Genomic DNA, 135,625 nt, shown 5'->3' with positions numbered 1-135,625 from the left:
AATCATCAATTCATGAGCCTTGATTTGACATGAATTCAAATACTGTAAAACACGATATTTGTGCGGCATGAAATTTTCGTGAATTGGAACCCATGGCCTTTTCCCCGGCATGAAATTTTAGCGAGTTGCCTCTAACATTTTCAATGCATAACGTGTAGACAAGAACTTTTGTGTGCATTTTAATTTAGTGAATCTTGGCTCTCGCAAAACTCGCGAAATTAAAATGCATGCGAACGTTCCTCGTTTTACAGTAGATGATATTCTTTCTTCTCAATTTGATTTTTTTTTTTGAAACAGTTGTAACAACTGTAAAGAAATGAAGATGTGATGAACTTGCTGATAAAAGGGATAACGGATATGTTTTCATGGGCAAAGTAATGACAGAACTGTGAAGTGACATCAACTCCTTGTCCAATTCCCATATTTTTGATTGTCACCAATTCTGTTTTACAAAAACATTTAAGATTCTAAGATAAGATAATATCTTACATTTCTTTGCAGTTGTAATCAAACTTTGCCCATATTGTTGATTTGAATGTGCTCTTCTTCTGAAAGTTGAGATTTGGGTGTCTACTTACATACTTTTACAATATTGTGTTTGAACATGGAAAACTGGGGAGGGAAGGGGGGGGGGGGGGTTGTGGGTTTTGGATTGGGCTGTAGGCTGATAATCCTGAAGCAGCTCAAACTGACAGTTGATATGAGCTATGAAAGCTTATGTGTCACATTGCTCATAAAAGTGTACAATACACGTATACAGCATGAAATATACTCCCAAAGTAAATTGGATTGAAAGGTGTAGTGAGCATTGGCATTATGTGAAATAAAGCTGAAGAGGGTATACATGTATTCTTAGTATACCATCAGAGTCATCACATCTGTTCATTCTGGGATATTCTTTACATGTAGAAGACTCTTTTGAAATGGATTGATTTTAGACCCAAACAGAAGGTGAACTTTAGATACTCAACATAATAACCTCCTTTTTCTTAAATATGTGGGTTTTTTTTAATTATTATAGACTCAAGTACATGTAATACAATGTATATATATATTTATGTACATACCAGAATGTCAAAATGCCAGTAGAAAAGTAGTATGGAATACTTTCATGGCAGATATCATGCAGATTACTCTCCTCTTCACAAAATAAATAAACTGACAAATAAATAAAACAAGATAAAATATTATTTAAGGTTGTACTCGGTACATTGTGGATATCCGCATTCATGCACAGGAATGTGTGTCCATCTTCTCAACATGTGTTTCTCTATGGAGTTTTGCTCACAGAAAGACATGTTCATGTGTGAACATAAGGTCAATATTTCAAATAAATGTCCAACTGTAGTAAATTGTATTCACTGCCTTCATCTGCATTTGTTCTTGCTTGTTCAGTGTTCTGTTGTGTATCATGTAAAATTGCCTACAGTACTGTATTATGGTAAATATTCCCCCTGTGGAGAAATGCAGACACAATACATGTATTGAGAAATTCAGACATAATACATGTATACGGAAATTCAGAACTCATCTCAAATCGTCACAAGGAAGGAATATTATCCAATCAAGTCCAAATAAACAACATGCTAGCTCACATTTCTGTGGTTTGATGCTTTATCATTTCATTGTAATTGTTTATCATTCATTGATAGTGTTTTTGTTTTTTTAATTAAAACAACAAAAACAAAAGATCCCCATTGTAGCCAATATGGTGCTTTAAAAAACGTAGTTTGAGTAGCTACAGCATGGGGGGCATTTCATGAAGCATTTTGGTCGGATATTTTTCTGACAAGCTGTTACAAGCTACAGAAATCGTTGCATTTGATTGGCTGAGAGCAATTTTGTCCAACAATTTTGTCGGATAAAATGCTTCATGAAATGCCCCCATCTGTAAATGTGGGATTTTATATATATATATGTATATATATATATATATATATATATATATATATATATATATATATATATATATATATATATTTTGTGTGTGTGTGTGTGTGTGTGTGTGTGTGTGTGTGTGTGTGTGCATTTTGCATGACATGAAACTAGCATGAAAATAAAAGTACAGAAAATTTTTGCTGGTTGTGTGTAGTACTGCATTTATTCAATGTTTCAATTCCACAGAATTAAAAATGTGAAAATCATCTTACCTGACTGAACGCAAAAAAAAAAAAAAAAAAAAGTAGAAGAAAAAAGAATTGCATGAAAATATCCAGCCTCACAGTTCCAGTCTCAGAGTAGTAGCGAATGGAGGACTAGGGTAACATGGTTGTTTGTGTGTGTGTATGCACTGTGCTTTATCAATGAATATTGGTGTTTACACAAAGTTTCAGGCCAATCAATAGGCCTATATTGTGTGTGCGTATATGTTTTGCTGTATATAAATAATAAAACTTGTTAGAATACTTCATTGTATAAAGTATACAATGGAGTCAATGCGAGTCATACACACAGTTCGTGAAGCAAAATGATATAAAGAAAACACAAAGAGTATTTCACCTGTGTGTACAATACAATATAACAATTTGATACAATATAATAAAATACAATATTTTTCTATTTTGTTATCGTATGACGTGAAAGCTCTTGCCTCTATCGTAAGGGAAAGGGAGTGATACCTCAGGTGACAGTATTTCAGAAATAATTGAGGGAGTGTACTTTTTTTTTCTGGAAAATGAAATTTTGTGGAATTTTTCGCAATATTATTGTAACTATAGTGACATCACATACTGCTGTATCCTTCCCATCCAGAAGTGACGGTAAATGGATTTGAACAAAACTTGAACAAACTCATAACTTCAATTTGAACAGTTTTAGCAAATTTCATTGAAATTCATTGTGTTCTACTATTTTTCTGCATTTATTGAATTCACGTTTATGTTTCAGTGGGTAGAGTCCCCTTTGCTAAGTTGCTTGAAATGTATAATGCCAAGACTACAGTTACTGACAGTAACTGTTGTTGTGATAGCAGGCCTTCTCATTTATGGGGTCAATTGTCAGCTGATTGTTGCAATGGAAGAAGAAGAAGAAGAAGAGAGAGAGAGAGAGAGAGAGAGAAACACACACACACACACACACACACACACACACACATCCACAACGCCACGGACAAGAAGAAGAAGAAGAAGAAGAAGAAGAAGAAGAAGAAGAAGAAGAAGAAAAAAAAAAAAAAAAAACCCGCAAACGTGAGCTTTAGCCACATGAAGTTGATGCACGTTATATTCTAAAAGCTTAATGATTTGCCGGAGTGATCTATAGTGAATCAGTGCCATCAGTTTTGTTTTTTGTTTTTGTTTTTGTTGTTTTTGTTTTTGTTTTTGTTTTCGATACTGGCAAAACTTGTCGGCCTTTAGTTGTTCTGATATTTGTGTAAACATTTTGAACACCAATTACTAGCAGCAAATCGATTTATTTTATTCAAGACAATGCACAGAGAGCCAGTTTGATATCAAAGTGAAATTACAACAATATGTTGTAGTCTACACATTTATAATAGAGGAAACAGATCGGTTAATGTTTCATTTAAGTAGAAAAAAGTCAACTTCTAGTTATATTTTCTCCTGCACATTTTTTTTTTTAGAAGATGACATGACACCTGTATGTAGAGGTATATAGCCTACATCATCAACTCCCAACACTAGCGAATTTAAAGTTTATCCATAAAGTGCCACAGTATTGATAATCAACTTCTTCTGAATAATCAATAAGTTTTAACATTAATCACAATCCACGGTCGTCCATTGCTTAGGTTTGTATAAAACAGCATTGTTATCGTTGTTGGTTGTTGGTTATTCAAAATGGCGGTTGTTGGTTATTCAGAGTCATTCATTGTCAACCAGTTGCAATGGTTTTTGGTTGTTGCTTCTTCTTGGGTTTTTTTTTTTCCTGTCACAGTTTCATTATCAAAACAAAAAATGAACTTCCTGGTGCAGACCAAACTAACTATTTTGATATAGGAATGCGCTAGTATTTGACATCATCAACGGTTGTGCCATGATAGGTAAGGCGCTAACAGGTAATTAGGCCTATTCCCATCGCCGTCCGTCTCACTGTTGCCTTATATCAAAACATTCTTTGCTTCCCTTAACCGTAAAACTTTGAAAATCACGTAGGCCTCACAAGCATTTAACAAAACTTAAAATCTAACTGACTAGTGTAACTTTAATTGTGCGCAACTGTTCCTCGAAAGGTAAAATGAAAGTTCTATTTAGTTTTCTTATTTGGTCACAACTTTAATCCATTGTTTGCGCTGTTTTTTTTTTTCTTTCTTCTTTTTAAGTCAACCTAAATAACAGAACGGATTTCTTTCGGTAAATAGCACAGGCCTGCTGGTCGATTTTGTAATACGCGGTACTAAAGTTGTATATATTTCTATACGCAGATGCTGAAGGCGGTCCAGCCAAGCGGGTATAGGCCTAATACTCATCACTGCTAGCGCTCTCGGACCACAAAGCTGGCAAATTTTGCCTATTGACTGCAAGTCTCTGGTATTTTAGTCAAATCAAAACGAGAAATAACTAAAACTGGATCACCTTTACCACATCTCGGTCACTCTCTTAATTTCTAGGATTTATTTTTAAGTCCTAAGGATTTATTTCTTTAAGTCCTAGCGGACTGTAAATACAGACAAAACCTTAGGACTTAAAAGTAAGTCTTAGCTAGGATTTAAAAATTTAAGTCTATGTTCGACTTAAATTTCAAGTCTATAGGATTTATTTTTTAAGTCTTATTAGATTACATTTAAATCTTTCTTAGACTTGTTTTTAGAATAAATCCAGCTTGGATTTAAACGACGAAAGACTTATTTTAAGCCGTCCTTGGATTTATTTCAAATAAATCCATCATGGATTTAAACTCAGACTACTGAAAATGACAGCCAATTGATGCACTTTCTTCACATGTAAAGGTCTATTTATTTATCAAAATCAAACCGATGTATTTTTCACAAACATCGATAAGTTACAAAATATAGAGATGATTGTCATACACATGTAGGCTCCAGAAAAAATGAAATACGACATGATGAAAACAGAGCATATTTTGCAATAGTCTCAGATGGTCACATCTTCACATTCATGTTACTGATGCTTCTTTCACTGTGTTCTGTAAACAAGTTACTAGACGACTGGAACCTTCATTGCCAAATAGATTACTTTTTTTCACTTATTTTTAAATCTAGCAAGATGACTCCATACGACTCGATTCACTTTCATTTTATGTATTTCTTTCCCTGGTGAGCATCTTTAAGTCGTAAGATGGAAACTATGAACAAATATAAGATTATATATGAATTCTAATAACTTAAATTTTAGAAATGATGCTGTGTAATAAACAATACAGCCTCCATTAAGTTGACGTTTAGATTTACACGCCTTGTACGTCCCATGCATGCAATTTAAAGAATTATTTGATTTTTTGGAATGATGCATAGTATAAATTTAATCAAGAGGGAAGTAAAGGCCAAAATTAGTGTAATCAAATTAGAAAAGAGAAGAAATTTCCCTACACAGAATGGTGTAAAGACTACGAAAATCAGCTACGAAATAAGGAAGATATGCCTCTTTTCAATTTCACACATTTCCAGAAAACAGATCTTGTCCAGTCTTTATGAACGTCCAAATGAGGGAATTGATGATGTCATTCCTTCAAAATATTTTTACACTTTTCACCTGCATATATTTGCATATTCATACAGACTAGTCAAGAAATGTTTTCTGAAAACGTGTTACATTTCCTTATTTCTTACCAGACTTCCCTAATTTTTCCACTATTCCGTAGGGAAAATTTACAATTGAATCCAAACTGTATTACATACAACAGTAGGGAGCAAGATCTATGTAAACTCTGAAGTAAATTCACCTTAAAACATTAAGAAGCTCAAATAACAATTAACATTCTAAACTTACTTCTAAAATTCCTTGAATATCGATTGTCTGAAATGGATTTACATAAGTACATTTCCATACTGCATTTTGGTAGACAACATGTTTGACAAAAGAATATACAAATTCCTGCTTAATCTATTGATATTTAAGAATCCATATCAACTGATGACAGGGAACCATCTCAAGAGACTGTTCAAGTGAGATGGACCACTAGTTTCTTAATTACTTTGATGTCATATCTCGTAACAAAGCACTATGTTGAAGTGATGCAATCTGAATTTTTAACTAGAATTATCACTCATTGTGATTAATATACCCCCACCCACAATTGAGGGAATTAGCTCAACCAGGATTATTTTTTCTTACTTTTTAATAAAGAAAAAAATTACCATGGCAATGCACTGTTTCACCTCTCAAATCAAGTGCTCAAAAACTGAGTGAGCAAGATAAATAAACTGACAATTTCTATGGTTTTTACTAAAAATTGTGTAACCATGGCAACATAATGTTGGACATTAAGAAAAAAATGAAGTTTGCACAACTATAGGCCCTATATCATAGCCGTCATATGTGCCAAATTTCAAGCTAAATGCTAAAAGGGTGAGGGGTTTAGTTGAATTCACATTAGTGTATCATTTTCATGCAAAATATACTGTTACCATGGCAACACATTCTCCACACTGACAAAAAATTTTTTGCACATCTAGGTAATGTAGAGGTAACATGTGCCAAATTTGAAGCCAAAATGCTCTAAATAGAGACAGGAGAATCGAAATGTTTGTATGATTTTCATTGAAAATGCACCGTTACCATGGCAACATTGTTTAACAACGATGAAATATGAAGTTTGCATATTTCTGAACTACAATGGTTGCATGTGCCAAATTTCAAGCCAAATGCTCAAAGACTGAGGGAGTTACCTGAATCCAAAATATTTTTGTATGATTTTCATTCAAACTATGTTGTTACCATGGCAACACAATGATCAACAATGACGAAAGGTTAAGTTTGCACATGTACGTACCATAGTGGTCAGGTGGGCCAAATTTCAAGCTAAATGCTCAAAGACTGAGGTTGTTACATGAATCCACAATATCTTTGTATGCATTTTAGTGAAAAGATGCTATTACCATGGCAACGCATTGTTCACCATTGATGAAAGATTAAGTTTGCACATCTATATGCTAAAGTTGTTGCATGTGCCAAATGTCAAGCCAATTACTCAAAGAGTGAGGGAGTTAACTGAATCCACAATATTTTTGTACGATTTTCATTCAAAATATGCCGTTACCATGGCAACACATTGATCGACACTTACGAAAGAATACCTTTACCCATCTACATACCACAGTGGTCTTTTGTGCCAAATTTCTAGCTAAATGCTCGAAGACTAAAGGAAGTTAGCTGAATCCACAATATTTTTGTATGTTTTTTGGTTTTAAAAAAGCTGGTACCATGGCAACGCATTGCTCACCACATTGTTTCCATATCTATATACCATAGTGGTCATGTGTGCCAAATTTCAAGTCAAATGCTCTAAATTTGTTTAAGGTGCCCATCTGCACTGAATCTATCCTTCCTCGTGGGTTCAAGCACATACTTTGGCTGGAAAACCAAAGTTTATTTCTTTATAAATAGAGAGTTTCATATTAAAGTGTTTAGCCACAATGTCATAATGAAAATAGCAACGAATCAGCGCTCAATTAATGTGATGGACAATGGCTCAACAACACTGTGGGAGTGATGAAAATTAGGTAATCGTTGAATAATTACAAAAGTGTTCAGGGGAACTTAAACTTTCTTCTTTCAATTTAAATCAATGCGGATCTGGCATTACTTTTTTTTTTCATCATCAACCAGACATAATATACAGAAAACAAGCCAAAGATGAACAATAAATAAATTGAAATGTTGTTTAAATGTTCACGTAGCAATGCAAATGCAAAAGTGAGGCACACACATACATGATAGCACCTCTAAAGGAAACATTGCGGCATTAACTTTCCTTATTGTGTTATTTTCATTTAAAAATGCACACACAAAAAAAATACAAGGAAACTTTACTACAACCAGGGCATGACAGACATGCTTCTTGTGTGCATGGATTTGTAGCTCAATATAAATGGAAAAGTGAGGCACACATAACATAACTCAATATCCATGAGTCAAACATTATGCATGATAGTATCTTCAAAGGAAACATTACAGCATTTTACCTGAGTTACTTTGATTTAAGAATTCACCGAAAATTAAGAAAACTTTGCTGCACATCAGGGCAAGTCAGATATGCTTCTTGTGTGCATGGGTTTGTGGCACAATGTCGGAAAATCTTACTAGCATCATACACTGACGTGTTCTTGAAGTTCGTGGCTAATGCCCAGAACGAAGCCCTCACTTGGGATTGTAGCAGTACATGAATATGCCGCCACAAAATCAAAGAATGCTTCAAGCACCCAAGCATATTTGACGATGAAGACACAGTGGGCTTTAAAGAGTCTGTCAAATTCTTGCTTCCGGTCATCTCCAGCCTGGACTTAGTATGGTCTTGTCCAGGATGAGAAAATACTAGATGTACGTCTAGTCACTCCCTTATCTGACTAAGCAGGGCTGGCTGAAGGTGGCATCTTTAGCATCACTGAACTTCGCGCTTCTCGCTCGTGATGTTTGCGTTTCGCGCGGATCAACTTGGCGTTTCCCGTTTGCTAGGGCTTTCAGGTGGGAGAATCTCCAGATCAGAAGATGCTTGGGGCTGGGGTTGGAGTCTCTGCATCAGCAATGCCATGAACATTGGTTCCTACCTGAAAAGAGATTAAACATGTATAGCACTACTGATATTTCGAACTAAATTTCACTTGAATCGTTTGAGCAAATGACAAAGGCTACAATTATTATCAAATAAACTTTGCATCACATAGAGGGAAGTTAAGTTCTCAGTGAGAGGGCACTCTGGAGGGAAAAAATATTAAAATATAATTTTACATATTGATCTTAAATACAATGTACTAATAACATATTCATCACATAACTTTTAGTTTGTGATGTACAAGTAAATATTTCTGATATATTTCGGAACATATTATTTTAAAACATTTTGTCTCATCTGGTAAACCTCAAAGCCTTGAAAAAAATTCCCAGAAATCAGATTACTTTTTGCCATCATTGGGGTGGGGCCTACTTGATATTTACATGTTACAGACTCATAAGATATTTGATGTACATATTATTACAAATCAATAGAAGTCAGCATGCATTTTTAATCCGTAATTTAATGAATTTAAAAGAAAACTGTCAAAACACGGTAGATACCCCTACACAATACTCATTGCTGAATGTTCTAAAGTTTGTTTGAGAAGAATCACTTCAAAAACACTGATATATCAGAGAAGAAAACTTTGCATTTCTCACGACAGCATGAGAAATTCAGATTTTTAAATTCCACCTGTTACTGAGTACATGCAGATTCTACACGAGTCTTGCTTTGTAAGATACGAAGCTCAAATATTCTTCTCTAAACATGAGCTGGTACTTAAAAGCCCAATGAAACATGCATATTGATAATTCTCAAAATTGGAAGCTCAATGATTTGATCATAAACTGATTTCAAGTCTATAAACATTAAGCATATACTGTACTTACAGGCACATAGTCATTCTGCACCAGGTACTGCTGGGCATCCCTCGGGAGCATGAGAGGTCCTCTCCCTTTCTTCTACATGGGGATGTTGGGTCTGTGAAGCATCGCTGCAAGTAGTGACATTCCACAAAATTCCTATAGAATGGAACACAATACATTTTTTTTTCAACTTTAAGTATTTCACCCATTCTCTTTAACATATTAGATATGACGTATTGTATCAGCTCTGACAATCCCTAACATTCAGTTTTCGACTTATTATCAATATCAGTCTATGAAGAGCAAACTCGTACACATTCACTTTCCTGAAAGGTGTAATAGCAATGAAGCATAAACAAATGAGTAAGTTTTACTCTTACACTTTGGACAGAAATTGTTCCAGTAATTATAATCAATGCCACAAGATCTATGAGGATTGGCGGAAGGACTCACTGTCTCCATCCATGTCTTCACATCTTCTTACGATGTCTTGCAACTAAGGGTGGTTTCGCTTGGCAAGTGCAAGATTCTATTGACGTAAAATGGCCCCCATCTGTTCACCATCTCCTGCACTTTTCTCGGTACAACTGGGCAAAGTCTGCATTGATCTGAAAATAAACACAAAAACTGTGAAATATCAGTGATAAGGAATTGGAAAATGAAAAACAGAAACGCTTGACAAAAAAAAAAGGAAGAAAACAAATATGCTTCGGGGGTATAAACGGTCGCCATAGCCACATTTCTAGATTTTTATGTAATTAATTATTTCTTATTGGTCTCGAGGGTTGTATTTCATGCTGGAGGAAAAAATGAGACCGATATCTCTGATTTTTGTTTCAGATGTTATCGTTAAAATCAATTTTTAGAAATACCAGGGATGTCTTGCATATCTAAACACCAAGAAGGGATAGCCCTGACAGAGTACTCCTTGGAGTACAAATTATACAAATAACAGGTAATTTGCATTCCCTTTATCTTAAAAAATATTAAAAGTAAAAAATAAAAAAAGGCCTCATATATTGTAAAACTTCACTACATTCTCTCACTGGTGTATGTGATGCTTAATGCATACATCTCAGCCAGAAGTGTAGATCTGTAGAATTTTTAAGTCTAGATCCTTCTACTCAAACACAGATCACCACATTGATTATGCTACAAAGAGAAAGACTGGAGTAGAATACCTTTATCCAGGTGCGAAATCTTGTTCCATTGCACGAGTTAATCCCATACATTATTTGTTTCATACAACGCCTTCAACAATAACACTAACAGACTTACTAGTTCAAGAAAGAGTCTTGAATTCAGTGCAGAAATGGCAACCATAAGGCCTAGGTGTCCAGGCCTACTACTGAGTGGTAGTAATAATAGTAGAAGTATTTTCATGGAATGCAAATCAGTAGCACATTCACATTACATACACATGTACGCAGCCGAGTGCAAGTAGCATTGAAGTTGATTATTCCAGTAAAATGAGTGACATGATGCACGCTTGATAGTAAGAGTGTTGAGTGCACACGCCAAAGGTAATTGTTTATTGTGACATCAGACTCAGTAGACCTAGTCATGCAATGGAACAGAAACTGTTTATTAATTGTAGACCCCCTATTTTAATATGGGAGTCAATGGAAATTGGTGATGTCAGCCAATATGGCCCATGCGATAGAAGTTTTTACAGTTCAGAGCTTGACGCCACTGCACTGGCATTGCAACATTGGCGCCCTAAACCCTGGGGCGCTCATCACACAGGGGGCTTCGTGTTTGGGCTGGTCGCAGTTCTATTGTAGCGCCCATAGGGTCTACGTACTATTGGTGGCCTAAACACAACGTTAAAAATAAAACCCATCTAACAGCATATGCCCTACATTTTATCACAGCATAGTGGGGCATGATAAGGCCTAGAACTGTGCCTTTCTACGTAGAAATTGATAAATTAAACCTTACAAGAGTGTAGGAAGGGGTGAACTGACACTAACTTGTTACTGTTAGTGTTACTCAGTGTTAGAGACGACAGTTAGGCCTACGCTACAGTAGCCTGTTATATGCCCATAGGCATAGCTTTACCTTTCAGTCAAGACACTAACATCGTAAATCATTAGGTAGAATGGGCGCTTTATAAGAGTCCCTGTTACAGCTGTATTATTACACTTGTACTTGCAGTTTCACCGAAATAGAGCCCCCACAATACTAGTATAACGTAAGCCTACATGTAACTTGTTACAATGTTTGGATAGACACATTAGCCATGAACAGCTAACGTTAGCACTGGCGCTTCAGGGATGGACAGCGCTGTATACAGCGGCAAGGCTCAAACTCGCCAAAAATGTAGGGCGGTTAGTGCACATCTTAACATCTTTTATCTTTGGTTACTGAGTCCCAGAGTTATCAAACACATTCTTAAGCATTCATACAGCAATATGCTCACCTTTAAGCAACTTGGTCAAGCTTCCGTCAGATCATGCCCTCAAAAAACTCCGGCCTGCATGACTTCTGCCTTCAAGATCAACTCAACTGTTCGAGTCAATAGCGTTTGTTTGCAAATGGTCGATGGTAGACTGTACAAGTACTATACTGACTAGTAGTACATGTACAATGTACATATTGTGCACTGAATGTGTGTGTATGACTACGCTATCTAGCATCGCATGAAGCAAAGTGACGGCCAGCGCCAATTCCGGTTTTAGGCGGTTCAAGATAGCGCATGACGTCATTTACAAGTCATCTGATTGGCTGAAAGTTTAAGTCCTTGTTAGATTTAGATTGCGAACAGCTTCGACACTCAACTTTTAATCGAAGCCACCTAAAATAAGTCTTAAAGACTTAAAATATTTTAAGTCGTAAGAAAGATTTAAAATTTAAGTCCTAGAAATTAAGAGAGCACTATAGCCATAATAGCTCTAGATATCATCATCTGCGACTCGATCCGCGCACTTCTTCAATTTTTTTTTGGCTCATGTTTTGGGATTTTGACCCATAACGAATCACTTTCGCCAAGTTTTCAAATTATTTTGTGGAAAGCTTCACTGTAAAAACATCGATGTTAGATTTAACACCACGGGTGTTAAATCTAACACCGATAAAACTTCAATAAAGGACCACACCCACAGGTGTTAAAAATGCACTGTGATGGTGTTGAAAAGTGTTCACCTGCCACTTCGTGGTGTTAATTTGACACTGAACCTGGTGTTATTTTGACACTGTACTGGTGTTAATTAAAAAATGACACCACATGGTGTTGATTTGATATTTGTTGGTATTAATATCAATGGTTTAACACCCGTCCAGCTTCAATAAGAGACCACACCAGCTGGTGTTACTTTGGTGTAAATCTATTTTCACATTTTTTCAAAAATCTAGTATTTTAATGTAAAATTCTTGATCGTCTTGTTTAAATTAAAAATCAACAAGAAGTGCAGTTACTAAGAAACTCTTCAAAAAACAGTTTAAAATTTGAAATGACACCCGGACGTGTTAATTTAACACCATAAATGAGCACCGAAAATTTAACACCAGCTCGGTGTTCACTATTTAACACCGGACTTTTTGCAGTGATAGGTCACTTTCCTTCTCCCTCATTCCACGGAGAAAAAAAAGGTAACCCAATAAAAATTGTATTAACAGACCTATAGGCCTATAAAGATAGAATCGATAAGAGGACTGGTAAACGCATTAATTAGACTATTATACACATGATTATTTATTCACTAAAAATTAATTCCTGAAAGTTGATCATCTAAGCTGTCAACCCGTCCATAATGAGGCTTGCTTGGAAATTACCCGGAGAAACTCGTCTTTAGTGCATCCAAATTTGGATTCCTAGCATCGAAAATTAGATTGGAATTTTAGAAATTTACACAATAGAAAACATAAAAACAAGTTCAGTAATAATTACCAACTTGTCGCCTCTTTACTAACGAACGTGGCAAAACATATACCTATAAGTATCCAAAGATTCAGTGATACGGAATATATATGCACTAGTGCTAGATGCAATTTTTATAAGTGTGATAATTGATTATATAATGAATTTGACAATTGCTTCACTCTTCATATGATATGTTTGCCTTCAAGAAGAGACCAAGCAATAAAAAGAATAATAAAGAAATGAATTAAATGATAGTTTAACATCACCCAAACGCCAAAAGATTATTGAAATAATCATAAAGTCGCTCAAGCTTGTATACTAGTACTCAGTAGGCCTACTCATTTCGGGTATTCGATGATTCGATGACTTTTGGGAAAGAAATAAAAAAGGCGCATTCTGTGAGGGACAGAATATACACAATACACCTACACTGGCCTAAATGAATGCTTATTGTATTCGTAAAAGATAAAAAATCTTTCCAAATCAAATTCAAAAGTTTGTTTTCCAATGATTTTTCGAAAGTGCCACCATTGAGATGAATAAGAAGGAGTAAGATTGTCTCTCTTCTTCCGCGGACAGCTGAAACGGCGCTGTGAATCCGACAGGGAAACCCTTGTCGGTATACATTGTTTGTAGGGATTTCAAGCACAGCACGTGTGCAAGCAGACTGATGGACAGTGCGTGGAGACAGTCGACACTCAACGCCAACCGGTAAAGTAACGGTACTGTGCCGTTAGCGTACCACGGTGCACCGCGGAGAGCCGAGCTAGCGCAGCCGAACACAGAAGCGCTCTCCTACCGATCCCAACAGTGGCTATCCGCTGGGCTCTCGATTTCGCAGGCGCATAGGGATAACATGTACAACAGTACAGGTACTGCAGTCTGCCTACACATAAAGCTAGGAGGAGCAAACACCGTCAACGTACGTGATTGAATTCATTGAATCGATAAAGAGACCTTGATCAGTAATAACGTCCAACGCTGCTCTCTCATCATTTTGAATAGCGATGATTAAAAAGGACGGTATTCTTCAGTCCCAGGGCGTTGAGAACGCAGTTGCCTTTACATAAACATGGTAAAGTCGAAGTTTTTGTTCACCGATCACCACGGCTGTGAAGACTGCGATGACAATGAACATCTTTATTCCATCGTTTAGTAATGAGCCAGTAATTTGACTGATTGTAACAGGACTAGATTATAAAGACTCCGACTCAACCAAGGAGCTATTACTCTGTGATAACTGTAACTCCTTGATAGCTTGATCCAACGAGAAGAGTGGTAAGTTGAGTGAATAGAATAGAAATTGTTCTTTGCCAGTACAGATCTAAAAAGTTCACTACATTTGTATGCACAGCCCAATCGCTGTGCACGGCGGCGTCTGGTCGGGCTACATATTGCCAGTGCAATTCATGAATTGCAGTGGTGCTTTACCAAGTTGAAGTGATATACATTGAAAGTACATTTGTAGTAGTTTAGGAAATTTGGCTTTTCATTATTTTGAATTTAATGGATGAATGACTGTAAAGAGTGAATGCTTTTTGTTTGTTTAGGTTGCGCGTGCTAAAAGTTGTTGATCAAATTAATGCCTACTTTTTAATTTTTCCTTGAAACTGAATGAGTGAAACTGAAAGTGAGAAAACTACGACCTAAACCCGTTACATGTGTAGGTCTATGCAGTGGATTGACATTAATAAATCTATCGTGTCGTAGATTCTATAGACACATAAATGATTTACATTGTACACAACAATTGTGAGATTTCCTTTTCAGATTTTTCTGATATCTGTCATTTCATCGACGTACAGTGACTGTAATGTTAACATTTCGAAACGAACATTTTGTCGACGAAATGACTGATTTTGTAAACGTAATAGGCCATGCGACACTTGGCGCCCCATACAAAACAACGGTCTTTGTCCGTGGTTAAACCATGGTTTCAATTGTACCACCTTCGTGAATTCGGGCCCTAATTATCTTTAGTCTTGTTACAATTGAGGATGAAAAGTCTGCAATATTAATGATGTGCTGCTGTCACGGACAGGCATGACATTCTGTAGATTTAAATCTGATTTCAGATTTTTTTCCTCTCAAGACAATACACTTTGGTTTTTCCATACAGATGTATCAAAATCACCTGAAAATTTTAATTTCCATTTGTTTTCAACAAACCTCAATATCATCCCTGCTCAGAGAATGTAAAGAGTTCCCATTGACATTGCAATAAAAGTTTCATGAATGTGGTACTTCATCTTCATCTGTACATTGAGGAGTGTATGAAATGGTAAACATTACGAGGAGATTATTAAAGTTCACATACTGTACAATGTACAATGTACAATGTACAGTTGTACTATTTTTTTTTTTTTTTTTATCAGTGATCATTCTTAAAGTATTGATATCAACACTGTACAGTGTATCTTATTGAGAATCCTAAGTAGAATGAAGAAAAAGAATATAAAAAAGTATCTGGCTCATATTATCCATGACCCAAGTGTTTTTTGCTTCAAATGCTGAAATGAGCTTCTTTGTACACAGTGCACAGTAGATGTACATTCTGTATCTTGTGAAATGTAAGAGATTTGTGGGAGATGTTCTTTAAAAACAAACATTCACATTCAGAGAAAGTACTGGCAGGCAGTGTGGTATTATGTAACTTTTGATTATGATTGAAACAAAAATTCTAAGAAATATGGAGATCTGACTCCTCTACAGTATGTTTCCCTCTGCACTATCTACAGGAAAATAGTAAGAATGAGAGAAAAAAAACAAACACGCACAACTATTTAATATCGTACATCTGAATGAACAATCAACCACAAATTTACCTGAAAAATATGACAGAAGTCTTGTAGTCTTTTCATTGTAATACTATTCTGGGAAGTGAAGAAAATAAACAGAAAATCAAACCCTGAAACTTTCACTTCTTGGTCAAAAATAGATAAGTTGCTGTAACTGGCCCAGATGGCATATAATTGCAATCCCTCCCACCCCCAAGTAGCAGTGAAGTGTGCCTGTCACACTTGGCATCGTTTGCCCAGTCTCATAAAGGGATGTACGGGAAATTATCAATGATTTGGAAGGAAGGAACAGGCCCATCATTGGTTCCACTGTGCCACTTCTCCGCCTGGGCGCAGTTTTGAGCGAGTTGATAAGCCGCGACAGTTGGCATTATTAAACGGTAGGCTGCTTCTTTTCCTGTCCCTCCCGCTGGTCAACTGCAATGGAGAGTTTTGCGATGATCGGCAAATGTGTAAATTGCGTCAGATCTCAGCTGTATGTCACCTGCATGGCAGCTGACAGTAATTATCAAAATAAGTGTCCACACCTACCTAGGCTAGGAGCCCAGTTTGCACCTGTGACTTTGTCGTTTTGCATTGCGTTGAAATTTAGCGTAGGGCCTGTCTGTGTTCTATTACATTGTACATACAGAGTAAAACTGTAATTCTGGCTGGACGCAAAGAGTGAATGATGCAAACAAACCAGCAATGCACTATGAAGTTTAACTTAAAGTTTGCTTCATTTATGACAAAATTTAACATTTTTAATGCTTTTTCTTAAATAATGCACACAAATTAGATTCCAACAGATTGAAGAATTGATTGTACATACAATGTGTACAATGTATGTACGTGAATGGATGATGAAATTGAATTGATTGATTTGATTTATGCTCTGTGTGGCATCATCCACATTTTTTTTTTCAGCAATATGATCAATGATGACTCTTTGAAAAGGAACAGGTGATTGGATAGCCTGTCAGTAGGTTGGGAATTACCCCATGGGCAATTGCCCTGGACCCTTCCCCTGGCCCTAATCCTAATCCTAATCCTGAGCCTAATCCTATTACCCTAACCCAAACTCCTACAATGTAATCCTAAACCTCTCCCTAACCCTAATCTTTACTCTAACCATATCACTAACCAGTATTTAGCAGGGGGGGGGGGGGGGGGGGAGGGGGGTAATCGCCTGGATACATGTCATGTACATTGTAATTTGAGACATGATTGTAACGATGTAAATCACTAGAATCATGATACAAGCTTGTATCATGATTCAAATTGCCTTGTGAAGACAAACTGGAATCATGGAGGGTGATTTGAATTGTAAATCTCAATCATGTTTTTAATTGATGGTCCGGAGGTGTTTTCCAATCACAGTTTGCCAGAATACAGAACGTAACAGATGTATGAACAGATTGACTTCCAAGTTAAAGGACAAGTTCACCTTCATAAACATAAGGATTGAGAGAATGTAGCAATATTAGTAGAACACATCATTGAAAGTTTGAGGAAAATCAGACAATCCGTTCAAAAGTTATGAATTTTTGAAGTTTTTGTGCAGTACCCGCTGGATGAGAAGACTACTGCAGTGTATGAATAACTTAGATGTCACATGCGTACAACAATATAAGGAAAATATACAGAGAATTTCACAAAATTCCATCTTTTGAAAAAAGTACACATTCCCCTGCCTCGTTACCGACAAATGTTATGGGTAATATTATTCCCCCTGCCTTTAGAAAGAGGCAAGTCAAGTTCTCTTTTATTATGCGAAAAAAAGTAAAAATATGTTGAATTTTCTTTTACATTTTCTTTATACTGTTGTACGCATATGACTCAAAAGCTGTAGTAGTCTCCTCATCCAGCGGTTCCAACACAAAAATTTAAAAAATTCATAACTTTTTCATCGATTGTCCAATTTTCCTCAAACTTTCACTGATGTGTTCTACTAATATTGTTGCATTTTCTCAATCCTTATGTTTATGAAGGTGAACTTGTCCTTTAAGATTTGGGCTGTGCAGCTTATGGTGACCTTTTAACCACTTCGGCAGAAAAGCCACACTCCCCAAATGCTTGCACTGCAGTCAAAGCATGCACTATTTTTCCTCATGAGTGACCGAGGGGAGTTGTGGAAGAAGCCACACTTTCCCCCTCCTCGCTCAGAAATTAAAAACTTCAGGATCCGCATAACCTTCTTTGGTCATGTGACCAGACAATTACATGTATTTGAATAATCTTTCAAATGTGAAATTTGTAATTCAGCATTAAAATTACATTTCTTGACTGGTGTGAAAGCAATCCTAGGCTCTTGCCAGACTGCCAGCATCGCCTTCATACAAAGAGCATGATAGACGGAAGAAAGTTAACACACATTGGATGTTCTACAAAAGATTCATGCGACATTGGAGACTTTCTCTGCGAAATGAAATGAAATGGCAACAAACTGAGGGAGATGGAAAGAATCACAGATGAATATTCACATTATAAATACTTATAATTAAATGCAAGTTGCATAATAATTAATTAATAATAATTTTATTTAAATGATACATTTTCATAGTAGATTATCATCGTAAATAATCTTATCCTGACTTTTTTCCTTTGAACGAGAAATCAAATTTATCTTGCAATATTATCTTTTCTCCTTCAAAAATCCCACATTAATTGGATCTTCTTTATTTTTTCTTTTCTTTTTATCTTGAGACTGAACTTTCTACTGGTATGTTTGTTTGATTTCTCCTATTGATATGTGATATATTGGAGGTACAAGTTGTATGGTCTTCAAAATACTCGTGGATTGCCTGATGTTTTGTTACCTTGTTTAGGGGTAAAATTGAATGACAGTACATTGCATAGTAGGAGTCTACTACATCTATCAAAGCAGATTTTGTTGTGTTTTTTGATCTCACGCAAGGTATACACACTGAAGGCCTACATATAACAGGGTGTTCACTGTGTATGAACTATCAAGTGTATGTAGGCCTCTCAGGTAAAATCCTTAATCCGAGCTGGTATTGAGTCAGTTTTAACGCATGTTGTGTATGTGTATTGCCCACCAAGAACTTGGTGTACAATGTCATGACTGTACAGTGTAATATTACATGAGTATTAGTACAATGTACGTACTGATTGTAACACAACAGCGTAGCTTTCTTGTGAAAGTTTGTGACATGGTGTCAGTAGGCTTGTTAATATTGTTTTCCACATTGTTTCAGTTACATACAATGCACACGTAGCATACCAGTAGAGCTGTGTACATTGGGAAGGCACTGTGTGAATTTGGTTCAAATTCTACATACTGTACAAATTTGTACATGACTGCGGACATACCCTCATCAATCATGTGTGTCCTTTCTTTTTCAGTTGCTGAGGACAGCAAACTGAAAACTTCAGTTCTGGATGGACATGCAGTAATATTGTGGCATACAAACTAGGTGTGCATTCGTTTTTTAACCCGTTAGGACGAGTCCCGAGTATACTCAGGCAAGCTTCTATGGGAAATGCGTGTTGTACAATGTAGCAAAATCAAACCAAAATCAAATAACAAAAATCAAATCAAACTGACCTCAACGGGTTAATGTAGTGTTTTACGCTACAATAGGACAGCCACTCAACCAAGTAATGAATACTGTATTGTCGGAAAAAAAAAAAAAAATCACCGAACTTTTCCTGTTGCTACATCTCTGTATGTTTATTGCCCATGAAAGCATTGTTAGTACCTACTGTAGCAGGATGCGAGAAATAAGATCACTGAGCTATTAAATGCAATTTTTGGTCAAAGGTCACAGACCATTCTCATTATTCTCTTTGTGTCCTGCATGTTGCACATGGCTCCTGCCCAATTGATAGTCTGTAAAAATCGGCACATTATAAAGTTACATAAGATTCCATCACCAGGATGCAATTTAAAGGAGGTCACGTAAGAAAACAAATCGTTATTAGTGAAACAGAAACTTGTCATTTTGAACACTCCCTTCCTGAGATTTGTTTATTTGCTGTGTTGTTTTCTCCGTCTAGGAAGGCAGAATTACACAAACTACTCTAGTACAAGGTGTACATCAGATACTCTATTCAGGGAGATGGGCACCTCCCTGCTCTATTACACATTGCTGTACAGCTATTATGCTGAACTTGCTTGTCCATTAAAACATATACTCCTGAGTAAGGGTACAGATTGTAAAGTTGTCTTTTATACAATGTACAATATTACCAATAGAACTAGGAAATTCTCAGTGGTATACAGCACCTGTTGCACAGTAGGCCTACATACAACACCATACACCACTGTATGTGACCCTGCACCTCAAAACAAACAAAAAGTCGCCAGACATGAATTTTTGGTTAAGACCATATTCTGAAAGAGCAGACTTTAAGCTTTAAAATGATGTATTTATATGGGTAATTCCATGAAGTTGGGGCAGTGTCCATGTAGTATCGTGATATTTGAAAAATACATTTCAGCATAACTCAATATTAATTATGCTATACATTTATTGTTTGTAGGCTTTACATTTGCATTGACGCCACACATTTTCTTGGAAATTTTGTGCCATTCAGACTCAATTTTGATGAAGTTATTAAACAATATGTAACGGTGTCCTGTAGCATCATGACGTGTCCATGTAGCATCGTGATATTTTAAAATTTGGTCCTAAGAGACAAAATATGGCAATCAGCTTGACCAAAATTTGATGCAATATGCATATTTACTAGATTAGTCAGACAGCTAAATATCTCAAATTTCCTGTACACAATTTTAATTTTAAAAGAAAATTACAAAATGTATCACGATGCTACGCAGTGTCCTTTTTTGTGACATTTGGTGGACACCGCGTAGCATAGTGACACATTGTGTAATTTTCTTGTAAAAGTAAAACTGTGGAAAGGAGAGTTAAGATATTTAGCTCTCAGATTAATCGAGTAATTATGCATATTATATCAAATTTTGGTCAAGCTAATTCCATTAATTTGTCTTTTAGGACCAGATTCTAACTATCACGATGTTACATGGACACGTCACGATGCTACAGGACACCGTTACATTTTTTTAAAGATAACTTCATCAAAATTGAGTCTGAATGGCACAACATTTCCAGGAAAATGTATGGTCTCAATACAAAAGTAAAACCTATAAACAATTTATGTATAGCATAATTAGTATTGAGTTATGCTAAAATGTCACACTTTGTGCCCCAACTTCACGGAATTACCCATAACTCAAATCAAATGGACTCTCCTAACCTATCTAAATATCGGAAAGAAAGCACAAACTCAGGAAAAGTGTGAACTGAGAAAAGAGGCTCTGAAGTGCAGTGTCTATTCAAGCGCTTAATCTTTACCAAACCATGCTGGCTGTGCGATGAATGGGACAAAAAACAGGAAGTAAACCACCAGAGTAACAACAATGAAGGGATTATCAGATTAAACTGAAATTAAGCATGCCTCATTCACACATTCTGTCCATAATTAATGCCAACTTTCAAAGCAGTAGCACTATCCTTTCAAAAGTTATTAGAGTTGAAAGTAAAGAGTGTGGACAAGGTTTTTCAGAAATGAAAAAGGGATTCTAAAGACACACCTAATCACACTATTCTACCAAAAATGTTCGAGATAAACTGCTAAAAAAACACACTTTCCTGCCCGTTTTATGATACCAAATTTTAGCATAATGTAAAAGAAGACCCGCTCTTTCAGAAAATATGAAAAAGTCAAGTTCGGCTAGGTTGACCCATTTCACTTATTTTCAGTCCTCACGCAAAATCAGTGTGTGCGACTTTACATGTGTATGTTTGTTTTGAGGTGCACGGTCACTACACACACACTGAACAAAAGAATACCTGCCCCTCCAAAAACAAAAAAGCAAAAAAAAAACAACAAACAACCAACCACCAAACAAACAAACAAAGAGGCATAACTTTTTAATGAATAGGTTTTTTAAAAGCAAAATAATTTGCATGGGGTAGTCCGACACTTACTGACCTGTTAGTACAAACTTCTTGTGTGAAGGTGAGAACAATCTGTTCAGTCACACGTGAGTGGGCACACATTTTAGACAAAAATTAATGGTCGCTTTTCAAAAGTCACAAGACCAGAGCTACCAAGTCTCATGCATTCTGCGTGAGACTCACGCATTTAGGGTCCGTCTCACAATCTCACGCATGGCACCCATTTTTCTCACGCATCGCATCGCAATTTTCCTTTTGTCTTTCAAAATAAGTAAAAAATAGTCACCTAAGTATGCAACAGATCGCACCATTAAGAGCTAAAAATTGAAAGCTCCCTACCATGGGAGGGGGGACGAAGCACTGTCTAGATACAAGTTGTTGGAGGGAACAAGGTTTAATAGGAAAGTAGAAGTTTCCATAAAGGTCACAAGTGCTGTTTTCAGCAAAATGTATTACCTTCTGAAAGTATCATTTATCACAGAGCTTTGGCATACAGTAGCAAGTATTTCCAGAGGACAGTTCACTCACACTGCCTGTTCCATAGTTTACATGTAGGCTTTACGTGTATTACACTTGGCAATGCCTCTTTGTATGCAAGAGTGGACGGTATCTAGCGAATTGTTCAGTGGCTGTTGGTAGCCTACACTGTATGTGCAAGTGTAGCCCTTGCTTCTGAATTTGCTGTATTTACTCACAGACTTTCAAACAGCAGCTTACAGCTTGAATGAAAATGTGTACCGTTACTACGTTCGTTTGTGAATATCATTTGGTGATATCCAATGACCATGCCTGTCTGAATTGTGCGATGTGACTTCAAAGCTTTCATGATAATGCAGCATAGAGGTCAACGTGACTCAGACACTACATTGTGCTTCTACAGGTGTATATTCCAAGTTTTTGTGTTCTATTAAAGGACACCTACATTGTAAAATTGTGTAAACATGTGATGTTTATTTTGTAAAAGCTGTGATACAGTGTACATTTGTCTGCAGCCTGGTACTGTACCAGTTGCTTTTTAATAAGTGTCAGTCAAATTGATAGATCCTATCAAAACTTGAGAATATACAGGTCTATGATGTAATAAAACTGTCACATTGTTTTCGCAGTAAAAGTATGCTGTGCCTGCAATAAAACCTCTATTACCCCATTTATACAGGGCATAAAAGAGTGCTCTGAGCGCTCTTGAAGCACGTCCTCTTTAGAAACTCAGTATGAACAGACAATCAGGACCTGAAAGACTCTAAAGCTTCATATGACCCTTTCAAGACGGACGCGCTGGTTCTGGAGTTTTTCTGGAGTGCTGTAAACTCTCTTTAAACAGTCACCTATGTTTAGAGTGCTCTGAAAGTGGTATGCGGCATGTGCCATGCATACAATTCATGCTACAGTGTAGAAGTTTCCCATGAACATGAAGGTCACCATGACATTTTAGTATTAAATGGGATTCACATTATCAATGCAAATAGTACGATACAAATCTCGTAATTTGCATCGCGATCCCAAATATCAAGATCCGCTATATAGTACATACACATTGTGCGATCAGCATTGGGATCATTTTGGAATTATTTTGATAATTTGAGAAATAGTGTGATAATTCAGACTCAAGCACGCGTGTGAATACTGTAGGAAATATCTAGAAACTCTTTAGCCTGTCATACAAAACATGCATGATTGAACAGTGTGCGAACACGTAGAGGGCAAGGGTCACCATTTTGGTAGATTTCGAGCATGCACAGTTTGGCCGACAAATTCTTGTGTTTGGCAATTAGCAAGATATTTCTGTACGTCTGAACTGGCACAAAAAAATCTCGAGATGTGGATCAGCACCATTATCTTGCTATTTTGTCTTTGTGAATGCAATTCTATTCTCTTTATTAACAAACTCAGAGGGGCATGACATACGATTGCATTTTACAAGTGGAAGCATTTGAGGAGCGCTCCTATGCCCAAATTTACAGTGTTAAAATGGGGTATTATGCATTTATTACAGGCAACCTCTGTATTTAAAGTGATCATCGGCGTAGGTTTGTCTGTCGGCAAAATAACTCAAAAAGTTGTGTATGGAATAAATGAAACTTGCATGTAAAGTCAATATTGACTCAAGGAACACCTCATTCAATCTTGGGGATGATCCAGGAATTTCTATGGGTTTTTGAAGAATTTTCATCTTTGCATATATTGTACTGTAAGGTCAACGAACTTGGGGTTCAAGCTGTGCGTACTGGAGGTGTGTATACATATGCGCACTAAAGTGCATGCTCTGCTCCGGCATAAGGTGCCGTGCAATGACGTATTAAAGCAAAAGACTTCTATCTTGGGAAATAGATTGTATGCATGAACGGATGGAATTTACAAGTTGGTTGCTTGGCGAAGATCTGCACTCTCTGAGTGCTTTTCTAGTTTCAGTGGTGAGATGATGATCCAGTTCCTTCTCTAGCTATTGAAGGTTTAAGTCACAGAACGTAACAAAACCATGAGAAGAAATTAAATTTTGTCTATAGATAAATAAAATGTCACATGTCACAAAGTGTCATTGAAAACATGAGGATCACATGACTGGCCAGTGAAAGCTATTAAAATCAGGTCAGAATAAATGATGCATCATCTCAAGGCGAGGTTTAAATTTAAGTGTAATAGATGATAATACATCATGATGTGGGCAATTCCACGGTAACTAGGACACAGGTGCCAAAAATTCAAAATGATATTTGTTTCAAACACCATACATTTTCAGACAGTACTTGAGTTGAAGTTTTAAGAATCATTATGTTTTTTGATAAAAGCGGCCATTTTGATTTTCAAAATGGCTGCCAAAATATGCCTATAACTCAATGGTGAAAAGAGTGTATTGTCGCATAACTTACTCTCTGTATATCCACTTTATTAGTACTCTAAACAACAATCTTTCATATGTATGCAGTTACCAGAGAAGTCTTTTACCACATGATAGAAAAAAAAAGCTGGTAGCTTTAAAGAATTTGATAAAAACTGTTAATTACTTTGATAATGATGGATGTAACGTCAGTTACCAAAAACAAGGAATTTTTAAGTTTATTCATCAAAGGAAGTGAGCTGTATGATGTAACTTGGGATTTCTAATGTATGCCCATATGCCTTTATTTTAATACCAGAAATAAGGATACTTGGCATACTGGAGAGTCAAAATGAACACTACAAAATGTGTAACGTCAGTTACCGAAACGTCATACACGAGTATGTAACGTCAGTTACCATGACAGTAATTATAACTGAGGCAAATTTTTTGACTTTTGGCCATTTCAATACATCTGGGAAGTCAACTTACAACAAAGAGCACCAATCCCTTTCATAGGAAATGATGTCATTACCATGGTATGTCCATGGATATTTTTTTTTTATTATTTCTAAATTCATTTATTCATTCATTTACCATGATTATCTTCTTTTTTGGGGGGGGGGGGGCTTGAGCTTTCGATTTTTGATTCAGCACAAGTTTAAGGTTAAATCATCTGGAAGTTTAGTTTGCCACATGCAGTATATGCACTCAAATTAGTACATTCCCAGCCCTACGGGATGATAAAGCTACCAAAGTTTGTAGGCCTAATCAGTGACATGATTGCATGTTAACCACATTTTCTGTACAAAAAAAAAAACAACAACAAACTTCTGCACAGCTGTATACCAACAGTTTAACAATCTTCACCAATGTTTGCTTTTGCTGGCATTTTTCTTTTTTTTTTCAGGAAGCTTAGTCAAGTTTCTACCTCAAGGCAAATGCACAAACAGATATTTCTTCTCTTGCACTTAAATGTGTGGTGTAGTTAAACATGGCTCATCTTGTATTATGGTACGTAAGGCATGTACTCATTATTGTTTGAAACTTAACACTGATGTTGCTCAAAGTGAGAGAGGATTCTATAGGGTTTTAAAAAAATTGTTCATACAGTGTGTATTTGTTGATTACTTTATTCTATTCATGCAGGGACATTTTGTAATACAACACATGATAATTATGAACAGGAAGAGTTTTTTATATTGATTTTAGTATTCTTTCGTTGCAAAGTCCGATTTCTTGGTATCTTGAATGTATTTGCAAGCCGTGATATATCAGTGAAAAGGAAAAGAAAAACAGTTAAATTACTTCAAGCTAGGAATAAAACAATAATGCTCTTTTAACCAAAAAAAAGCATTTATTTTTCTTCTTCACAGAGAAATATTAAAAGTGCAACACTTTTCATTTAAATCAATTGATGATGGTGATCATCAGGAGTAAAATAAAGAAAAGAAGGCGAAATAAATCACAATAGATTTCATACATATTTATGCATATTTATGAGTTGATACATGTTTTTTTCCCCAAGATATTTTGATATTTTTTTCAAGCACAAAAATATCCATGTTTTGTGTAGTACAAGGTATTATGGGTGGAGCACTCTATGTACAGATAAAAACTTTCCTGTTCATTAAAAAACAAACAAACAAACAAACAAACAAAAAAGCCCTTAGTCATGTCAATATATTTATACTTGGAACTGCTTAATCTACTAATGACTCTGTGTAATCATAAATGTTGAATAAAAATTAAATCTTCAGACAAATGTCAAGAAATATCCTCTTGTGCATTTACATTATTTTTGCCCAACTGTGCTATGGCATGGGGGGGGGGGGTGCCCCTAAGGGCCCACCCAATATTATTTGTGTCTTTAGATTTTGTTTTAATTTGTTGCTGTAGTTGCCTGGGATTGTCACTGGTACATTGCAGCAGTATAATAACCTGTTAAATAAATTAGTTCTCTGTAAACCCTACGGCAAAGTATGTGTAACGTCAGTTACATAACGTCAGTTACTGACATATTTACCTTTAAGTTTTCATAGAACACAAAGAAAATGGACTACTGTTTCATTTCATTGTGTATTTATGACTGATGAACCAAGGTATGACTCCATATCAACTAAATCATTCTGAATGGTCAGAATTATGAAATATCACATAGCTATTCCCAATGATGATTTTGCATGTGTAAACCCTATGGCAAATGTAAGCGTAACGTCAGTTACGTAACGTCAGTTACGTAACGTCAGTTACCGTCATGCCTTCACTGAAATTGGCATGGTGGTAAAAGGAGGCAACTAAAGTGCACATTATTTTGCACACCTGTTCCTAAGAACCCTGTGTATTGCCATATTAAACACATAAAGGCTAAAAGTCAGGGACATGAGATATTTCCATTTACATCTACACCATAATTTCCCATGTCCTTTTTCCGAAACGTCAGTTACCGACACATTTTCACTTGCTATGTGATAAGAAATGCAGTTTGAGAGAAAAACTTTCCACCTATTTCTTCATTCTCATGAACCTATTCATCAATGCTAATTGCAAGCCCAAGGTGCTTTCATTCACAAAACTACAAGGTAAACAATTTCATGAAAATCCTTACGTGTAACGTCAGTTACCGTGGAATTGCCCATATGCAACCACATAATGTACCGTGTAGTTTCCTTTTGAGTCTATTGTGTGTGTGTGTGTGTGTGTGTGTGTGTGACTCGCAAGGCTTGGATTGCATTGTGTTTGTGTTATATGGCAGGGTCATGTGTGTGTGTGTGTGTGTGTGTGTGTGTGTGTGTGACTCACAAGGCTTGGATTGCATCGTGTTTGTGTTTATGGCAGGGTCAGTGAAAAGGACCAGAAGACCAGAACAATATTGTACGGTATTGCAAGATAGCTTTTCAAAAGACCAAATCCATTTTATATCCTGTTTTTACATTGAAAATCCATGGTGAAGAGTTTAAACAGAGCTTTGTTTAACTTAAAAAAAAAAAACAACAACAATAAAAATAAAAGTATAAAAAACAGTATACCTGTATTTGATAAGTTGGTATTTGAAACTCATTGAGGACAAGTCCCGAGTAAAGCCTACTCGGGCAAGGGTCTACGGGATATAGTATGCGTGTTGTAGCAAAGTCTGCGCGTCCTCAACAGGTTTAATAATGAACCTGCTATGATTTTTTGTTGCTGTAGCAATAATTATCTTGCTTTTTGTTTGAATACATTGTTCATGCAAAGTACTACATCTTTATGTACTGTGTTTATAGCTTTCTATCATGCTTTTAAAACATCAATCAGTCAATCAATCAATGCCTTTTATCAATAATTTTACAAATTTCTGAAGTATTTTCAATCTCAGAGAGTGGGGGGGGGGGGGGGGAGAGCTGCGATGAATGAAACCAACGGCTGGCACTGCATTGAAGAATACCCTCCTTCCCCTCTCTCCCTCTCCAATGCCCTCCATGTCAGACACGATGTGACTGTCAAGTAGCTGGAGACACCAGCGATGTTTGTTCATGTTCTCAACCCCAATATCGCCTTCCCCCTTGGTCCTCTCTCCATGACTCACACCCCACAGATCTTGACGCACCTGTAAATGAGAACTTGTTGAAGTCAGCGGTCAGACCTCGGAATAGGACTTTTCAATGGTACAAACTGTCGTACAATGTACACTCCGTGTGTGCGTAAATACATCGTATGTGTGTACATGTATGCTACCAGGGAAAAGACGGCCAAAAGAGAACAGATAATCTATGGAAGGAATGCATCGGAATTGATTTTTGCTGGCTAGATTGGCTGTCAGTTTCAGGGATGATTAAACGGGATGTATCCTTGGATGCCACATTAAAAGAGATGCTATGGTGCTCACTGTGTGTAATCTGCTTTGTACAGTTTGTAATTCCTGTCTTGGCATTGGTAGTACCCCATTATGTGATGCTGACTAGCATTGCAGGCATAGATTCTTCATACACCTTTGTTATGATAGCTGAAAGAAAAGGAATAGAGAGAAAAGGCATCAAAGAAAGAGGGGGGGGGGGGGCAAGAGAAAGAGAGAAAGAAAGACATGCAAAAAAAGAAAAAGAATTTTAATAGGATCAGTGCGGAGTGTGCCTGTTTTTGAGAGTTCATTTATCAGCTGGATAGCTCTGCAATCATCATTTATGATTGTATTTGATGTATGATTAATGTGAATAATGTGCTGGTCGGAACTCCTGCACATTTGTATGGCTGCAGTACTGGAAAGAGCTACATGACTACACTGATTTACTGTGCTGTATCTTCCAACGTACTCAGTCTACCGCAGTGTATGCGGACCCCTTCGCATACATCCACTACATCACTTACAAGTAGGACATATTATCCTATTACAAAATGCTGACCCGTCACTTCTTTATCTAATCATCAATTTCATGGCCATGAAATTGATGATATAAATGACATAGATAAAGAAGTGATTCTGAAGAGAAATTATTCAACATTGTAGGGCCAGTACTCATGCGGAAGTGGTCAGAATGCAAAAGCTGGTGGCATGCATAAGATTTAGCCAGTGTCTACAGCTGAATACTTTGAACGTGTTTTCTCATTAGTTACGTTCAGACGGCGGGCCCTAACCTCGAGGTTAGGAAACCTCGAGGTTTAGCTCTTGCCCCCTAACTACGACGTGTGTCCACACGACGAATCTTAACCTCGAGGTTACGAAACCTCGAGGTTAAGCTTCTGCCCCCCGTAACTACGAGTGGGTCCCACTCGATGTTAAAACCACGGAACCGGAAGTTTCAGCCCACACTGCCAACAAGGCGTCTATTTATTCTTTAGTCCAACCCTGCCGGACTCGCTTACAGGTACTCTTTCTCTCTGTCATGGTATGCAGAGATAGCACTGCACTGATGACTTTATGCCTTTATGAAGATATTCGTCGAAAACATTTTTTTTTTTTTTTTTTAAGCGTCGGAGAAGAATATAGAATACAGTAGCGAGTTCGACGTGTTCAGTTTCAGAGATCAAGCCGCAGCGCATGGGAAGAAAAGATGATGTTGTTGTGTCGTGCGTCATAGGTTTTTCACGTGTAGTGTATTTGTGGTGTACGTTTGGGAGGTTGACCCGGAAGCAGAGGGAAATTGTGGGGGATGGAGTTTACGGCGAGGTCACTCTTAACTTCGAGTTCGTTGTTTTTTGTGTCCACACGGCGCTTAACTTCGAGTGGGGACCCCCCGCGGCTCGTGGTTAGAGCGCTAACCATAAGATTTCTCGTGGCTCAAAACATCGAGCAAACCTCGAGGTTTGCTAACTACGAGTGCGTCTTCACGGTCCCTAACTACAAGCTCTAACCTCGAAGTTTCCTAACTTCGAGGTTAAGGGCTCCCGTCTGAACGTAACTATTGTGAGTCGCAAGTCCAGAGCCCAGTCGTCCAGACGATGAGTGACATTTTTATTGGTTTGGAAGTCAGGAATGGGTGATGTCACCAGAAATCATTGTTTAATAGTCAAACTAAATCAGCCTCGTATACCATGCCTTGATCACTCTGTGCCTATTGGTGATGTAAAGGTTAGGAGTGTATAGGCCTACCACTCATAGTACCAGTGGGATTTGCAAATGTGGAAACGATGTGAATTTTGTGCAGTATTACTAGAGGGAAGCAGTTTAATCGTTGAAAGGAAAACAGTAACTCTAATCTCCTTACTTTTCTTGCCAATAATAATTTTCTAAAAATTTAGCAATGAAGAGGCTTTTCTTTTCCAAAGTTCTGCAACTGAAACAAACCAGATGCACAATTATAACCACGGAAGAGCTCATATAAAAGCAATCTTTATCATCATTTTGATTCTACACCACATAACACTGGCAATGATTATTAATGGGAAACATCCAGTACCAAACCAGAGAAATAAAGTTTCTAGGTTTCGAATCATTCAGATGATCTGATCGATGCCAGTTTATTGATTGCTTTGTTCTGCTACACTAAAATGATGTATCAGGTGAGGAGGGTAAAGCCATTTTTTATACATTCGTGATTGTCATGACTTTAATAGCACGTACTGACAAGTTTCAGTTTCAGAGCTTCCCTGTCATCCAAACAGAACATGAAAGTCGCATGAAAATGGGCAAGATGACACAAGGAGAAGTTTCAGACTTGTCTGTAATCATGCTTTTTTGTTTTTGTTGAAAACATTGTTTTTAGAGAAAGAGTTGAATAGGGCTTAAGGGACATTTAAACAAGTCTCCTTGTGAGTCATTTTGCTGATCGCTATGTAAACAACAAATTGAACATTCCGTTCTGTAGCTGCATCAAAATAGTTGCATAACTTCCTACAGTACGAAGAAATCATCGAACATGTCAAGTACATGGACATCTCAGAATGATTATTTAGGCCACCTGATTGCAGGGTTACAGCTCGTTATTCCGAAGGTTCGTTTATATTCCAAAGGCTCTTTAGTCCGAAGATTTGTTATTCCGAAGGTTCATTGTTCCGAATTTCATTTTTGGATTAACAAATCTTCGGAATAACGAACCTTAGGAATAATGCCACAAATGTTTGGATCAACGAACCCTTTTTCATTTTCGGATTAACGAACCTCTAGCTATAGGGAATTTGTGTGTTTCGGATTAACGACCCTCCGGAATAACAAACAGCACCCGATTGCAGTACTAGAAGTTCTTAAATGTACTGTATGAAGAGTTTTCGGTGTCACTGTGTGATAGTTTTGAGAAGGTCTGTTTGCATTCTTTCCGGAGTAGCTTTTAACAAGAGCTGAGCAAGCTCGACCAAAGTTCTAGGAACAGAGAAGCCGCCCAGAGGGTCAACCTTTCTGAGCAGATTGGCTGTCCGCCATCATGATCACGTAGTGACGGCTCAAATTCTTTTCACCTGAGCACACATACATTGTAACCACACAAACTACCCTGTAAATTGTTGCATTCACTCAATCCAGATAATTGGCTTTCATTTCCCTGATGTACAGTGGTGTCTGCACATCTCAAAGTGTGTATATAATCTATAAATGTTCTGTTCATGTTGATGGTATCATAGATTAACAAGGTATTGATGACATTATGATGTTTGCATTCTAATGTTGTTGTTTTGTTTTTTCATACCTTGAAGGGCAGAGAAGGGTTGCGTATTAAGTCAAGTATTACAGAATTTTTCTGGTGCGTACAGGAGATGTTCCCAAAAGTGCCTGAGTTCAGGCAAATGAAACATGCTCCTCTACACGTGTATGTCCAGCTCTTCAGCAATAAGTGAATGAACAAGATAACAGTCTTTCTTCAAGACTGGATGTATACCATTAGAGTTGTATGGAACAAGACCTACAGGTTATGGTAGCCAGGAGTAAGCATTGTAAATTGTAAAATTTACATGGTTTAATACTGTGTGAACTGTTTACATGACTTGAATCTTCTGCTGCACATTTTGTATGCTGTAATCAGGGTTCAACATTTGCAGGGGACCAATGGCCAAGGGCCACTAGGAATAGATGTTGGGTCAACAAACTTTCAAAAGGTTATTAAGTTCAAAGACCTAGAATTCAAAATGGGTTTCCATACTCTCTACTTTGATTTTGGTATTTTGGGCCACAAAAATTTCAGATTAGATTTTAGTGGCCCAAACAGGCTGCCTTACAAAAAAAGAAAAAGTTTATAAATACTATAGTCTGGAGTCGTGCTGTAACGATTCGGATACCAACTTGATACAATGTACACAGTAGGTATTGAGACCCATTGTATTCATGAGGAAATGTGAGTGGTCCGATTGGATCAATGTTCATCTGCTGCTCACCGGGGTACATTCGAAAACAACAAATAGGGCCCCGTCTTGGTGGTCAGCGAATGTGTCGAAGCATGCGATCATCGGTAATGGTCGACTCCAATAGAGATTCTTTGGCTGTGTGTGTACTGCCAAAGAGATCAGTGATAAAGCCACACAGGTACACAATTTGCTACGGGGATCCTCTAATATTATATCAATCCTTTCCACTATGGTATCCCCATTCTACTGCGTCTTTAAAAAACTCTGTGATAGGGCTTCCATGTTTTGTCCCCCTCCTCCCTGCCCAGGGAACATGTACGCAAAATTAGTCTCGGCTCAAAGATCACAGCCTGGATTTCCCAGGTCTCTCTTCTGGTTTGGAGTGAGGTCTCGGAGATTGCCTCGTGGGACGTGGAGGCTGTGAGTGATTACGCCAAACCCTGATCGGATGGCAGCCACACTACCCGAGATGTCAAAGAAGCGGCCCGTGGCGTGACACTGAGTCAGATCGTGTGAAAAAATTAGGCTACCGTTATCTCAGCTGGGTTAGGCCCTGCTCTGGGGTATGCTGGTGTTGAAAAAAAAAGACAGTCTTCTTTGATAAACAAACTGCATGTAGCCCCATTCACACACCGTATATGTTTCCATGCTGATTAAAAATATGTTGTTGTTTTTTTCAACATAGCGACTGCATGATTGATAATTGAAAAGATGATAATTTAGCCGATATTTTTCAAGACAGAGGTCTAGCAGAGGAACCACACTTTGCGAAGGGTGTGAAATTTACTGCCCACAATTTGCAGATAAAGAGACAATTTTAATAGCAATTATTTGGAGTAGGTTGAAGATATGTATGCCGCTGTGCTTCCAATCTGAGTTGTTACGTTTCCTCGTGCATTGTACCTAGCTGTCCCTGGATGGAAATAGAAACATTAATCATTCTCGCCTGTGGCGCAGTTAGGACAAGAGGAAGATATTGTTTACAATTTGTGCAGCGACAGTATTGCAGTTTATCATATCTTACCTTGACTGACTGGTGTGATTAGCCACTGCCACTGAAATCGTACAGTGTGGAAAAATTGATTCACAGGTGAGCACTACTGTAAAAGTGGATATTTTCGCGTGACTAATTTTTCGCACTTGAATTGGCCGGGTAAGAAGAGTTTTGTGTGTTTTCAAATCCGCAGAATCAAGACATCATGCACAGAAACATATGGCAAGCACAAGTATTCGTGTGTTTTTATTTTCACACTAGTTTCTGGTTGCGCGAAATGTGCGAAAATTTCAGCACTGCGAATTTCCACTTTTACAGTAACTATACCAAAAAAAAAAAAAAAAAGAAGCCTGTATCTGTTATAGTAATTTATTGTCAAATGCCACCAAGTACTCAGAGAAGCCAATAGTACTAGTGTCCCAACTCTGTCATGTCATCTTCATTTTTTTTTATCTCACTCGCAGGAGATGGTTACAAGTTAATTATGAAATTAAATCTATAGTGCAATATGTAATCATCAGATGAATATCTTTAGACTGTATCTAATGAAAATGTCGATTTTGTCTCGTGTTCTTTCATTTTCTAGCATAAATTGAAAAAGCACTTGACTTGACACTTTCAGTTTGAATTACCCTGTAACATTACAAGTGTGTCAGTATCAGGAGGAGGGAATGTGCAGTTGTCACAAAATACAACATTTTGTGGAATTTTCTTAATAATTTTCTTGCGTGACATCACAAATTATGATAGTCTTCTCATCCAGATGTGGCAGCACCGAAACTTTAAAAATTCAGAAACATTTGAACAATTAAACTACATGTGTAATTCACTGATATGTTCTACTGATATTATTGCTGTGTTTACCCAGTCCATTCATTTAGGTTTAGATTATTCCCCTTTAAGCAACTTGAGATTTCTGAGAATTACAATGTAGGAGCCCTTCTTTGTACCCTGCATGATTGTAATAATCATCCCCTACCCCCTCCCCCCTTCCCCTTGGTATTATATGCATTTTTTTTTTTAATAGACAAGATGCTCATGGGGTGTGCATTTCCTGAAATAGATGATTAAAAGATGTGGGCTCATTATCAGGGTATGTATTTTTAGACTGCCTTGCCTGCTCTATATCCCTGGTGTGTGCCAACCATGATAGGTTCAGCAGAAGTTAGATAGGGTTGTATGAGAGAACAGATGAACCTGACGTCCTTTCATCTTGTGTTCGCGTCTGCGAGGCGTCATCAATAGGCTATACGCAGTCACATGGTACTGAACTCATTTTGGTATGTTCCCCAAGCCTGTGCCAAATTTAGCAAAAGAAAATGCACTAAAATTTGTGCAGGAGCAAGCTTGACACTGGGACCAAAGGCAAATTTGATTGAGTCAGTAGATGCATTCACATATCTGGCATTTGATATTGCCTGGTAATTTGTATGGGCCTTTCCCATTTGCAAAATGCCACAGTAATAAATACTGTGATAGTTCGTTGTGTAGATTTCTCATTCATATGTTTCTGGTTTCAAGCAGTGCACATGTGCATACAATGTCTCCTATAAAGGTACTAGGAAAAGACAGGAAGTGTGTCAGGCCATGTGAGAATTATATACCGCTGAACAATCAGTTGTATTTGAAGACACGATTCACACATAGAAATTGAAAATGTATTTCGTTTGAAATACCATTGCACACATATTTCATGATATATTTTGTGGTGTTTTTTGTCCGAAGTATTTGCATTCACATATGATAAATTAACATGCCAATTACCACGGTATTTTACCATCAATTTGTTTAAATCGAAAGAGAGAGAGAGAATCACGTTTCAAAACGCGCTTTGAATGGTGTTTACAAAAGTAGTTTGAAATGCCATTTGAAATGCAAACGCAATAAATTAATTGATCTATGAAACCATCACACAAACGTGTTTCGAGTGTTGTCACTTCACAGCTGATTTGCGCCGTTTGAACAGGGAAGTAAAGGTCAACTGCATACCACCAAACATGCTTTCCATCATTCACGCACATATAATGTGTAGAAAACACAAGTGATGTACATGCTTTTCTCTGAAACCAGAAACAGCTGGGAGTTGACCTCTGGATGTTAGCACCCGACTCACGAATTTGTGAAAATAAAAACCTTGCAAAACATTAGTATACAGTATTTAAACCTCGGTTGTGACGTTACCTCAAGGGCCTGTAAAGTCTGTAAGTTAGGGGTTGTGTGAATGGAACATTTTTAGTTACATTGTAGCTAACTTAAAGTCAGAGCACCGCTCTGATCCTAACCACACAAAATCTTGCGGTTAGCACGCAGGATGATCACTTTAGAGGGCACCTGCAAAGTGTCGTAGCTACGTGTAGTTGGCCCCTGTGAACACAGGTAGCAACAAGTTTGTGGTCAAGTGTGACACCGGTTAAAATACTGCATTACTTCCTACAAATTATTTGAACACCTGTGCGCAAATCTCGCAGTATACCTAACATCGGTTTCATTGCATGTGGCACGCTGCACTTATAGATTTGTGTCACGTTAGAAATAGTTGAGTTTTTTGTATATTAAGCATGTCAGCTATGTGTGTTTGAAGTTGCTTTAATACAGTTCACTTTTAAACAATGCTTCAGGGAAAAATTGCTCTTTAAATTACTTTTACATCCAGACATGATGATGAAATCAACATAGTGTGGACAACATAATCCAATGGGAAAAAGAGTTAATGATTAAAACAACCTGAATTCCAGTTAGGTAATTGTAGAAAGCTGTATGTTTCTTGTTTGTATTTGAAAAATATGTGACACTGAACCTGACACTGACCTTTTGCTTGACAGTGATGGAAATTAGGATTGAATTTTGATGATTGTTTTTGAGCAAAAGTGTGTGGACAGCAAACATCCATTATACATGACATGAAAATAAAGAGAGAAAGAAAGAGAGAGAGAGTGTGTGTGTGTTTTGTGTGTGCCTACTTTAATTGGGAGCAGAGATGGAAAATTGAATTATGTGATGAAGTTATCAAGTTTCTGTTGCTAATATCCTCCACCTCAGATTGCTCCTCGATGGTTGAAATGAACTCCGCGTGGGCCCACCTCAATTACGCATGTTACGATTATGTCACCCCCACTTTTCCTTTGCCAGCGCAGGCCCTGATGATCATTATGAAGAAGAGCGCTACACTCGTGCCTCCAAACGAGCGACAGTTAACAGACACGCCACTCATAGATTAGAAGATGCAGATCTTACAATATATTCCCCCACTGTATCAATTTAGCAGCCATTTTAAGCACTATCTTGTTTCGATTGCAATAAAGTGTTGATAATTATGATTTGTGCATTAAGGGGTGGGGGGGGGGGGCAGGGGAACCTTGTCAGAAAAGATAAATGTTTAGATGGGTAGGAGGTGGTCACCGAAAATACAAACATGATGCTTTGACTATAAAAAAAAAAAAAAAACCTCTTTGGTTTGTGATATAGATTATTAAGTGATTTTCAACTCTGTCTCTCTCTCCATCTGTATCAATTTAGCAGCCATTTCGAGCACTATCTTGTTTCCATTGCAATAAAGTGTTGCTACATTATGATTTGTGCATTAAGGGGTTGGGGGAAGGGAGGCCAGGGGAACCTTGTCAGAAAAGATACAATGTGAATGTTTAGATGGGTAGGAGGTGGTCACCGAAAATACAAACATGATGCTTTCACTATTAAAAAAAAAACAACAACCTCTTTGGTTTGTGGTATATTTATTGTGTGATTTTCAACTCTGTGTCTCTCTCCATCTGTATCAATTTAGCAGCCATTTCGAGCACTATCTTGTTTCCATTGCGATAAAGTGTTGCTGCATTATGATTTGTGCATTAAGGGGTTGGGGGAAGGGAGGCCAGGGGAACCTTGTCAGAAAAGATACAATGTAAATGTTTAGATGGGTAGGAGGTGGTCACCGAAAATACAAACATGATGCTTTGACTATTAAAAAAAAAAACAATCTCTTTGGTTTATGATATAAATTATTATGTGATTTTCAACTCTGCCTCTCTCTTCATCTCTCCACAGATTGCACCCCCTTGTACATAGTGCCATTCAAAGAGGAACCTGTCTGCTGGAGAAAAAAAAAAAGACATCGCAGATACGACTCTTCCTCATCTTCCCATGGGATATACACACCGACACAAATACGCAGACACGCAGTTGTGTGCGCACATGCACAAACACACTCTCAGATCTGCTGTTAGAAATCTAGACTATTGCCTGAGTGGGCAGCCACCACAGCCGAAGCATGATAACGGATCTCTGGTAAACATCGCTGCGGGTGACTCAGAGATGATGTGATATATAGCTGGAGATAGGAGGGAATGCCTCGCCTCGCCTTGTCAAGTGTCAGAGAGAGAGGGAGCCTCGCCGCGAGCCAGACGTGATACCGAGAGAGCTCCCGGCTTCCGTGTGGGTTTGCTATAGCGGGGAGGGACAGCAATCCTTTGCGTACACTCTGCCCGACGTCTTGTGTTCCCCAAGCGGGGGGAGAGGGAGAGAGAAAGGAAGCACAGCGAGAACTAAAATGGATTACCTGCGATGGGGGAAATAATACGAGGAGTTAACCATTGGAGGGTGTGAAACATTTAATGGTAGGTTGACTCATTATTTTTCACTCTACTCTCATGGACATGTTCTGTTAAAGTTGATACCGTGTGGAACAATGAGTTATTTTGGTTTTAATTTTCCCTTTATTTTATTTGTATAATAATCTGTTCTTTGTTTATTAGAAATGTTATTCATTCCTGCAGTTTATTATTGAATCGTAGGTGATATTTTTAATTAGGTCTGGAGATTTGAATTCCAGTATACACACTAAAGCTCGTTATTCAAATGTTAATATGATTACGTCATGTTGTTCTCACTTGTGTTTTTACTTGTCTATTATTTCTCGTTTTTCGTTTTTCCTTTTGTCTTTTCCCTTTGCGCTTTGTATTAAGAGCATTCCAATTGTAATGTATTATCATTATTATTGTTATTATTATTATTATTATTATTATTATTATTAACATTATTATTATTATTACTATTATTATTATTATTATTATTATTATTATTATTATTATTATTATTATTATTATTATCATGAGTGTGTGATTGGAGCATATTCAGGCTTAGGGAACATAAAAAAAAAAAAAAACTACAAGAAAACCAGACTGACCTACATACAGTACAGATACGTGTGCATTATGCATTCTGTGTACATGTTGTATGAGTGTCTTGGGCAATGTGTGGGTGTGTACACATTCAAGACAAATTAAGAATGCTATTGTCAGTATAAACTTAACATTCCCATAATCAAGATGCCAATTGCTACATGTAGGTACAGTTGTATCTTCATGTACTGTACATTGTATGGGATGTGCGTTGACATTGATGAACACAGTCAATCCTGATATGCTGAACATGTGCCATTTTCGTTTTAATTCAAGGTGCAGTATAAAGATAGAAAAATACCATTGTCACTTTCTGTCAGATTATCAGCATACAATTTTTGTAATCATTAAAGATGCCAATATCTTGGCATCTAGTGGATGTGATTATAGGCAATTTTAATCAGGACGCTGAGCACGGTCAGTCTGCAATGTAGTTCTGATGACTGTGCATACACGTATCAAACCACTACAGCATATTTCATAAAATTTTGATTACCTCCATTTGTGATGAATGCCAAATAAATCATCGTGTTTGGAAAAATCCTTCCTCTGCTTTCCAGGAAAACCGACTATTTGTGACAATATAAAATATGTGATGGAGAATTCACACATGTTCCTACGATCATGATGCATACAAGTACAAAGACTGTGACAAGGTTTTTGTTCTCTCGCTCTGTCTGTCCATCTATCCATCCATCCATCCATCCCACAATCAAGAACTGAGTCATCTCATTGGTGCTAATTTAAAACCTCCTATGAACAAAGTGTTCATTTTATAGCCAGTGGGTCGAACAGCAGTAGATTATTTATGTCTGAGCGATTGAGAATAGCACAAACTTCTTGTCAAATCACTGCCACTTTAGGCCTGCAAGTTAATTTGCTGGTGTCAGACACATCAGTGCACTGTCTTTACTGAGAGTACAAGGTTAATGCTGCAGATGACACATATTACTTTATCTGCTTGGAGTTCACGGTTACAACAGACTTAATAAAGAGTTCTTTGTATTCTTTTGCTGAAGCAATAATGAAACTTTAGTAGGGGTGTCAAAATCAGACAAATTTTAAAGAAGATTCCATGAATGTTAGTTTTTCTTTTGCTTTTTCTCGTGCTGGCAGGTTTGTTGCAGTGTAGCTCTATCAAATGTTTGATAATCATCGTGATAGCCAAAATATGATAGAATAATTGTCAGAGTGAATCATTAATTGTTTGGTGACTAATAATCTTCTATTGTAAAAGCTGTTGTTTTTTACATGTATGTTACAGATAATTTTAGTAAATGAGGAGGTTACAGACATTTCACGAGATATGTTGTTTTTGCGACTTGACATCGAGGCTATCGTAGACCATGCTCTAATGCCCGTCCTTTTGCAGTATAATGTAGTTTCGCATGTTAAATTAACAGCCCAACAGCGATCCGCACAATTGGCAAAGAATTAAATCCTTGCATAGATAGTCACTTTTACAGTACTATATGAATAGTTTGGAATTATTGCCCCTTCAAATCCTGTTCCAAATTGTCTTAAGTGTGAAGTCCTATCAGTCATAATGTTTGTGCAATGTTAAGAAAAAAGCATTTGCTGAGTAACACAAGGGCATTAGCACTGCACAAAGTCTACTTTAAAGGCGTTTACCGAAGACGTATTTCCCATTTCATCTTGTGAAATTGAAGATGTTTGAAAGGCACTCAGATTTCACTTCTTACTGTGCGTGCCAATGTGTTCAGAGTTTTGGACCATGATCCACATTTAAAATGTCACTTCCTCCTGCAAGACACTCGGCTGATCTCACAGGAATCGGGGGCTAGACCCGAGCACAACACGCCCTCCGCCTCTCTTGTTCGCTGAATGCGTTTTCTCCTGCGACAAAAGCCCTTTAAAGCCTGTGATGATGTAACAGTCTCGGAGTGATGCCTCTGAATTCTCCAGTTGAATTTGGCAGAAGAGGCCTTAATCCGTCTCCCTGCTTGCTCCCTATACCCCAAGTTCCTCCATTACCCCTCCCCCTCCCTTTCTCTACCCCTCCCCCTCCCTTTCCCCCACCCCTCCTCCCTTTTCCTCCCCCACCCATTCTTTAATAGCCCTTCCACTCTCTTTCCCCCTCCTCCTCCCTCCCATCCCTTCCCCTTATCCCTTCTCTTCTCTATCCCTCCTCTACCTTTCTCTAGATGCTTTCCCTTCCTTATCCCCCTCCCCCTCTTTCTCCCCCTCCCCTTCTTTCCCTCTTCTTCCCCCTCTTTCCCTATCCCATCTCTTTTCATATATATGGTACAGGATCCCCTTCCCATCTCCCTCCCTTTCTACACCCCTCCCTTCCCTTTTGCTCTCCGATATCTCCTCCCCCTTCCCATCCCCTCCCTACTCCCTTCCTTCCCCCTTCCCCTCCCTCCCTTCTCCTCCTCCCCCCACCCTATGATATCTCCTTCTCCCCCCCATCCCCTCCGTACTCCTCCCTTCCCCCTCCTTCCCCTCCCTTCCCCCAATCATAATCATGTCATGCATGTTTTTTCTATCAGCTTCACATGATGCTAATTATGCTTTCATATCGAGGGAGTTCAGGAGGTCTGCAACACGTTGATCATCTTGTAAATATTTGAAGATGGTTATCCCACTTGCGTCATGCCGATACTCGTATCATGCCGATACTTGTGTCATGCCAAAAGCCAAAAAAAAAGGTGGAAGGTGTGGGGGGGGGGGGGGAGGGTGTTTTCATGTACTGATTTTAGTATAAAGGGTAACAATGCAGTATTAATATTCACTTGGTTCAATATTATTTTCTTTTGCATATTTTATTTTGTACATAGAGCCAGTTGCAGTTGCTTTTATCTCTGCAGCCTGCCCATGAGTGGTTTCTGGTCAATAGTCCATCATGTACAGCTGTATGTGTGCTTCTTTGTGGTACCCCATGTCAGATATTGAGAAATGTATAGAGTATAATTATGAACCCTCACCATGAGAGCCTGGTGAAGTTGCTGCATGCATTATAACCATTCTTCTTTTGGTTTTATTATTTGATTTTCCTGTCTCCTATTAAAAAGTTATTTAAATTCCATAGTGTTTTAAAAAAAAAAAAAAAGGAGGGGGGGGGGGGAGTCTTTATAAACTGGTATTAAAGGCACGAAAGGCAGCCACCAGATCAATGCAGCATTGAGAAAAATATTGCCCTTGATAAAAGTAAATGCCTGGATTCAGTTATTTAAAGTATGTAGCTACAACGTATAGGGGATAACTCACTCAAACACTTAAGTACAAGTTGTAGGTTTACTCAAGACATGGTACAGTAGGAGCACCATGCTTCAGAAGAGGTCCAAAGTTTTGAACTTGAAAACACTCATTATCTTTGGCAGTAGATGGAAGACCAGGGAGATGGGACTTTTAATAGAAAGTCCCATCTCCCTGGTGTAAGACATCAAACTTCGTTTTTGAAAGGATATAAATTTGATTCAACTTGTCATCAATATTGCCTAATTTGACATTTTTGTGTTCTTGGCTCGTGGGTTTGCTAAGTTAGAACTTTATCTCGTAATACTGTGATTGGTCACAGATGAGGATGTCGCAAATTCAGAAAATCTTTTGCCTAGCAGACAGAAGTCAACATGACCTAATAGATTTGTCCTCGAGTAAAGGAAGAAGTATAATTGTTGTGAGAGTCTCATATCAGCAAATATTTCATGTACATGTACACCTACGTGTACGTGACGTATAGTTTGCTAGGGCAATGATTTAATTGGCTTGTCTGTTTTTTTTTTTTTATAGCATGGAAGGGAGCAGTCTCAGTGGAAATTAATATTTTACTGAATAGTGGTTTTGATGGCATTATCTTTCAAATGTGGTCAAATTTTCCACACTTGTATGATGTAGGTGACGTGATAACATAAATTATGTAGTATTCAGTACCGACTGTCATCTGCATGCAGTGCAGCAATAATACAGTGTACAGTTCGACCTCAACTATCCGGCCTCCTTTTATCCAGAAATCTCTATTATCCAGACGCGTTCACACAGTGAAGGACTTTTTTTTCCTCGAAAAATTGAGAAAAAACAATGACATTAAACTCAATTAAAATTTCTACAAAACTCACACAATTTACTTTTAATATTCCCGACAGAACTAACATAAATTCACACCACATCATCATTGTAAAAGTCTGTAAGCAGTCATAATCTATCGGGACTACAATTTTGCGCAGGCTAGTCGTGTAGATTACACCACCGTTGCGGGGTATTCTACACCTGTTGTACCTGCCTAGCTCCCAGTGCACTGGGACAGTAGCTTGGACTATTGTGTCTCCCATATCCGGCCAATTCGCTTAATATCCGGATGAGGGCCGGTCCCGACATGGCCGGATAATCGAGGTCGAACTGTACTTTGATCAAACTGTACCAAGTGTACTTTGACTAGTGATTTCCTCAATTGAATTGGCAGTTTAAATAGTGTCGACTCAAGTGATGTATCTTTTATGACTTTTATGTATAATCATTTGGGCCCTATCTAGTCTACTCTGTATACCTGACTTTGTGGCAGCATACTGATGCATTCAAAGCTACAGTGTACACGTGTACAATGATCCAAGTGTACATACCACATACATGCAATTTGCACGCACATTGTACCAGGTACACATGTATGTCATCTGATTTTACATACAACATTGTACTTTGAACTAATCCCATGATATATACACTGTATTGTTCCGGTGTCTCCTTCATTTTCCTCTTGTAAAGGCATTGTGGTCTGTTTTTTCAAGATGACACATATTGTACTGTACACGTTATTTATTAAACTGAAAAAATAGCCCTCATTTGTGTATTTTAAAATGTGAATGTTAACACGTGTGTAGTGGCTGTTGGGATGAAAGATAACTTTTAGAGGCCCATTGCAAAATGCGAAATTCTGTGACAAAATCACCAGGTACAGTAACTTTCAATTTATGTTTGTGTCTGGATGATTAGTTACAGATTACAGTTGTATAAAGAGGCTCCAGGAATTCCAGTCCAGCTATTAAGTTAGTCGTCTAAGATATAAGAAAGAGTAAATTCTTACAAATTTACAACAGTGAAAATTTGATCAAAATTGGTTTACAATTAGGGAAGTTATGAAATTGTGAAGTTTCACTAATTTCTGCAGAACAGTTCTTGTACAATTGATGTGAATATAAAATGAGTGAGCTGATGATGTCACTACCTCACAATTTTCCATCAATCATACACTGTACCAAAAAAAAAATGACAAAAAAATCAATGGTACTGATTATTGGATTGTTAACATAATGTACTTCCTGGTTAATGAATAACTTTAAAATAATAATCAGATACTCTCAGGATATGAGAATGGGGCATAATTGCATTTGAGAACTTGGAAATTCAAACATTTTATGTACACACTACATTGAATATTATTTGGCAAGTTGTGAGGGGATGACATCATCACTTCACTACTTGAATATTTGTGACCCGCTACAACAAAAGGATCCTAAAGTCACTGACGGCTGAGCTGAGAGACTCGAGTTTGAAGTCAGATCATCAAAATCGTTCAAAACTATAGGTTTTCTGTTTTTTGCATAATTTTGTAGTCTTATGTATCGTCTATCATCTGCCGAAATTTTGAAGCTATATGGTCAAAGGAAAGGCAAGAGAATAGCGTTCTTCTGGGCCATGATTTTCCGACTGTCCACGAAACAGAAACATGTCCGAAAATTTTACTCCTTCTTTTCAGACTAGCTTTCAACTGCACTGGAATTTCCCTTTAAAAGGGAATGTACACTTCTGTGAACAACTGAAAGTTTTTCTCAAACTGTCTCTGAATTTTTTTTTTCACATTTTCACAACATTTTTTTTTCTACATCAGCTATTAATAATCCATGTCATGTCTGGGGAAGATCCCATCTTAGGGAAGAGTCTGAGAGCATTTAGTGTACATGTAGCTACTAGGAATCAGTAAAGAAAGCTAAAACTTTGCAAAGATAGAAAGCTGGCTGCCAATCAGACAGTCAGACTCCACCCCTATTTAGCCCCTGACGGATTGCCTGCTGTTCACCATTTTTCACCTTCTTCAGTGTCCTCTACTGATGTCTCTTTATTTTCCGTCGATCTTTCTTTAAACAGTGAGTGGTCAGTACTGTATGTCTATTTTTGTGATTCTTTCTATTTTTAGGACACCCCGTCCCTCACCCCCTCACTCTTTAAGCTCCGAAAGCCATGTAATAGGAAATGGCTCATCCTTTTGGCAATAGGAATGGCAGATGAAGAGGGAGGGATGGAAAAGAAAGGAAAAGAAGTATCCATAATGGATGGTACGTGCATTCATTGGAAATCGTGCAGTGCGCAGACGTGTCGAATTTCTGATACTGTGGTTGAAAGTTAAGCAGCCAATAGATAGCGAGCTTTCGAAAGTGTCTGTGGAGCTATGTGTGATGTGAAGTAAAAGGTTATTGAGTGTTATGGGTTTATCAGGAAGTTGTCAAGTTAGTCCTAAAGCATTTATGGGAAGGAAACCTATTTCTGACTCTTCCTGTTTGCGCAGCACATTGACATGGTTATATCATTGCCTCAAATATCAGGTGAAAACTGCCTGTGGTCATATATTGGAAGGGAAACCATAGTACATTGTACCGCTCCACTTGTGAGTGTTCATTTAAAAGGGAATTCACCCCAAATGTGAATTCAGGAAATGCAAAAAATTTTATCAGTAGTACAGATTGTTTTTCAAAAGTTAGACAGTCAGACTTTCATAAGGTATGACTGCTATTCAGGTTTTAGTTATAATCTCAATGTAGAGCTGGTGAGGAGACTCTCAAAGATGTGTGATGCCACAGTAGGATAATGATAATATTAAAAGAAAATAAGTGGAGAAATCAAGATGTATTCATTTTTGAAGCATAATGGAAGAGGACTTGACTTTAATACTTTTATTGCTTTCAGAAGATAGGGGAAATTACCGTTAAAGGGATGTTATAGTATTGGTGGAGATGAGGATTGTTGTTGTTATTTTAAAGGAATAAATAAGAGATAGAGAAAAGGTGATGAGGATTGGGCCTTTAACATTTTGCGAGATACCAAGAAACCAACATTATAAAGTGATACAGAGCATACCATTCTAAGAGGAATTCAAAGTTAATTCTTGCTATCGCCAATGACGTAAAGAGTACCCGGATGTTGATTTACATGTAAGCATCATTTACGGTGCATTATGGGATAGTCCAGTAGCAAAGTCACTTCCGTTCGTACGCGCGTGATACGTGACTAATGCTATTTACACTCACAACCGACTGTATTCTACGTGTACCTCCTGTTTTCCCGGCTTGAATTACAGCTTTAATATGATTTGGAATTTCTCCATTCTTAAGAAATTGCTGTTAATACAACTATTGGTTTTTGCTGCGAAGCTGCCATGTGTTATTTGCACGACAATAAATGAAAAAATCTACAGAAATAGGACCCTTACTGGCATGCGAGACGTGACGTGGCCGCGTGGGTGAAGTTTGCGGGTGACTCCACAGTGCAGTACGTGCACGCGCGACTTACTAGTAGTGGTAGTAGGCCATAGAGCTGTAACGATGCAGCTCTATGTAGTAGGCCTAGTGCCTATACGTACTTACTTGGAAGAAGTTGCTTCGGAGACAGGATAAGTTTGAGATCACGGTTCGTTCCTGATTGTGTTCACGACATTTCGTCAGAGAACAAATAAAAAAAAGAAAAAGATGGGCATTCCATGACAATATCCAGGTGGGTGAATATTTTCCAGCATATTTTCAGCGTATGCAGAGATGTGATGTGCACATCGATCGCATGATCAAGCAGTACGCTGTACCGGTATGTGTTAGCTTTATGCATGCAGTGGTGCATAATGCATAGGCGGCCGGCCTCCTAGGGCAATGCATGCCGGGGCTACAGTGTACGAGTATGACAGGCCTGGCCACTTGCTGGCATGGCTCGGGCGGTACATAATACAGCCGCCTATATACATGTACTGTACTAGTATCCGTGGTCGGCGCGGCGCTATAGGTAAGGTACACGAACGCTAGCGCTGTGCATACAAGCATGTATGCCCCGTGCCAGAAGTGCCCTTGCTACGAAGTGCACTAAATCTTGACGAAAAAGCCACATCCAGGTACTTTTTATGTCATTGGCAATAGCGAGAATTCTAAGAGGAATTCAAAGTTTATAAATCGATTTTGGAAAGGCTGAGACATCCAGAAAACAAAGTAAAACAAAGCGATTCTAATAAAAGGTGGGTCCCACCTTTAATTCATATTGCTCTGTTTGAATGTCTCGGCCATTTCAAAACAAATTTTAATCAAATTAACGTTGAATCCCTCTTGGAATTAATTACACCATGCTCTTTCGTAAAGAGGTTTCTCGTTATCTCATTAAAAAAAAAAAAAAATGATAGAAATGTGAAGTTAGGTCTCAACCCAAACTATGCGATCCCTTTCACATACAAGTATGTGACAAATCAAAGGAATGTGAACTTTTCATTTAAAAAAATTGTGAAATTCTTGTTATATTTTATGTATTGTATTCCTCCTGTGGCATTGCAAATTGTACATTTACAGTGTGTGTATATAGTCTTATATTCCTGGACGAGATAGTACCAATACGTTTAAAGATAATATAAAGTTTGGTACCTCAAAAGTTTCCCTGAGTTTCCTTGTCTTAGTTTGTGTTTCAGCTTAAAGTACATGTGTACCTGTCATATAACTAACACTGTGAGACTTACTTGCCCCAAAGTGCTCTCATGAATCATGCAATAATGGTTTCGTACAATACGTGTATATTGATTGTCGCGGTACCGCATCAAGTCAAACTAATGGCTCGTTCGAATTTTTCAGAGCCCGCTCTGCTCTGGTACGAAACCATTATTGCATGATTACTAAGACATGAGAGCACTTTGGGGCGAGTAATTATCACAGTGTTAGTTATATGAAAGGTACTTTAAGGGCAATTCCGTGAAAAATGTTACCCGAGGGTGGAAAAATGAAAATCAAGAAACAACTTTGTTTTACCCTGGAAAGTATTCAGGAAGGGTCATATCAAACTGATATGACGAAAAAATTTGGTACATTTTGGAAAAAATGTAATTTTTTAGGTATTGAAATTGTGTGTTTTTTCTAAGACATTGCAGAAAAATTCAGTATAATTTGCATGTAATTCTTCTGAAGTAGAAATTTTCCCTATAAAATGACTTTCAGGCAAACATTTTTATGCTATGATAAAGCTGATGACTCATTTTTACATCATCCTCCTTGGTATCGAAAGAAAATAATTCTTTCTTAAAAGATGAGCATTTCAATTTTTTGAATTTCCACCTCTTTCAAAGCGTAATGTCCGTAACGTTTTAGATGTAAAAGTTCTTGTAACACACTGTGTTTTGGTCTAATTTTGTTCTAAATTCAAATGCAAAGCTAAAATGTGATATCACACAACATATCCACACAGTTTTTCAGGAACCTGCATAATTCCTTTTAAAAAGCGTTACGGACATTACATAACCAATGCGTTACGGACATTACACATTTGTGGCAAAAGTATTAGCTACATATGATTATTAGGAATAGCTTGGATTCTACCCTACAATATTGATATCTGTCACAATGAATGCCCTAGCCCTTGCTGAAAATTGATTTGGGACTTTACTCAGCAACAAGTGCAGTGTTTCAACAAGGTTTTGACTAATCTGCATTCCTCTACAATCTTATTTCTTATGTCTACTTATTTCTCCCATGAAATACGTGTACATGGATGCAAGCTATCTTTTGACAGCGACAGCATCAAGTTGAGTAATTATACTATGATGGCAAGAATGTATGTTAAAACATTGTTTAAGAAGAGAAACAGTCAAAATCATCTCTGGACAAGGCCTTTTACACAATGTACATCTATGGTTAATCTAGGTCTGACTTGTCTGTTATGGAAATACAGTCCAACCTCAAGTTCTAACCATGTCGTGAACGGTAGCCATCGGGATAAAATGATATTGCTGGATAAGGGAGATATGCTCACGCATGACACTTGTGAGCAAATTGTGTAGGATATTATCTATTGACTATTCAATATTATAATTTACATGAAAATTTCATGTTTTATTATTCAATAATGTGGAAATCAAATGGAATGTGAATGAAATACACTTCCTCATTATTCCTTCTAGCAACAGTATTTTGGTTGTTCGAAATATAATGTTGTACCATAGCGATTAACATTTATGTCCTGAATCACAATTACCTTGTAAAGAATAAAAAAGTGATATGTACTATTAGTCATATTTTGCACCGAATTATACAAAAAAAAAAATAATAATGTGCCAGTCCATATCTGGATATAAGAGCAATCCAGAAAAGTGATTGCTGGATAACTGAGGTTGGACTTTATGTAATGAGGATAGTCCATCGATTATGAAATTTCTGAAAAGACAAGGATCCATGAATATTTCTTTGAGTGTAGTGAAGGAGAGCCATTTTTAGAACAGGATGGAATCATTAGTATTAGACCCTCTCCAACAATTGGTCAAGAACACCTTTCTTGCTTCCAAGGTGATTGATTTGGAAGCAGAATAAACAATATTCTCCCAAACAAACTTTTCTGACCCTGGAAAAGACTGTTGTACTTCAACAAACTGTTGGGGAAAAAAGAAAGTAAAACTAAACATTCATTGTGTAAAAATACATACTGAGCATTTGTTGAACCATTATTTGATTTGATTTTGATTATGCATTAGTTTTGATTAGAATAAAAGTTGTTTATTCTCGCAGAGTTAAGCTCAGTGATGGCTATGTAGATGTGAATAAAAAGTGTAATGTCCGTAACATTTTTTTAAAATTACATTTTGAGTAATTAAAAGTTTGAATTATGTCGTATCATAATAGAAAGTCAAAAGGCTGATCTATATGTTATTTATAGATCATAACTTTATTACAGGCATTGAATAAGTTGATTAGATTCCAATATGATAGAAAAGTCAACAAATTGTTAAAGTAGGGGTCCATACTGACCAAATAGTCTTCAAATTGGCAACTCCTGAAATAAAAGATCTCCTGAAAGGGCTATAGTAGCATTGTCCAATGTGTATTGATTACCATCCAAGTGAAAAGGATAAAAAATATTAATACTTGCATGTGACTCCTGCCACTTAATGAAAGTGGACAAATCTGTAATGTCCGTAACGCTTAGAATGTAATGTCCGTAACACCACAATTATGGCTATAGGAGGTACATGTGCCATCTGTTTCACTAAATTTGATTTTATTTTCTTTAAACATTTCTTTACCTTTCAATTTATTCCTACATTGGTCTAATTATGTGCTTAAACTCACAGACTTTTCAATGATTGTATAGGCATGCAAAAAGTCATGTCCAAAAAATGTAATGTCCGTAACGGCCAACATTTTATGCAGTAAGTGCCATATGATGTGGTGAAATGGATTGAAATTTTCACTGTTTATGATTTAGCCTCATATGTGAGTGATTCCACAGTATGAGTTCAGAATGAAAATATTTTGTTATCTTAATGACCTTTTGAAGTTGCAAATTTTGTCTGAAATGTAATGTCCGTAACGCTGGAACTGCCCTTAACCCGTAACACAAACTAAGACAAGGAAACTCAGGGAAACTTTTGAGGTACCGTAAACTGGGGGGACATTGGACAGGCGGGTGACTTTGGACAGTTCAGAAAAAAAAGATTGTTTCACTTACATTTCTTTTGCTGTTGGTTTTTCTGAAAATATTTTTGTAGGTTATGAAAGGGGGATATGTGAATATTTGAATGACTGCACTTCTCTTGTTTATTGCATTACCTTATATGTTTTAGGGGCTTTTCTTTGCAGGGTCCATGGAATGCTTGAATTTTGTGGCCGTCGAACTTTTGGTACGCTAGGAATACAGAAGTATGGAAGCTCAAGCCTATTTGTTGGATAGTGAACATGAAGTGGTCATGAACCCACCTGTATACTCAGCATACCTGACCATCCTTACAAATTTTAAAAAAGGTCATGTCCAATTTCACCCCTGGATTTGGGGTCACTTACGGGGTGACTTTGGACACCAAAGAAGTACCAAATGTTCGACGGCTGCGCAATGTTTTTTCTTTCTTTTACAGATGAGATAATAAGTTAGGATGGGGAGATCATATAAAAGATGATCTGGGTCAAGAGACTATAGAAATTTTCCAGAAGAAAGCATGAAAGATGCTGTGAAAGCTCACAAAAATGGAATGTCGATCAGGAAAGCATGTGCAAAATTTAACGTTAAAAGAGGGACTTTGTGTATTATAGACTGAACAAGTGTCAATCAGCACACAGGCACACAAGATTTCCAGTAGACATTGGTTTTCATTTTGTGAACCTAGGTCCAAGAATTTAAGCAAATATTTCCTGTAGTTGGTTTTACTTTTGTGATTCCTAGGGCCAAGAAAACCTTGTATTTGCAATGGACATTGGTTTTACTATTGTGATAACTATAGGGCCAAGAAAAGCCTTGTGTTTCCAGTAGAAACGATCTTGTTCTTTCTTTCCAAATGCATTTTTTTTTAATAATACAAATGTGTTATTTTGCAAACATTTCAATCTGACCTAAAGTTACAATGAACAACATTCAAAGGAAATTACAAAATCATCTTGTAGAACTACATACCCCGGTACTTTAATCTGGCCAACCTCATGTGTACACTGTACATGCATTTCTTGGGGTAAAACCCCAAATTATTCTTTAAAATGACTTGAAAGTGATTTATGACCCATTTGAATAGTAAATTAACATTTGTAGAATTGGACAACTCAATGAAAGTACATGTACAATACCTCACTTATCCATGTGATCAAACTTGCTGACTATCCTAATTGCAAGAAAATTCATGCAGTGCCTTGTTTAAGTAGCATCCTTTTTCATTTTTGTTCTTAACTATTATGGATATTTAGGTCTATTGAAAATTCAGATTTTCAAATGTAGGGGTACCAGTAATTCTATTACTAGTATCTTGAAAAAATTGTGCAACCAAATATCTGTGAATGCCTCTTTAAAGTTAAATTCTCCACATGTTCATTACTGCAGAATTTTGCTTGTAAAAACTACCATACACAATGTATAAATCATTCATGTGTATTTTGTATACTTGCTGGTTGTTATGAAACATTTCAACATGTTCGAGTTGTTAAAAACTTTTTCCAAAACTTGTTATGAAACATTTATACATGTTAGAGTCGTTAAAATTAAAAAAAAAAAAAAACTTGTTAGTAGTCTAAACTCCCCCCTTAAAGAGTTAATCCTTGGACAAACAACAATCCTGTAGGGTATATTGACAAGGTTTATATGGTTGTCCAAAGTTGCCCCAAACCCCAGGGGCACTTTGGACAAACTTTAACCAAAAAAAATTAACATGAAATAGAATAAACTGAAGAAGTCTCTATATGGCATGATATCCTCTTTATTAGTACTTGTTAACCCCCACATTAACCCCAGAATTCCTTTGTTCTTAATGAAGATATCAATAGAAATAGTTCAAATTTGTCCAAAGCCACCCCGGTTTACGGTACCAAAATTTTATATTATCTTTAAAATGCACTTTTGGATGGGTTGTGCAATTTCCTCAAACTTCAGTGATGTGGTCTACTACTCAGGCCTGCTGCAACTATTGCTGCATTCACCTAATCCACAGGAATATTTAGGGTGAATTCCCCTAAAATCTGACTCAAACTTCCCTCATGAGTGATTATGTCCAGGGTACCATAGCACATGTTGCTCTAATGATGACATGGACTTTTGAATAGCTCCATGGAAATTGGTAGACACCCCAATATGATGACGCTGTTGCTATGGTAATTTTATATTCTCAAATTTTTAGCTACATGATTGTACACGCTGTACTATCATCATGTGACATGGACATTCCCCCCTCCCCCCCCCCCCCCCCATGTTGACATTGTGCAGTGATTGTTGTGATTGTGTGAATGGCATGATTCACAGGCTGAAAGAAGAATGGAGCCTGAGCAGATATAATTCGGGGGGGGGGGGGGGTTGAGTCTTTGTTCAAGCATGGACTACCACACGCGTACAGCTGTAGGTCCATGGCTCAAGATTCCCAAGCTCCCACTCCTCTCTTCTCTTGCTGCTTAACCCATTGAGGACGACCTGATTTTGCTGTAACAGGCATTTCCCGTGGACTCCTACCAGATACTCGGGACTAGTCTTCAATAGGTTAACCATGACTATCGGCTGTGGTCACCTTAGAACCTGGGGAAAAAATAAACAGTTGCAAAAACCTTGTTTCATTCCATCATCTTGGGGCAGGAAAGGGCCGAGATTGGTAACTCGGAAATGGTCACTCTTCGGGATGGTCCTACGCAATCCTTTGCTCCCTCTCATCTCCCCCCCTTCCCCCGAGCCTTTGACCCTCCAGTCGGGGGAGTCTCATTGCAGTGTTGGGCTCGCGGGCTACCTGAGGAGGGAGGACTGGGGGATAATTAGATCTGGAGGCTTGCCGAAGTGAGTAAGATACCGTCGGCTGTAATTCATTTTGACAGGATAATGAACATTAATTCCACTTAGTCTGGTCTTAGTAATCACTTGAGAAAAGAGGAGAGAGGTCATTCCTCTGGCTGTTCAGTTTGCCACAGAGTGGCGTTTTAGACCCTGTTTACAGTGCAGGGCTGGGCCGAGCCCGGGCTGACCCCAGGCTGAGCCCAGCCTCAATTGCGGTACTTGGCCCCGCAATTTTGTCCCTTTACAGTGGAGGGCTCGGCCCGGGCTTTTAATTCAAACCTTTCAATATTTTGTCGTAGTGGCGCTCTGCTTATAAACAAATAACTGTTATTGGGAGCGTACCGGTCGCAATTTGGTACCGCATTTGGCCCAGTTTGCGTTTACAGTGAGAAAAGGCCAGGCCGAGCCCGGGCCAAGCCGCGGCCGAGACTACCTCCAGAGCTTGGCCAAATGCGTGGCGATTTTGGTACCGCATTTGGCCTTTTGCGCGTTTACAGTGAAAGGAAGGCCGCGGCCGAGCCCAGCCTTTTCACTCACTGTAAACGGGGTCTTAGTCTGCAGTTTGAGCATTTCTGATGTCGAACTTTTTGAAGATATCAAAGTAATCACTATTCTAGGTTTAAATGCTTAAAGGGATCGTATAGTTTTGGTTGATACCTAATTTCAGGTTTCTAACATTTTTTGGTGAGATAATGAGAAACCCTTTATGAAAATTGAAAGAGCATATTATTCCATGAGGAATTCAACGTTTATTTGATGAAAATCGGTTTTGAAATGGCTGAGATATCCAAAACAGAGCGATTCCAATAAAGTGTGGGACCCACATTTTATTGCGATCGCTTTGTTTTACTTTGTTTTTGGATGTTTCAGTCATTCCAAACCTGATTTTCACCAAATAAACTTTGAATTCCTCTTAAAATGGTATGCTCTGTACTATTTCTTAAGTGTTTTCTTGGTATCTCACAAAAAGTTAAAAGCCCAATTCTCATCTCCACCAATACTGTAGTGGTCATCCCTTTAACTTTCAGTAGAACCCTTCAGCTTCAGGTGTGACATGAACTAACAGCAAATGAATTGTACCAAGATATTCAAGCATTCTAAATGATTTGCAATTTTAAAGAAATAATGATTTATTAAAAAGCCATACTGTAGTACCAATACAATGTAAATCATCACCAAAAATTAAGATTACCATGCATTCTCTGTTACATGTGGTGACATCATTGATCAGTTTAGTTTATCTTTTTTCTTGTTGAAGTATAAATGTATTACACAAAACCATAAAAATGTGCATCATATGCGACGTGATACAATTTTGTAGCTGATCAACAATTAGAGCTGGAAGAGAACTCTTTTTATTTTAATGGTAATACTTACATGCCATCAGCTATTACTGTCCATGTTTACTCTGAAACAGTGTGCAAAAAAATTGAAAAATTAGATTACAAATAACAACCAACATACCAAAATATTTACTTTCTCTTGTATAGTATGAGATTGTGTATTTTGCAAACGAAATCGCTTGAGCAATGATTCCCAGTTTAAACATGACAACTGCACATGGTACATTTGTACCAATATTTTCTTGATTTTAGAGATTTATCTTTTGCGCATGTGGTTTTGGATTTTTTTTTTCAAAATGCTGTCTTGTTTTTATCCATTCTGGCTGTTGGCGGCATTAATGATGATATCAAAGCAGGAAAGCATTTTATAATATTGTAATGCTTTTGACAGAAACAGGAGCATGGATTAAGTAATTTAAAGCAGTATTAAAACATCTATATGTAGTAGGTCCATGATTTCACTATTTTGTTTTCAAGACCTGTGCACGTGCACTGTAGTACAGGCTGCTGCTGTGTATAAAAGTATGAGCATTAAAGGGACTGTACAGTACTGGTTGATGTGGGGATTTATGTTTTGAACATTCTTAAGTGAGATGATGAGAAACCTCTATGAAATATGAAAGAGCAAGTAATTTTAAGAAGGATTCAACGTTTATTTGATGAAAATTGGTTTTCAAATGGCTGAGATAAAAAAAAAGTGCTAATAATAAAAGGCGACATGCCACAACTTTATTAGGATCTCTTTGTTTCACGTTGTTTTTAGATATCTCAGCTATTTCAAAACCGATTTTCATCAAATAAACTTTTGATACCCCATAGAATTGCATGCTCTTTGACATCTCATAGAGTGGTTACTGAATATCTCGCAAAACGTTAAAAGCTAAATCCTCACCTCGACCAGAACTGTACACACCCTTTAATGCGGTTGCATTTACAACATACAACTGTAGAAGGTGAGTTCAGTAGCAATGCCGAGGACCAGAACACATGTTCAATGTGAGTTCATTTTGTCCGCCTTTCCCACTCCCAAACTCCAACTTACACAAGGAGGATTGGAGCAATGTGAGTGTAAAGTAGTACCCATGACTAACTTCCCATTTTTAGACTGGACCAAAATCAGGGACAGTCATGTAAATTAAATCTGACATTAGCCACACAAGCCTCAGGTGGCTTTATCTTTTGAGTGAAGTAGTTTTGCCTTGACAGCAGCCAAAGCACAAAGTTGCTCCAAAAAAAAAAGTCTAAAAGAAATTAAAAAAAAAATCTGTACAAGCAAAGTCTCTGTGAATCATTGCTACACATATCTTGAGTTTGCTTTAATAAGGTAAAAGACAGTAACTTCCTTTCAGTATTGTGCATAAATATTCTATAAAAAGATGTCGCTCCATACCCCACAATGGAAAAAAAAAAGATACTTACAAAGAAAACAATTTACAGTAGAGCAGTACATGCATGTCTATATGAAAACCAGCAGCGCAGTTAAAATTTTAGAGAACCCAAACAATGTTCGGTTTTAATAAGAATATCACTGACCCTATAAATGTCCACAAGTTTATAATGGGAGGCACTGTAGTGTTGCACTATCAAAAGTACAAACGATTGTAAATGGTACTACAACCTACAATATACTCCACAACTTGATAGGTAAGTGAGGGGTCTACTATGGTAGGCCTATGCTAGATGGGAGGGACATCATCAGACTTTTTGATTTGTACATGTAGTAAATTGAGGTTCAGCTTATATTATTATAAGCACTTGCTAAGATTGTAACATCTACAGTGTTGTAGATGGTTAAAAGATCTGTTCACATGCATTCAATGTTGCTCAAATTTTCATCCTTTGTTGCATTGAGGAATTAACTTTGAAGTATGAATGCTGTATGGAGAATGTCACCGTTTAAAATAAAATCATTTGCACTGTGCAAAACCGCAGTTTTAAATGGAAATTACATCGTACAAGTAGGTGTTAAAAGCTTGTATTTGGGGGCTAGACATGCTGGTTTGTTTCTTGAATGAAAGAGCGTCAGTCGTGTTATTGCATGATTTCACCAATTTTCATACATTCAAGAATTTAAACAAAATTGAAACAAATAACACTTGAATAGAAACCAAGGGGTTTACATGTTGTACATGGTTCTGGGAGCCACAGAGTACCAAGAATGGGTTGATGTGGAAGTGCTCGTTTGTTTGTTTTCGTACGTATTGATAATACACTAGAACTTGTTTAAACTTTGGACACTTGATTGTGAATGTTTGAAAAGTGAAAGTGTAATGAATCTCCTAATGACCTTTCAAAACTGTAAATGGCTATTAATGTAATGACAGGCATGCCGCAAGTGATACTTAATAGTAAATACTCATAAAAAGTTTGCTGTTTATAATCTTGAGAAATTTTGAGAAGATGTAGGATGTTTCCACTGAAGTCTCACTGCTGTTTGCTGCAATCTGTATGATTATGACACAAACAGAGACATTTTCCTGGTTTCACTTCTGGAGTGTAACCCAAGATCTATCCTTACGCTTTTGTTTCTCAATTTCATTGACCCTGCATGCACTGCATGTTTTATTTTTAAAAAAATGTCAGTTGCATCATGGTGGGAAATAGATACAAAAATGTAGTTGGAACTGATTTCAGTCTTTTATTACTGAACCTCTGGCTATTGAAAAGATAGATCTCACTGGGTTTCCGTGCTGTCAAAAGGCAGGTCATGAAAACTTGCGGATTCCTTTCATTATTGAGGAATTGCACTTGTGAAGTGATCCAAATTGGAAGCTAATTGAAACAATGAAGAGGCAGCTGTGTGATAATGAAAGTGAAATTACCAGGTATCTGTATACACCATATATTTAGCGAGTCTATATTTTTGCAAATGGGACTTCCCAATGATTTTGCGAGTTGTTAAATTTGCGATGGTGAAGTACAGTACTGAATAGAGAACTGTATGCGTACACATGATATTCATGGCGGGATCAGAGTCAATATTTTTGTATGTCTTTGAATGGTATCTATGGCAAATAGCACCTGACTCGTGAAATTTGCTAAAATAAAAACCTTGTGAAATATATGCGGCATACACAGTATATGCTCACAAACTTAGCAGTGTAAAATGTTATGAGAAGTTTTGTTATGTACTCGTATGGAGCCAGTAAATGCAGGAAAAACTATAGTGACATACTCTGTGATAGTTTGAGGATAATCAGATGATCTGTTCAAATGTTATGAATGATCATCATCTTCATAAAGTCTTATTCCATTCCATTTATTGCCCTTGCTGCTTGGGAATTCAGCAACAATTTGTGATATGTCATAATGGTGAAATTACATATCATCGCTAATATTATAGCAAATATTATGGAATTTCATAAACCTTTCAATTCCCGTCCCCTGTTACTGGGATATCTGTGGGCAAATATTATTTTCCAATGCTTTCTGCAAAGAGCTTGATCGAGTGCTCTTTTATAGATGAGCTAAAATAAAGATACAAATAAACAAAACAAAACGAACAAGCGAAAGAGCTTTGTAAAACGTCAATTATGATTATATTTTCTTAGCACCATTCTACCACAGTAACATCAAGAATTGTTTAGAGTGTGTATCCAGAGATAGTTGCATATTAGACTTTTTTTAAAACCAAAGCTGGAAAGATTCATTTAATGTGCATGTTTCTGTGAATCTTTCTTCAAGTGTTTGCACATAAAAGCTCAGGAAAATATTCCCCAATATAAAGTCAATCAAGTTATGTACAGAACCTGTCTAACTATCAGCTTCTGTCATGGTGACCGCAACATTGCTTGATTATTATTCCTCATTCGCTCTAATGAGAGCTTTTGAAGCTTGCAAATTTTCAGAAGAATAAGTTAACCAATACAGACTTTCTTCCCCCCCTCCCCAGAATACCTCATGTACGGTTAGGACTTACAACAATATCCTTTGAAATGAATTGGAAATCCTGATTTATCTGTTTGTAATGAATAAATTGCCACTCAAGCGTAATTCCTCAATCACTACAGAGAATCACCTAAAAGAAAGAAAAAGGCAAACATTGCTTTTGAAATGAAAAGAATGCATGTGAGAACTAGAGAGATATTTTGAAAGCCTTTTCACACCTTTTGAAGTATAGTATGACTTGATAACGCTGAAAGGAAAGAATTACAAGGATGATGACTGAACTATCTGGAAAGCTGTTAGTTGCCCTATACATGAACCTAAATTCATTTTTGCGGTTCACATTTATATATAAATGCTTCGCTTCACCGTGAACCCTCTTTATTGCGTTTAATTGGATTGATGTGTTTGTCTCTATGTTACCCTTCTTTGTTTGTTTTTTCGTTGTTTTGTTTTTGTTTTATTTATTTATTTGCTATTTTTTGGGGGGAGGAATTAGAAGTATTTTATCTCATCTTGTTCATAAGTTGTTTTACTAAAAGGATGCATACTGCACAATTGAAGTATGCCGGGAGATAAAGCATGATTTATATTTTTTGTTTGTTTGTTAGTTTGTTTGTTTTTATTTGGCGGATGCTACATATCTGCCAAGAATTCCAGACAGGTTTTAATCTGTGAAAAGTAGCTCTTGGCCAGGAGTAGGCCCCACCTGTTGTTGAAAATGAGATTCCCTGTTAATATTAAACATAATTGGTAAATTTCTGAAATAGTTCACATAATACACAGTCTGCAATGTTTTGGTAAATTGTGTGTCATGGATCTTCCTGACCTTAGCATGCTGCGTGGGTATTTTGTGCTTTGACATTTATGGGACAGTTCATACTCAATGAGCCATAACCCTCTAAGGAACAGGTACACAGTATATTGAGAGAACACTTCGCTGTTAGCAGAACTAACTGTACTCTGTAGGAGACAATCCATCCTGCCAGCAATATGTTACAGCTACACTGTACTGTGACACATCTACTGCTCACACACACAATGCATGATTGGAATGGTGTACTTAAAAAATCACCTGTTCTTTGTGCACAAGTATATGATACTCACGTGCTTACGTGTACATCATACACATTGTACAATTTGTCAATTTCACTGTCCAGCCGTTTGTGGTGAACTGTGTGTTTTCGCCCTCTTCTTTAGCATCGTAGGGGGATTATCCCTTAACAGCAAATGTGTGATGGGCCCAACTAGAATTTCTGCTTAAATTTCAAAGCTTTAGATGTGTGCAACTTGATAAGTTTTAAAGTAATGAATTTCCGCAGCTTTAACTATCAAAACTTGTTGTAACCACGCACGATTAGAATAAGTCATCATTATATCATACTTGTGTATGTCTGTACATGTATACAGGTGAAAAAAAAAACAAATGCTGCTGCAATGTAAAAAACCCAAAACAAAACAAAAAAGAACTCCATACTGTAGGCCTACAATGATATCAGTTGGAACCATTTCAAAATTTCTCGAACTAGAATTAAATTTTGGGATGTAGTTTCTAAAAATTGTATCAGAGTTATGAGATGATGTACATGCTGTAAAGTTTTACAGTATTCTTTGCCAAGATACATGTACAATGGTATGTAACATGCCATGCATATCAAATGCGTGGTCTGCAGTTGTCTACACTGTGTACATGACACAGATAATTATCATTTAAATGAAGGGCCTCGTGGGATTCCCCCACAGCATATTGTGCTTAGGATTTTTTTTTTAACTTGCCATGTAATGGAAATTCTTCAAAATATAACACACAATGTAGAAAATGTTGGATTTGACTGAAAGATGCATGGACTGAACACCTGTTTTTTGTGTTTTACAGGCATTCAGAGAGTAGCTCCTCCAATAGTGCTTTATAGGTCAAACATGATTTTTGCACTTCATCATCCTGATGTGAGCCCTGCCAACAGGAGTACTTCAAAAGCCAATCTGGCACACATGCACAACAAACATTTGCTTGACAAGGCGCTGCAGGAAGTGCAATTGTGTATATTTGGAATGCGTTATCACAGCTGTGCTGACAACTTCTAATACAGGTCATCAGTTGCTAGTACTGTAATTTTGGGTGCTTCAAAAAACCTGTCAAACTGTACAGTGAAAGGAAGATTTTATTTCTTCTTTTTTTTTTCTAAGGTAAAATGTGCAGTAGATCTCAGCTTATTAGAGAACTAAACCTAGAATGACTCAATATTGAAGAATGATTGACATAAATTCTTGGATAACAAAAGTCAAAATTTCCAAAATTTCAAAATATTAAATTAATTTTTATTTTATTCAGACATCACTTGATGTAGACCTATACTTAATGATATTTCTGCATGCTCTGAACTGATATATTTTTAGGTAATTTCTCTTTAGTGGGAAATTAAATATGTGTATATATGTATGTACAGTTAATGTCAAGCTGTCAGTTTCACACTTGCTGCTAGTTTGTCACCTCCCTCCACTTCTCGTAGTAGAGTGATTAGTTCTCTTCCACTTTGACGCTCGTGCTCCCAACAAATTCTTCCCGTCAAATTAGATATCAAGCAATTATTATACTGCATATTACGTATGAGGCTTCCCTTTGTGCTTCAAATGTATCGCCTCCGTCACTGTCTGCACATAACGAATTTCATCTAGAGCCATTAGAGACCGCGAGCTGGCCAAAACACACACATGACTGAAATGCCACAGCACTTTGGAGAAAGTCAAAACCAGTGGGAGAGGGCGGGGGCCCCTGGTGCTCAAGCCTGCCAAGTGCCATTGCCATGCACCAGTTAATGCCACTATTTACTCCTGACTCGCAGCCAATTGCTTTCACAGTTGGCATCCTGTGCAGCCGAGTGCATTGGCTACACATTACAAGTACAGTGTGTAACTTCCATCTTTAGATACTTCCTCTACGGTATATGACTTAAACAATCCTAGAGACATGTATACTGTTTGAATAAAGTACATGCTAGCACCTCTTAGCACCCTGTTTCTGTATCAATATCACAACGTTTCCTCTATGGGAAATTTGTGAGGATTTTATTTGTTCTGCCAGTATGTAGGCCTATACATTTGGCTACATGTCAGCAGCTCTTCAACTTTGTACAATAATCAATGTTTCTCATTCTCAACAATCAGGCAGTGTCTTTTCTATAGAAGATGAGCTGCACATGCTTGTCTCATGTGGAGGAAAGAATTAAGCGGAAAAGCAAACCCATGTGATGTAATTGCTTTTGAAATGACTTTCAGGTGGTGGAATAGAAAATGGTATATCATCAATTACACTATGATATTAAAGATACTGTGGAGATTCTGGCAGGTCATGAGTTCTGGCCTACTTCTTCTCACAAGGATGCTTTGTGAATCCTGCGTCACCAACCCTTGATGTGCCCCCTGAGTTGTCGGGTAATGCCAGTTGGCAAAGACTCCACTGCCAAATCTGTTGGGAGTCTTATAAGATAGATGATGTGCAGTACTGAGGTACTTGACCACAGCATCTATTAAAGGCATTTCGAAAGAGGCAGGGAATAAGTAAAACGGGGATCTTTGGAGTGCAGATGAAAAAAAGGGATGTTATATTGATTACAGTGCCTAATTGACAATCTGCCACAGTATGGGCACAGACAATGACCATGTGCCAAATCCAAGAAAACAATTAATATCACACTCTATGATGTTTTCATAAACAGACCATCCAGCATTTTAGGGGTTAAGACTTAACTATGAATTATTGATGATAGAAAGTTAGTTAACGGTAATTAATGAGATGCAAATGTAGATAAAGTGGGCTCTGGTAAAGACAAGGTCTGCAGTTCTTAAGTGTTGATGTTCTATTAGTGTTCTGAAACCAGTGAATTCGAGGCCTTGATATAAGAAAAGAAAGTATGTATTCAAAAGGCAGCATATTTTGCCAACCATAGATGAGGAAAGAAAAGGACTACATCATTGCAGGATTGATTTGTTTTGTGTGCCTACGCATCAAGGTACCTAAAGGTACAATGTATGTAGAAGCACTCTAGTACAGTGGCTTTGGTTCTTAGTGATCAGATGGGAGTTTCTTAGTTTTGGATCCTGCTTTATGTGTCCATTGTGGACAAGACTCATGATGTGTTTCTTGACTGATGAGTACATGTATATGGGGTTACTAGCAGTGTGTGGGTATGTGAAAATTGCAGGGCCTTTAGCAGAGTAGAGGAATTACTGGCAGGCTTCTCCAGGGACATGAAAATGATTCTATCATTATTCTTATCATCAATGATATTCTTGCAATATCATCACTATTGATCATTGTCAGAATAACTGCTTTGTGTTTGGACATTCCTTTCATTCTGTGTTTAGGGGCATACAATTTGACATCCTGTGGAATTTTGTGATGAGGTATTTTACCATACCATGCTTTTTATCTCCCATACCAGTGATCATTCATTTTCAGACATGATAATTGCTTAAGGATTCTTTTCTCTCTTCTGCTTTCAGAGTGATCTATGCAAATCAGTCTGAGGGGGTACCCACCACCATGCCTATCATTGAGGTAACCAAGCACCATGACTCCAGCCGGAGTGTTCCCCTCCAGATTCTGAACAAGGGCCCAGAGTACTTCCGGCAGCAGGCACTGAGGAACCAGCGCCGGCAGGGAAAGAGTGCGGCCGAGCAGCTTGCCGAGTCCCGTTCCCAGTACCTCAAGCGGGACCTGTCGCCGCCGGCTCAGCTCCTCAACGACAACAGCAACAATCATGTCACAGACAATAGACTTATTCACAGCAGGCAGTATGCCACTGAAAGAAATGCTGCGCTAGTGACAGATAATGCCTCAAAGCACGAAAGGATTGAAGTCATTGAATTTGAGAAACAAGAAAGCAAGAGAGGGCGTGATAGACACAGAGACAGTAAAAGGGGGCGTAGAAGGGGAAAAGGTCAGACAAATGACCTGAATGGAAATAAAGACACACTGGATGTTTGTGAGAAGGCATCTTTGGATTCACCTGAGTATGATGGCAGGGTTAAGGAAACAGAATTGTTGGTGGGTATTGGACATTGTAACACCAGTGGACCCACTGATAATGCTGATTCCCCAACCCGAAGCCATGGTTATAGATCACCAAGGCCCTCTGTGAGGGAAATTGTTTCTAAGCTAGGTGGACATGCAGCACTGGAAAACCAGGATCAGCCTGGTTATGCCCAGAAAACAGTTCAAAGTGGTAGACAGAGGTCAAAGAAGGCCATTCACTTGGCATCGAGCGAGTCAAGTGAAACGAGCCCAATTCTGCCGCGGAAGATGAATTATGCCACAAGATCATCAAGACCTTCCGCTGTCAGGAGTCGAGAACGGTCAAAACCCTCCCTACCAGCCAAACCCAGTAGCAAGATCTTTGAGAAGAAGTCTCCCAGAGGCTCTCATGTTCAAAACATACTCAATGTCCTGCACCAACAGACAAGTACTTCATCATCTTCCTATGATGACACGCCCCGAAGGAGCAGTAGAAGCAGTGGTGCCCGAATCAGGGGAAAGTCCTGTCCTCCAACAAGTCGTACTAAACCCTCTTTGGCTGATTTATTAGCGAAGGATGCAGAAGATGGCCGACCACGCAGCAAAGATTTAAATGACTTGGAAAACTTTGTAAGTACTGACAGTGAGGGATCAAACTTTGTTGCTGTGAAAGCAAGGATAAGGACACTTCAGTCCCCAAGGGGGACATCGGCTCAACTTTCTCTACCAAAGCCTATATCAAAAACTCTTTCAAATGTCATGAAAGCGCTACATGAGCAGGCATGCTCTGCAAAAGACACACAGGGTGAGACCAAAGTGGAAGAGGAACTGACTCAGAGGCAATCTACTTCAACAACTCCCAAAACCCACTTCTCAAAAACAGACTCTAGCAACTCAAAGCTGAATGATGGCAGGAGTGAACCTGTTCTGGGCAAGCAGACCAACATTATGCTTGATTCATCAAACATGTATGCTCTTCCATTGAAAGACCCAGTTAAATCCAAAGAGCAGGTGCAAGAACATGCGCTGTCCGAAAATAGCCAAAGTTCTGGATCAAGTGTCAAACAAAAAGTAAACCTTATTGCCAAAGGAGAATTTGGGAGCATGAAGAATGTGTCAAGTGATAGTGGTATAGCTGTTGCAAAGAAACCAGTGCTTCAAACAAGGTCAGCAGATGCAGCAGTTCAGGAGAAGCAAGAAGTGTCAAAGAGTGCCCTGCGACCAGTTCATCTCAACAAACCTGAACTCCCAAGGAAACCAGACATATCAGTGTTTGCCAAAGCTTCACGGCTCTCGTATCACATCTATGAAGTGGTTCCCGAGGACATCAGCAGGGCCAGGCAAGGGGAAGCACCAGCTGCTGCTGGAGACAATGTCTTTGAAAACCCTGCCCACTTCAGTGATCCGGAGGACTCCTTTGAAGTAGTGACTAGTAGTACATTCACAGAGGGGCCAACTGCCAGTAGCATTGGGCCAGCTGCTGGCAACACTGGGCCTGACAATGTTGCTGTGATTAGTGAAGAGCAGCATGCAGGAAAGGAAGGACCAAAGCAAGGCTCAATGTTGTCCTCTTTGAGCAGTCACATGAAGCGACTAAAAGGCATTCTTTTGAGGGACAAAGATCAGCAGAACGTGACTAAAGAACAAGGAAAGGCATGTGATGATGTCTTTAAGAGTGGCACAGGTAAAAGTGAGAATAAGAGATTGAAGTATGACAGCCCAACGCAAAGAAAACTTGCAGCCCAGTTGGGAATAGAGAGTGATGAAGAGCGGGAGGGAGGTAGGCACAATAAATATTCTGTGGTGGAACGTATCCAGGATGAGCACATTTACACCGAGAATTCCACATCTGTTGAGCAGCACTGTAATTTGAATGAGGAAGATGAGACCAGAAGGGTAGGAGACCCAACTAGTGATCAAAATTTAAAACTCATGCCGCCTATCCATGCGAAATCTCTTAGCTTGGATGACATTAGCAAGAAAGTAGAGAAGCCACCATTATCAGAGAGTGTGTCTTTGCCATCAGCCAATGATGACCAAGTCAAGAAAGGGTTGTCAACAGATCAGGACCCGTCTTCCAGCGAACGGTTCACCATGCCCCATGACAAACAAAAGAAGGAGCTGAGCAAGAAACTTGAAATGTTTCTTAAGCAGAGCAAAGCATATGAAAGCGGTGGAGAATCTCCAAGCAAGGAATCATGTGACTCGGGAAAACTGAAGAAGAAAGTGAGCTTCGATGATACAAGCATTTCTGCAGACACGACAGATAAACAGAGTGAGAGGAACACACGAAAGGTCTCCATCACTCCACTGTGCCTGAATTATGATGTGGTTGAGTACAATACAGACTGGCATAAAGATCAAGTTGAGGAAACAATAGTTATCGATCGCAATAATACTATCCGATTGGCCACTCCAAGGACACATGCGATACCTCAAACTGTTGACAGTGCCGCTGCAGAGAAGAAAATTCCAAGAGTTAGGGAAGATGCAGTTGTGCCAAAGGAAAGTGAAAAGAACGAAGGTATTCCCAAGGATGAGAAAGAATCAACTGATGGCAAACAAATGGAAGATGTGTACGATGATATTGAGATGTCTAATATTTACAGTAATGAATCCTCTCTGCAACCAAAACCCTCAAGTGGCTCTAAAAGAGAACCAGCTTCTGAGGATATCCAAGGTGCTCGTTCTGGTGATGCGCTGAAAAGTTCTAAGCTTCTTGACTTCAGAAAAGCATCAGTCAGCACGGACTTAGACACATCTCCAACACATGACTACAGAACCGCTACCCGCGAAGGACTGTCGGATGTAAAGCAACGTTGTGGGACCTCATCTTCTGGAAATGCTGTGGCTAAGGGAGAGTATGACACTTCCTCAAGGTCTGATGACTGTGGGCTGGGTGTGTCACGTGGTAAGGTAAAACACTTGAAACCCTACAATGCCCGTCCCTTCAGGAATAAAAACTTCAGCAGTGACGAAGACGTCATACCTGAGGAGCATACAAGGAAATCGTTCTGGCAGACCAAGGCTCAGCTGGACCTACCCAGCAGTCAACAGAAGACTGTTGGCACTGACCAGAATGCCGCAACTGATGGTGACAGTGAATCTGCAGACACACAGTCAGCCATGCATCGCTCAAAGTCTGAACCCAGCAACGCCACTCTGGCTAGCGAGCTCAATAGCTTCTTCGACCAAATGGGTCTGGAGGATGCCATCTTGGAGCTCGTTGGCAAGCCCCACATCTATGACGAGGAGGAAGTGTTTCATGACATGCATGTGTGGCGAACAAGAACCCTGCAGAGCTCTGAGAGCGACGACTCCAACACCTCCTACGCCATGTCGGAAACGAGCAACGTCAGCGAGGACGGCGTGATGAACCTGAGGAAATTCACCAAGCAGCTCCCGGACCAATCCATGTCGATTGTGACCAAGAACGCCCGTGTCATCAAGTGGCTCTGCCAGTGCACCAAAGCCAGGAAGCAGAGTGTCTCGTGATGTTTGGTGCTGCCCTAAGTCATACCTCTTTGTGAGTATCACCCAGGTACTAACTTGCACATAATCTACTTATAAATGTAAATTCTTCCTGAATATTGCAATTTTACAGTAGGCTAACCCAACAAAGAAAACTCACATAATGTAAAAGTGGAAATTTTTGCTGGAGTATTTCTTTTTAACTTGGTTGGATAGGATGAATGTCACATGTTCTTAATTCCACAGAACCAAAATGTGAAATACAATTGTAGTAGTATATAAATCATACACCGAGCAAAAAAATTAATAATGTACTATTTTTTTGCTAGACTCATGTTGTCACAAATGTACAAAAATTTCCACTATTACAGTATTAAGTGAATGTCAAATTTGAGTCAGATTTGCCATAATTGATTCATATGCACACAGTAAATGCATGATACATGGAGATGAAGATATAAATTTTTACAATCTAAAGTAGTTTGTTCCTTGGCATACATTGTATGTGATGGTGAAGTTTTGGAAGGTGAGTGACCGAGAGCAGAGAGAGCAGGTGTACAAACATTCATCATTAACATGATACCAGCATTTGATGACAGAATGATCCAGGTCTTTGGCCGAAGGTTTCCAGTGACTCAAAGGATGACCAGTACTCTCATACATGTAACTGACCATAAAGATGATATCCCATTTAATAAGATTAAATCCTAGAGTCATCTTTGGCAGTGTCAGAGAACAAAGAAAAAGCTTCTTGGTTGAGCTGACATATCACAACATTTGCTACGTGGTCATGGGTTGTATCATACTTTTGTACCAGGGCCACCAGTATATGCCTCTAGCAGTCATGTGCTATAGAAGTTTGAGCTTACTCATGAAGCACAATGTGTAGTGTGATATTCAAACAGACATAGTATTTGCATTGATTTTTTGTTTTCGGGTTGTCCGTCCGTCCGTCCTTCCGTCCGTCCGTCCGTCCTTCCTTCCGTCCGTCCGTCCGTCTTTCCGTCCGTCCGTAATGAATTTTGTGGACAAGGTAACTATCAAAAGCTGTTGAGGTATCCTAATGAAACTTGGCATGTATATGTATTAGGGGGTGGAGTTGTGCCTATCAACTTTTGGGTGCACGTGCTCAAGGTCAAAGGTCAAAAGGTCAAGGTCAAATACATAAAATTTCACTATTTCCACCATATCTATGCAAAGCCTGAAGATATTTTCTTGAAACTTAGTGTATACATGTATTACCCAATTTAGATTCTCTGGTGAAAGTTTGGGTCATGAGGTCAAAGGTCAAAGGTCAAAAGGTCGAGTGAAAGTATTAAAACTTCTTTTTTTTCTCTGTAAATTGGAAAATTGTTCAAGGTATCTTCATGGAACATAGTATATATACATGTACTGACTGGCAGTGATTATCTAGAGAATGTAGGGTTCATGGGGTCAAAGGTCAGGGGTCAAAGGTCAAGTGCAACACTTCAAAATTTTACTATTTCCCTCATGTTCATGCAATGCCAGCAGGATTAGTATTTTTTTAAATTTTTTTTACACTTGGTGTATGCATGTGTAACCTAATAGAAATTCTCTGGAGAGTTTTTTTTCTTTTTCTTTTTTTATTGCCTCAAAGGTCAAAAGGTCAAAGATCAAGTGAAAGTGCTGAACTAACTTTTTCCTCCATATCTCGGAAGTGGCTCAATTTATCGTGAAACTTACTGCATATCTATGCATGTTCTACCTGAAAGTGATTATCTTATGAATTTTAGGGTCTAAGGCCAGATGAACATGGTAACAATTTACTATTCAGTACAGAAATTGCACTTTTTCTCCATACCGGTACCATGAAAATTACTCAATGCATAAATGTATGAATGGGTCAAAGTCAAGTTGAAGTCCTTAAATCCCCAAATACATGCTCTCCTATTCATCCAATCAAACCACAAATATAAACTTTATTGTATGCTGACAGTGAGGTGCAGAGTGAAATCTGCTTGTTGGATTGCAGTAGAGCCATTCATCACCAATCTAAAAACAGTATGCAAGAGGAGAAACAAAAAAGAATCCCAAACCAGCACAAGACTAAAAAGAAAAAAAAAAGAAGATCTAAAATTCCTTCGTTTCATGAGCTCATATCTTTTCTGTTCTTTGATGTGTAGAACACTGTCATGCAACTAATTTCCAGGAATAGTACAAATCATATATTAGTGGATTACTGGTAAAAGGTTCTAGCACATTTTGTAGAAGAGATCTAAAAAACCTATTTCTCTTGAGCTTTATTTCAAATTATATGGTATGACTCAGGCTTTATCTTTTTCAGTTTCCCAAGGTATGTTCCTATGATTTTGAGATAAGAGCTTCTCATGCTGATATCCTAAAATAATTCCTAAAGTTGTCCAAGTGTCAGAACTCTTACTTGGATTACTTTTTCCAACATGGATACAGAATTGCGATGCAAAACTTTGTATCAGTAGCTCCTCGTCTTGCTGTTTTCTATAGAGCTCTCCAGCTATTACTCATGAGTCTTCTAAGCATGAATCCAGGAATATGATATGTGCCCACATGTTAATGCCCTGCCTGTGCGAGTTCTTGCGGACTATAAATGTTCATCTGTGCCATTTGAGACACACAGCACTGTACGTGTTTGAAATAGCTGGAGGTTTTGACAGATATCGTGGTTTGTGATTGAGTGTAGACAGAGGCGTAAAATCATGTGAGTTAAACTCTCACGTATTTATATTTACAAACTGTTTGGATGGCCCCTGGGACCTGTACAATGTAGATCGTCTCCCATACCGGGCATATTCCACCATTTCTAATAAGTCCTAGTAGTGTTGTAAGCAGCCATCTTGAGTTGGCATTTTGACATTCATGTTTGAACAATAATTGCAAAGATGTCTGTTGGAGGCTGTCATTTAATTTCCTGCGGGGACTGGCTGGTTCATCCATTTTGTTTTGTTTTTATTTAAGAAAACAGATGGGAATGTAAAAGACAAAAATAGGTGAGGAATTCATTTTGTATGCAAAGGCCTAAAGCATGGCAGGGGGCCTGTGTTTTTGCGCTGTTAATGTAGAAGAATAGATGTCAAAGTGTGGAATGCATGGAACTTGGTCCCTGTCTGACCCCAGAAGTATCAATAACCAACACCAGACAGAGGGCAATCCAAAAAAAGCTTGTCAATGCCAGATATCTCCCCCTCCCCCCTGGACTGTCAGTCTGCACATTTCTACAGCACAATTTCGGGCAAAAACATTTGAAACTGGAGCCTGCTTGGCAATTTTACTCAAAGCATACTAGATTTTGATTTACTGGAAAAGAGATTATATATACCTGTATTTTCAAGTAGGGTTTGATAGACGCAGGTGATTTTTATTCAATTTCCCATTTGAGTAGGGTATTTTTAAAGTGGGGTATGACAACAGTAGTTCACTTGTAACCTGTATGTACTGGTTGTTTTCAAGGGAAATGTAAAACATTCTGGTAGGGCAAGCTCATAACATCATTTAAGCATGGATTAATTTATAATTTCATCTTTAAGAAAGAATACATGCCTGCCTCTGTCTCGTGGAATATTGCCTTCAGTCTTTCTGATTCTAACGATGGCAGCATTACAGGGTAAAGTACTTCCAACAAATATACAATACAATGAGAATGTGAAGCAAATATAATGTATTATAAAACTAGATAGTTCTGAGATGAGTGTGTATCCTTCAATGTGTAGAGAATAACTTGAATTTTCCTATTGGAGTTGAAATACAGTACCATAATAGTCCATGGTAAGGAGAATTTAAGATATTCCTTTTTATTAATTGTTCATTGTGAGGAACTCTTTATAAACAGACACTACCAAAATTAGCTTGTTTCTTTGGTAGTCCTCTTCATGAGAGTAGTCTAGCCTGACCAGACACCGTGAGAATGGTGTCTAATAGCTGAAATGTGCCTTAGAGGAAGGACTTAAATGAATATAAAGACTATTAGTATTAAAATTAAGGAGGGAAAACAAAAAGCAGAATATCTCTCCTGCCCATGGCGCACTACGTTTCAGGCAAACGGGGCTGCTGTGGCCACTGGGAACATGGTGTAAACATAGCATAATGTTTGATTGATTGACAGGTTATCAAGTTTGTGACACAATTATTGTGTTGAATGTTGTCTCGAGTTAACAGTTGGTAAGGACACTTGATTTTGGTGTCTAAAAAGCATGCGAACTGTAACTCTAAATATGCATGTTTTGAATTATGTATCGGACTCACATATATATTACAAACAATTTTTTTCCCCGTTGGTGTGATGCCCTTGTTGTTGCTACTATCCATGTTGAGGAAATGAGAGTTATCTTTGCACTTTTTCATAGGAGGAATTCTTCAGGGGTTTTAATGCCTGTCATTTGTAACTCTTCTGCCGCTTTTGTATTTAGCATCAAAGGGATGATATAGTTCAAGTGTCTGTAATTTTGTCATCTTAAAGAATGACTTTCAGTTTCTCTTGCTAGATTCTCCTTTGTTGATCCTTTGTGCTGTTGGTGTCTCTAGTGTCTTGTTCTTCTTGTTTGCAATGTTTTCTCTTTTGCAGTAAGATTCTTTCATCTCTGCTTTGTCATGCTCTCTTTTGTTCTTCCTTTTTGAAACTCTTTCCTCATGTTTAATACTTTGTTTTTGTTTCTTTAGATTGACTGAATGGGAAGAGGGCCATGTTTATCACTGTGGGGTTTTTTTTGTGTGTGTGTGTGTGTGTGTGTCTGTGTGTGTGTGTGTCTGTGTGTGTATTGATTGTATGTTTTCTGTGTTGTGTTTTGGTTTTAAGAGCTGTTTGTTCCACAATCCCATTCATCAGTAGCTTCCCTGGACACTCCTACCATCATAACTTTTGTGTGAAATTCATGCATATTTTCCTCTTTGAAGAGGAGTACTTCACTGAAGGTTTAGATATCCTCCTATGCTTGAATTACACTTCCTTTTTAAGTTTTGTACTGTCAATGAATTTGACACAGTGAAATGATGATATTGAATAACTGTTGTAGCTCGACGATTTAGCACCGTGAGAAAGTGACTGTGAAATTGTCAGAGTGGAATTTTGTATGAAAACTTGAGAAATTAAAAAGCCTCTTAACATAAGATAACAATATGTAAGACAGGATCCCAAAGAAGGTGCTTAAAGCAGAAGCTTACTGTCCAAGAGAAATGTTCCTGAAGCAGAAATTTGGACGAACTGACATAATTTGACAAGCCAAACCATGGGAAAGGGGAAAGGATGTAAAATGGTAACATACACTTTTGAAGGAATTACACAACTATAAGTTCTCAGTGAAAAATTCCATGACAATAGTATCAGTAGTCTTGTTTTCATGAACAAAGATATAAAACCAGTTTTACAGATTCTGTGTTGTCATTCCATTTTTATACACAAAATCATCAAAGTATAATATTTGATTTTGATGAAGGGATGTTAAAAAATTTGATATTCGTATTGGGTCTTCTAAAAAAAAAAATGAATTCTTTGACATTTTAAATGTGCAATGTGTTTAATATCAAGCAACAATGCAGTTGAGTAATTTTCTGGGTGAGAATTTAACAGGGACCACAGATAATTTTCCAGAGACTCATCACATAGTTAATATCTTGTCATTTATATAGACACCCAAAAGCAAGAAACACAATGCTATTTCAAATTTTTGTTGAGTGAGTCAGAGGGCTCTCCCTCCATTCCCGGTTGTTTGAGAGGGTGGGTTCCCTCCTCTGTCAGCGATCAGCCGGGCTTAGGGCTCCGTTTTATTTTCGTTTGCTGACAGTTCGCTGCGATTTCCTGACGGCGCAAATTTCGGGAGATTACGAGCTTCCTTGTTTACAAGCCCGGAGTCATGTTTCCATGTGGTGTGAGAATTTTTTATTTTTTTTTTTTTTTTGTGAGAAATTGTGTGATTAATGGTTTAGATATTTCTATTTTAGTGATAGTGTAAATGAGCGTGACTGGATGTTAGACGGGAAAGGATAAAGAAGTCGGTTTAATCAAGAGATTCATATGAAAGTTGAGCTCAGTGTGGGAGGCTGATGTACTTTATTTGTAGAGGGTAGAACAAAGCAATGAGAAGGATTGCTACATGTGAACCAGCACCAAAGAAACACAGAAAGCAAAATATTTGTGAAAATCATCGAATGTCCACATAAAAAGGAGCAAAGAAAATATTTAGATTAACCTCATCATGAGCTGGTCATAACTTTTATATGAAATGTATGATGCACCACATTGACTCATCAGCTTTTTTTATGACCAGTATTATATAGTTTGTGTAATACTGCAGACTGAGGTACAATTTCTTTTTTTTTTGGGGGGGGGGGGGGGGAGGGATGAGTATGTAGTAAGTTGGTTTTTTTTATTGTTAATTGACAACAACATTACATTCCATATATGGTGACAATGAGTGTTTGAAACTTGATTATATTGCCAAACATGGTTGAGGCTAGACTCACTTTGATATTTAACACTGTTTTGAAACGCAAAATCAAAACACAAAAAAGTGAGTTTGCAATGGGCAATTCTCTCTAATCACATTTACTGGGGAAGCATAAACTTAAAGGAGACGTCCGGGTGATTCTCAGATTTTTACATTTGTACAACTATGAATTAGTTATACTGAGGACAGAGTTTCAGAATTTGTGATAATTGGGATGAAGAATAAAAATATTTTCAAAAAATAGAACAAATTGCTAATGAACAAGGATGATGACATGGCAGAGTCACCATAAGAATGCATGAGTTGGGGCTCAAGGAAGCAGAACAAAAGAATAAGGCATGCATAGATTACAGACAGGTGAACTCACAAGCAAGCGGTATTGTTATGGAATTACACTGCTATCATTTCTGAAATATGTGAACCTTCCATGTCATCATCCTTGTTCAGTGTAATTTGTTTAAGGTTTTTCAAAGTATTGTTTCTCTGCTCAAGAACCACAATAAATTCCACAAATCTACGGTATACAGGGAGTTGTCGATTTATGTACTACATGATGTGAAATTATGAAAATCGTCTGGAATGTCCCTTTAACGCAGATCACGTTTACGATCAGCAATTCTCTCTAGCCATATTTACTTGGGAAGCATAAATGCAACATCACATAATTATGCTGAACAGCTTGCCACTATATGAATTTGTAATTTTTCAACAATTCGCAGGGCACGTTCGCAAAAATAGCTTTTTCTCAGAATGGAGCATAACAGACCCCATGAACTGCATATTATTTACTATTTGAAGATGAAACAAAAACCCCCCCCAAAAAAGAATAGTTCTAAAATAGTTCTAAAAATAGTTCTAAAATGTGAAAATGGGAGTTAGGGATAGAAACAACAAATGTAAAAATGTTAATCAGTATAATCAATAATGAGTAATTGTTAAATATACAAAATGAGAACAATAGGTAAAATAGTAACGTTTCTAGACTAAACCGTCTACAGTCATGGTTAACTCAGAAAAATAGTGATATCTCCTTATATTGTAGGCTTCATTGCAAAATTTTTATATCGTAGGATGTTTTGTGATACAACTACTGTAATCTACACATATGCAGCAAATGTTATAACTCAAACATTTTTTTTTTTTAAAATCACTGCTCCCAATGGTAAACAGCACCTTTAAATAATCAAGGGGGAATCCCAATCTATGGTATGGCTGGTAGTTGAAAATGAGTACTGTAAAACACGATATTTTCGCTGCATGAAGTTTTTGCGAATTGGAGCCAACGGCCTTTTTCACGGCATGAAATTTTCACGAGTTGCCTCTAACATTCAGTGCATATAGTGTAAATAAGAACTTTCGGGTGCATTTTAATTTTGTGAATCGTGGCTCTCGTGAAATTCATGAAATTATAAATGCACGCAAACATTCCTCGTTTTACAGTACCCTGGTAGGCAGGGACAAAGAATGGGAAGGGCTTGAGAAGAACTCAACATTACAGCGATAATCATACTTCTAGATCAAGTTTCTAAACATGTTAAAGGACGAGTTCACCTTCATAGACATGTGGATTGAGTGAATGCAGCAATATTAGTAGAACACATCAGTGAGAGTTTGAGGAAAATTGGACAACCGGTTCAAAAGTTATGAAGTTTCTGCTCAGTCACTGCTGGATGAGAAGACTACTATAGCTCGTGATGCCACATATGTACAACGATATAAAGAAAGTTGAAAGCAAAATTAACATAAATTTCACTTTTCTCGCATAACAAAAGAATACTCGTCTTCTCTTTTTCAGAAGGCAGGGGGAATAATATTACCCTTAATATACATCAGTAACAAGTTGAAGAAATGTGCACTTTATTAAAAAAACTAAGTTTTGTGAAATTCTCTTTTTATTTTCCTTGTTTCGTCGTACGCATGTGACATCATACACTGTAGTAATCTTCTCATCCAGCAGTGACTAAGCAGACACTTTAAAAATTCATAACTTTTGAATGGATTGTCCGATTTTCTCTCAAAGTTTCACTGATGTGTTCTTCTAATATTGCTGCATTCACCCATTCCACGTGTATATGAAGGTGAACTTGTCCTTTAAGAGTTACTGAGTTACAGAGAAAATGAATCTCCTTCCTGGCTACTGCAGACCGCTCTGATGTCATTCTACACAACAGCTCAGAGTCAGAAACATCTTTAAGTATCAATCAACCAGTCTTCTCTCTGTCTTGAATTGTACGCATTTATGCATGCACCAAGATGAAAGTGAAAATCCAATCTCCTCATTTACTGTAAAACATGTACATTCGTGGCACAAAATTTTTGGCGAACTGGAGCCGACAGCCTTTTATGTGGCATGAAATTTTCGCGAATTGCAACTGACGTTCAATGCATATATAGTGGCGACAAGAAATTTTGCGTGCATTTTAATTTCGCGAATCTTGGCGCTTGCGAAATTGGCGAAATTAAAATGCACGCGAACGTTCCTCATTTTACAGTATGTGTCGGGGGGGGGGGGGGGGGAGACCATGATTAGATAACAAGAATGCACTGAGAACTGAGCAATGCTTCACTGGAAAACTCCCCCTTGATATAACTGACCAATCAGCATTTTTTTAGACAATCATGTGTTTTGTAACACATGTAAGTTTGCATTCAGCTCATACAGAAAAATCACAGTAATTTATAGTATGAATCGGGCATAGAAACATGTTTTAATACCATTACAGTATCAACGAGTTCCTGGTAAGTGTTAAAACCCCCTTTACTGCACAATTAGCAGGCACTTCCTTGTTAATGAATTCCCACAGAGAGAAGTGTCTGATGCAAGCAGGAAGTAAACTGTTCTACCTGGGGAGTAATCTAATCCAGTGATCCAAATTAAATTATCCCACAGGGTGCCCAGTGGGGCAAGTAAACTTTCAAACTCATTCAACTTTTGGGTTGTCCAGAACTGAAATGAGGTGGACATGTTTGCCATTCTGTTTTGGGTTGTTTTGCTTTGCCTTTTCATTTGTTTGCCTTGTTTTAGAATATTGAGATAATTTTTGAGGGGAGATGAGTCTTTTTTTTGTTGTTGTTCTTACAAATTTGAAAACTCCAGGTGACACAGAAGTTAGCATGGTTGAATGCCATGTTAATGCATACTTTAATATTTTAATACATTATACTGTAAATGCACAAATGTTTGAGTTGAAAACATTAATTTTCATGTATTTTTTAATAGCGCGAATTCTATAACTTACAAAAGTATCTTCACATTTTTCTCTGCACATTTTGAACAGGATGAATCATGTGCTTCATCAGTGATGCCTCCGTGGTATGAGTGTGTGGGTGTGGGTGTGTGTGCACGTGCGTGACGTGCCCTAGTACAATACGTAATAGGTCTACATACAGGTATGCATTTGAGCGCATGTGTGTATGCATTAGTTTCTATATCCAAGGAAGTAATTATTGCGCAGCGCTAATTCAAGAACCTGCAAATATGTCTTTGAGCTATTCAGTGCAAAAAAATTAATCATGTAAATATATCAACGTTTACAGTAATACGTGTATATCTGTGCTGTGATTGACGGTTCTGATTTTCCTTTTTTTCTTGATGCTTTGGGACAAGAACAAGCAAGATAGCAATACGGGAAAGGAATTGATTGACAGATAGGTAGAAAGGTAGAAGATTGACAAATCAGGGAAAACAGATGGATACACAATAACACACAAATGTAAGGTTCATTTATCTTGGTCTTGTCTTTATTTTTAATGGATAAACCTAATCAGATTTTTTTTTTTTTTTTTAAAGGGGGGGGGGGGGGGGGCTGGGGATTGATAGAAGCCTTAAATGCTACCAGGCTGTGTCAAAAGAGCTAACTTTGTGACCAAATATTGATGATGGTGATAATGCCATAGACTTCATTTGACATCATGTGATTGTAGTTTTGCATTAATTGTAGGAAAGTGTGCATTATATTTTGTGCATCATAATTATGGTATGAGTCGAAAGTGGGTGAACTTTTGCTGAAATTTGTTCCAGTCCCCCAAATAACGCCATTTCCTCAATAGACTACGTAGACTATTCCCACCCATGGCTGCTCTGTGGTTCCGATTGTGTTCCATTGAATTATATTGTGCCGGGACTCGTTATAAATTTCTTCCCGCTCATGCAAAACCGCCATCAGAGAATTTGCCACAATTCGACCACTTCATTCGAATGTGTCACCCTACGCAGAAGGTGTGGCTGCATTACTCTGAAAGGAAGTGTGCCAGTAAAATGCTGAAATACGTCACACTTGAGACAAAGGTCTGAGGACATCCGTTTTTGTTTTATTAAGACAAGCAAATTTCCTGGCTTGCGTTCAACATGTCGTCATTGGAAATTGATTGATTGGCGGACTCGATGGCTGCCGCAACGTCAATGATGAGGCCTAGCTCTACGTCACAGGGCATCTTGCCTCAAATCGGGGGTTGACATTTTGGCTTGCCAAGGGCCTATCTGGTCACAGAGCATAATGGGAACATGCTCCAGGGGAGCGTATCAGAAAGCTAACTTGCCGCAACCCCCCCCCCCCCCATCAGTTTTTATTCTCTCATCAGGACAACTTGTAGTAATCATAGTAGGAATATTCATAAGCATCTTTGCCCATCACATCTTCAAGCAAAAATTATATTGTGAATATTATCATTCACTTTGTCTTTATTTGATGCCATTTGTTTGTTTATTTCATGAACTTTGTTCTACTTATTTAATCTTGGTTGATCTGAAAAATCATACTGTATACCAATGTATCACAATATCATGCTGAATGTATTCAAGATTTGTATTTTTCTATGGACTTCTCACGAAGATATTGACCTTCCAGATTTGGCCTGCAAATATACTGATCTATTCTACAGTCAAAGTGTGGTGAAGTGCTTTTTTGGGAAATGTCATTTGTCCACCCTTTGAATTCCATGATATTTCGCATTCAGTGACTGTCGGAAGTAAATCTCAAATATTTCACATAAAAAATGTGTCATTTTTATTTTATTTTGTATTTTTTTAAGGATTTTACGTCTAAAATTTTGTGTTGTAAATGGTATATACGCTAGGTATTAAATTGATCTATTTTCTCAAAACACAGAGACATAGCCACGCCTCTTCCAGCTGGCTAAGTACAAGCTTCACACCCCAGTCAATGGCGATCGACAAAGTCCCGTCAAAGCCCTGCCTTGGCCACATCAATGACTTGTGCTCTGAACACATCATTAGGTCACACTTCCCAAAGACAATGATCCCGGTCTTAGTGGTGGCCTGTGGTTTGTAGTTCACCTGTTCGCTGACCGCACCAAAGAGGAAGGGAGCACTCACCTTTTTTTTTTTTTTTTTTTTTTTTTGGTGGGGGGAGGGGGTCGATGTTGATGTCGCGGAAGAGATTTAGGCAAGTTAATCCTCGCTTTCCCACAGTGACTTTGCCCCCACAAAGCTTATGACAGGACCCAACAATATAGCAGTGACGTGGATCTTCAAAATCTTTTATTTTTGATAGGCGATTTGACTCCTATCAGATCAACCTTGAACCTCGTAGCTATGATCCATTTCAAGCAGCTCCTTGGAACTGATACCGTGATATTGCTGCTATTTTTCTGAATCTTTCTTCATTTTCTTTATTTCTGCAACATTTTTACAAGTGCAGAACGTGTCTCAAGTATTATCTCATCTCTTGACCTCAAAACTTCTATCTTGTGACTTGTAAATCACTGCTTCTCATCGTTTTCTAGTAAATAGAGGCCCACTTATTAAAGCTTCTGCAATTCTTTTTTTCAAGACTCAGATAGATCAAATGTGATTTTTTTTTTTCATTCACTTTTGGCCCACCGGTTGAGAAGAACTGTTTTAGATGACATGGTTACAATCTCAGTGAGGTTGCTTCTACGTGACGTCCATTTATTGCAGAATGTGTGGATCACATCTAGATCATGTGTACATTTTGTATGTGAGTTTTTCTCTCACTATATTTCTCATACTCATGGTCCTACTCCAACTCATTGCAGGTGAAATACTCTAAAGCCACCTGCCTGTTTGCCTTTGGCAATCAGAACCTGTTGCCAACAAGTATTGCATACAGGCTGTACCGTGCCCCTTGCCCATTGACACAGACCTGACGCTTCTATCCCTGCCAGCCAAACTGTGCATTTTGTCAAACGGCATGAGTGTCCATCTTATTCCAGTCTTACATCATGTCTGTAGTGTGTCTGAAAGATTTCAATCAGCTCCATACAAAGTCAAATGTCATGAATGCAATGCCTGTTTCACTTTGCTATCACTTTGTAATGAATGGGATGAAGATGTTTATGAGATGAGAACTATCAAAGGCAAAGTTTGAAATATGTGACGCGCTACAGCAAAAGGATCCCAAAGTCACTCGGCTGAGCCAAGAAAATCGAGTTTGAAGTCACATCATCAAAATTGGTCAAAACAATCGGATTTCTGTTTTTGGCATAATTTTGTAGTCTAATGTTTTGCCTATCATCTGCCGAAATTTTAAGCTAAATGATCAAAGGAAAGGCAAGAAATCAGCTTTTTTCTGGGCTATGATTTTCTGACTTTCAACTTAGTAGAAACGTGTCCGAAGATTTGGATTTAGCGCCGCAGCTAGACTCCGCCCCTAGCAACGAAGGAGTGATCTCATTGGTCAGTGTATGGCATCCTGATTACTGATTGGTCGTCATCGCGGAGGTCGCTAGGAGTATACCTTCTACTGTCAAGCCGTGAAAACTGTCTTGCCTCCCCTTGATCATAATAGCGTCAGAAGGAAAACTTTGAAGGCGTTTTTCTCGAAACTTTGATTTCCACAAGCACTTGACATGCGCTAATAAAATCATTGATATCTCCGCAACCGAGTACTTTTATGAGTTGTGCTATATATGACATTTTTGTAGAAGAGTAAGAAAATAATGTCATGCCATTGTCAGAAAATTTTCCTCCCCCGACTTTCGGATCCTTATGTTGCAGCGGGTCACATATGTGACCCTGCACCTCAAAACAAACAAAAAGTCGCCACACATGAATTTTTAGTTAAGAACATATTCTGAAAGAGCAGACTTTAAGCTTTAAAATGATGTATAACTCAAATCAAATGGACTCTCCTAACCTATCTAAATATTGGAAAGAAAGCACAAACTCAGGAAAAGTGTGAACTGAGAAAAGAGGCTCTGAAGTACAGTGTCTATTCAAGCGCGTAATCTTTACCAAACTGTGCTGGCTGTGCGATGAATGGGACAAAAAACAGGAAGTTAACCACCAGAGTAACAACAATAAAGGGATTATCAGATTAAACTGAAATTAAGCATGCCTCATTAACACATTCTGTTCATAATTAACGCTAACTTTCAAAGCAGTAGCACTATCCTTTCAAAGGTTATTAGAGTTGAATGTGAAGAGTGTGGAAAAGGTTTTTCAGAAATGAAAAAGGGATTCTAAAGACACACCTAATCACACTATTCTGCCAAAAATGTTCGAGATAAACTGCTAAAAAACACACTTTCCTGCCCATTTTATGATACTAAATTTTAGCAAAATGTAAAAGAAGACCCGCTCTTTCAGAAAATATGAAAAAGTCAAGTTCGGCTAGGTTAACCCATTTCACTTATTTTCAGTCCTCACGCAAAATCAGTGTGTGCGACTTTATGTTCGTTTTGAGGTGCACGGTCACATATGGTCCAAAGCTGATGAAAATAGGGTTTTCTTCAATATACATTGTAGCTTGAAACGATCGAAGAGAAATGGCATAGTCTCCGTAGGGATGAAGTTAAAATGTAAAGTCATATTTAAACCTGCCTTTCACTTCTTCCATATCTCCCCTCTTTCTTTTGCTCAGTGGAACTCTCAGATCTATGCAAACGGTTGCCTTCGGTGCAAGAATGCAGCAGCGGCTAGCTCAGCGTTGGATCTTTGCTGGCCCCCTGATCTCCCCCGCGTGTTCTCCTGTTTTGGGAGTGGACTCGGACGACCTGTGGACAGCCTGTAGCGGACACTCGTCACCGTCCTCGTGAGTGGACAAGGATTGGATGGGGGGAAGTGAGTCAAGACCGTGGGATGCACACCTGGGCCGAACTGACCGGCTCTCAAGTGGAGTGGACGAACAGACCGCCAAAAAAGTTATGGCCACAACGGGCATCTAGCTGACCGGGCAATGCTGGGAGTCCTTTTTGTTCATTCTTTTTTTGTTTGATGTATTAAGAAAGCATTGGGTAAATGCTCAAATGATTCTCCACTATCTTCTCTGGACCTGTTGCGTTTGGCTGAAAACGATTATTTCCAGTACCCTTTGCATGATGTGATGTTGAGTGGAAGAGAGAGAAAAAATACTGTGTCAGGCACAATTAACATTATATTAAAAAAACAAATTCCGTTTTGCATTGCTTGATTTCCTAGGCGATAACTGCAGCTATACTGTGATTGTTCATGAATTGCTAGTAAACATTTTATACATAATGTTCAATTTTCTTAAACTGTAAAATGTGTGTGATGAGGAAATCCACTTGTATGTACTTCCAAGCAATCATAACATTGTCATCTAATGGCATATATGCATTCACGGTTCATTCAAAATTTGATTGCACTTTCACAGAAGAAGAAAAGAATGTAGAGAAATTAAGACTTCCAGGCTTACCTTTTGCACTTTAAAGGAATGTTACTTTACGGAATGATTAGTGCAACTGTCAATGAAGTTATGGCATGGAATATGGCATCGATTAGTGTGAATACGACAGGGCCTTTTGCTGCTATGACAGTATTACACTTCATTAGGTCAAGGTTACTCCAAAAACTCAATGCAATACCACACATTGGACATCAACAGGTGTTTGTCACTCTTGCAGTCGTAGGTCTCGTTATCACCTGTAGCCAGTGCTTCTAGGAGCTGATTTGTGGCGCCATAAGTGGATTAAATCAATGCTCACCACAACCTGGCTTTAATATCCCTCACTGAATCAGTCTTTCTAGGAGGATTCGCTGAACAGGTAAAGATGGCGACAAAATTATGACTATCGGTTACGACACGTCAGTGGATGATTTCATGGTCAAAGCAAACAAGTTGGATTTTTTTTTTGGTCTAACCTCAAATTTTCCTTGCATATCGGAACTTACCATTGCTGAAATTGAGACCTATTTGTGAAGCACACGTAAAACACTGACAAAATATTACACACTAATAGAGAGATAAGGATCATTACTTAAACCTGTGTGTGTTCTTTGCATGCACAATTTTCAATAGGAACAGACAGAGTTTAGCTCTGCAGAGTTGGTTTATCATGCAAACATTTATGAATTCCGGATCATGTTTTCCGTCGAGTGTAAAATAAAGATGACAAAGATTTTCCAGAAACAAGGTAAGCTGAAAATTTCCTAAGGTAATGTAGCAAGCATGCATGGAGTGAAGATGTGCCCAGTCTCGCCAGACTCTTAAAACTTTTACTTCTACATGTGCCCTCATCTTATTGAGCCACCCTAAATTAATTTGGGGATCTAATTTGGAGTTTGAAAAATTTTCATAGGAATTATCCCCAATGAAAGGAACTCTCAAATCCATCAAATTAGAAACCACCTTTATGTATGGAAGGAGGACAAGGAAAATGCATTTCACCCATCTTCTTTGTTAAAAAGTTTGCTCTGAATTTTACCCAGACTTGCATTATAAATCTCTGGCAAAAGTCTTCCGCTGTTTGAATGCAGGAAATGTCTGTGGCGGTTGGACCTGCCGAAAGTGAAAGTGACATATTATGCAGGCAGGCGAGCGTTACACCCACTGTGGGTCCCTTGCCTGCATCAAGGCCTGTCTCCTCAAGAGACTGTCACGGCTAACGAGCACATCGCCGTAGCTGCAGGTACTCAACGCAACCTTCAGAGTATGTTAATATTTATACCCGGACGGCCATGATATCGATGGATATAGCCGGTCACGTGTGACGGAAAATCAGCTTTGTAATGAAGACATCCTTCTTTCATCCTTGTAATAACCCAGTATTTATCAGGGTTTTTTTTTTATTATTCTTTCCTGGCTTAAAGAAACATGACAGAAAGACCTCATTAATGACAAGAGGAGCCTCAAACATATCAAGGAAGGTAGACATGTTTATGTAAGTAGGGGGAAAATGCCCAAAGGATGTAATCTACTACTAACATACTGAGCTAAACTAGGCTTGGCTTGTCCTCATTCACGAACAACCTGATGCTCACGTACTCTTTTTCTTTTGCATTTTGTTTTTCTTTAAAACCTTGTCAGTGTTTGACACTCATGACATGAGAATGGCGCTGATGTCTTCACTCCCTTCAGAGTCACAGAAAGAAGAAGAGTGAGTCGTTGGAAACTTCGATGGTGGCTTAATGTGTGATTTAAGCGAGTGATAACAGGGCATGTTCAGATATTTGACATTAAGGTTTTTCGATGTGACGGAGATAATTCACTCGAGTATTGATACATTGTCTGATAAGGTTGTTAGTGCCATTTCAACTTTAAAACTGGCAAACTGAACTCACCATTGTCCATCACTCATCTCTCTCTCTCCCCTCTATCTATCTATCTGTCTATCTATCTGTCTGTCTATCTATCTGTCTGTCTATCTATCTGTCGATCTATCTACCGTATATGCCATATATTTAGCAAGTCTGAATTATCACGAATCAGGACTTCCTGACAATTTCGCGAGTGGTTAAATTCGCGATCGTGGAGTACTGCACTGAACGGAGAAATGTATACATGTGTGTCACATTCGTATCGGGATCAGAGTCATTATTTTCACGTCTTTAATTTTGCGAATAGCACCCGACTTGCAAAATTCGTGAAAATAAAAACCTTGGGAAATAGTTGGCGTATACAGTATCTATCTATCTTTTTGTCTATCTATCTATCTGTCTGTTTATCCAGCTATATCTGTATATCTTTCTGTGTATCTGTTTATCTATCTACTGTATGTATCATCTATCTATCTGTCTGTCTATGTATCTATCTATCTATCTATCAATCATTTCTCTCTCTCACACAATCTAGATCTGTTAAATCTGTTTTTGTGTCTGTCAATGCTTGCCACCAATCTTAGTCTCCAGTTGCGTGAGAAATATCACTCTCGTATCTCTTATTGACTTCAGAAACTTTTCGGAGTTCTTTCGAGAGTTTGTGAGAGCGTGTAATCGATACATGCACAGCCTCTCAAAGGCTCATTGTGTGGAGACAATGAAAGTTTAGTGATGCTGCAACCAGAGATGATCTGTCTCTTACACTCTATGTTTGAATACAAAGCATTTAGAAACTTAAGAGGAGTGCCACCATTAGGCTACTGGTAGAGAGCAGCTACTTGACAAAATGAAAACCAATAGCTCTTCCCTTCGTGCGAATAATCGATGCTCTCGTGGTGAAAATATGAAGACGTTTAGTTGATATCTATTCAAGTCATGTGGGGTTTTGTTCTTGATGTTGATTAAAACTGCAAACAACTGGAATCAGAGAGCAAAACAGCTATGAAATCTTAAACTTAGTGTAGTTAAATGTGGAAGTGTCCCACTGTCTTTAGCTGTGTTGTTTTGCCTGTTCGGCACACTGACACATTCATATTTGTTGTTCCATCTTTTACTCTGAAATAGTACCTGAAAGAAATACTTTGGGGTTGTCTTTTGTTTTCATTGTGATCACTGTATTCATGCTTTTAGATGTTCATGCTCATGTGGAGATATTTATTATTCTTTTTTTTATGCCCAAAACTTTTATATGGATATGTGAAAGCTGGTTGTATTGCTTTGAAATTACTGAGCCTTGTTTATAAAACAATAGTACAACAAAAATTGGTCATAGTTTATTCTGTAATGTTGCCACTTCTATGCCAAATATGCAAATGATTTTGAGGAACATGATTTTGTTTTTTAAAGCTACTTGATACATCTACTTGGACATCACACCTGGATTTAGTTGTTTCTTTCAGAAAGGTGATTTTTTTTTTTTTGGTGACATTTTATTTTGAAATGAAATGGCAAAATAATAGCAGCACCAGTTTAGAGTGTGGTATGTAATTGCGTGCTAGCTGTAATGAAATACAGTCAACCTCGCGTACAATTGTAAGTCGAATCTGTTTGGACTAAAGAAATAGCTTCGACTTAGAGAAAATTCGACTTATGAGGGATTAAATTCAATAGCATATAGAGAGGAGGGACTTGAAAAGACCTTCGACTTGAATAGGCGATTATTCGACTTATGCGAGGTTGACTTTTAAGCAAGGTTGACTGTATTGAGCTATTGCATCAAATGTTACCTTCAAGCTCTTGATCGGAGGTAGCACCTGTACCCTCCCATGAAGTTGTGTTGCATGTTGCTTTTCACCCAGTCTGTATTCCTCTAGCAATTTAACCTCACGCTGTTCTCTCCCCTTCTTTCACTTCACACCATTCCTTTACCGTTTGTTGGTTAATTTGTGTGTGTCTGTCTGTGTGTGTGTGTATCCATCATTCTTTCCGCAGAACCTTGTTTCCGCAAAATGTGCAATCACGTTTGACGCTTTCACCATAATGCATAAAAATGCACTTTAGCTGTGTATTGGTTAACTTATTGTCGTATGTTTTACACGTTAGCGTTCGCCATAAAGACCGAATTCCCCTGTGCATGTATTCACTTTGCAGTGATGTAGGAATTGCATTCAGAATTTTAAGTTATCGTAAAACTTGATATTAGGCCAAAGACATAAATCTGTCAAGTTTTTTCTGCCCGTTTTCTTGCTATCACTCTTCTTCTCCCTCCCCCTATTAACCCCTAACATGTCGTAATTGCTGCACTGTTCAGTTCACATTAGAAGTGCGATGGAAGAGGGAGATTTCCAGGGTAGGAGGAGTTAATGCATGTAAAGCTGTAAGGTATAAAGACATCACAGTTAGCAATGTAGAATCTACTGTTAAAGGGACTGTACAGTACTGGTTGAGGTAAGGGATTCATGCTTTGAACATATTCTAAAGTGAGATAATGAGAAACCTCTTATGAAATATAAAAGAGCATGTAATTTTAAGAAGGATTCAATGTTTATTTGATGAAAATTGGTTTTGAAATGGCTGAGATATCCAAAAAAAAGTGATAATAATTAAAGGCGACATGCCACAACTTTATTAGGATCTCTTTGTTTCACCTTGTTTTTGGATATCTCAGCCATTTCAAAACCGATTTTCATCAAATAAACTTTTGATACCTTTTAGAAATGCATGATCTTTGACATCTCATAGAATGGTTTCTGAATATCTCGCAAAATGTTAAAAGCTTAATCCTCACCTCGACCAGAACTGTACACACCCTTTAATTGTCTTGAGGGTTTGCGAAATAGGGTGGTCCACTCTTGTGAATTCAAGTTCATTGTATGTATGGACTTTCCTTTTCCTGTGGATCTTGAACTGTTCTTGTATTAATTGATTCTATACTGAATACATCCTCAACACTGTGAATCAATTTTGCAGGCATGACATATATTTTCAGTACCAGTCACGCCACGGGCAAGCTCATTTATTGTCAACAGCAACTGTTATTATGAAGGTGTGCATGAAATTTATCAAGGCGCTCATTAGCAAGTAATTTACAACTGAATGTTGACCTTGTATGTTAATAATGCATGTGCGGGAATATGCTAAATATGTTATGATGCCATAATTTCCATAGAAACAATGTCAACAATTTGATTGCCAATATTGTTTTGTAGTGTAAACACCACAAGGATTATTTTGACAGATCTATTCTATGCATATGGTTTGTTAAAATGAAGTACATATTGTGCAGATATTTTAAATGATTTTATCCAGTAGGCCTATAGTAAAATTGTTCAACAATGATCCTCCTTGGGAAAGGGACCCCCCCCCCTTCTAAAAAAAGAAACAACACAAAAACAAACAAACAAACATGCAAACAATGGTAATCATTGGCAGGCACTCTTTGTAGATTATAGTCCATCAACATTACAAATTCTCAAAAGGGAACAAGTTCAGTGGTCCTTTTGGACATGGTCTGCGTGCAGATGGCTGTACATTAAAACAGATTTGACCACTACATTTGTACCTCCCTGACCAGTCCTAGTAGGATAAAATAAAGTGGGGTACTGTGCACAGAGAGTATGCTTTGAGTGATGAAATCTTTGTAGCTGAATGAGGTTTGTGTGCACCCTTCAAGATAAAAGTCTTGAAAACCGTCAAATGCTTGGTTCCTTTGCCTTTTCATTTTCACCTCTACGTAGTACAGTGTAGCCAAGTAAGCACTGGCAATGTGAGAGTCAAGTAGTTCCTGTGACAACTGCTTTCATACATATGCAAAGGAACATGCACATGATGCGTTTATAACGACTGTATTGTTCGTGTTTGTGCATTCTTACGACAAAGCACGTTGCTTTGTTCACCTTTGCTGCATCGGATTGACGCAACCCATGTTAGGTAGTGAGTATCACCAATACAGGAATAGCATCACTTGTAATTTCTTCTATGATTCATCAATAGTTTAAAAAAAAAAATGGGCCATTTCCCCTTGCTTGAATAAATCTTGAGTAAATAGGGCTCCCACTAAAATTACTTTACCAACCCGCGTGGCGATGAACCCAAACGGGAAGTTGTTGTGGATATTGCGTGCGCACAGCAACAAGTGCCAAGCAACAACTGCGCAATGGTGGTTTGTGCAATTAGGGGCCCCAACTTGGGTGCTCTCAAGACATAAGGAAAGAGTGTGGATGAATCCACTATCTACGAGGAGGGGTTGGCAGGTTTACAGCAATACATTGTACTTGGGTTGTCCTGTGTTGCACTTCTACCCACATTTCATAGTATTTCTAAAGACTTTCTGTTTATGCCCTCTATTTAGGGTTGGAATTCTAATGGGCAATTCAAAACGAGGGGGAGGGGATGATTTCATGATAATATTCATAACAGCAACCTCCACATATCATATCCAAATAACCAGTAGCAGTACTACTGCTTGCTTGCTTTATTGCAGTCAATTGTCCTGCAAGGTATGAAATGATAAGTTGACCTCTACCCCTTCCCCACCCAGAAGGTGGAAAAAAAAGATAAAATTTCATTTGTCAGGAAAAAAAGAACAAATTGTGTCATTTTTGGTGGCATTTCTTTCCTTCATACAATGTGTATTTTGTCTTGTGTTTCTTACAAGAGTGATTCGCTAGTGTGTGTCGTTTGTCTCTTTGTTTATTGATTACCACACTTTAATGTCGATGTAATCAGATCGTAATGATGAAAATGCTGGGATGTCTGTTGAAGATTATGACCAAAATAATCAGACTTTTCTCAGATTTTTTGTATGTCGAGACCAAAGCGCACTGGGGCTGGAGTCTCTGAGTAAGAGATAAGAACTCTGCAAAATTTGGTCATCTTGAACAGGAATTTACTCTTTGTAAGGGATGCATTAAGGATTTCTTGGGATACCATGGTATGTGAAAAAGAGGTTTGTCGAGGTAGGGTAGGTGATTTATCTATTCAGTAATTTTTGTCGTAGGAATGGGGCTGATATTTTGTCATATTTATTGCAGAATGATGGTGTGAGCACTTGTAGCATAATGTGTACTTTTTCAAAGCAATTATACAGAGTTTCTATGCTGGAAATGTGTAATTTTGAATGTACAATGTAGTACATATACAAGAGTTTAGTGTCTGCGATTTATGTGTAAATAGAGCTACTGCTTTTCTGCTTCCATGTCCATATTGCACATATACAGTATATGATATCTGCAATGTCAATCTTAAAACACAGGTCTGAAAATAGTACAGTTTTAACCATGCTGAAAGTTGTGTATTTGTAGCTGAGCTACTTTGATTGGTAGAGTTTAATGTGTGGTGTGTGTGAGGTGCTCAAAAAGAGTGGCACTGCATTGTAAATGTCCTGGTGCGTGTAGACCCGGAAGTACGGATGGTAACAGTGTTAATAATCCTAGTCCTATGTTTATATCTGTCATGCTGTCAATTCAGAGTTTAAATTAATATATACACTGCATGTCTGCTGCTCTCTCTGTATGGGTGGGGTATGTCTCCATGCAAACATTATCTCCTTTGTACTTCAACTTGCATGTTTCCATCACTGGTAGGGGCTGTAGGATACCTGTATGTGTCGTACATTGTCACGTTACTGGTAGAAGGGCAGTAATTGATTTTAAGGCTAAAAGCATGATGTGATTAATGCCCTTTTGTCAATACACACAATGCAACCAATATACATTTTTGTACGTTACAAATTCGTGCTCTTGCTTTAGAAGTAAAGATGTCACCAGAAGTAAAATACATTGTATGTAGTGCACATAGTAAAAAACAAAACCAAAAACTAAGAACACAAACACATGTACATGAGCATTTTACTGTAAAACAAGGAATGTTGGCTTGCATTTTAATTTTGTGGCAATTCCCATAAATTTAATGCTGCGATTATATGTTTTACAGGATATGAAGCTGCTGTGTAGTTAGTTGTATCCATTGGTAAAAATTGTTGCTCATCATCCAACAAATGGAGTTGGTTATGGTACTTAATCTGTTTTCAGTGGATCGATCCATCCCGTAATTGCACCGGAAATGTCTGAATCCATAAACCCAGTAGGGTGCTAAGTCAGCAGTCAGTAGTCACCCGCATACCGCCCTCTGTTGGTTGGGTTTATCAAACTTCTGGAGCATCCAACCCATGAATTTGGATGGTAGAGCTAATGATGAATGTCCAGATGAAATTTGAATGTCTTCTTGCTCTCACAGTATCTGACAAAAGATATCACTATCTTACAACTGTACTTTTACTTTAATTTACTTTATTTTTTTCATTTTTTTTCAATATCATCTGGAATTGTCATTTTTAAGTATAGTATAATCTTTTGATGACTGACAACTGTAGAATGAATTGCATTCATAAGGTGATGGGTGTTGTACATGATAACATGTCAATGGAAAGAAATAGATTATGGTGCATGTTCACAGTGACATCCAGCTTTGGAATTTGTCTGCGTCATTTTGAAATGAAATTGTAAATAATCCGGAATAATCTACTGAAGCAATGCACTGTCTGTATGCAAAGTTCTGACGTTTAACCTGAAGATGAAAGAAAATTTTTCTGACAAGTAGGGCCTACGGATGGGATTTCACAATGATGAAATTTGTTACGTGTGAGTTTCATGAATCATTACCGTACAGAATGAAATTGTGTCAATGTGTGACGATGGGAAAGTTGGTTGCACCATTGTGTACCTTTCCGAAGATGAACTGTTTGCTTCAGAGCTTTCTATCTATCTATATATGTATATATAAGCCTATGGTCTTGCACAATCTCTCAGTACTTTTGTACAATCTTTGTTATATAATCTGGCTCCCATGTACGGCTGCAGTGGCTGAACACAGAAGTAATAAAAATGCTGGCAACGTTCCATCGAGAGCGACAGATCCGTTGAAGAAATTGTGAGGATACTCTTATTTTTCTGTCTACTGTCATGTTGTGAGTGTGGTGTGGCCTGATGAATATTCTAAAACATAAGCTGCTCGTACAAAATCAATAGCCGGGTTCACACGTACACCAATTAGCGGGATACAAATCTCGAGATTTGCATCGCAATCGTCATCCCAAGTTTTTTGCATGTGTGGACAGAAAAAACCCAAAAATTAGCGGGATAAGCATCGCGATGCTAATTCCAAGAAATCTTGCGCTGGTTCGCCAATTAGCGGGATAGTTGGCCCCACGCTGGTACGTGTGAACGGTCGGGATTACAATCTCGAGTTTTTACATCCCATCATGCAATGCGCACATCACAACAGGGAGGCCTCTGCGAAGAGGTCCTTCACCTCTTTGGAGCACAACAACAACAGCGCGAGAACCACACCACTGACGCGTAAAAGACAATGGACAAAGGTAAGTGCGCGCAGGCAGTGATAGAGAAGGGCGCTGTGTGACCCAGTTTGCAGGCTTTGCTGTTATCTCTATCGGCAATTAGCGGGATAATTCGGTACGTGTGGACGCTCGCCAAATTAGTGGGATACCGATCGCGATCGCTATCCCGCTAATTTGGTACGTGTAGACGCTCGCAAAAAAACTCGGGATGAGCATCACGATCGTCATCCCGCTAATTTGTACGTGTGAACCCGGCTATTATCTGGGCCCCATTTCATAAAAGATGTTAGGATAGCAACTTTTGCTGGAATGGCAGCTTCCCATAGCAACAGCCAATCAGGAAGCTGGATTCTTGTTGTTACCATGACAATTGCCACTCTAGCAAGAGTTGCTATCATAGCAACTTTTTATAGAATTGGGCCCAGATCCGTATTATTTTCATTTTTGTTTCTGTCAAAGCTAAAGCCATGAAAGATTTAAGACCCTGATGCAATGACATCGTTGGTCCACTGCATCAATATGCACCCTGATGTATTAAACATTGGGTATCTTTGCAAGGTTAAAGATGAACCAAATACACAAACATGGCAAATGCAGCAGTATTTCGGTGCTTTACATGTTCCGTTTTGTTATGCAGGGTACACTTAAAATGGGATGGCTAAGGCAAAATGGCCATCTCTGGTCGTGGAAGAGTCATGTCAGTGTGACCTGTGTTGACCTGGGACAACTCAGTTCAATTCAATTCAAATTTGATTTGATTTTTCAAAAAGAACATAGACATTTCACCTTTTTTTTTTGGTAACAGAGAATAAGGTTTTGTAAGCAAATCAAAGTAAACTGAGAAGAGTATGAAATAATTGTGGAAGCTTGTAATAATATGTTGTCAGGAGAACTGAAGTGATAAAGATGAAATAACACTATTAAACTATGCTGTAGTAAATTACAGGGGAGCCTCTTTATAACAAGGACCTAAAAACAAAGACGATCACCTTGTTAAGTCAGGTTTCTCACTACATCAGTGTTCAAAAACAAGGAAATATAAAAGAGTTAGGACCTGCAAAGTCACCTTGGTGAAAGAGGGATTTGTAATGTCCGACTTCTTTGTAACATGGTTCCACTGTACTGTATCAAGAGGCCATTGCTTTCTATTTATGAACACCCCACTTCATGTGAAACTGATTGAAGAGATACACTTGTAACTTGTTAAAGCTGAACAGGCTTGCCAAACACAAACTCAAGTTATCAATATGGTAGTACTCCTCAAGCTAGTTGTACTGAATAACATGCATTCTTGACATTTTTATTGCCACTGATTGATAAATTCCTCAATATCAATGTAGATAAGCACCTAATTAATCAGTGTTCAGTTGTAGCCATGATAAAAAAATCACGGGTTACATACAATATGACTGTACTTGGGCATAAGACGTTTGTCCAGTGATCAGGGGGTCATAGGTTTGAATCCTGCCCGAGTATGTTGCCCATGATTTTTTTATCATGGCTACTGCCAAACTCTGATTAAATTGACGCTTATTTACGTTAATGTAGGGCAATTTGTCAATCAGTTACAGTAAAAACAAACAAAACAACTTGACGCAAGAATTTCATAAATTTGAATTCCTTACATTTTCTTGTACAGTGTGCATGTATTTCTCTCAGCATTCATAAAATGCAGGGAGGGCTGGGTAAAGAAGGCTAAGAACTTTAAAGAGAAAGAGAAATCGAAGTAGGATTTGCTGGAGTTTAAAAACACTGTTTGTTTTTTTTATCTCACAGATTAAAGAGAAACCAAAAAATAAAGGAAAAAAAAAAACAAATGGGAAATACTAAAAACCAGTTTACTTTAATAGACAGGCAGTATTCCAAATACTTTCTTTATCCATTTTCTCTCATCTTTCTTAATAGATAATTTTTATCTGCCTTTCTCTGCTCCATGACCATTTTATTCATGATGGATAACAGCACATTACACATGTCATGAATTTATTAAAATATCATCAAAACAATAGCTGGTGAAATATAGGACAATACTGCAATAGCTGCTGAAAGAAATATATGCATACAACCACGAGATGGCGCTAGTCCCTCATACTACACAGAGCCTTCTATTACATTGGCTCTGGTCTGGTACTACACAGTAGGCCTAGAACACACATTGTCGTCTTTTCATACTGGTCTGAAATGAGCACACAGTCCACACACAACACAATCAGTGATGGTACACAATAGACAGCTTACATCCAATCTTCATGCACATTCACCACTAGATGGCGCTAGTCCGTACTAGACAGTTATGACACATCTAATCTTTAAAACTAGTCTGAAAATGTGCCTGCAGTCCCAGAGTATACAATCAATAATCATTCATTTTAATGCACACAAACAACAATAAACAAACACACAAAAACATATATGCATAAATCCAAATGACAACACAAGGTGCTTGCAGAAACACTTTTGAGGGCTTCTTTTTTTTTTTAAGTGGAAGGTGTTACACAAACCCTGATGAGAGGGCAGGTACATGGCTTTCTTCTGGAAGTTTCTTCACCATGACCTTGGATCTTTCTCTTTTTTGTTTTTCTGCATCTCTCAGAATATGACAGTGATCTAACATCAAACACCATCTTGGCCGCTTGCCTCTAAACTGGTAAAATGCACTCCTGTTACAATGAAAAGAAGCTCTTGTACATTTGTAATACAATAAGTAAATCCCCATTAAAATTTTATTCTATAACGTGAACGTTATATCTTTCACATTCAATTTTGTGTGTCAATGTCTATGTGTGTGTGTGTGTGTGTGTGTGTGTTGCAATAACCTAAAAGGGGGGGGGGGGGTTTACAACAGTGTATATTGCATACTTTCATGCACAAGCCAATAGGATACTTATGAGTGGATGACATCATCTTCGCTGATTTCCGTATGTGGTTGGAACCAGCATCACTTACCCTGGTATTTGATGAAAGTATGAAATATTTGGTGTATCAACTTCAGAACTTTTCAAAATTTTGAGTCGAGACTATTAGAACTTCTACCATTCCGTTTATCTGATTTCATGTCTTTTCCTAAATCTATTTCTCTGACTCAAATTTAAATGGTGTGAATATTACTTTCAAGGGATTGGTCAAACAGCTTGGACTGCGCTGGACACTGCAAGTGTAGACTATGCATGCATTCAAGCGTTCTCCCAAAGTACAATGTATACCATACATGTACCGTACTAAACCAAACCAAATATGGACCACTTCCCAATTGTGCTCTAAAATCGTACCAAAACCGTTCCAGAAGCTGGCATATGAAGAATGTGCATAACAAGCACACGTCATACAGAGCACTCCCGTTACAACGAACACGGTTATAACAAAATTTCGTTATAACGAAGTAAAACTTCTGGTCCCAAAATTATCACCATTAAAGTCAATGGTACGAAATTCGCTTATAACGAACACGGTTATAGCAAAATTTTCGTTATAACGAAGTCTTTTCCGAGCACCACCGACGAAGAAAAACAGAAGAAATGTGCTCCGTTGTAACGAAATGCGGATCGCTTTCGAAAATATGTAGCGGAACAAGGCATTTACAGCGTCTTTGCATGGGCGAACGCGTCACATAACTGTGTGTTCGCTTGGTGTGTCACGCAGTTTCCGAGGGGAACTTGCATTATTGTAATACAATAATCTGAAATTGATTAACTATTTGTTTTATTGTTCACATAGCTTTCCAGTGTATGACAAGTATTCAACAAACAGAATATCATATATGCGTGGCTTCCTTGTTTTCGTTATATTGTATTTGTTCGGTTATAACGAAAGAAAACTGCCGGTCCCGACCATTTCGTTACAACGGGAGTGCACTGTAATGCAGAGTTAATTCTCTGAGTTCAGGACATCTGTAAGGAGCTTAAGCGCACCAGGTGAATGATCCTGTTGCTACAAATGTGACCCCCTCTAAAATCATGAGGTACTCCACAGAGCGCTTGACCGCTCCAAATCTGGCATGGTATGGTACACATTGGATTGGTTCACTTTGGTTAGATTTTGAGCACTTGAACAAGGCCTATCTTACCTACAGCTTGACCTAAATAATTAGCACAGCATTTAAAGATAATATAAAGTTTTGGTTCCTCAAAAGTTTCCCTGAGTTTCCTTGTCTTAGTTTGTGTTTCAGGTTAAAGTACCTTTCATATAACTAACACTGTGAGACTTACTCGCCCCAAAGTGCTCTCATGTCTTAGTAATCATGCAATAATGGTTTCGTACCACAGCAGAGCGGGCTCTGAAAAATTCGAACGAGGCGGTAGTTTGACTCGACGCGGTACCGCGACAATCGATATACACGTATTGTACGAAACCATTACTGCATGATTACTAAGACATGAGAGCACTTTGGGGCAAGTAAGTCTCACAGTGTTAGTTATATGAAAGGTACTTTAACCTGAAACACAAACTAAGACAAGAAAACTCTGGGAAACTTTTGAGGTACCAAAACTTTATACATTGTATTATCTTTAATATCTTAGGACTTCAAAAACTACAGAGTGTCTCTGGTTCATTGTATGGCAGGTATCCAACATACCACTACGGAGATAATTTGGAAGTATCCAGTATTAATGGAAATATAAAAGTGCACACATACAAACATAAATACTTACATTCATATATACATACACACACACACACACACACACACACACACATACAAGCACACGTACACACACACACACACAAATTGGTGTGCAACTACCGGTAACTGGCATACAATGGACTCCCGTTATAACGAAGTCCTACGGACCAGCAGTTTTCTTTCGTTATATTGAAATTTCATTATAACCGAACAAATAAACAATAAAAATACATAGATTGGATAAAGTTGCGGCCTGAAATTTTACTTCTTCGTTGTAACCAGAATTTTGTTATAACTGTGTTCGTTATAATGGGAGTGCACTGTATACATGTATGTCAAAATTTGAAACTCTATCTCAGTTATCCAAACAAAATGACTCCTTGATTGAAGAGAAATAATCAGCTTCAGATTTACATTTTTTTAGAGGAGGATCATTTATTATTCAACATAGCCACACTTATTGTAGATGAACACCACACAGATAGATCCAACAGGCGATGACAATGTCCTACGCAGTTCATATCATGCTGCTGTACGAGTGTGTAAGAGTGTCCAAGCAAAGTTCATCAATTTGCTCTCATTCTTGTAGGGTCCTTGCAAAGGTTCCTCCATGGCGTCTGTTGAAGAACAAGTGATCCCCTCTGCAGACCTGACGGCATCCCTCAGAAGTTGCTATGGAGACAAAGGAGGAATGCATCACTTGACAGTTCAATCCAAGCATAACGTTTTGAGATAATTATCAAAGTACTGTACATGTATACGCCATATATTTCCTGAGGCATCTATTTTCGCTAAATTGCGGGTCAAGTGCCATTTGGGAATTTTAAAATTGCGCAAAAATATTAACTCTGGTCCCAACATGAATGCGACCTGCACGCATACATTTCTTCGTTTATAATTCCGCTCCACAATCGCAAATTTGACCATTCACAAAAATGTCCAGCAGTCCGATTCACGAAAACTTAGACTCACTAAATATATGGCCTATACAGTATTTTCTCTGCATTTCTACCAAAGCAAATGAAACAAGGGATTTGAGAAAAACAAAAACATAACATGGGCAAACTACTACGATCAGAATGAATTCTGCATTTGTAAATTCACCTGTAACCAGCAAAATGGCAGTCTAAACTTTTGGGGCGTAACATTTATAGAGTAATTATCATGGACTGGATACTAACAGCATTAGCAAAATCAAAATTTTTTATGAGTTTTCTACATGAGCAGAGTTCAAACTTGATACAACATTGTACCTCACAAAGAGCTATTTCTAACCCTGCAAAAACATAATTTGTGTAAAGGTGTTCTAGACTCTTTTATAACAAAGCTCACTATGACAAAGTATTTTGTTTCACCCAAGTTTTAATTCTTCTGCATTCTGTTGCTTTAATAGTAGTATGACAATTGATGACTCAAATGAGTTTGTGAATATGAGAATCCGCTCTACTTAGGACTTGCATTGAAAATGTGAAACATAAAACATTTTAAACCTTTAGACACTCTGTCATCATTGCAAAGCTGTGTATCATATGAACAGTCATAAAAACATGCCATAAGTTGGCGTCAACAGACTAAATTCTGATTTTTAATTGTGTTGTGTTTCTTTTGTCTTCCCACGACAGTCCTGCTCGACACATTTTACATCAATTTATTAGAGTAAGAAGGGTCATCTTTTCAATGTTTACTGTTAAAGGACAAGTTCACCTTCATAAACATAAGGATTGAGAGAATGTAGCAATATTAGTAGAACACATCATTGAAAGTTTGAGGAAAATCAGACAATCCGTTCAAAAGTTATGAATTTTTGAAGTTTTTGTGCAGTACCCGCTGGATGAGAAGACTACTGCAGTGTATGAATAACTTAGATGTCACATGCGTACAACAATATAAGGAAAATATAAAGAGAATTTCACAAAATTCCATCTTTTAAAAAAAGAACACATTCCCCTGACTCGTTACCGATAAATGTTATGGGTAATATTATTCCCCCTGCCTTTAGAAAGAGGCAAGTCAATTGCTCTTTTATTATGCGGAAAAAGTGAAAATATGTTGAATTTTCTTTTATATTTTCTTTATACTGTTGTACGCATATGACTCACAAGCTGTAGTAGTCTCCTCATCCAGCGGTTCCAACACAAAAATTTAAAAAATTCATAACTTTTGCATCGATTGTCCAATTTTCCTCAAACTTTCACTGATGTGTTCTACTAATATTGTTGCATTTTCTCAATCCTTATGTTTATGAAGGTGAACTTGTCCTTTAAAGCTCTTATTTTCGTGAAGTTTTAATTTTTCCAAATTTTGGTATAATTGTTGGTCCTTGAATTTATCCCCACATGAAAACATCACAAAGTGACAGGCCTTAGTGCACTTACAATAGCCTTGATGTCAAACCACAGAACCAACATCTCGCAAAAATGTCTGTGACGTCCTCATATGCAAAAATACATGTATGCCATAATAACAGCTTTAACAGTAACTTTCTACTGGATGGCACTTCAGTGCTGCCTGCACTGCACTACTATCTCACCTTGCGATGTATCCGTCTCTTTGTGACAACCTGATGAGACTGTCATCTGACTCACCCTGAAATTATGATAATAATAGTAATGAGAGTTATGCAAACATTATACAGCAGAGGACATGGAAACACAAGTACCTGTACTATATGTTTGACCTGAGAATTCATTTGTACAGGACTTTTGTTACAAAGAACACCGATGTAGACACATTTTGTTGTGATTAACAAAAATAATCTTTGTTTGAGCGCACAGTTGACTTTTTTTTTTTAGTCTTCTGTTCTTTAAACTCTGATATCACAAAATTACGAGGTGACTCACATGGTGCAAAGCAGTTTGGTCACTACAAGAGTCCACTGTGCTGTGTATGTGTGAAGAATCTTGAATTAACGAGCAAATGGAACATTCCAGTTGAATTGCACTACACTAGTGAAGGGTTGACTAACAGTACAAATAATAAAATAACTCAACACTCCAATTCTGTTTTCTGTTCAACACTCTGTTTGTTTGTTTGTTTTTTTCAGATCCATAGCAGAAGTGATAATCAATACACCTATTTTCACTAAAAACATAGTGATTGCAGCATTACACTCTCAGAGAATGGAGGGTTCCAGCAATGAAGAAGAATACTCCTGTCTTTACTGAAACAATGTCACTGTTCTCTTCAGTGCATCTGTGACTCAACATGCAAACACAACTTGTGTGTTGAAAGTTAAATCAGGATGAAATTCCACTTTTTATTCCCTCTCTCTCTTCCCTTGCCTATTTCCTTGGGTATATCAAGCCTCGTGCCCATTCTCACTGGCTTTTGGGAAGGAGAGCTAACCTCATCAATAGCCGTAAATTATCCGGCACCACAGTTTGACGGGGTTAGCCATGATAAGTGGTGCAATGTATGCATGTGAGGAAAGGGCCAAGGAAAATCGAGGGCTATGAAAGAGCAGAAATTAAAGGGCTAATAGATAACATACCATTCCACGGATGGCTCCACAGATGGCGTAGGTCTTGAAGTTGCGTGTGTAGATACCAGTTTGTGGGTCGACCTACAGGAAATGGTAAATTTGCACTGGTGAGCACAACCTGTATGGCACATAAAGTAGCAGAAATTACTTTTCATAGTCCTGATCACTTACACTGACATTAAAAGGTCATGCCAATGGGATAAGTGCTACATTTCAATGAAAGTTGCTTGGCAAACTGCAAGTGGGTATTTGTGACCAAGCATGAAGTTTGTTGTCACAGTCTGAAATGACAACAATCACTGCACTAAAAATCCTCATTTGTCATGTCTTCCACTCCTGAAATGTGCAGCTAGCAAGCTAGCTAAACCGTTGTTTATGTCACAGCTCTTGTTGCAAATGGCAAACTGCAAAGCCAATTGTGTATGTACATTTACTGGTACACTGGCAAAACCTCTTGCAATCTTGAATCTTTGCAAGTCTACTGATGTTTGCAAAATGAACAGCAGGCTAAAATATTGCCTCCCATATCAAACACAATACAATGTGCATCAATTCAGAGTAGGGAATTCAATTGGCAAACATTGTTTCTTAAAAAATAGATCACACTGACATTCCACTACTGTGGTTCTTGATCATGATTTTGAATTTACAATGTAACCACTCATGAAACTGTTTCACAAGTCCTGATTTGCAATAAAATAAAATACTATACCTACGAAGTTTATGGAATATAACAGCTTACACAGATGATAAGGTGGACACCAACAGGGTTCTATTTAGTGTGTCCCTTTGAATATAAGAACTGTGCATAACAGTGACTTTGCACTGTGCACATGTACATTTTATATTCATAAAATACTACACAATCACGTTCTCATGAACACACCTAAAGAGTACATACTGTACCATCAAAATACAACATAACAGCATGGTGGTGGGGGGAGGGGTGTTACACCCTGGGACCATACCAACTTGGACAAGCACTACATATGAGCATGTGCTCAGTTGTTAGATTGAGAGGTGTTTTTTTTTCTTCAAAGCAACAATAGCAAGTACATGTAGATCTGTGACGCTACTAATGTTCACAACGTGCCTCCTTCCGTGTACGGGAAGCGTCTCGTGCTTGTGCAGAACATCTTTTTCCTAGTACACAAGCAGCAGTGTCATACATTAGGGGCATAGATCTAAAGCTCACTAATGACACCAAGATCAGCCAGCTTACCTCTGCTACATTGATCTGGATGGACGCATGGTCCTTCGCACTGATGATGCGGTTACTCTGCGAACTGTAACAAACAGAAAGAATACACTTGATGAGCAATGAAGGGTGCTACAAACCTACTACCCAGGGCAACCTTTAAAACTCGCTGTCGGGAAAGTAAACAGGAATGGACAACACCTGTCTGTTCAGGTTCATGGGGTCCTCAAGCCACCCTATAAATAAGATTTCCTTCATAAGCTGGTAGCCTATACAGTAATACTGGAGAGGCCTTTTCCTCAGAATAAAACTGGAAACTTATATATGATGGAGGAAACAAGACTTCAGATTTCCAGTGAATTAATACTGACCCCCTTCCCCCACCCCCCTTAAAAAAAAAAAAATCCAACACATACAGTGTATTCTTGGTACAAAAGGCAGCGCTACTGCAGTCCAACCTGTCCCTGTCTGATCCCCCCCCCCCCCCCGTCACATCGGACGCCTAAATTTGGCAATTCCTGAAAAGTTACTGGCCTGACGGTGATTTTTACCAATCTTGGACTATTGTATTGGACCAGCACCAGTGTTAAGTGTTGCAAAAGGGAAGCAAGTGCATTAATTATTGAATGACATGGTGTCAGTTTTTCATTAATGACAAACAAATCAAAAACTCTGGGGTGTAGTTAGATCTACTAAGTTACAGTAAAATTTCGTACACGATGGTCAGAGGTATAATCCTTCAACCATACATTATTTACAAAATGTTGTGACATTTGCAAAAGGATAGAACAAACTAGTGTACTGTACTGGGCTGGCTACTGCGTACAACCTTAAGTTTTACAGTGAATGGCGGTCGACCGCAGTCCTAATACAGCCACACAGGGTAAGGGAAACTTGCCGAAACTTTCACAAATTATGTTTACAAAGAAAATGAAATTGCTCGAATAAAACGTATGCAAAAATCGTTTCAGTATTTACGGATGTGCGTCAAATGTACCAAGAATGTCCGTCAAAAAAGTGACCGAGGTGTGCGTCACTTTCGTGAAGTCTGTCAAAAAAAGTGACTGTGGTGTGTGTCACTTTCAGCATTTTGTCCGTCAAAAAAGTGACTGAGGGGTGCGTCAAAAACTCAAAAAATGACCATGACGCACCCATGTCCTGGGGTAGTGGGCCGTGGGGTGCGTCATCGTCATTGACAAGTGCATTATCATTAACGATGCCATGGAAGGAGGTAGACTTACAACTCTTTCCAAAATTCCCCATCCCGAAAAGTGGGCGAAACATCTTCCAGTAAATTATATCCTAAATTTGGCAATTGTGCACTTTACGGCCCTATATTGTCGGTGCGAGATTTTACCCTAATCGAGCAGTGCATGCGAATTCGAGTACCTATCAGGCACCGCAGGTTCGACAGCGAGTCTTCCGGCGGCACTAGCACTGTACTAGTACTGTGTATGCATGTGTACATATTATGTATGAGATTTCTCGATGGGACACAGTGTGTGTGTGAATGTGTCAACGTGTGTGTACCTGTGTGTGTGTGTGCCACCGAACTGTGGTGTGTGCGTGATGAAAGCACTTACGGTACGCCACATGGTTGCTCTATAAACGCCTTTCGCTGCGAGGCGCGGCGTGATCGAGGGCGAGCAGAGATCCCCGCAGACAAACAGAAGGTGCTGTGCATTGGCACACAACGGAACGCAACGGTAAACTTCTGTGCTACAATCATGATTTAAAATAAATGAATTCTGCGTTATATCTTAAACAGGAGATCACTTATTAACCTATTTCAGAGGACATATGTCCACTCGCGGCCTTGGCGAAATTATTCTATGAAATTACAATGAAAAAACCCCAAATCTTATCCTGATTTGTCAGTCTGTTAGTGTTTATTTCGTCCAGGCCTCCAATACCGTTCCCCGAGCCCAACCAGACGCCGTGCGAAGTGTGTATGGCTACTGATTTACGGGCAGCCATTACATGGACACACACACACACTCACACACACACAAGCCTCGCCAGCGTGGTTGGTTCATGCTGTGTTCGATGTGTCCGCTCCGCAGAAGCGCAGTGAGTGAGGCGGGCTTTTAGTGACCTTATCACTTGTCAAACGGCGTTCCATACAGCAAGAAAAGTTCGCCAGCTGCTCAGTGCGTGGTGGTTCACGGGATATATTATCACCTTGGCATACGGCGAATAAGGTACCGATAATATAGGGCCGTAAAGTGCACAATTGCCCTAAATTTCATTCGGCCCTACTGTCAAAAAACTGCTTCACTAACGCTGTCTGTGTAGATTCTGGTCTGTCTTATTAATAATAATGAGCAGCTCAGCCTCACTCAGTGTTTCAAAACAACAAATGTCACACACTGCACTGTGACACAGATTTGGGAAAGTACGATTAAAATCAGTGAATTGGAATTAACTATAATTCAAGGGACATGCATAGTGGTACATGTGAAAGCATGTTTGTTTGTTTCTTTGTTTGTTTTTCAGAGCCCGTCTTTCTAAATTCTATCCTACACAGTGCTACACTGCACTGTACTGCTGCTGGCTGTTGCACACACCGTCCCGCGATCCCGCAGGCCGCAGCTAAGACTGGGCAGCATACTGTAAATGGACCATAGCAGCACAGCAGCCTCACACACTCGCAGCACACATGTCGTACTCTCGTACCAGTATGCAGTTACCCATGCCATGCCATGCCTTCCTATGGTCAACGTTTATCAACTCACCACTTTCGCGGAGTGTACATATCAACGTATTCTCCGGCTTCGTTCTGCATCTTGATGATTATGAATCTGCAAAAAGATTAAGAAAATATTGACATCACTCACTATTTATCCATTTCCAGTGAGTTTTCACGGGAAGGCAGCACACAAATCATAAAAATACGGTAACTAAATTCGCTACGGTCTTACCTGCTCGACGGACAGAAAAGGAAAAGACCGTGGACGAGCCTGAATTAGCACAGTGTGAACTCTACACCACAGTGCTCTACATACACTGACCAGTGCTCTACGGTGTTACGGTGCTCTCTACACCAGTTCTCTACACTGCACTGCGCGTGAACATGATGCTGGTAGTTCGGATTACCAGTACACTGGACTAGCAAGTACGTGTACATACTTTAATTCTGAGAATCTCTTTGGTTGAACAAGTGCAGCAGCCTCTGCTGTGTTACTGATATCATCATCCAAACGAGTTTATACATGATTGTATCACTAACTTAAGTTGAGATAAAGCTGCTAAAAAACAGAAAACAACAAGAAAATATGGGATATTTTATATCATAGCTTCAAAAGTAATATTCCTTGTTAATATTTCTTTATTGAAATATCACTCTTAATGGTTTTGCTTTGTTCTAGGACTCGCGTTAACAAAATTTGAGACGCTAAGCCTAATTTCTTTCTTTCATTCATTCATTCATTCATTCATTCATTCATTCATTTTTTCCATTTCTAACAGAAACATATTATGAATATTTTACAGAAATTGAATACATAAATTATATCACAATATAGGCCTACAATAAAAGTTTTTGTGATCGGTCCTCATAAAATAGGGCCTATTACAGGCCTTTAGGCCTACATTTTCTGTAAGTTTCCTCTTGAAGAAAAAAAAAACCATAAAATTGTTCGGAGCCTACAAGTCGTAATGTGGAGGAAACCGTTTTCAATAAGCAAATACTAGTAGCTTGATTGGGACAACGGCCTCTAGGTCCTAAACATTACGACTTAGTAGGCTCCTAACAATTTTGTTGTTGTTTTTTTTTCAAGAGGAAACTTACAGAAAATGTAGGCCTAAAGGCCTATAATAGGCCCTATTTTATGAAGACCGATCACAAAAACTTTTATTGTAGGCCTATATTGTATTGTGATATAATTTATGTATTCAATTTCTGTAAAATATTCAAAATAGGCCTATGTTTCTGTTAGAAATGGAAAAAATGAATGAATGAATGAATGAATGAATGGTTTCGCTTTGTTCTAGATGGACTTATCGGTTTTTGCGAACAAACTCTTCACTTAAAGATATGCCATGATATATAATTATTCACATGATGTTTTGGCATGAGAACTCTTGTCTATATTATTTTCACGACTTGTGAATATGTTCGATATTGTCATACTTATTTTACTTTTTTTTACATGTGGAGAAGTAAAACTTACCAAAACTTAGGCCTAGTTATATATTGTTGATCCTCCCATGAAGTAATGCTCTTAACCGTCCAAATTCCAATAATACTCGGAGTATCAAGTGTCTCTACAGCACGTAGGGATTGTACAACATTTCTTTTTTTTTGTTGCTTTTTTTTAACCTCATATGTGGAAAAATGCCATGATCGACACATGGCGTATAATTAAACTGGCGATGGATCTCATGCCCATAAGCCAGCACGGGGTTCCACTTTGAGCATGAGCATTTTCTGCACATGTATGTATTTTCCCACAGGCATGAAAGTACTTGGTAAACAACTTTATGCTTTCTTTTAGATGTAATATTCAAACGAAATTAAAAAGACAGCATCAGACATAGCTTTAAAGTGTATGATGAGTATTCAACATACACCATAACTAATACACGAGTAGTTTGCTTGTTTTTCATTTTCCGTATACTGTATTTGTTCGGTTATAACGAAATTTCGTTATACGAAAGAAAACTGCCGGTCCCGGGCATTTCGTTATAACGGGAGTGCACTGTATATCATTCCCTCCAGTACAAGGGACTTAACAAAGCCTAAAGAAAAATAATGAAGATAATCCACTGTGTCGATGGTGAGTAATTTTATCCCATGCATGCAGCCTATTCATTATAAGTGCATTTGCCTTTCTATTGAAAAACTAACAGTATTCCTGCGAGGATATTATTGCTATAATCTAGTAGGAGACATGCAAAGGTTTTTGTTTCATCCATTTTATTATTGTTCATTATTTCATCCGAATCGCATTGCTCAAGAATAGGTACGTATTAGAATCAAAACCTAGAAACATACAACCACATAATTTACCATGCTTTCACAGTTTCAAATACAGTATACTTGTACTCATCAAGACACATTTTGACAACTCTTTCTCTTTTTTTAAATCTCAAAATATCATTGGCAAATATCAAGCTAAAGATCAAAATCAATCACAATGAAGAGGGCATATTAGCAAAATCAATGCATAGTTTCTAGATTTTGATAATAATTAAGATAATAAGATTATGATAATATATATATATGAAGAGTTTGTTTGCAAAAACCGATTTTATGTACCCATGTACTGTATTAGGATGGAGACCATTACTCTAGAGAGAAGGAGACTCGACACGTCTGACTTTGTGCTGCTCTCAGAGGCAATCTGTTTATTGTAGCCAACAGGCTGGTTATATAACAAGTCCAGTGTATATTGCACATGTGTTTACAATCATGGGATGAAGAGGGTGGGTGGCAGAGGAAGTGAGATGGACAGGTGGTGGTGTTTGTGTGAGGTAATGAGGCATGGTAGTGGCTGGAGAAAGGAGTGTCAGGTTGACCGAGAAAGACAGGATAGAGTGACCAAAGCAGTGATGGTGGAATGATAGCATGAGATGGTACAATTGTTTCACACACATTCTATGTACAGACATAATATCCCTCCCCTTGTTGAAAGAAAAAGAAAAGTCAAGAAGTCCAGAGGGAGTGTGAGTGTGAAAGAAGGAAAGTCAAAAGATCAAGATGTGAATTCGGGGAGGCTCTTTATACAACAAAGGCAGAACATAGTAAAGACAATAAGCAGATAACAGAGTTCAATGTTCACTATTCACTTGACGATGTCTAACTACTTTTTTTTTTCCAAAGTTCAAGTCCATCTTGGTCAGTCCTTTGTTTTCTCCTATGTTCTCAAAGTTATATACACAGTTAACTTACAGTTTTCAGCATTTAATTACAATCGTAGTCGGGGACAGTCCATGTTCATTTACTCAAATTTCCTAGCTGTGTGTTACTGATGTTTCTTTGTAATCAGTCAGCTTGCGAAATCGTGCTCAGGGTCCACACATGTCAAATTATATTCCTCTCCTTGGAATATAGTCTGTCACGGTTGTCCGGTCCTGATCGTGGTCGTCGCTCAAGTGTGGTCGATCATTTTGATGTACGCGGTGTACGCTGTTTCCCTTGGTCGTCGCTCCGATGCGGATGCGGTCGTTGTGCCGATGTAGTCGTCATTCATTCTGGTGTATGGTCGATGGTTTCTCGTTGTCGTCTGTCCGATGTCGTGATTTTCCCTTGTAGTCTGGCCGTGCTGCATGTTTTTAAGATGCTAGGGCCGTGGATGAAAATCGTAATCCACTCGCTTTTCTCACTTCAGTCTCATTACGGTCGATCTGGTATCTGGCCATGCTGCACATTTTCTCTGATCCGTGCTCGGGCCGTGGATGGCTGGTCCACTCAGCGATGTTCAATCGCGCTGTGTCGGCTTTTTGTCCTGGTCGATGATCTGGCCATGCTGCATGTTTTTAAGATGCTCGGGCCGTGGACGGCTGGTCCACTCGGCGATGCTCAATCGCGGTTTCTGTCTGGTCTGGCCATGCTGCATGCTCCTGATGCTCGGGCCGTGGACGACATGTCCACCCGGCGATGCTCAATCGCGGTTTCTGTCTGGTCTGGCCATGCTGCATGCTCCTGATGCTCGGGCCGTGGACGACATGTCCACCCGGCGAGGCTTATACCCCTTTCCCGCTGGCCGTCTCGGTGAACCACCGAGAGGTTCCCCGGTGAATTCACCGGGGAACCTCTCGGTGAAAGTTTCAGTGCCGTCGTTTCACACTGCTCTCGGTGAAACTTTCCCCTAGACGGGTTTTCTGCTCGCAACGTGGGTGATCTTATGTACTTGAGTTTATTGTGCATCTGCGATTTGTTTTTTTTTCGATCCCATGTTCAGCAAGTTTTCGGAGGAGGGACTCGTACGCGGCAGCGTCAGCCGACGTCCCGCTCAGTTCTTCGTTCACTGCTGCCTCGCTACGTAATTGAAGTACTGTAAAACATGATATATTCGCGGCATGAATTTTTCGCGAATTGGAGCCGACGGCCTTTTTTTGCGGCATGAAATTTTCGCGAACTGCCACTGGCATTCCATGCACATAGTGTAGACAAGAACTTTTGCGTGCATTTTAATTTCGCGAATCTTGGCGCTCGCGAAATTCGCGAAATCAAAATGCACGCGAAAATTCCACGCTCCAGCCATTTGCAAAATTCCCTCAAATTTCAACAGCACAAAACGTGTCAACGGATTTCTCCTGCACACTGTAAATACAGCACTTGACGAGAAAAGCACAAAATATGAAAAATCAAGCAAGAGGCGGACTGTATCAGACTTTATTGGAAGAGTTAAGAGCTAGACACTAGAGGAAGATGAAGAAAGAGGAAGCATCAAATCGATCAAGTACACTGTAAACCTATATCAACTTTGTATACACGGCGTGCTAATTAAACAATACAATGCACAGCACGATGCAAAACAATGCCGTCGCACTGTGAACGCTACATTGCACACGAAACGACATACTATGTAGTGTCGTGTGTATGTTTACAAACACGAATTACTAGTACCCTGTACGTGTGGATTTGGGAGGTCGAGTGCGCGCTAGCTAGCTGAAAACGTGTGAATGACCAGAAACAAAACATGACCTTTCACATAATCTGCATATTTTCCCCGGTGTTTCACCGAGACAACCTTTCACGCTGGGCGCTCTCGGTGAACCACCGGGTGATTTCCCGTTGAACTATCGGTGTTTACCCAGGACGCTTCTCGGGTAAAAATTGCCCAAAATTTCATCGGTGTTTCACCTAGGCTTCCCCTAGGTTTCAACCGAGTGACCTTTCACACTGCGGGGTTCCCCGGGTGCCCCCAGGTGCCCCCGGGGAAGATTTTCTTCAGCGGGAAAGGGATACCCCTTTCCCGCTGAAGAAAATCTTCCCCGGGGGCACCTGGGGGCACCCGGGGAACCCCGCAGTGTGAAAGGTCACTCGGTTGAAACCTAGGGGAAGCCTAGGTGAAACACCGATGAAATTTTGGGCAATTTTTACCCGAGAAGCGTCCTGGGTAAACACCGATAGTTCAACGGGAAATCACCCGGTGGTTCACCGAGAGCGCCCAGCGTGAAAGGTTGTCTCGGTGAAACACCGGGGAAAATATGCAGATTATGTGAAAGGTCATGTTTTGTTTCTGGTCATTCACACGTTTTCAGCTAGCTAGCGCGCACTCGACCTCCCAAATCCACACGTACAGGGTACTAGTAATTCGTGTTTGTAAACATACACACGACACTACATAGTATGTCGTTTCGTGTGCAATGTAGCGTTCACAGTGCGACGGCATTGTTTTGCATCGTGCTGTGCATTGTATTGTTTAATTAGCACGCCGTGTATACAAAGTTGATATAGGTTTACAGTGTACTTGATCGATTTGATGCTTCCTCTTTCTTCATCTTCCTCTAGTGTCTAGCTCTTAACTCTTCCAATAAAGTCTGATACAGTCCGCCTCTTGCTTGATTTTTCATATTTTGTGCTTTTCTCGTCAAGTGCTGTATTTACAGTGTGCAGGAGAAATCCGTTGACGTTTTGTGCTGTTGAAATTTGAGGGAATTTTGCAAATGGCTGGAGCGTGGAATTTTCGCGTGCATTTTGATTTCGCGAATTTCGCGAGCGCCAAGATTCGCGAAATTAAAATGCACGCAAAAGTTCTTGTCTACACTATGTGCATGGAATGCCAGTGGCAGTTCGCGAAAATTTCATGCCGCAAAAAAAGGCCGTCGGCTCCAATTCGCGAAAAATTCATGCCGCGAATATATCATGTTTTACAGTACTTCAATTACGTAGCGAGGCAGCAGTGAACGAAGAACTGAGCGGGACGTCGGCTGACGCTGCCGCGTACGAGTCCCTCCTCCGAAAACTTGCTGAACATGGGATCGAAAAAAAAACAAATCGCAGATGCACAATAAACTCAAGTACATAAGATCACCCACGTTGCGAGCAGAAAACCCGTCTAGGGGAAAGTTTCACCGAGAGCAGTGTGAAACGACGGCACTGAAACTTTCACCGAGAGGTTCCCCGGTGAATTCACCGGGGAACCTCTCGGTGGTTCACCGAGACGGCCAGCGGGAAAGGGGTATTAGTCGCTCTGTTCACAAAGTCTCTTGTATTTCGATGTCGTAATCGTTGCTCATGTTCATGGTCACTGTTGTCCTCTGGAGCTAGGGTCCGGCTCAGATTTATCGTGGTCACTTTCTCTATTATCAGTTTCTTGGCTCGCCATGCTCGCGTGCAGTCATTTCGTTCACAGTCGATCGGATATCGGCAGTCGATATCACAGGTTCTGGTGCATGGGCCATGGTAACGTCTCGGTAGCTCGGAGTTTCATGTCATTGTTCTACCTAGTCGATCTTGATGTCGACCTCCTCCCTTTCCTCCATAGTGGAGGGAGCTGCCGTGCACCCAGCGGTTCTACATCCTCGTCGCCATTTTTTATGTACCCATGTACTGTATTAGGATGGAGACCATTACTCTAGAGAGAAGGAGACTCGACACGTCTGACTTTGTGCTGCTCTCAGAGGCAATCTGTTTATTGTAGCCAACAGGCTGGTTATATAACAAGTCCAGTGTATATTGTACATGTGTTTACAATCATGGGATGAAGAGGGTGGGTGGCAGAGGAAGTGAGATGGACAGGTGGTGGTGTTTGTGTGAGGTAATGAGGCATGGTAGTGGCTGGAGAAAGGAGTGTCAGGTTGACCGAGAAAGACAGGATAGAGTGACCAAAGCAGTGATGGTGGAATGATAGCATGAGATGGTACAATTGTTTCACACACATTCTATGTACAGACATAATAACCGATAAGTCCATTTTTGAAGATTTTGAAGTACGGTGTCTGTCATAAAGTACAAAATAATGCCTTTTAAATGATATATTGGTCACTACATATAAAGGTACATTTTTGAAGTTATGGTCAAAAGAAGCAAAACATTTCTTATTATTCTCTTTATTTTTCTTGACCTTTCATCGCAAATATCTCCATTTGGCAAATATGGACTTATCGGTTTTTGCAAACAAAATCTTCATATATATATATATATATATATATATACAATTCCTACACACTGTTAGAAAAAAATCAACAAGGTTGTTTAAAATTTTAAACAACCACAAGTTAACCGGTGAATCGCTCAACTGTTGTTTAAAAATTAAACAACACGTAGTTGTTTAAACTTTTAACCCTTTGTTGTTTAAAAATTCTAAACAACTGTTGTTTAAAAGAAATTTAAACAACTGGGTTGTTTAAAAAAGTTGTTTAAAAATTTAAACAACTGTTGTTTAAAAGTCATTTTATACAACTGGGTTGTTTAAAAAAAGTTGTTTAAAAGTCTAAACAACTGTTGTTTAAATGTAATTTTATACAACTGAGTTGTTTAAAAAAAGTTGTTTAAAACTCTAAACAACTGTTGTTTAAAAGTCATTTTATACAACCGGGTTGTTTAAAAGTAATTTTATACAACTGGGTTGTTTAAAGCAAATATTAAATATTCATGTTTAGAATTTAAACAGTTCTTAATCCCATATTACTGTACAACTCACTTGTATATAAGCACAATAACACAAATGTTTATGTTTTTGGCCAATTATATATTTCAGCACATTTTCACTGTCTATATCACTGACAGCGTATCATTAGAAAACCTTCAATCGGTCAATCTGTCCATCGATGTGCAAACTTGTTGCAAATAACAAATAACAAATTGAGCCAATCAAGAATTGTCTCATCCATTTGCAGAATATATACAGAGTAGCAATTCTTCTTATACAGTTAACCTTTGATAAGTCGAAGTTCTCGAGAACCAAGAAAAATGTGTCGAATTGTGCGGATTTAGTAAAAATATGCAGTTTGACTGCAGAGGAAAAATCACGAGCTATTGTTATGCTTGAGTTAAGTGATTTCCCAGCTGAATTGACCTCGACTCATCTAAAGCTTAGTGTATTGTCAAATGTACATTTTGATTCCACTTACATACAAATGGGGTGCTTAACGCCGTAAAAATCACATTTCACAATATTTCAACTAAACTGCAATGGCAAATTGAATTTGAAACATGCAATAATTAAAGAATTAATTATTATGCATAACATGGATGTGTTCAGCTTGAGATTATGTGTACAACTGTACCTGTGCCACATTAAATATTTTGTTGGTTCATTTCTCATATTGTGTGGGTGCATGGGGACCATCAGTTGCCCTCAGATGGGTCCAAAAGGGCTAACTGAATGAACAGTACACAGACAATGTAATTTTTCAGAATGCTTTTACAGTCCAATGCAGACCTTACAGACACATCATCCAGTTTTATAGTGATCATACCCTGACAAGACAAGATAAATCTTGAATGAGTCTTATTTCCTGGAATAATTATCTGATTTTCTTAGAACCACTGACTTTGTTCTTGAAGTGTTTGTCACTATTACATGCGCTTGGAAATCTCATAAGCGAAGCATAAGGGAATGGCCCTCTAAGGATTTGCTTTTCTGTCCCAATACTGTACTTTGTTGCCCCACTAAGAAAATATTACTGAAGGTATTGCACTACACAGCTTCTCTATGAACTAGATCATTTTTAACAATGTTCAATTTGATGTAACAACATTTTGAATCATTTCAGTTGCAATGCTTTTGGGGAACATCTGCAATGGTAAGTCAGAGGTTATTAGTCAACTTTGTCAATTAAAGTTCTGATGACCACGAAAATCTCATTCTACGCATCTAATCTTCCTGATTTGAAGAGTTCAGGTGTGTCCTGATCTCTCTCACAGAATTGGACGTCACTTTACCAGGCATTTTGTACACAACTGTCTCCAAGCACTGCCAGGCAGCAAAACATTGAGCCTGGTACTCTACATCTAGGACATAATGCATTTTGAATGCACAGTCCACAGCCTTTGTGAAAGTTGGAAACAAGAATCCCTGTCTCTCTACAATAGGGAGTTTTCGCAAGCAAAACGCGGCCGGGAGTTAAGCGTGTCGTGTGCGAAATTTGCTTCTGCACATGATCAAATCCGAGGAACGTCCCGTCCGGGGGAAAACGAGTACGGTACTTGGCCAAAATAGCGTTCGGTCCCGATGCTGGGCAGGAGTGAGCCAGCCAGTCAGCCAACCAATCAGCAATCTTGTCCCCACGCCTCCGTCCTGTACAGGAAAGCGAAACTGCATAGATATGGGGACGGGAGTCAAGAGTACGGGGACTGTCACAAGTGATCGCTTCCTCGTATTCTCGGTCTTCGCGTCGTGTAGCAAAAACTTCCTAATGACAAAGGTTTGCAGTGGCTTCTTCCAGGATCCTCCCATCAGCAAGATGAAGGGCTGTGGTCTCTGCTTCCTGTCAATTTGTCCAATGTAGAAAGCCAGGTCTGTGCCCTCCTGTAAAATGAAATGGAAGTGGAAAAGAAACATGCATAATAACATCTCGATAAAATCTTGAAATAATCTACGCAGAAGTGTTCGGTTGAGGCATTGGTATAATGAAGTCCATCAGAACAGATATATTTCCCACACCTCTCCAATGTTCAAGGTAGAGTTCATAATAAAGTGCCTAGCCAAATTCTGCAACATTTCATTTGCAAACATATACCCTAAATTGGGTATTTTATGTAGTATATAACATCCATGTATTACATTTTCTATTCTTGCAAGGGCTAACCATGACCTGGCTGAATGAATTTTCAACTGTGTGGCCTATGGGAACTTCTGAAAGGCAATTAATTTTATTGCTGGCAAGCCCAGGCAAAAAGTATTATCAAACAAAAACTACTTCTGAATTGCATTTCATTATTTTGGGTAAGTTACTCTTTCCAATACTAGTAGTATAACAATTTTGTCCACTTACATTGTAGGAACATTAAGGAGTATGCGAGGTCTTTTTTCTTTTTGGTATGGGGGGGGGGGGGGAGACACCCTGTATCACATTGGATGTATACGAGTGGTATGTAATATATTTCCAGCATCTTGCAGAATATAATGATACCATAGGTCAAGTGCAATATTTATTGATGAATGGAATATTCCTTGTTGGCGACATTTGGGACCAATTTTGCATTTCATGCGAATGTTTTCCCCTTTTTATCAAAATGAAAAGGACATATTGATATTGGACAAGTGTGTGATTGAGCAGTCAGGCACAAAATAAAGAAAATATGTATGTTGACTAAGTAATATAAGATTTTTTTTTCATTAAAATAAATTGTGATTCACAGCATACATTAGCAACATAGTAAATTTGCATAAATATGTAGAATCAATGGACTAAACTAACAAATGAAACAGCATAAACTGGGAATTTCTGTAACTATGGACCACAGCTTGATGATTTTTATATTTTGTATTGCAATGTCAAAGTCCATCTCATCATTTTAATAAGAGGGCAACACATCACTTGTTTTAGAAGATAAGCCTCCGAACAGTTAGGTACTTACAGGTTGAAAGTCGTAGAATAACTCCAACGACTCCTGAAAGGAGCACTTGCCCCACACCCCAGCAGTCCAGCCTCGGCAAACTAGCGGCAGCATGCTGAATGCAAGCGTCTCTTTTTCCTCTGTGGAGCAAAATGTATGACACAGGGGAGTATTTTGAATGATAAGTACAAATATACCCTTTAAAAATAACACAATTAAGGCTGATAAAGAGAAATGCTGACAAGTATCAGCTCATATTCAGATGCTAGCTTAGGTACTTATATTGTACTTGATTGCAACCAGGATTACTAACTGTGGGGGGGGGGGGGGGGAGGGCTGTTTTAAAGTTGTTTGGAGGGTATTGTAGAAAATACTACACATTTTGAATGAGGGACTGACTCTGGCAACGGCATTTACTACCAAGATGGCAAGTAATTGTGGATGAGTAGAGCCAAACTTGTAAGGCCAAGCATTAGAATTATAATGCTGTAATAATCATCATGCTATTCTACAAAACAGCAATCAGAGTTACCATGAACTTGGATGAAAGAAAGTTGAATGGTGTTGACAGCCAGTGCCTTAATAAGAATAATCTTGCTCTACTGTTAAGTGCTTAACAAAGACTATTGCAATATGAATGACATTTGGGCTTTTGCAGGAGGTTCATGTCATATTCTGGCATTGCATAAAGCAAGATCAGTTGATATAGATTAGCAAGAGCAAGGGATGTTCAAGGTCCAGTGATTTTTATTCCAAGTAGTAGGAAAAAGAATGCAAAAACTTCAATAGTTCATAAAAGACTTCTCTGTTAATGTTATCCTATAATGACAAAAGCTTGATTATCATGTGAGTTGATCAGGCAGTGGAGAAGAAAAGGGGAATGTCGAATCGGCAACAAAACCAAATACGGGAACATGACATGCAAGTTGAATGATGGACAAAGCAGAGTCATCAAGAGCCCGGATGATCTCTTTGATATTGGCTTTGAAATTACAGATCCACTTCAGTTTTTGCAGGTTTTTGCGAAAGTCTTAGAAATTAATTAACAAGCATTGAATGAATTTTACGATCGAACAATTCTTTTTTATATAGTCATGTACATACTGTAAGTATTTTGTTAATGTTGTTAATAAATTCACCTCAACTCAAATGCAAAAAAGGAAAGGGTGGTACTGGGGCTGTAGATGATCTCTACACAGAGCAATACTATTTAAAATGTACCTTGGGAAAGGCCATCGGTGTCACCCGTGTGACGAATAAGCAGCATTTGCTACGATGGACATCTTGATTCCCCATACTAGAGTACTTTGTCAGCATACATGGCCATGCTGCAAACATCCTGTCTTCAGCCATGATCTCCTGGCTGAAGTCTTGCTTGATCTGTACAAATTAGCCAACAAGATTGCATTTGTAATCATATTAAGGGTGGCCCTGAAAGAATGCTATAAACCAAATGGAAAAAATATATAATACTAAAGTTAATAACAAAAACATAAATGATGGAGTGAATTATGCATGATCATTAGCTTCTGCAAAAATGTTCATTCTATAAACATTTTTCTCACCAGTTTGTGTGAATTTGCACAATGTGCTTCGTTTGGCATGGAAATCTTGACAGACTGAGAAGAAAGCTCCTAATCTTTGCATAGAAACTTATTCAAAAGTGACAAAAGTGCCAAAAATTGGTTCCAAACCACCTACCTACACGAAACAAATAGAACTCTACTAAGGTGGTACGTGTGGTGCATAGACTATATTGTGCGTTAAAAACACCACAATCTGTTTTCTGTCTTTATCTTCATTTTCTAGTAGGGGTTCTAGGCCTTTTTTTCTACTGGAAGCTTACGTAGACCTTAATTCATCGAGCATCATTGATGGCAATGATGCTCAGTACAGAATGAATTGCTCCAGCAAAAGTACCAGAACTTAACTCGCACTTTAGTATTGGATTTTAGGGGGTTCGTTATGTTTACAGTAGATTTTGGTTATACGGTTGGACCTACTACCCATCGACCGCCTAATGTTTATTTGCTTGATAAGAATATTTAACACTGAAATTCATGCAAAAAACTTGACCTACGTGATTGAGAAAATCCAGAGCTAGGCTATCAGTAAATGCCTTTGTTCCCTTTTTGATTCGAAGTTTCAGTGCAAAAATATCGCCGTCGAACTTGCGGGGCCTCGTTTCAGCTCCCCGCGGTAACGCTCCTTATTGAGATCGACCGCTGTTTTTGCATTGACAATGCACGCAAACCGAGTTGTATTGAGCACCGTGTTGTACGAAGCTTTTTAGAAACTTCCATACCGTACTATAGACATTACATTACGATTCGGTAAAAATATTCATTCGAAATTTTGTCCTTGATTAAAACCATTATTAGCATTAACTTTGTTAATGAACGGTGAATTTTCGCGTTTTCCCACACCATCCTCATCAACAGTCAAAGCTAATCCATGTTTATGTGCTTTGCGTGCAGTGAAGTGCGTACTAATAAAGCGTTCAGTGCGCCAATTAACACACGGTCGGTTTATTACAAAAGGGTGGTCGATGTAGGGCTATCATACAGCCGACCATAAGTTCTAAATTATGAGGTAGGAAATGATCGAGACAGGTCATTGTGTAATTATGAACTTAGTTAGCACTAGCAGTCTAAAATATAGGCCCTAGCCCTTGACTAGGCCCTAGCATTGCCTATAGCTAGGCCCTAACCGTCACGTTAGACCCTGGCTATGACTAACTAACTTGTTAGATTTCTACATCATTGAACTCGGACACTGCGCCTATTATTGTGCATGATGTGATACGGTGCCTGTTACAATACAACTTAGAATACTGTAACAAAGGTTATAACGAATAGGCTACGTACTGTACCGTGTCAACAATGGGAATATTCCGTACGCTGATTTAGATGATTAGTTTTTGTAAAAGAAATTCGTATTTTATGTGAAGTTTTGAAAATGTATGTAAGGATTGAATTATGCAAGTGTTTATACAAGCACCAACTACGAGTTGGTTGAAAACAGTACATAATGTACGTACCGGTACAGACGACCTAACTTAACGTTAACGTTAACATTAACAGTTTGTTAGATCTAACGTTACATGCATGATGGCGAGGCGTAGCGCAGCCCGGCCAAGAATCCAAACTTTAAGCGTGAGCCGTGACTGGCTTCATACATCATGCAAATTACAGATGGGCATGAAGAGATGTAACTATCAGTTAAATAAATAAATACCTTGGAATGACTGGCAAAGTTCTTCTCTAGCTAGACCTCATTTGCTGAGAATGTTCGTGACTCCATATAGCTGCATTGCAGTCATCGTCACCGCCGTCCATCATGATGAATAGCCGCGCTACTGTATAGCTAGCTATAATACATACATAAACGTGTGATGTACATGTGTGTGTGAGGCGCGGTGGCCGCCCGGCGGCGATCGATTGCGACGAAGGCCAAGGATACATGCAGGCCCGCTGATTGGTTCATGACTATCACATGACTTTTGCCCATCCATTTCTAAACAACGATGTTTAATTGTTTGGACAATCATTCCGAATTGTTTTTAAACAACCGCTGTTTAAGGCAATCAAGCTCCAATTTTCTATATTTAAACAACATTGTTTAGAATTTTAAACAACAATATTTTAAACAACGAAATTTTACACAGCGTTCTAACAGTGCACTGGTAGATGGTGCTTGCCAGCACATCCACCTGACTGCAAGAAAGTGCAGTTTATCAAAGCCTACTATTTGGTAATATTCTGTAATTATGACAAAAGTTAGCTTGTTATACATTCATTGCAAAGCAATATCATGAACTAAGTGCTATCCTTATTTACGGGCCATTTTGGTCACCTGCGGGTCAACACAAGGTCATTTGTAAATTTGAACACGAATTATGTCGCTTTAAAATACACGCTATTTAAACTTTGATCAGTTTTATTCAACTTTATTTTTCATTTCCATTAAATAAACAGGGAAAATTATACACAATGCATGAACAGGTTTATTATTTGTAATAATGTCAAAAACGTAGATTAACAAAATACATGTGATCATGAATAACAACATAATTGCGTTTTTTAAGGTATATACATAATAAATACCTTATACTGAGTGCAATGAGTGAGCACAAGGCGTTATTTAAGCAGGTCTACTGTGATAGCATTATATATAATTATATATATATATATATATATATATATAAGGATATAAAAAATCATATAGATATATTTCATATATATCACTTCAAACTGCAGTGCATCATTGAAATGGGAATCATCTGCAAAGGATTAACTGCCGACATGATTAATAATTTCATATAATCCTATTTTCTTTGTTCGTTTGCGTTTTGCTTTGTTTATTCATTTATTATATTAGCCTATATATTAAACACGCTGTGTTTAATGTTTCAATCAGTGCACGTGAAAGTAGGCAGCGCCTAGTTTTGTGCCTCCGTGCACATACGTGCGGACGGACACACGGTTTCCGTTGAGGTTGAAGGAACACATCTGACCGGGTTGCGCGATAAAACAGACCGTGAAGAGGGCCATCTCAAACTCGGGACTGACGCCAACCATGACGGATGACATCACTTTCACTCGGCTATGCCAGTTGAATTGAAGGAGAATTTGGTTGGGCTGAAATGTGATGAGAGTAAACGAAAAGAATGATAGTCAATGATATATTATATTATTAGTGCAGATCTAACAATATACTCTTTTAATCCCTTGGTATAAACAAGTTTCCCCTAATGGTTTTGGAATTTTCATTGTAGTCCCGACTCGAGTGCAGAGTAATCAATCTAGTTTACCACACTCTATAAGCGCTTAAAACACAAATAAGCAGGCAACAACAAACCCAAGACAATCTGCATAAAACAAACGCCAGTATATCTATTCATTTGGCCCTAAAGCCTGCAACCTATATTAAAGGACAAGTTCACCTTCATAAACATAAGGATTGAGAAAATGCAGCAATGTTAGTAGAACACATCAGTGAAAGTTTGAGGAAAATTGGACAATCGATGCAAAAGTTATGAATTTTAAAAAATTTTGTGTTGGAACTGCTGGACTAGGAGACTACTACAGCTTGTGATGTCATATGAATACAACAGTATAAAGAAAATGTAAAGAAATTTCAACATATTGTTTTCATTTTTTTTCGCATAATAAAAGAACATTTGACTTGCCTCTTTCTCACGGTAGGGGGAATAATATTACCCATGACATAATAATAATGTCGGTAACTAGTCAAGGGAATGTATACTTTTTTCAAAAGATGAAAATTTGTGAAATTCTAGCTCTTTATATTTTCCTTATATTGTTGTACGCATGTGACATCGTACACTGCAGTAGTCTTCTCATCCAGCGGTTACTGCACAAAAACTTCAAAAATTCATAACTTTTGAACGGGTTGTCCGATTTTCCTCAAACTTTCAATGATGTGTTCTACTAATATTGCTACATTTTCTCAATCCTTATGTTTATGAAGGTGAACTTGTCCTTTAATTTCACGATTTGCAACTCTCTGTGAGAATCTAATTATTCTGCGGGTAAGCCTAAATATGTTTCATGAGTCGTTGTCCCAGCAGAAACGTTTCGTCCGAATAGGCACACAACAACATCAATAAACAGACACTCGCGAGCACTGCACTTTCAAATGCTCACTTTCCATACAGTCGACTGCAAATGGACAATTAAAACAGCTACCTCAGCGAAGATTGCGGGAAAATGCCATGACGCAGTGTAAGAATGATACGAATTTCTCATTCCGTCGCTGTGATTTTTAATTGCGAATTCGTAATCACCTGCTAGATTGTTTTGCGGGTTTAAATTCCTAAATTATATATGCGACTTGAAACCTAGACGGCAACAATACTTTGCACGTCCTCAAGCATTGGCCTATAGGCCTATATGGCGCTCAAAGTGTACATTTAAGGCAGATAATTCCTACTTAAACGCTTAAAATGTGTATTTAAAGGCAAAAAAAGTAGAAGTATACGTCTAACCTGATACAGGATATTATGTAATAGCTGCACAGTGCGCTTGTTGTACACATTCCGTAGAATCATACTTAAGTTGTACGGTGACCAGTTTATGCTAAGTACCTGTGACGTCTTCGTGTAACCATAGTAATTCAGATTTCCCGCCAGTTCCTGGAGGTAAAATTGCAGCCAGTTGTGGAAACCCGTCACGCGACCGTTCTTAATCTCCCCGACGAACGTGTGCTCGAAAGCGGACGAATCCAGAACACGTTGGCCTTTCGAGCGGGCATACAAATCAAACCACGTGGATTTTAAGTAGTCCCTGAACGCAGATGGGGTACTGAAGTAACCTACAGATAATGATGAGAGAAAAGATGCGGGGGGGGGGGGCAGATAAAAAAAGAGATGGAGGAGAAAGATCAATCGAAAAAAAAAAGTAAGAAAAAAAAAGATGGATTGCAAGTGAGAACGAGTGAGAATAACGACCGCCTGGTGTGACAACTAAACGCGCCCAAAACATTTACATTCGAAGCATTCTTCAAGGTCTAGTTTTGGTTGAGATTACATTTCAGGTTTTAACCTTTATCATATAATCAGAAAACACCCATAAGAAGTATTAAAGGCCATGCAATTCTAAGAGGAATTAAAAGTTTAGTTGATTAAACAACAAAGAGGTCCTAATAAAAGGTGGGTCCAACATTTTATTAGGAACACAATGTTTTACTTTTTTATATTTATATCAGCCATTTCAAAACTGATTTTAGTCAAATAAACTATTGATTACTTTTAGAATTGATTTTATTTGATATTTCACAAAAAAAGTTTAAATCTGAATTCCCATCTCAGCCAAACTATATCATCTCTTTAACCATGTTGGATGTAATCAATGGGCGTGTAGATTATGATGAAGAGTGTTCTCGCGGCTCCTTTCTAATACATGATGTATATAAACAGAGGGCGTCTGGCTATATCAAAACTTGAATGTGCTTCAACACCCAGTTTGAAACTGATTCCTCACGATCAAACGACCATAATAATTAATCGTTTTCAATCATCTTCATTTTTTTTTTTTTTTGGGGGGGGGGGGGGTTCTCTAAGATTTTTAAAGATTATTGCTCGCATTATGACATACAAGCGACTAAATTCAATCAAGGCAAAGTTCTGTCAGGAAAACAGAAATCCGTTATGTTGTCTGTCTAGATGTGGAAACCCATAAAAACGCGTTGAAAATGTGCGAGTTCCAGCCTACAGCCTACGAAAGTAATATTTTTTTTGCACTTAATCGTGGCAGTATTGTGATATTGACCGGTCTTCTATTTGATATCAATCTTAATAATCACACCTTGAAAGAGAACAATAATTATGGCTGGTGTGCGTGGACAAATGTAAATTGCAAACAACACGTAAATCTTCTGTTAAAAAAAAGAGCATGACAAAAATAAACTAGCTAGCAACCTTTGCGGAACAAGAGGTCATAGGTCAATCTCATGACGTCAGTGTTCAAGATGGCGTCCAAGAAGGCCTCGATTTCCTGGTTCTCTCTTGGTGTGGTGTTTTCTTCGACTCCAACAGACCGGTGGTAATTATTGAGGAGAGCTCGGAGAGTGGCGTAGGTTTCCCCGTCCAGTATTGAAGGTTCCAGACTCGTGAACAACCTGCAAACAAGGGACAGCACTACATATTGAAAACTTTCGCCTTAATTCACGCAGAAAATCCGACGTAGCAGACGCTGGAGAAAGTGAGTGCGTGTGGGGCGAGTGGCTAGTCGACACATTAATGGGGGTGGCCTGCAGCACCGTGCGTGGAGGGACATCATGTTCACATAATTTCACGCGTAGTGTATTGTGTGTAGGCGGCAGAAATCGGGTTAAATCTACAGTTGAGATATAATCTAGGACCTTATCACTCCTTCACAACATTATTTCAGTTGATTACCTGTGCACAACACGTGTATATAAGCACCCGATTGCAGACAGCAGGTGGCAAGCGACCGTTGCACCTACTTACGTTATTACCACCTCCGAAGAAAATGCACCAGTCCGACTAGAGCCATCATCGAAAAATGAGAAGGAATGTGAAATATATTTGGTTGTTTTTGCTCCCAAACTTAGCAGTTATGTTGCTCATAAGGCTGCTACGTATCTAGATAATGTCTCACATACAACTGTATCTTGTTATTGCATTGAAAATGATATTTAGCGAGAAACAAAAGCTTGAAATCACAGGAATTCACACTGCTGACGACGGCAGACAGTGAAGGTCAACGGCTCAAATGTTCGTTGGTAGTCTCGTCACGTAATAGCTCTGTGTGGATTGTACACGTTCCCTATGACAGCAATTGTGACTGGGTAGTCTAGCTTTACTGCTTATTTGCGTCAGGACTGCTCAACCAATGAACAAGATTCTTATATCACAAAAATGGGCAGAATCTCTACTTTCTAAAACCGTGCGCCCCAAGTTCGTGCGGCTTTCCGTTCTCGAGATATCCCGTGTGGAAGAATTGCAAGACGGCAAAATATGCTCAAATTCGTCAAATTTGGACTGTTCGCCATAGACAAATCTACTCATAAGGTACTTTTCTGATCAAATTTGCGTCACGACTACAAATGTTACAATAATGATATAAACACATAAATAATCCCTAAAGTGTCTACATTCAGAATCCGGGCGCCCCAAGTTTGCTTCTTAAATAGTTTAAAAGTTATGGCAGATTTTGTGGAAAAATGCGTCGATTTTTGACCCGTTTTACGTGTTGTAGCGTTCGCGCGGAAGCGCGGCTTCGCAGATGACCGAAAGTTTTCAATATGAATTCAGCCTTTCAGATCTCTAGACCCTATATATCTCTGGGCGTCTCTTTTAGTGTAGCTTCTAAATACAACTGTGACTGTTGTCATGGCAACCTTCTCTTACAACAGGCAAAACAGTTTTTTCTATGTCGATGCATGGGTTAGGGGATAATGGGAGCTACCCTGTGTGGAAGAGTCATAGATCACGCTTCGGAATCTTTTCCGTGCAATACAGAAGAGGCGAGATTCTCGTTCTTATTCGTCCCGAGAAGACGAGACTTCAGGCGTCTTCTTGACTTCAGGCGAGATCCAAGAAGTCAAGAAGACGAGATGTCACATGACATTGGCTTTTCGCCACCTCGGATCCCAACAGGTCGAGATGATGAGACCTGGGCACTGAATTATAAAGCTGTTCGTAAAGTTACGCACGACCTTACGAACGAATTAAATATGGCAAGCCAAGTGGGTTTCCTAATCATTGTTAATTTTAATAGCTAGCTAAAATCGAAATGTGCAGATGATAATGATTATTCTTTCATGGAAACACACATTTTTTCGCTGAAAGTGTATTTTTGCCCCAATAAAGATGAAATGTTGACATAAGCCGTTCTTTGTTAAAAAGTAAGGAAAATGCACTTATTTTGGCACTTCATATTCCAGTCGTTCGTAAAGTCATGCATAACCTTACGAAAAGCTTTGTGAAACAGGGCCCAGATATCCCGTCTTCTCCTGTTCACAGACCCGAGAGTTTGAGACGACAAGATCTCATAACTGGTCTTCTCACCTTCTTGGATCTCTTAGGGTCGAGCGACAAGATCTCATCTCTTATTGGTCTTTTTCGCCTTCTGTTAAATTATCATTGTATAATTTTTCTTTGAATCTGTATCGATAACAAACATTATGTTTTTGGAAATAAGATTTCATTTGATTTGAATCGAATTGAATTGAAATAGTCGGACGTTAGAATTTACAGTGAACTTAACACTCCTCCTCATGCAACATGACATATCTAAATCTCTGTTCATAAGATTGTTTTTGAATGAAGACAAAAGAAGACTTACTGAATACAATAATAATGTATGCATGACTCTTGAAACCCAGGTCCATCAGGACTATCTAGTTAATGGGGAGGAGTTGGGCATAATGGTGAGGAATTAACTGATCAGTGATGAAGGAGGATACAGCTATACAGCACTGTTCATTCTTCTGTTAATCCATGCGCTTTAATATAAATTATAAAAATCATGCTCTACTTATTTTGCGAAGGCAATTATTCAACCATCAATTGTGATTTCGATAGTGCTCGTGGAAAGCCTAGAATAGATACCTCCTTGGCGACCGATCGCGGTAATGATAGATGCGCCTTATCTTGGTCTGCCGACTGAGGGCGTATAGGGAGCCGGGTACGCGATTTACGTCAGCAACCCAGACTTCACGTGCCAGATGACTGATATCTCTTGTCGAGATCGGATCACGTGGTCTTGTGGTGCTACCTGATGTAAAATGATAATGATGATGATGATGATAATAATAATGATAATGATAATAATGATAATGATAACAATAATAATAATAATAATAATAATAGTAGTAGTAATTATAATAATGATAATAATAATGATACTAATAACAATAATAATGATAATCTTGAAGGCTTTACACATCCTAGCAGAATTAGACAATTTGCAATAACCTATACAACAAATTTGAATCTTCGGACATTGCTGCAGTGACAAGCAGAAGACATGAAAGATTATTTACGGTATTATATTATTATTCAGGCAAAGAGTACCAGCTTTAAGTCAGAAACTTTATAACCTAATGGATACAGTGGGACGAACAGAAAGACAGAAAGAATGTCAGTGTCTATGCAATTCGATAAAACAAAATGTTATGATTTTAGTGGGAGGATCGGCTAAAACATTATTCTGATAAGCTTGTACAAAACGTAGAATGCCCCTCAGGAGCGAGATAGACAGGGAAAGAAAGCGAGATAGAGAGAGAGAGAGAGAGAGAGAGAGAGAGAGAGGGGGGGGGGGGGGCTAGACCGAAACAAAGAAAGGTAGATCTAGATGTCAATGCAAACGTATAAGTATATAGGACATGCATAATCATAGTCCACACATATATCTAAAAAGAAGCAAACACACTAAACCTGGATGTGTGCACACGCCCATTCTATACTACTTGTATCTCATTTGTCAGTTAAGAAGGTTTGCATTGTAACCTTTCTGGTGACGATGAAAGGAAGAGATCAGAAATGCAATATTAACGTCCAACAAAATAATAAAGGTTACACCAAATTTTCAGACTTGTCTGAAAACCTGAAGAAGAGGGGACGCGTTGAAAATTTGGTATACTTGATATACATTCGTGTACATGAACATAAACCTAATTATAAACATATCAATAAACATATATTACAGAAATGTATAAATATTTTCATTTATACATGAACATAACATATTGATAAACATAATTATATTATATAAATGTATAAAATATGTACACGATATACCACATTATTATTGTAGTTTGTATGTTGTAGAGATTCATGATACTGTACATAACTACCGTTGTCACAGACGTTTGCGTAATCATGGCAACAATCGCCATAGCTTGTGCACACCGAATTACATTGGCAGGACCGCCTTCGATCCAGCCTCGATCCACATCTTCCGCTGCAGGAGTCTTGAGCTGGACGTGAAGAACAATATAGTAAATGAATTGGGCAGTATTTGAATAATACCTCTTGAGTGTTACGTGACACATAAAACCCCATAGCATTGTGCACACTGCCCAAAGTCTCTGGCTTAAATATGGCTGCAGAGTGATTCCTACAAATGAACATATGGTGATTATACGAAAGAATCAACAGCCATTAGTCTCTCTTGGAGCTGCACTGAAAGCCATGATCATGTGAGCACATTCAGTGACACTGTTAACCTGCATAGAAAGATACCTTAAAGGAGAACTTTTTTTCAGACTTTTACATTTAAACAACTATAAATTGCTTATAGTGGGTTTAGTTTCACAATTTATAATGATCGGGATGAGAAATAAGAATGTTTTCAAAATTGATAACAAATCACAATGAACGAGGATGATGACATGCAGCAGCTTTACATAAAGAATGCATGAGTGCTTCCTCAAAGAAGCTGAACAAAGAAGAAGGCATGCATAAATTCTGCACAGCGGTATTGTCATGGAATAACACTGACTACATATTTCTGAAATATGTGAGCCTCCTATGTCATCGTCACTGTTCAGTGTAATTTGTTTTGGGTCTTTCAAGGTATCGGTGTCCAAGCTTGTCGGTGTCCCTGCTCAAGAACCATAATGAATTCCACAAATCTATACAAGGAGTTGTCGATTTATTAACTTCATGATTGTGAACTGCTGGACTTCATCCCTTTTAATGGTTTCACATATAGCCCACATTTATGTAAACTCTGATCCCAATAAATCGGATGAAAATCACCTACAAATGTGCAATACCAGCTTGGTAGGAATCAATTCCCTGTGATGAGGGTTGATTTACATACAAACTGAATGTATCTTAAAGGGATGGTACAGTATTGGTGGAGATGAGAATTGGGCTTTTAACTTTTTGCGAAATACCAAGAAAATGCGTATGATATAGTACAGAGCATACCATTTTAAGAGGAATTCAAGCTTTATTTGATGAAAATCGGGTTTGGAATGACTGAAACATCCAAAAACAAAGTAAAATAAAGCGATCGTAATAAAATGTGGGTCCCACACTTTATTAGAATAGCTCTTTTCTTGATAGCCAGCCATTTCAAAACCAATTTTCATCAAATAAAAGTTAAATTCCTCATAGAATTACATGCTCTTTCGTATTTCATAAGAGGTTTCTCATTATCTCACCCAAAAAATGTTAGAAACCTGAAATTAGGTCTCAACCAAAACTGTACGATCCCTTTCTAAAGCCTTGACCGATTCCTTTTATATAAATTCAGTGGGACTGTTAAGGGTCATAGGCCTTACAGCCATTCACTTCCACTGCTATAATATAATGGGAGACCGTGAAAATCCGTGATTTCCGTGATGAGGAAATGCCGTGACACATTGGTTCCCAAACTGCAATCATACAGCAGCGAATACCATGATGAACCGGCCCTGCTGAAAATCATAGACTCTATGGTAGTATAGGCCTACATACTGAGAGTGAATAAAAGAGTCGGCAAAATGCATCTCAAGAGTTGCTGTTTGACGTGTTCTCCCGACAATGCCCGAGGCACATACTCTATAGTATTTAATAGGCCTACATCATAATGTGTAGACAATGTTATTGCCTTCTTTCGTTAGAAAAAAAAACCTAATTAAAATCAATAAAACAAATGATTTAGGCCCTATTGGGACTATGATCATTACTCAAATGATAAGAAAATACCATTATTATATTTTGAATGACCTCATAAGTATGAATAATGTTAGAATGATATCATTGTTTTTCAATGACGCTGAAGTTCTAGAACTAGATTTCTTGCTTGAGATGTTTGGTTTGGTTTTGATACATTGCTCCACTTTTTTCTCTAACTACAGCCGACAAGTAAATACAAATTTACACAGAGCATGCAAAAAAGGAAAACATACAAATCAATACAAAAATGGTTAATTTTGTCTATATAACACACTGAAAACTCAAGTACCAAAAATGAGCTGAATTTGATTCATAGTTTGCAAAGATTATACACACTTACCTTCAGCGATATGCGTGTACGCCAGGCATATTATCCAGACGCAGAGAAAACCCTCAATTAATGTCCTCATTATGTGCAGAGTGCGGACCCGAAAACACATGAATTGACAACTCTATTATTGTTGCACAAATCTAGAGCGAGAGAGAGAGAGAGATCTGCAAGGTTTTCCAAACTGGCATGTCCGTCACACAATCTTTGCTCTTCTCTTATTGCCTGACTATGTGTGTGCACAGATTCTGATTTGCACTAATCATGCTAATAGCCACTGCGGAAGTTGTTTGACAGTCACGTTGCATAGTTTAAATATGGTGGGTGTGAATCAAAAGTGAGTATCTACAGCCAGTTCAATATACATTATTCGACCGTCCTATAACCTTTTTACTCCCACTTCCTGCAAAACAGCTACTTTGTTTTTTGTTTTCCTTTGGATGCATGGATGTTCCGCGCTACTCAGAATGAAAGTATACATACTATTTTTTTCTGTTGTCAATGGGGAGGTTAAAAAAACCCCAAAGGTTTTAATTCAGTAAATGGAGAAGCATATGATTATATCATATTATATCATGTGAAATACTCTGAGCATGTCTGAGTAAAATCCTTACAAAGGTGAAAACCGCCCCCTCTTGTTGAAAGTTCTACACCGACTCGGATCGAGGTCGATTCCATGACAGTTCTGCAGCACTGCTCCCGTGAAATATCTAACCAGTGCTATAACCCTGTAATATAAAAGCTATATCCCTCACCCTAATCCTAATCCTCACATCAAACTAAAACCAAAACCCAAGCAAAACTCTTACCCTATAGTCCTAAGTCCGTGGAGATTAAGACCGGTCTGGAGCAATTATTAGGGAGCTTTAGATTTTAGACGCGCGGACGTTCAGAGGGAAAAAAACATGGTCTGAGCGTGTGCAGTAGCGCACGTCAAGTTACTGCGCACGCTCAGAACATGTTTTTTTTCCCCTCTGAACGTCCGCGCGTCTAAAATCTAAAGCTCCCTATTGTTGCAAGAGCTGCTGCAAGTGTCTGTCACCCTTGAGGCCATCTTGGTAGCCGTAGGACAATACAAAGAAATAAAGTTATTAAAAGAATTTCATAAATCTTCCTCTGGTATGACAAGCACACATTCTATTGAACTGTTCTGTATACTAAAAGAAGTGAAGAACATTACTAATGGGTCAAGTGCTTTTTTGCTGTATACTGCTTTCACTTCTTCGAGTGGTTTGTGTGACAGATATTGTATTTTTTGTCTCAATAAATTAATAAGTTTTTAACTTATCTGTACTGAAAGGCATCACTGTCAGTTGTTGTTCTTTTGAATGGATTTTTTTTTCACATGAGTCATGTTATTATGATTTTTCACATCACTATATACCTTCTTAAATTTGCATTTTGTGATCGTGTCAGATATCGTTGATTCATGAATATGTGCCAGATAAGAAATGCATATTTTTTTCGTACATTTCTGATCAAGTAAAATGAAACTGTTACGTTCTTCAGTGTACTGAATCACTAGAATCTTTGCTGTGCAATCTTGCCATTACAATTAAATGCTATATATATACCACCAGGAGTCCTTGTAATTTAGGGGTTTGAATCAACTCCAGTTTCAGAATAATTGTCGAAATTACACGTCAGTAAGCATAGAACAACCAATATGGTGCGAGCACTTAAACAATATTATACGATCGTATCTAGAATTAGTCCATGTTTTAGACTCAACTTCGTCATGGAGCTGGATCGTGACGGAGTTGACTGACCAGTTTAGAGACTTTGGACCTACTTTCTGGTCGGTCCAATCATCTAACGTTTTTGAGATATGTCGGCGTTATCTCGACATTGACAGCTGTAATTGATCTCAAGCAACACAGAAACACGCACACCCACATGTACACGCACACACACATACACACACACACACACACACACGCACGCACGCACACACACACACAGACACACTCACGCAGAAACATTAAAAAGCCTTGCAGATTGCGCTACACCTACGTGCATTATGAATCATCTGTGCGTGTTCATGTCTCCATTAACCCTTCAGACACCAGCACCTGCAAAGTAGGGCCAACCATTGATATTGTACGCAATTTATTTGCCTATGGTAGTGACAGAGTTGGCAATGCCAATCGATCTTCATAATTGACTTTAATGGAAAGAGCAAATATCTAGCGAACTGATTGGAAGTTTCACTGAGAGTTTCACACCTTTAGATAATCATCCATGGATACACTGGTTAAAAAAGAAAAAAGAAAAAAAATCATTTTTTTTTTCTTAGGAACTAACTTGTTCTTATACTTCTACTTACTTCTGCTACTACTACTATTACTACTATTACTACTAATGATGATAATGATGATAGTAATAATGATAATAATAATGATAATAATAAAGTGATGATTAAAGTCATTATCATTATTATCATGATTATAATTATCATCATTATCATAATTATTATGGCTGTACAGCTCAACAAAGCTATATCTCTAGTTACGCTATACCTCTTGGACATTTTGATGTAGAATTGTAAGTAATAAAGTTTCATCTTTTGCACATGTGATTTTTTTTTTCAGTGTAATAATCTCTGGTTGTAAGAACGAGTGTACGGTAAAAATATGAAAAAAGATACACACAGACTTGTAATGAACAAACAAAGTAATTTGCAAAGTGATTTGTGTGCAGGGATTTTTCCAGGGTTTTTGTTTCAGGTTCGATAGTTAGGTCATTCTAGTAGGTCCATGGTTAGGTTTTGTCTCAATTTGTTTCGTAATTCCGCTTCTTACATAATAATGATAGTGTATCAATCATCATGTTTGTTGTATGACGTGTGTATGTGGAAGGGGGGGGGGAGGGGAGGACTGCACTCAACAAGCATTGCTCTTTAGCATTCCTCCCCATTTCCTGCAGTTCCGTATACTTTTAATATTCTCAAACTTATACTTTTCTTTTATGATATATTGTGATTGTGATGTGATTTATGTATTCAATTTCTGTAAAATATTTATGTGTTTCTTCTGAAAAAAAATAATATTGAATGAATGAATGAATGAATGAATGAAAGAATGAAGGAATGCATGCATGAATGCATGAATGAAAAAGGACTCAGAAATGTCACAAGTAAGACATCACGTTTGTTGGAATCATTTTAATCGATCACTTCAAAGGTAAGCCGACATGGAAGCCAAATGAAATTCAATGATGACTTTACCCTGATCCACTTTGCTATGTTAACAATGTTGGAATCGTCGAATGCCAACTGATCATACATCAACCCAATGTTTAGAATAAAACAGTTAACACGTTCCTCCGAGATAAACAACAAGAGGCAAGATGACACGAGAATTTATTCTACCGACTAAACAAAATGGTCGTTGTATGAACAAAATAGTAGTCTGTATGAATGAACCCGGTAGTTTTCAAGCGGTTAACGTTTATTGCAACTTGCCCATGAAGAGTGCGAAATATTATAATTACCGTCTTCCTTATGAATGATGATTCAAATCAAGTAGTGATATAAGGGGGCATACTGCGCCGTTTTTTTGGTGGAAACTTTTCAAAGATCTGTTTGTGGATAAGTATCACTAGAATAATTTTCTTACATGTTGTGAACACCATAATGGACCTATCTTAATAGCTGCTGGAAGGAAAACAATCAACTAACAAAAATGATGAACACAGACTTTTTTTTTTTAAATCACAAATTCATAAAACCTTTTACAGCCCATTTTAGGTCAATAAGGTAAGGTAAACGATTCTGATCATTGTCGATACCCCTATTATTCAATCATTGCTATTGTAATCTCTGTATGCCTCATGTTTGATCGAGATCAAACTGTTGACGACACAGCTTGGACCGTCTTCGTGAAACGAGAATGAGTATAGAGTTCCTATCATTGGCAACCATCGCTTCCTTTCCTATTGTTGACATTAATTTAAAAGCCCCCTCGAGTCATAACGAGGATAAAGCCAAGATTAAGTCATCGAGATCGTTTCGGCTAGTATTTATCTGGGCCGGCAGCTGCTCCTCCGTTACACGGAGAAGTAGGCGGAGCCAATGTAAAAGTTTTCGTAGTCCCAAGTCTGCACCCGCTGGGTGTGGCCATTGAGGGTGAAAGTGCTGATGGTGTTTGGGTTTTCCACGAAGCAGGCAGTGAAGACAGCTAGCTCGAACTCGGGACTGGCGCCGTAGATGATGGAAGCAAGCTCCTTGTAGTACGACGCATTGCCCTCATCCAGTCGGAACTGCATCAGGATTTGATTCGGCTATAAGACGCACACACACATACACACATAAACAAACAAACGAACAAACAAACAAACAAACAAACAGATAGAGAGAGAGAAATAATATATGATGTATAGGCATCCGGGTTACCAAACTCTGAAGATCCTCATATATTCACACAAGATGTTACCATTAAGCTAGTAAACCTACTTCTATTTATTTTCTATTGTATAACGCCTACTTCAAATGAACCGGTGTTGTGCACATCGGAAAAAGTTAGACAGTGCAATCAATACATAATGTAGCCTACATACTTTGTTTTCATAAAACAGAAACGATAAATACCACAAGAACAATAACAGCAACGATGAATAGCCACAAAGACCAAATCTAAATATGTCATGGCGATTGAACATTGTTGGTAAAACATCTTGTCCAACGAATACGGATGAACCCATCAGGTTGGAGTCGAATCCAGGACCTTGTGTTTGATAGTCCCAGAGCCCCATCCACTATGCCCCATTGCTCCCACAATGCCGACAGGACAGCCTATAGAGCTGCATATAATCCCTCATCCTCTCACCTCGTTGTCACTGGTGTAGCCATAGTAGTTGACCGTTGATTCCTGCTCGTCCAAGTAGAAGGCCAGCCAGTTGTGGTAGCCGCTGACCTTTCCGTTCTTGACCTCTCCGACGAAAGTGTGCTCGAAGCCAGACGAGTCGATGGTTCCACCAGACCTTGTGTAGAGGTCAAACCAGATACTCTTCACATAGTCCCGGAACTCCGACGCCGATGCAAAATATCCTAAAAAAGCCAAAACATGAAGCTAAACTTTCGATACCCTTAACATGCATTGAGGATTAGCTTTCACTGTTCTCACACTATTAAAGATAAAGAAGTACACCGATCAAAGCGCTCTGCATCTGTTACGACCCGTTGTTGGAGTTACAATAGCAACAATCCGTGTCCCCACAACTGATCGGATGCGGATCGCTTGTTGCCATGACGGGTAAATTTAATAATGCAATTATGATAATTACTGAATAACTTCCCCTTTATGGAATGCATACAAGAAGTCTAACACAGTTAGAAGGCCTTACTTTACAGGGGCGTCACCAGCTTTTTTTCAAGGGGGGTGCGTTTTGACACTAAATGTTTACGAGATTTTTTGGACAGACATTTGGAATATAGGAAGCTCTCAATCCCTAGTCTTTTACTGTTTTTTAAGGGAAACCAAGCGGGGAAAGGGCACCGGCGTAGCTAGGATTTCATCTTGGGGGGGGGGGGGGGGGGGAGAGGGGGTTGTTAGTATGCGAGGGAGCGAGCAAGGGTGGGGGGAGGGTGTGAAAGTGCCGGAGGGGGTTGTATCCCCTATAAATGGATTGTGCAATGACGGTGTGAAACGACAAATTACTGGCAGCGATATCAGGAGAATGGCATAACGACTAGGCTATTTTGACATTTTACAGCAAAAACTGCCGTTTGTAGCCATATTTTTTTTTGCTTTGGAAATTAAAGGGGAGGGGGCGCACCGGGCGCAACTGCAGGCAATTATTATCCCCCCTCCCACGGTGAGAACTTTTTGCATTTTGATGTTGCAAATGGTGCAATTTGATGCATGTTTTTGCGTGTTTTAACGAGTTGAAACAGTCCCACTTGTTTAAGGTTGCAGTATATTTTAGTGTAGATTATTATTGAACAATTGCCTATAAAATGGTATGATTTAAATACACTAGTCTTCTTGTATTAATTCTTACACTGAATATCATGAACGCTGTCTGTTCAGCAATCAAACAGAACTTGAAGCATGCACACGAGGGTGTAGATAGGGGCATATCCCCTCCCACACGAAGGTGATTTTGCGTTTTCAGACCTGAAATTCAGCGATCTGTTGCAAATTTTTGGTGCAATACTTTTTCATCGAAGTGTTAAAATCACGGAATTTAGCTCTTATTCCGAATGTGCACCATCTGTGCGTATGTATTAAGTCTAGTGAGGTAGAGCTTAGGGGAAGGGGGATTCCTCCTCCCGCTCGCGGAGCTTTTGCGTTTGTAGAATTGAAATAAAGCGATCTGGGTATAGCCACAGTCTATTTCTTTGCATGGCAGGGTGGGGGGGGGGGGGGGGCGAGCAGGGAGAAGGCGTAGGCGAGTGTTATCTCCACCCTTCCCTTCCGATGGAGCTTTTATCTTTTTAAGGTTGAAATTGAGATATCTCGTATACGCATATTTGATGGAATCAACATTTGGGAAATCACCAAATAAAAAAAAAAAAAACTGATGGGGGGGGGGGGGGGGGCTGAGGGAGGAAAGGGTCGATTAAAAGGGGAAATTCCCCTTATACATGAGGGAACCTTCTGTTTTCGGAATATAAGTGATGAGTCTTGCGCTCTCAGAATTATTCAGAATTTTTTGTAAATCTAAAAAGTGTACTTAGCTAGGGAAAGAGGCACAGAGGGGGAGGGGTTGGGAGGGGGATACCCCCTCCCAAGCACGAGAGATTTTGCATATTTTGAATTGAAATTCAACGATCTGGTGCACACATTGAGTGAAATATTAAAAAAAAAATATCTTATTTGATGAAAGGTTGCAAAGGAGACCCGCTTCATGTGCATGCATACAGTATACACGCATTTTTTTTTCCGCCTCCCAAATCCCCGGTCCAAATCTTACGGGGGGGGGGGGGGGGGGGGGGGGCGACCGCCCCCATCGCCCCCCCCCCCCGGCTACGCCAGTGCAATTAAATGCGAGCGAGCTTGACAATTTTGACATTTTACAGTCCAAAAACTGCCGATTGTAGCCATATTTTTTTGCTTTGGAAATTAAGGGGGGAGGGGCGCAACGGGCGCAACTGCTGGCAATTACTGGCAGCAACATCAGGTGAATGGCATAACAATTACATGCGAGCGAGCGAAGGGAGCGAGCTTGAAATGTTTGACATTTTACAGTCCAAAAACTGCCATTTGGAGCCATATTTGTTTCGCTTTGGAAATAAAGGAGGGGGGGGGGGGCGCACCGGGTGCAACTGCCGGCATTACTGGCAGCAACATCAGAGAATTGCATAACAATTAAATGCGAGCGAGCGAGCTTGAAAATTTTGACATTTTACAATAAAAAAACAAACAAACTAAGCTATATTTCTTTGCTTTAAAATTTAAGGGGGCGCATGGGGCGCAACTGCTGGCAAATACTGGCATTAATATCAGGAGAGCATAATGATTACATTTTACATTTTACATTTTACAGTCCAAAAACTGCCGTTCTTAGCCATATTTTTTCGCTTTGGAAATTAAGGGGGGAGGGGCACCGGGCGTAACTGCTGGCAATTACTGGCAGCAACATCAGGTGAATTGCATAACGATTAAATGCGAGCGAGCGAAGAGAGCGAGCTTGAAAATTTTACATTTTACATTCCAAAAACTGCCGTTCTTAGCCATATTTTTTCGCTTTGGAAATTAAGGGGGGGCGCACCGGGCGCAACGGCAGGCAATTACTGGCAGCAACATCAGGTGAATTATTGCATAACGATTAAATGCGAGCGAGCGAAGAGAGCGAGCTTGAAAATTTTGACATTTTACAAGTAAAAAAAAACTGCCATTTGTAGCCATATTTTTTCGCTTTGGAAATTAAGGGGGGGGGGGGGGCGCACCGGGCGCAACTGCTGACAATTGCTGGCAGTAACATCAGCAGAATGGCATAAAGAATAAATGCGAGCGAGCTTGAAAATTTTGACATTTTACAGTCCAAAAACTGCCATTTGAAGCTATAGCTTTTTTTTGCTTTCGAAATTAAGGGGGCGCACCGGGCGCAACTGCAGGCAATTACTGGCAGCAACATCAGGTGAATTTATTGCATAACGATTAAATGCGAGCGA

The 135,625-nt window shown here is 38.5% G+C and overlaps 4 protein-coding genes across 4 annotated transcripts in view; 1 reads left to right on the top strand and 3 right to left on the bottom strand.

The window, feature by feature from the left end:
• The first annotated feature begins 14,251 nt into the window (after positions 1–14,251).
• Positions 14,252–82,780, top strand: LOC139719175 (uncharacterized). Its single transcript, XM_071630607.1, has 4 exons — positions 14,252–14,637; positions 37,678–38,246; positions 63,011–67,047; positions 81,274–82,780. The coding sequence occupies exon 3, from the start codon at positions 63,051–63,053 to the stop codon at positions 67,014–67,016; it is 3,966 nt and encodes a 1,321-aa protein (XP_071486708.1). The 5' UTR covers positions 14,252–14,637; positions 37,678–38,246; positions 63,011–63,050; the 3' UTR covers positions 67,017–67,047; positions 81,274–82,780.
• Positions 82,781–96,296: 13,516 nt separating this feature from the next.
• LOC139719156 (small ribosomal subunit protein eS21-like) lies at positions 96,297–103,526 on the bottom strand. Its single transcript, XM_071630589.1, has 6 exons — positions 103,488–103,526; positions 103,302–103,367; positions 100,591–100,654; positions 99,378–99,449; positions 98,418–98,473; positions 96,297–96,559 (listed from the first exon to the last, which is right to left on the bottom strand). The coding sequence occupies exons 2-6, from the start codon at positions 103,349–103,351 to the stop codon at positions 96,550–96,552; spliced, it is 252 nt and encodes an 83-aa protein (XP_071486690.1). The 5' UTR covers positions 103,352–103,367; positions 103,488–103,526; the 3' UTR covers positions 96,297–96,549.
• A 14,911-nt stretch (positions 103,527–118,437) lies between these two features.
• LOC139719169 (uridylate-specific endoribonuclease-like) lies at positions 118,438–127,591 on the bottom strand. Its single transcript, XM_071630602.1, has 6 exons — positions 127,522–127,591; positions 125,432–125,491; positions 124,122–124,287; positions 121,464–121,663; positions 120,132–120,358; positions 118,438–118,662 (listed from the first exon to the last, which is right to left on the bottom strand). Exons 1-6 carry the CDS (start codon positions 127,589–127,591, stop codon positions 118,438–118,440), a joined length of 948 nt encoding a protein of 315 aa, XP_071486703.1.
• A 3,965-nt stretch (positions 127,592–131,556) lies between these two features.
• Positions 131,557–135,625, bottom strand: part of LOC139719168 (uridylate-specific endoribonuclease D-like) — a gene marked incomplete at its 5' end in the record, with an annotated part of 12,656 nt that continues 8,587 nt past the window's right edge. The window contains 2 exons of the mRNA XM_071630601.1: positions 131,557–131,790; positions 132,336–132,556. Of these exons, the coding sequence (XP_071486702.1) occupies positions 131,557–131,790; positions 132,336–132,556 (455 nt within the window). The remainder of the gene's footprint in view (positions 131,791–132,335; positions 132,557–135,625) is intronic.

Source organism: Diadema antillarum, unplaced genomic scaffold (genome assembly GCF_040938485.1).
Source record: "Diadema antillarum isolate AM-2024a unplaced genomic scaffold, OU_Dant_1.0 scf00000106, whole genome shotgun sequence".
NCBI lineage: Eukaryota > Metazoa > Echinodermata > Echinoidea > Diadematoida > Diadematidae > Diadema > Diadema antillarum.
This window is presented reverse-complemented; position numbering and strand designations above follow the sequence as displayed.

Coding starts and splice junctions, on each gene's coding strand:
- LOC139719175 (XM_071630607.1), top strand. CDS start 63,051: ATGCCTATCATTGAGGTAACCAAGCACCATGACTCCAGCCGGAGTGTT.
- LOC139719156 (XM_071630589.1), bottom strand. CDS start 103,351: ATGCAGAACGAAGCCGGAGAATACGTTGATATGTACACTCCGCGAAAG. Junction 99,450..100,590: donor TCCAGATCAATGTAGCAGAG/GTAAGCTGGCTG, acceptor CATTTCCTGTAG/GTCGACCCACAAACTGGTAT. Junction 98,474..99,377: donor GTGGAGCCATCCGTGGAATG/GTATGTTATCTA, acceptor TCATAATTTCAG/GGTGAGTCAGATGACAGTCT.
- LOC139719169 (XM_071630602.1), bottom strand. CDS start 127,591: ATGAGGACATTAATTGAGGGTTTTCTCTGCGTCTGGATAATATGCCTG. Junction 121,664..124,121: donor CGCGATCGGTCGCCAAGGAG/GTATCTATTCTA, acceptor CCTTGTTTGCAG/GTTGTTCACGAGTCTGGAAC. Junction 118,663..120,131: donor GTTACACGAAGACGTCACAG/GTACTTAGCATA, acceptor ATCACATTTCAG/CCCAACCAAATTCTCCTTCA.